The sequence below is a fragment of the Mirounga leonina genome, unplaced genomic scaffold (genome assembly GCF_011800145.1).
Source record: "Mirounga leonina isolate KUSES-001 unplaced genomic scaffold, KU_Mleo_1.0 Mir_151, whole genome shotgun sequence".
Lineage (NCBI taxonomy): Eukaryota > Metazoa > Chordata > Mammalia > Carnivora > Phocidae > Mirounga > Mirounga leonina.
This window is the reverse complement of record NW_023270377.1, coordinates 6,974,979-7,091,171: the sequence shown is the minus strand read 5'-3', so window position 1 is coordinate 7,091,171 and position 116,193 is coordinate 6,974,979. Positions and strand designations below refer to the sequence as shown.

The 116,193-nt window shown below is 53.9% G+C and overlaps 5 protein-coding genes and 1 long non-coding RNA gene across 22 annotated transcripts in view; 4 read left to right on the top strand and 2 right to left on the bottom strand.

Annotated features, from left to right (window-relative positions):
• The window catches only part of ECEL1 (endothelin converting enzyme like 1), an 8,066-nt gene extending 2,534 nt beyond the window's left edge, over positions 1–5,532 (bottom strand). Inside the window, exons 1-11 of the mRNA XM_035006570.1 lie at positions 4,747–5,532; positions 4,098–4,166; positions 3,881–3,991; positions 3,708–3,800; positions 3,408–3,532; positions 2,506–2,728; positions 1,925–2,023; positions 1,614–1,688; positions 1,310–1,413; positions 993–1,051; positions 868–919 (exon numbers count right to left, since the gene is read on the bottom strand). Coding sequence (XP_034862461.1) covers positions 868–919; positions 993–1,051; positions 1,310–1,413; positions 1,614–1,688; positions 1,925–2,023; positions 2,506–2,728; positions 3,408–3,532; positions 3,708–3,800; positions 3,881–3,991; positions 4,098–4,166; positions 4,747–5,532 — 1,796 coding nt within the window. The remainder of the gene's footprint in view (positions 1–867; positions 920–992; positions 1,052–1,309; positions 1,414–1,613; positions 1,689–1,924; positions 2,024–2,505; positions 2,729–3,407; positions 3,533–3,707; positions 3,801–3,880; positions 3,992–4,097; positions 4,167–4,746) is intronic.
• Positions 5,533–33,966: 28,434 nt separating this feature from the next.
• LOC118011937 lies at positions 33,967–44,553 on the bottom strand. The gene is made up of 3 exons (XR_004679569.1): positions 44,488–44,553; positions 36,356–36,470; positions 33,967–34,229 (listed from the first exon to the last, which is right to left on the bottom strand). It is a non-coding gene; the product is annotated as an uncharacterized LOC118011937 (long non-coding RNA).
• Positions 37,449–43,608, top strand: PRSS56 (serine protease 56). The gene is made up of 13 exons (XM_035006866.1): positions 37,449–37,735; positions 38,917–39,024; positions 39,422–39,475; positions 39,594–39,783; positions 40,165–40,264; positions 40,357–40,516; positions 40,756–40,898; positions 41,412–41,574; positions 41,762–41,932; positions 42,017–42,181; positions 42,270–42,332; positions 42,691–42,797; positions 43,152–43,608. The coding sequence occupies exons 1-13, from the start codon at positions 37,636–37,638 to the stop codon at positions 43,434–43,436; spliced, it is 1,809 nt and encodes a 602-aa protein (XP_034862757.1). The 5' UTR covers positions 37,449–37,635; the 3' UTR covers positions 43,437–43,608.
• On the top strand, positions 44,095–54,353 carry CHRND (cholinergic receptor nicotinic delta subunit). 7 transcript variants are annotated; one of them, XM_035006868.1, is made up of 13 exons: positions 44,095–44,177; positions 44,447–44,592; positions 45,038–45,082; positions 45,587–45,696; positions 45,807–45,962; positions 46,184–46,293; positions 47,384–47,584; positions 48,831–48,942; positions 49,061–49,175; positions 49,997–50,201; positions 50,281–50,414; positions 51,134–51,321; positions 53,803–54,353. In XM_035006868.1, the coding sequence occupies exons 1-12, from the start codon at positions 44,126–44,128 to the stop codon at positions 51,314–51,316; spliced, it is 1,569 nt and encodes a 522-aa protein (XP_034862759.1). In that variant the 5' UTR covers positions 44,095–44,125; the 3' UTR covers positions 51,317–51,321; positions 53,803–54,353. The 7 variants fall into 7 exon arrangements, with proteins under 7 accessions (XP_034862759.1, XP_034862758.1, XP_034862760.1 ...); XM_035006867.1 differs by lacking the exon at positions 53,803–54,353 and adding an exon at positions 52,689–53,183; XM_035006869.1 differs by lacking the exon at positions 53,803–54,353 and adding an exon at positions 52,248–52,269.
• Positions 54,354–57,389: 3,036 nt separating this feature from the next.
• Positions 57,390–63,088, top strand: CHRNG (cholinergic receptor nicotinic gamma subunit). 5 transcript variants are annotated; one of them, XM_035006854.1, is made up of 12 exons: positions 57,390–57,657; positions 57,853–57,992; positions 58,250–58,294; positions 58,477–58,583; positions 59,087–59,242; positions 60,006–60,103; positions 60,394–60,594; positions 60,793–60,907; positions 61,120–61,234; positions 61,939–62,155; positions 62,376–62,509; positions 62,785–63,088. In XM_035006854.1, the coding sequence occupies exons 1-12, from the start codon at positions 57,609–57,611 to the stop codon at positions 62,956–62,958; spliced, it is 1,551 nt and encodes a 516-aa protein (XP_034862745.1). In that variant the 5' UTR covers positions 57,390–57,608; the 3' UTR covers positions 62,959–63,088. The 5 variants fall into 5 exon arrangements, with proteins under 5 accessions (XP_034862745.1, XP_034862744.1, XP_034862746.1 ...); XM_035006853.1 differs by having other exon boundaries at positions 58,474–58,583; XM_035006855.1 differs by lacking the exon at positions 59,087–59,242 and having other exon boundaries at positions 58,474–58,583.
• A 1,996-nt stretch (positions 63,089–65,084) lies between these two features.
• EIF4E2 (eukaryotic translation initiation factor 4E family member 2) lies at positions 65,085–96,338 on the top strand. 7 transcript variants are annotated; one of them, XM_035006865.1, is made up of 8 exons: positions 65,085–65,188; positions 72,175–72,289; positions 73,922–74,056; positions 79,214–79,318; positions 80,515–80,667; positions 80,765–80,901; positions 87,620–87,697; positions 93,715–93,989. In XM_035006865.1, exons 1-7 carry the CDS (start codon positions 65,169–65,171, stop codon positions 87,663–87,665), a joined length of 711 nt encoding a protein of 236 aa, XP_034862756.1. In that variant the 5' UTR covers positions 65,085–65,168; the 3' UTR covers positions 87,666–87,697; positions 93,715–93,989. The 7 variants fall into 7 exon arrangements, with proteins under 7 accessions (XP_034862756.1, XP_034862752.1, XP_034862750.1 ...); XM_035006863.1 differs by lacking the exon at positions 65,085–65,188 and adding an exon at positions 70,160–70,292; XM_035006861.1 differs by lacking the exons at positions 87,620–87,697; positions 93,715–93,989 and adding an exon at positions 82,629–82,894.
• Positions 96,339–116,193: the final 19,855 nt, after the last annotated feature.

The following is a 116,193-nucleotide window of genomic DNA, read 5'->3' as shown; positions in this document are numbered from 1 at the left end:
AAGGAAGGAAGGAAGGAAGGAAGAAAGAAAGAAAGAAAGAAAAGAAAAGAAAAGGAAGGAAGGAAGGAAGGAAGGGAAAGAAAGAAAGAAAAAAAAGGAAGGAAGAAGGAAGGAAGGAAGGAAGAAAGGAAGAAAGGAAGGAAGAAAAGGAAGAAAGAAAGAAAGAAAGAAAAGAAAGAAAGAAAGAAAGAGAAAAGAAAGAAAGAAAGAAAAAGAAAAGAAGGAAAGAAGGAAAGGAAAGGAAAGGAAAGGAAGAAAGGAAGAAAGGAAGAAAGGAAGAAAGAAAAGAAAGAAAGGAAGGAAGAAAGGAAGAAAGGAAGAAAGAAGAAAGAAAGAAGAAAGAAAGAAGAAGAAGAAAGAAAAGAAAGAAAGAAAGAAAGAAAGAAAGAAAGGAAGGAAAGAAAAGAAAAGAAAGAAAGAAAGGAAAGAAAGAAAGAAAGGAAAAAAGAAAGAAAGAAAGGAAGGAAGGAAGGAAAGAAAGAAAAGAAAGAAAGAAAGAAAGAGAAAAGAAAGAAAGAAAGAGAAAAGAAAGAAAGAAAGGAAAGAAAAAGAAAGAAAGGAAAGAAGAAAGAGAAAGAAAGAAAGAAAGAAAGAAAGAAGAAAGAAAGAAAGAAAGAAGAAAGAAAGAAAGAAAGAAAGAAAGAAAGAAAAAGAAAGAAAGAAAGAAAGAAAGAAAGAAAGAAAGAGAGAGAGACCAAACCTACACATTTTTCTAAATAACCAAGGCTGAAGACGATGGGGGCCCAGGAACTGTAGCTGCCATGACTGCTGGGCCCAGCCCGGGTCAGGACACTCTGAGCTGCTTTCATGCACCCGGCAGACAAGACTGCAGAGCTGGCTCTGGCTCATGCCAGGTTGGGTACTCACTGTGGAAAGTCAGGGTCATAGAGCGTGGGCTGCAGAATGCCTGCAGGGAACACTACAAAGAGGGCGGGGTCAGCAGGAGACCTGCCCCAGCTCCACCCCGCCCCTTGCGGGACACGCCCCCTTACCCATCTGGTTCTTGTTGGGTAGATAGTAGGCATTCAGGGCCTGCGGTGGGAGCAGCCACCTGTGGAGGGAGGTGGGGGTCAGCTAGGGAGACCCCCCCACCTCCCAGCCGGCTCCTCCTTAAGGAGTGGCCCAGCCTGTAGCCATGTCCTGCGCCTCCCCCAGGCTGAGTACCTGCCCCCCCCGCAGTGTCCCCCCCACCACCTGCACCAGCATGGCTGTGAGGTGGTCTGACCCAGCAGCCTCCTGGCCTTGGTAAGGAGCCTCTCCCCACAGCACCTCCCTCCCCGACTCCCCCAGCTCTGGGCCAGGCACCCACGTGGACTTGTCCACCTCCTGCCGGATCTTCTTGACTGAGAGCTGGATGCTGAAGCGGATGCTGTTCAAGATGTTCTTGAAATAGGTCTTCTCATGGACCTCAAACTGCACGGGGGATGGGCAGTGCTCAACGGCAGGCGAGGGGTCTGGCCAGACTGGTGTTGTGCACGCCCCATGTCCTCCCAGGGGCCAACAGCTGAGGGCCGTGGCTGCTCCTCTTCGGTGAGGGTGGGCCTCCCTGGGGGTCTTGACCAAGGGACCGAAGCCCAGCCGGTCAGGCAGGGTAGGGCCAGGGGATGACGCACCTCGTACTCCTTGTCCACAGCCTCGGGTTTGAGCAGGAAGTCCGGGTAGCCCACCATCACCATCATGTACTGGAGCTGCGGGCGAGACAGTGGCCAGAGTGGGCCAGGGCCTCGGGAAAGAACCCCCCACCCCCCAAGGGAGAAAGCTCTAGGGCCAGCCCAGAGGTGGGGCTCAAGGACAGGGGAGGCCAGAGCAGGTGATGTGAACCCCACAAGGGGCATCTTGCCTCTTCTGTTACCCCAGCCTGGCACACAGTTGGCACTCAATAAGTGTTTGTGGAACCTACGAATGGGGACAGGGTCCACTTCACCTTGGCCCGAGCAGCTGCCTTGGTCTCAGCATCCATCCAGTCTAACTCCTCCAAGCGCCGGCCCAAGATGTACTTGATGTCTTCCACGAGCTGCTGTACCTGCAGGGCCAGGGGTCGGGGATCAGGGGTCAACCCCGGAGGCCTTGGCCCTGTGCCCCTCCCCGCACCTGGCATGAGGGGTACCACTAATTCAGTACCAGTTCCTCGGCCTAAGGTTTGGTGCTGAGCACCGAGGGGAGACCTCGGAGGTGGGAATCCAGGTCCTGCACCCCCAACAAAAAGCTCACGATCTGGAAGCAAACGACCCCCGCAACGATCACATATTCCCAAGGCCACGCCTACTGAGCATGGCAGAGAAAGCTGGGCAGGAGCCTGAGGGGGAAACCCTCCTGTGGCTGGTAGACCAGGTAGGCTTCCTGGGGGAGGTGGCCTGGTGAGAAGTAGTCCGGAGCCCCAGAGAGGGCTAAGCCCCTGCCTGCAAGGGGATGTGTGGGGCTCCCCATGCTCAGACAGAGGCCATGGGAGGACTCGATGCCCAGCCCAGCACCCGCACCCAACCCCCAAGCCCAGGGCAGCCTGACCTTGGCCTTGCTGGCGGCGGAGAAGTGCTCATGTACAAAGAGAGCTCCAAGCGCCATGCCAAAGTGGCGGCTGGCCTGGCCCAAGCAGACACGGGCCAGCTCCTGTGGCTTGTCACTGCCCTCCATCTCACGGGCCAGCTCGTGCAGCGCCTCTCGGAATGGCGGTGACAGGTGCTCACTCAGGACCACCACCACACGCCACACCAGGTAGTTGTGCAGGATCCTGAGCACCAGGCGAGACAGCTGCGTGTCCAGACGGGCTCCCGTGCCAGTGCCAGCCAAGGGTACCACTCCACCCCCCTCCAGACCCCCCAGCCTGGGGTTAGACCCACACCCACACGGGACTGAGGGTCATCCCGGATCCGTGGGGGCGGAACCTGGAGTGGCCGGAACCCCAGCAGGGAAAAGGGCTGGGCCCCCACACAGCAGGACACACCTCCGCCCGCCTCCCTCCCCCGGCCCCACCGAGGGCCAGATGCTAACTTGCTGTGGGGCGCCCAAGGAGACTGTCTGCCTCAGGCCTGGCCTTGAGAGGCCTCTGCTCCTCCCCAAGGAGGCCAGAGACCAGGGAGGCTCTCCCCTCGGCGACCATGGGGCAGCAGAGCTACAACCACACCTTCCCTTTCTGAAGTCTGGACTCACTCAGCCTCACTATCCCCGGATGAGCAAGCTGCAGCTCAGGCAGCGCACAAGCCCTGCCCAGGGTCCCAGGGAGTAGGCGAGAGCCACGTCGGAGTCTGGGGATCTGGACTCCTGTTCCAGTGCTCTTCACCTGCCTCCCCAGGGTGGCTACAGGACAGGAGTGAAAATGGGAATTCAAAGCTCACCAAGCAGGGGGCGTGGGGTGCAGGGGAGGGGCCCGGAGGGGCAGGTGGGCGGGGCTGGGTGGCCGGCAGTGGTACCTGCGGGGTGTGGAGCGGATGAGCTGGGACACCTGCTGCATGTAGTCTGTGGCCAACAGCACCACCTCCTCATCCTCCGAGAAGTCCTCCTGGAAGATCTGGTCCAGCAGCCACTTCCACTGCAGCTGTCATGGGGAGGGGGCCAGTATGGCTGGGCGTGGCAGGGACCACAGAGGACAGGGAAGGAGTCTGGGAGAGGCACAGGAGGACACCGGAACCCATCTACGGCCCTGGGGAAGGGATGGCCCTGGAGCCCCAGGATCGGTGCCCCCTGCCGCGGTCACGGTGGGCTGCACTCACATGGGGGGTGATCTTCTGCAGCTGCCCCAGCGTCACCTTGTTGTACATGGAGCTGACATCTCGCCGGAGGTCATCGTACTCCGACACTGTGATCTGGAGGTAGAGGTGAGTGAGGAGGACCAGCCCTGCCTGGCGGTCCCCTCCCCTCAGTCCGCGGCCGTCCCCCCGCTCACATTGGCCAGCCGCTGCTCGAGCTGCAGGATCTCCTGCGCCTTCTGCTCCACAGCATCGACTCCCAACAGGCTGAGCAGGCGCTCCATGAACACCCGGTATGCTGCCAGGATCTGCACCGAGAGGGGACATTTCAAGGGTGGGGGTCAGTGTCAGGCCCTAGTCCATCCCTCCTGGAGCCGCAGGCCTTCCCCGATATCCCACGCTACGACCCCGCACCTTCTCACTCTCCTCATCCTGAGCTAAGTACAGGGTCCTCTCCGGCAGAGTGAGCCCATCCTGGTCAATCTGGGGAGACGGATGGGGTCAGAGGTCAGAGATTAGAGGTCAGCGTGCCAGGTTCCTGCAAACTGACCAGAGGACGGGCCAGATATCCACTGTCACAAGCCCCAGAAGCAGGAAGACCCTACCCCTCCCTCCCTCCAGAGAAGCTGGTAGAAACCCCCACCCCTCACCAGCCTAGCCTGGCGATCCGGCGGGAGGCGGGAGCCCATGCCCCCATCTTTCCTCCTATAAGCCTTCACCTTCCCCACCTATAAAGGGCACTCGCGGGGCCCACCCCGAGAGTTGGGGCCCCTGGCCTTCTGGCCCGCCCCAGCCCACTGGCACACCCCTCGTTCCGTGCGCTCACAGCCTGCCACAGGACTGGGAAATTGCGGCTCCCGCGGCTCCACTAAACACCGCAATTACTCGAGGGAAATTACTTGCGCCCTCCTCCCGCGCTATGCTGGTGCGCGCTCCCCTCCCCTCCCTTCCCCTCCCCTTCTGCACCGGTCGCCTTGCGCGGGGACCGCGCGTGCGGGGCCGTGACGCCCCACCCCCACCCCCGGGCCCCCGGCGGGGTAACTGGGGAGGGGGACGCACTCACGCGGATGACGTAGCGCGAGGAGTTCCTGTCGTCCAGGCTGACGGTGAGCGAGAAGAGCGCGGCGGCGCTGTACACGCCCTGGGCCTTGTACAGCAGCCGGTTGAGGTCCCAGAGCGCCGCGGCCCCGGGGCGCTCGGCGGCGCCGCCCAGGTCCCAGCCCCCGCAGTCCTCGATGACTTCGAGCATGGGCCGCGGGCCGAGCCGCTCGATCTCGCGCATGTCGAGGCACGAGCGGAAGAAGGCGCGCACCTTGCGCTGGGCCGCACCGCCCGGCCCACCCCCGGGCCGCGCCAGCAGGCGCCGCAGGCGCTCCTCGTTCTGCTCGCCGATGGCCGCGATGGTGCCGTAGGTGAGCCTGTCGTCGGGGATGGCGTGGCGCCGCAGCCAGCCACCGCACGCGAAGGAGTAGAAGTCCTGGCACGGGTCTATGCTGGCGTCCAGGTTGGCTGCCAGGAAGCGGGCGGCGCGCGCGAAGGCCTTGCGCTCCGGGCAGCCCTCGGAGCAGGCGCCACCGCCCGCGGCGCCCGGGCCCAAGTACTTGAGCGCCAGCATGGCGGCCAGGATGGCGCAGAGGCCGGCGGCGAACACCAGCCCCGACAGCAGGCACACCTCGCGCCGGTTCCAGCGCGGCAGCCCCGCCCGGGCCCCGGTGGCGCTGCGCCCCGCGCCCAGCGGGAAGCCGGGGGGCAGCGAGGCCCCGCGCGCACCTCCCGTGCCGCACCGGCTCACGTATTTGACCTCCTGGAACTCGTCGTAGTGCGCCGTCATCGAATATGGGGTCTCCATGCTGCCACGGGCACCGCCGCGCAGCCCTGGGCGATCTCAGCTACAGGAGGCGCCGGGCCGCCGGCCTCCTGGCGGGCTTCCGCATGGCTCCCGGGCCGCAGCTGCGGGAAGGGTAGACGCGGGTTCAGAGAGGCACAGGGGCCCGATGGGGCCCACCAGCACGACGAGGAGGGGCGCAGGCCTAGGTCTAGAGGCTGGAGGCCACCCCGTGACTCCAGCAGCGAGCGGGCCCAGGGCCTGGCCTCCCTCCGCCACTCTGAGAATGAGGCCAGGGGAAGGCTCAGAGTGGCCGCCAGCTCCCGCACGCACAGCGGCCTCTTCTCTCCCTGCACACAGATGCCTGCCGCAGACTTGGGAGGGCCCTGATATAAAGTAGGGGAGCACCGTGCACGGGGCCTGGCACATAGTAGGCCCTCAATGAAAGACTGTTTCTCCTCCCATTGCCTTTCTCATCTGCGACCTGCTACAGCCACGGCCAGGTGGGGGAGGGGGAAGACAGAGGCTGGAGAAAGGAGGTGCGGTCAAGGGCGAGTCTACGCCGACCCAGAAGCCGCATTGGAATTAGACGCTCAGGAAAGCGGCTAAAGAACCAAACTTTGTCCTCGAGGATGTCCGTAGAGCCCCTCCCTGCCCCGTCTTCTATTCAGTGGCCAGAATGCCCACCAGCCCCTTTCCCAAGAGGCGCGCTCCAACCGGCCCGGAATCAGGGAGAAACCCCCGACGGCCCTAAGAACCTGGAACCGGTTCCGTCCCCCCCCCCCGCCCCTCCGTCCCCGCCGTGGGCCGCTCCCGGCTTCAACAGGTTTTCCCCGGAACCCAAACTTGAGCGAAGTTTCACCCCCGGCGCGGAGCGAGCTGGCCCCGTGCGCCCAAGGCTTCACGCGCCTCGCCGCGCAGTTCGCGGAGCCCGAGAGCTGAGCCCGGGAGTCGCAGCCGCAGCCGGAGCCGGAGCTGCGAGGACGCAGACAAAGCCCGGAGGCTCGGCGCAGCGGCGGCGGCGGCGGCGGATGTGGCTGCGATGGTGGCCGCGGCCGCAGCGGACTCGGATGCCACTTACCCGGCAGGTGCGCGCCCGGGCCGAGCGAACTGAGCGGGTCGAGCCCGGGCCGGAGCCAGAGCTGGAGCGGAGCCGGGCAGGCGGGAGCTCTCTCCGTGCGCCCGCCGCCTTCTCTGCCGCCGCGCCGCGCCGCCCGCCGGCCCCGAGGGAGGGGGCGCGCCGGCGGCTCCACCCTCCTCCGCCCGCCCCCCGCGCCCCCTCCTTCTTCCACCCTTCATCCCGGCTACCTGGCAGCTCGGTGGCAGCTCGGGGGCGGGGACGGCGGCTGCGGGACTCGCTCCCGAGGGGCTTGCGCGGGCTCGGGGATTCCAGGTACAACTGCGTCCCGGGCGGAGTGAGGGCGCCTGCTACTCCCGGGAAGGGGTTCCCCTCTGATCCGATGCCCCCACTCGGGGCCGCCTACCAGGCCCGCCCGAAAAGGGCTCAAGCGGGAGCTGAGGAGGCGCGTGGATTGTCCCAGGCGAGCCCACAGGACTGGAGCACCGCCCAGGGCTGACTCCCAGCAAGGCCATGGGGTGTGATGAAATAGCGCCTGTGCGCTCCTACCCAGCGCCCGGCACAGAGCAACCTTCAGTAAATGGGCTTCCTGCCCGCCCCCTTAGCCCCTGCCCTTACCCAGCCCTCCCGCGAGGGCGTTGGGGTTTTGGTTGGCCAGGCAGCCTTCACCCTGGTGGAGGAAGAGCTTCGGAGGCTACTGAGGAAGGGGGCCTCAGGGCCGAGACTGCACCCCTCCCCCAAACCTCGGCTGGCCTCAGCCCCCACTGCTCCGGAAGCCCCTGGCCAGGAAGAGAAAAGGACTAAGGAGTAATGCAAGACCCCCTCCCCTCTGGGGACCAGAGGGAGGGAGGGAGGGTGCCTGCTGGCCCTGCCCTGCAGCCCTAGTCCTCAGACAGAGTGCAGGCCTCAGGCCCCTGCTATATGGACTGGTGGAGGGGACCGGCTAGGTAGGGGGTGGGCGCGGGGATGGGTGTCTCTGAACGTATTCACCCACCACCTTCTTCCCATACAACTTGCTCTTTGAATGTGGGACCTCCCTCCCACATCCACAGCCCCTGAGGCAGGACCCACTTCTGCTTGGCTCACCACTGTACCCCCACAGGGAACTTGGGGCTTCTGGGACCAAGGCTACTGTTTCTGGAGTCTCTGCTCTCTTGGTCTTGCCCTCCCCACCCCCTCTGCTTCCCATGTCCCCAGCAGGGGACCCCACAGGGCACCAGTGCTCCCAGGCCTGCCCGTTCCAGCGTGCCGGACTGGCCTGGACAATAAGACAGCCCAAGACTGCCATGGAGCCCCAGCTCACAGAAACCACAAGGCAAGGGCTCAAAGGCCCCATCACCCTGTCCTCTCCCTGGGGCTTTTCAGCAGCCTGGCTACTGGGCCCCTGGCCCCCTAGGGGCCACCTCTGCCCCCATTCTGCCTCTCCCGTGTCTATCCACCTGGTGTCTATCCACCTGCCGGTCTGTTCGCTACCACACTGGATCCTCTCTGCCTCCACCTCCAGCCATTTCAGGGTCCTTCTCTGCCCCACACGTTCTTCGTGGGTCCAATTAATTCCACTGAGGAGAAGGGGAATTATGTAAAATGTGGTGATTCCATAAGGGAGGAGGGGAGGGCAGGGCGGTGGCAAAGTGGCTCTTTGTGCTTTTAATCTGCATTTTTTCCCTCAACGTTCTGTCTCCAGGAGGATAATTTTCCAGCCTTTTCAGGCCCTGATTGGTATCATTTCTCCAGCAATGACAGCTTTTATTTTCCCTGAAATGAATGCCATGAAATTTCCAAGAAATATAAAAATGGATATTGTCTCAGGGAGCCGACTCTCTTCCGACAGAAAGGCACAAAGGCAAACATGCTTCCCTGGGGACTCTGCTGTCCCAGCCACTAGGGGGTGGGGGACCCAAGCCCTCAGCCCCTCCTCCCTCCCAGGTCAGCCGCTGGACCCCCTCCTGGCCATCCCTCTCCCATGCTCCCAGCTGTCATCGATCAGGTCTTCTGCCTCCCCACTCTCAGCCAGGCCGCCCTACCTGCCTGCCTCACTCCATCTTGCCTGCTCTGTACAGCACCTCACCCTCCACAGCCAGCCCCAGAGGCTCCCATGACAACCCCAGTCCTGAGCACGGTGACCAGAGGGGCCTGGGGATTGTGCCCACGAGCACTCAGTCCCAGACCCCCTAGACAGTCCGCCAATAAAGAGTGACCAGGTCCTTTGCTCCTTCCTTCTCAGAAAGAGAAGCTGAGCAGAGGTAGGGGAGGACGCCAGGGGGCTGGCCTCCAGCCCCTATGTTCTCTTTGAAGCATCCAGTTCCAGTGCTCCTCCACCCCGCCCCCAATTGTCAAGGTGACCCTCTAACCGAAGAACAAGAGAATGACAGGACTCAGCAGCACCCAGCCAAGCCCTGAGCCAGGCATCTGGAAGCCCAGCTCCAGGGCCGGGGAAGCAGGAGTTGGGGGAGCATCCGTCAGAGCTGCCTTGGAGAGAGAAGGCCTGAGGGGGTGCCAGGAGCAGAGGTGAGGGGTGCGGGTTGGCCACCGAAACCCTCAACTCAGCCTCCTCCCTGACCCCGGGCCAGATCCCAGCCTACCCGTCCCCGGTGAGGCGTCACCAGGTCTGGGTTCAGGGGAGGGGCAAAGAGCAGCCCCACTCGCTGGGACAACAGTTCTCACACCGATGACATGTCCATTGAGCTTTAACCAAGGGAAGTGCTAAATGCTTCCCTCCAAAGCAGGGGACTGCCTACCTGAAGCCAGGCATCTGAGGGTGAGAACCGTTTCTGCACCCCTCTGGCCTGCACATAAGTGGGGACAGGCTGGGCCCCCGTTTGCCTGCCACTCCAGCAGGCAGGCCTAGGAGCCCCACAGCAGCTAAAGGGGGTCCTCATCCCGCCTGTGCTCTGGGATGGAGGCTGGGATGCCCCCCAGGCTCCATCCTACCCAACCAGCTCCCACTCCGCACCACAGTCCGTTCTGCAGTCTTTTCTGTGTCCTGGAAAACACCCCCCAACCAGCTTCCTGTCCTCTGCCCAGCCTCCCAGTGCTCATCCCATCTATTATTCACAGCACAAAATGGATTTTTAATTTGAGAAATGAAATGACTCTCCCAAGTGGCCCGGGTGGTGGGGAGAGGGCGGGGGAAGGCCAGAGCCTCTAGCAGCCACCGCGGTGCTGACGCAGACTTTTGTGGGAAAACCGGGTGCCCCCGGCAGGCCTGGGGGGCCCCAAAGGCCCACAGACCCCAGCACCCAGCCCATGCCTTCATCCTGCCCTGTGGCCATGACTAGGTGGTACGACTAGGTGGTATGAGGAGCTGCCTGCCCATCTTTCTTGCCTGAGCTCCCAGTGGCCTATGCACCTGACCAGGCAGGGGGTTAGGGAGGGCTGGACCCTGCACCCCACTTACTTCAGATATCTGGGCCTCCTCGAGGGTGGTGCATCTCCTCTCCAAACTGCCTGGCCCTCACTGAGCTGGACTCAAGAACCTCCCCTGGGCAGACCCCTCTCTGAGCTCCTCTGCTAGTTCCCCACACCATGGTGTGCTCGCTCCCACCTGGACCACTGCCCCAGCCTCCCCACTGGCCCCGGACTCCTGGCACCCCTCCTCACCTCTCGTGATAGAACCCCCACACCTAGTGTGCCCATGAGGCAGCGACCTCTTCCCACCCTTCTCTGCCCTTCCCGCTCTGTCTCCCCACCTCCTACCTCTCTCTTCTTCTGGTCACTCTGATCTAGTTTCATTTCCCAGAACTTAGCTGCCTCTCATGCACCTCAGGGCCTTAGCACTTGCTGTTCTGCTGCTGCTGAAGCATCCTTCTCCCATCACCTCTTAGACTGGCCAATTGCCACTCATCCTCCTTGAGATGTCAGCCTCTCTTGTCTGGTCAGGTGCCCTGATGGGCAGGGGGCCTGCCCCCCTGAGCCCCGACCATACTGCCTGCATCTTACTCTGCTGTGGAGCCCAGAGCCCAGCACAGATGGCACAGCTGGTAGAAATGGAAAGATCTCACACAGCTGTGATCAGCTCACAGGATCCCTCCTCCCCCCACCAAGCCTCACAACAGGCACAGCGCCCCCCGCCCCCAAACCTGCCCAGGCTCTCAGACTCTACACACACTTCTCCTTGGCTCCGGGACCCATCAGATGACCAGAGGGGGCCGTTCCTCCCCTGCTATGGTCCCCTCACTTCTATTCTCCTACCATGTGGTAGGCTTCCATCCCGCTGCGTGCAGACTCCTCTCGGGTCACCTACCAACCTCTGGCTCAGTTTTTTATTTCAAGATTTTATTTATTTATTTGAGAGAGAGAGACACAGTGAGAGAGGGAACACAAGCAGGGGGAGTGGGAAAGGGAGAAGCAAGCTTCCCACTGAGCAGGGTAGCCCGACACGGGGCTCAATCCCAGGACCCTGGGATCATGACCTGAGCCGAAGGACGCTTAATGACTGAGCCACCCAGGCACCCCTCAGTTTTTTATTTCATACAAGAAATATATAAACATTCTTGTTTTAGGAGACTGCGACTACACAAGTAGGTGGAAGGCAAACGTGAAGCCCTCCTTCACACGTGTTCCCCTCCCAGGCCTCCCCACGGGAAAGATAAGCTCTATGAGCACTTCAGCGGGAGCCTCCAGGCCCAGGCGGACATCACTCAATTTTTTAAAATCAATGGGACATCACAAGATGTGTGGTTTATTTTTTTTTTAACATGTTATCCCTTTATTTGAGAGAGAGAGAGAGAGAGAACGAGCAGGGGGGAGGGGGAGAGGGAGAAGCAGACTCCCCGCTGAGCAAGGAGCCTGATGCGGGGCTCGATCCCAGGACCCTGAAATGATGACCTGAGCCGAAGACAGATGCTTAATGAACTGAGCCACCCAGGTGCCCCAAGATGGGTGGCTTAGTGCCCTGTACCCATGGGCCCACAGCAGCATTTCCCGCACAGACGTCCTCCCTGCCTCTCCCCCCTCCCTCCCGGCCGGCCCACCCTGCACAGCCCTCCCTGGTTCCAGATGCTCTCCAGCCCCTGGAGGCTGTGCCTGGCTGGTGGCTCCCAGGCCCTCGGACCGCCCCTGCCGGCCCCAGAGGCTCACTGCGCTGCACACCCAGCTCACCTCTACCTTCCCACCTCTTGCTCATTGTCTGCATCAGGGCCCAGTCCGGCGTCTCTTACTTCCTCATCTCCTTCCCATCCATCCTGTCTCCGTTCTGGCCCTTAGTTCCCCCTTCCTTGCTGGAGGAAGGTGGTGTCTTCCTTCCTTCTGCTTGCTCACCCTGGTGCTGCTGCATCCTGCCCATTCCCACCCCACACCCTCTGTGACCCCTCGTCGTGGCTTCCCAGGGCCTCCTCAGTCTGGCCTCAGACCCCCTTCCAGCCTCCTGGATCATGCTCCCCTAAACGTCCCTCCTCTTCAAGGGGACAGGACCCCTGTCTCTGTGCCTTTGTTCTAGCCATCCCCTCAGCCCGAGAGCCTCATCCCCAGCCCTCCAGTCCTTCTCTTGTTCCCTCTCAGCTTCCGCGGTGTCCTAATAGTCCCCCTGGCTGGGCAGGTCCCTACCTGAGGGAGTCTGCCTGAGGGCCTCCCCTTGCAGGAGAGATTTGTGCCCCTCTGTGCCCAGCCTGGAACCCAGTGCATGGACGGAGCTAAAGAGAGCAGGCGCCTGCCCCCGTCTGGATGGGCCTCCCACAGCTGTGGGTGGAACCCCATAATAAAACGTGTGGAACCCCATAATAAAACGTGCGGAGCACATCCTAAGTGCCATGCTCTGTGCCGGCCTTCTCCCTGCTACACCACACTGAGCCTTAGAAACCCCAGGAGGGGCCCCTGGCATTGGCCCCAATTTACACGCAAGCAAAAGAAGCCCAGAGAAGGAAGGCAAGCTGCCCCCATTCACCCAGTTCCTGAGCCCTGAAGCTGAGCTTTAAACCTGTCTGCTGCCTTCAGCGTCTTGGGGACACGTACACTACGGGCCCGGGGATGAAGGGACAGCTTTGTAGGGGACAGGCAGGGCACGCGGAACCCAGGTGAGGGCGAGACAGCCAGGGGCCCAGCTGTGATCTCAGCCCAGGAACTGTGTCGGGTGGGAGGTGCTGATCCCACGGGACCGGGCACGTGCCAAGGTGGCTTTGGCAGAGACCTCAGGAGGAATCTCAGGGCCTGCAGCCAGGCCTTGGCCTCCCTTCCCGATGTCCCCACCTCCAAGGGCTCTTTCTGGATCTCCTCGTTTGAAGCACCCAGTTGTTTTCTGTCTGTTGCCCTGGGTACATCTTGTACAGCATTTGTCCCCACCTGACATTATCTGGTGACTTGGCATTCTCCTGGTCTCTCTTCTTTAGCTCTGTGGGGGCCCCAGATTTTCCCATCACCCTGCCCTTGCCCAGCCTGAGTGTCAAGGCCTTGACCGCAGTTGGGGGTGGAGGCCAGATTGGCAGTCAAACAGGGTAGTGGCGGTGGGCAGGGAGACAGTAGAGAGGCTGAGGGCTGTAGGTCTCCAGTTCTGACAACCAGGCCCCTTGGGTTTACTGTCTGATGGACCGGCCATGACGGGGAGCTCAGCTCCTACTACAAGATGCAAATAAAGCCAGGGGTGTTTGTGGGGATATAGGAAGTTGGACCCGCAGTTCCTGTCAGGATCCCTAGGGCCCATTGCCTGGCACTGCAAGAAGGGGGGCGGGCTTGGGATGGGCAGAGCCCAGAGAAACCAGCGGGCCCTGAAGGGCCTCTTCCTTGCCTCACAGGGTCACTGGGCCCAAGGTCCCCTCCCCCCTGCACTCCATCATCATTTCAAGTGATTGGAGCTGAAGGGGATCGTTAGCTAACTAAAGCCGAAGCCACTAATTGTCCCTTATAGGAGAGCAGGGCTGTGGCAGGGAGGAGACAGAGGGCCTCAGGGCGCCAGGCATAGGGCCCTGGCCCTGGGGGGGCCCTCCCTCTAGACTGTGTGTTTTGGAGGGGGGCACTGTCAGAGACTCCCTGAAGAGGGACCGGGCCATAGAGGACAAGAGTGCCAGAATCAGAGTTCCCATTGAACACCTGTGTGTCACCGGGATCATCCATGTCCACCTCACCTACGGCCAGCCACCCAGGGGTGTGGGCTGAGGCGGCAGATGGCGAGGGGCCCCCACAGACATCCTGCAGATGACAGGTCAGATTTGAGGACAGTCAGCAGAATACCAGGGGCCCCAGCCCTGCACTGGCCCCCTGAGCAGGAAGCCTGGCTGCCAATCTCTGCCTTCCTCCCCCCCTGCCCAGAGGTGCCAGCAGCCGTGTCCATCCACACGTCTGAGAGTGCTGGCCTCGCCTGGGGCTACCCTCAGCCCAGCGCCGAGCTCCCCTCCAGGCAGGATGTCCCCCCACCTTCCCTCAGAACTACCAAAGAGGGTTATTAGTTTTCTACTGCCGTGTAACAAATGTCCACACATATAGGAACTTAAAACAGCACATGTATGATCTCAGCTTCTGTGGGTCAGAAGTCCAGGCTGCACAGGGCTGGGGTCTCTGCTGAGGACCTCACGGGGCTGAAGTCAGGGTGGGTGGGGGCTGGGCTCTCTCCCTGGGGCTCAGGCTTCTCTCCCAAGCTCACTGGTTGGGCCGGAATCCAATTCCTTCGGTGCAGAATCAAGGTGTCCGTTCTTGGCTGGCTGTCAAGCAGGGGCTGCTCTCAGCAACTGGAAGTCACCTGCACCCCTTGCCTGGTGGCCCTTCCAGCTCCAGAGTCGTCAGTGGACAATCTCCTTGGCACTGAATCCGTGTCATGCTTTGAATCTATCTTCCTCTCATCGACCAGCCAGAGAAACTGCCTTTAAAGGGCCCAAGTAATTAGGTCTAATAAAGCTTCCTATCTTAAGTTCAACTAATTCAGAATCTTAATTACAACTACCAAATCCCTTCATAACGGCACCCCAGATTTGTGTTTGATTGAACAAAAATGGGGAGAGTGTGTGTGTATACCAGGGGCCAGAAATCTTGGGGGACCTCTTAGAATTCTGCCTACCACAAAGGAAACAGGTCAAAGAGCAAAGGCCATGCTAAAAAATAGCAGTAGCTGACTTCTGGAAAAGATCTTGGGCTTTAAGTGCGAATTTGTCTCATTTAAATCCTCACAACAATTCTAGGAGTAGCTGCTACTATTACCCCCATTTTTCAGAGGCAAAAACTGAAGCCCTGAGAAGTTAATGACACTCACAAAGTCACACAGCTGGTAAGTGGCCAAGCTAGGTTACTAGGGTAATTCGGGGTCTGATCCAGCCCTTACTGTGCGTTCTTGGGAAAGTGTATAACTTCTCTGGGTTTCTGTGAAATGAAAGGTTCTGAGGCCCATGGAAAGTGGGTAAGCCCACTTTCAGGGCCCACATTGCGCTGGAATCAGGGGGCTCTGGCCTGGCCCATCCTCAGCCAATGGGCAGGAGGGGCATCTGATTGGCACCTATGGCACCCAATGAAATGGGGTGGGGCTGGGGTCTCTGATGTCAGCCACCTAATTACAGCCATTCTGGCTTCTGTGACCCAATGACATATCTCTTGGCACTGAGACTTATGGTTGCCAGGGGGCCCCTGACAGCCACAGGAACCCCAAGATTAATGGCCAGGAAATTGCTGCTCACCCGAGCAGGTTGGGCCCCTTAGAGCACAGAATGGGGGCTTTCAGACCTTTGCCCAGGGCTGAGTGTGTGTCCTGGGGGAGCGCCTCTCCCACCTCTAAACTCTGGCTCTCCCCTCTCGGCTGGGCAGGCTCCCGTTGGCGACAGCTCTGGAGGGGGAGGGGACCGCAGAGGCCGCAGTGGCAGCCTGCTCCCCCCACCCCATGAGAAAGTCTATCAGTCAGCCTCTGCGCAGGCCGCCCCCCCCGGAGAATCAGCCTCCCTGCCCCCCCCCGCCCCCGCCCCCATGCTTGAGCGGCCTCCCTCCGTAATGGGGCTTAATCATAACATGCATTAGCTAGGGCCTGCTGTCTGCAATTACCTCTTCAATCAGCCACCCACCATCGCCGCCCCCAGCCTCAGGCCACCTGTGGGCACACCTCCCCCCGCCCTCCCCATCCCCTCCCCAAATGCAGCCCAGGTGCTGCAGGCCATGCAGATGGACCAAGAAGTGACCCCAGGCAGCGGGGGCCTGGGCCAGGGGTGGCCTGTGGACAGAGAGCTGCAGCCCAGGGTCGCAGGCAATTATTTTAAAAGCCTGTTGAAAACTGTGCCTGCTTCCCCAGCACAGAGGGCTCATCCTGTGGGCTGCACTGCCCCGGAGTGCTGACACGCTTGCGTGCACACACGAGCGGTCACACGCCCGGGCCACACACACACACACACACACGCACGCATGCACGCGCGCAGTGATGGGCATGTACCGGGCTGCATGCGGACCCCAAAGATATGGGTACTGGCTGTCCCCAAGGTACAGATGCACAGGGAGGCCCCACCCTAGTGACCAGCCCCCAGCCATTGGGGGGCTTCCCTGTACAGCCCTTTGCCCCCACTCTGCCCTGTCCCTAGCACAGACCAACTCATGTCCTTTGGCTCCCCATCCCCAGACCTGGGGCACAGGGGTCCTGAGCTGAATCAGAGGACATCCCATTCCATCCAGCCTCAGAGCCGGGGTGGGGGCTGGAGAAAAAGGGGAGAAAGATCTGGCGGGGGCAGTGGAGGAGGGGACTGCTGTTGGGCTGTGATTCTCTCTAATTGCTGTTTTGCTGAGAGGTAATTAAAATCCCTTTTTATTTCACACGTCAGAGCCCTCACCAGCCCGTGGAGAGGGCGCAGGGGGAGGCCAGGAGATGGGGGCAGTGGAGGGCTGGGCCGCCTCGCACAGGAAAGGGACAGGGAGGTGGGCCATCGGAGCCCAGCCTGCCAGCCCAGCCCGCCTGCCAAGAGGCCCAGTGGTGGGAGTCCCCAGCCCAGCCCCTTGCCCAGCCGTGAGCACCTGGGGGCTGCTGCTGGCCAGGATCTGCGCAGCCCGCAGGAGCCAGCAAAGGCCGTAAGCGTGAAGTCAGCGACATCTCCAGAGTGCCTCCTCCATGCCAGGCGTTTTGCTGAGCCTCCAACTTGCAGAATTGTTGCAAAAACCACGATGACCAAGTAGATAGCATTATCCTCCATGTGTCAGGACAGTGATGAAGCTGAGACTCCGAAAGATCAAGAAACAGGGAGCCCCCCAGCCTGTCCGCGGTGGACCTGGATTTGAAGGTGTCTGACCCCAAACTCAGAAACACTGTGTCAGCCTGCCCACGCCAGCCCACGTACCCGTCCCTTCCTGCAGAGCCTGCCTTGTTCCACGCTCTGCCTCCGCCCTCCGCAGAGCCCTGAGGGAAGGGCCACAGCCTTGGGACCCTTGCCCACAGCCCATGCTCCAGTACTATGCCTGCCACTCTGGACCCCGTGGTCCCCTGCTGACCGGTCTCCTGGGCCAGGAGAGCCTGGGGTCACCCTGTCTGTTGGGAGCAGTGCACATGCACCAGGTGCTGACAAGGCCAAGGGGCCATGGCCAGACCCCGGCTGGAAAGGAGCAAGGCCTCTGCCTTCCCCTGAGCTGGCTGGGAAAATGGGCCAGCAGCAGCCGGGCCTCGCTGGGTGGGGCAGGTGCAAGGTCACTGAGCAGCACCTCTCTGCATGCACCCCCTCTCTCTCTGACTGTTCTTTCCCTTCGTTTGGGCCTGGACTTGCATTACCCCATCCTTCCATCACCCCCATGTCCACCCCCTGAGCACCATCAGCACCACCATCAGCATCATCAGGTACCTGCCACCCTATCTGAGGTCTGTTGGGAGTGGGGGATGGGGCGTTGGGGACCACAGAGGAAGGACCAGAGGGACCCCAAGACCCATTAGCAGGTGTCTCAGCTTCTCAAGGGCAGGCATGGAGACCCCCATGTCCACGTAGCTCAGCGCAGTGATATATCTATATGCCAGTAGATGCAGGGGGCGGGGAGGGTAGGCAGAGGCCCAGGTTAGGGGTCTGCGGAGTGAGGCAGGGCTGATCTCTACTGCATGGAGCAACCCGGGCCTGGCTAGGGATGGGTCTTACTTTTTTTTTTTTTTTTTTTAAAGATTTTATTCATTTATTTGAGACAGAGAGAATGAGAGACAGAGAGCATGAGAGGGAGGAGGGTCAGAGGGAGAAGCAGACTCCCTGCCGAGCAGGGAGCCCGATGCGGGACTCGATCCCGGGACTCCAGGATCACGACCTGAGCCGAAGGCAGTCGCTTAACCAATTGAGCCACCCAGGCGCCCCGGGATGGGTCTTACTTATCTTGTGTCCTCAGTGCACAGTGTGGGCATTAGGAGGTGCTTAATTAACATTTAAGGGATGAAAGAATGAATGAAAACATTTTCAGGATTAAAACTGTCTCCTAATAGGACACGACACCAGTGAGGTCGCTCCCCATCACTAGAGCAATAGGATTAAAACCTCAGGCTCTCGTGTCAGACTGATCTGGATTAAAAACCAGAGCCACCATTTCCCAGCTGTGAACAGGTCACTGGGCCTCCTCAAGCCTCAGTTTTCTTACCTGAGAATGGGAACAACGAGGCTATCTGAGATCCTGGACAAGGAGGTCAGGGAAGAGCCTGGTCATTGACTCAGGTGGGCAGCCCCTGTCTAAGCACCCCCAGCAGGGAGGGTAGGGGCCAGCCAGAAGCCCTGAGCCTCCCTCCCCCATCCTCTCCAGGCACCTGGTGACCTCCTCCACACATCTCATTTCTCTCCACCATGGAGCAGCTGGGTGTAGCTGATCCCCGACAAGATCAGCTTCCTGGCCAGCTAGCCCAGCGCAGTGGGACACCCCCAGGGGGCAGAACCAGGAGGTGGGACAGAGGGCAGACACTTCAGGAGCAAGGCCCCTGGGGTATTTGGGGGTCACTGGGACACCTCGGAAGGGGTCTGCATGGAGGCCAGTGGAATTTCAGACCGGGGCTGTCCTCTCCTGAGCAACCTTGCTCCAGCCCTTTTGTCTCTGAGCCTCATCTTCCTCATCTGTCACCTGGGAATAATGACAGGGCCCAGCTCTCAGTGCCGTTGTGGGGTGTTTATATGAAGCGATGGCGTGCAAGCCCCCCGCAGTATGTCTGGCATAGAGTGGGGCCCCAGACGCGCGCGTGCGCGCACACACACACACACACACACACACACCTGGCAACAGAACGCTCCCTGGGTATTGTTGCTGGTTTGCCTGGGGAGCCCTGCAGACCCCTCCCTCCGGCCCCTGGGCGTATCTGTGGCAGCAATGCACACTGCTCCCCCTCCTGTCAATGTTCCCTGCTGGCTAATGGGCCAATTTTTTAGCATTACGGAGATTTGGCCAATTTGGCAGCCCTGACAGAAAGGCGCTGAGAGTGAACAGTTGCCTGGGGGCGGGGTGGGGTGTGGAAGCGAGGGTCGGGGAGGAGAGAGCGTGGGCAGGGGAAGGGACTGCTGAGGCTGCTCCCAGCCGGGCCCCTCCAAGTCCTGGGCCAGTGGGGTGGAGCCAGTGGGCAGTTATGCAATTAGCCCCGCTATGGCCCTCCTCCCCTCCCGCCCCTGCGCAGGCCCCATGCTAAGCACTTTGCATATATTTTCTTTTAATCCTCCAATAACCCTATGAAGCCAGCCGTATGATTCCCTCCATCCTTCCCAGTGTGGAACTCAGGCTCAGAGCTTGCCCAAGGTCACAGAGCCAGGAAGTGATGGAGTTGAATGTGAGCTGAGGCTGAAAGCCAGGCCTTTTAACCATGACTGAGATCAGTTTTTAGCTAAATGTTGAGATTTAGGCCAGGACACTTTTCCACCCCCCAACCACCCACCCCCAACACACACACACACACACACACACACACACAAACAGAGTCTCCAAGAGTCTCGGCCTCTCCAGGCTGCTAAAGATCCCTGTGAGACACACATGGATCCTAAGACCTTCCCCTCCTGGCTGAGGGTGCCTCAGCTCCAAGGCCCCCAGACCCAGCCTCTCAGCAGGGAGAGCCCTGAGCACCACAACCGCCAGGCATGGGCAGAGGTCCCAGCCCAGAGCTGAGCTCCCCCTCCTGCCGAGGCGGTGGACTCGGGTCCCCATACCAGCTGTGGCTTCTGGAGCCCCTCCTGGGGTCAATGCCAGGCTGGAAGCGAGCAGCAGCTGTCCCCTCCACCACACACTCTGGGCCCTTTGGGAACAAGGAGGCAGATCTGCCAGGGAGGATCAGGACTGGAGGGGAGTGGAGGGGCAGGGGAGGGGACTGCCTCTGAGCAGGGGGAGGGCTGCCGGGCTCTGTGCATTAAGCGATCATAGAGCACAATATTTCATTGCCGGCAACCGCAGCCAAGACATCAACTACTTGGGGAGAGCAGCCTTAAAAGCCTTTTGATTTTATTTCTTCCACTTCATTTTTTTTTTTCCCCTTTCCTTGCTGGTGTCCTTGACAAGGCCTCCCTTCCCCCTCTGCTGCCCCTTCCTCAACCCCCGCAGGAGGCCCAAGAGCCTGAGTAGGGGCAGAGGCCAGGGGCTAAGGGACTGGGGGGCCTGCAGGGCGTGCATGTGTGGGCACATGTGTGGGCACGTGTGGCTCCCCGTGTCCCTGCGTGTGCACTTGGGTACTACTGTGTGCCTGCCTGGAAGCATGCTCTGTGTGTCCAGGTAGGCTCGGTGTGCACTCGGGTGTGCATGCCTGGGTGTGCATGCACACGCGTGGACCTCACTGTGCACGCACTCACCAGAAAGCTCCACCAAGGTAAGAGACATGGGGACAGGGCCAGGGGAGGGTGGCAAATTCAGAGGGCAAAGAGGAGAAGGGCGGGGTGGGAGGGCGTCGCACCCTTAGGAGTCAGCCTAGTTGGACCAAACCATGGACCCCGTGGAGACCTCTGAGGCCCGGGGCGTCCCCCAGAGGGGTGGCGCATGGAGATACAGGTGTGCGCTCCGCACGCGCAAGCAAGCACTCACTGCAGAGGCCGGCGGAGGGCCAGGTCGCTGCGGGACTCCTGGCTGGGCGCCCATGACGTCAACTGCGGGCCGTGATGTCATCGCCCCGCCCCCGCCCGCGGGGCGCTCCATCTCCGCCCAACGGCAGGCGGCGGGGAATTGCACATCTGTCTTGTCGGGAATTAGTTAATTGAATCAAGCGGCCCGAGGTGCCGCGGCGACCTCGGCCCTGGCCCAGATGGGGGCTGAGCTGGGGAGGGGGGCGGGGCGGCGGGGAAGGTTCAGCCTGGAGGGCGGCGTGGGGGAGGGGGCCTACCCAGCCTGCGGCGGGGAGCTCGAGCCCCGTCGGGACTATTGGTCAAGGTCCGGCGAGGACAGGGACCGAGGGCCTGGCGCCAGCCGGCGGAGCTGACAGGCTGGGGGGGGCCCGGGCCTCTGGGCACAGGGCACAGGGGTCTCTCCCTCCCGCAGGCCGCCCCGGGCCCAGGGCACTCGGGCCGCAGGCTCCCCTTCTCCTCGCAGCCGCCTCTCGGGCTCGACCCCTCCCTTGGACCCGAGCCCCCGCCCGCGGGTGCCGAGAAACCCGGCTGATTCCCGAGCCCCGCGCGGCGGCCCCCCTCACCCCGCCCTCGCGAGAACATTCGGGGGCGGCTGGGGACGAGCAGCCGCCGGGCAATTTGTCCGCGCCGGTTAAGCGCCCGGGGGATTTCCATCCTGTCCCCGGGCCCCGTGTCCCCGACCTCAGGTGCCCCGGCCTGTCCCGGGATCTCCCCCCCCCTCCGCGCACCTCCCTCCTTAGTCACCCCTCCCTCTCACGCTAGTTCCTTCCTGGACACGCGAGACACAAAGGAAGAGGTGTCAGGCATCTGGCTCTCAGAGTCGGGGCTCCAGTCCCAGCCCTGCCTCTCGTGAGCCCAAGGTGAGCAGAGAACGTAACCCCTCTGAGCCCCGGGTTCCACAGCTGAAACCCCACAATAACAGACAAACCTAGCCCGTGGGGTAAAACGAAGCTGTAGGTGTCAAGGGCATAGAACATACCAGATTCTGGTAGCCAGCACCTTGTAGTTTGATAAGGGGACGAAGCTGAACTATCACCAGGGTGTGGTTTCTCCCAAAGAGTCCCTGGGGACACCACTCCAGGCCCGTGGTGATCTCTAGGGCCGAGGAGTCTGGGTGGGGGTGCCAGCCGGGCGAGGCTGGGGTCCTTCATGATGCGGAGGCGCAGGCCCACCAGGACCCAGGCTTCACCTCCCTCGCTCGCACCCAGGCCCAACAGTGCCCCACTGGCCCTCTCTCATTAATTCCACACCTTTGCATAACCCTTCAGTTTTCGCCAATTGTCAGCTTTGTCCCTAATGCTTCATCCTTGAGCAGCATCACCTCCATTTCACAGAAGGGAAAGCAAAGGCTCAGAGAGGTTAAGCGACTTGCCAAAGACCTCATAGCTCTGACATCACATAGCCCAAATGTGAACCTGAGTTCTCTGGCCTCAAATGTCAGCCACTCTCCACTGCTCTGCCTCCCCCTCTGAGGACCACTCAGTTGCTAGGAGACAACAAGCCAGTGGTTACTATGGGAACTTGGCTGATGTGGAAAGAGTTGGTGTCCAGGCAGCAGTGGGAAGGTTCCAGGTGGGCTCCACAGCCCCTTCCCTGCCCCTCCCATGAAGACAGCTCTTGGCTTTCAGCTCTGGGGTCTGGCTTCCAGGCAGCAAGGTGCTCATGACGAGGCCTGAGAGAGAGAGGTGTGATAACAACGGGTGACTCTCTCCTCAACACTGCCCCTGCAAACCCAGAGCCCTGGTGGAGGATCGGGTCCCAGAGATGGAACTGAGCCTCCCACTCTTGCTTCCCCCAAATGGCTACAGTCAGACCTGCTCTGCAGACAGCAGTGCGGAGCTGAGCCTGTCCCTGGGAGACCAGAGGGAGGGAGGGAGGGCAGGACCATGGTGGGGAACAGAGCTGTGCCCACATGCTCTAGACCTGGACAAACACCTCAGTTTTCTCATCTGTCACAGGGGGATGACATTAGTCCCTCTCCCACAGACACTGTGTTGAGAACATTAACAAAAATATAAAGCACCATGACGACAGACTTCACTGGCTGTGTGGCTTTGGGCAGGTCACTTAGCGTCTCTGAGTCTCTGTAAAATGGGGATAATAATTGTACCTACTTCACACAGGGTTGTTGTAAGGATTACAGGAGTGAATCCAGGTAAAAGCCTTTTTTTTCCTCTTCCTTTCTCAGGAGAAAAGCTCCTACTACCCTCTTATCCCTTGCCAGGCACTTTGAGGAGGAGCAGAAGCGAGAAACAGGACTCTCTGTCGGCCCCAGACCTCCCCTACTCAAAGTTCAGGGACCTGCCCGGGAGGCTGGGGTGGGAGGGAGTGAGGAGGTGGCACCAGCAGCTAAATTTGTTCATCCTGACTGTCAGTGCCTTAATCTGATCCCCAAGGAACAACGCAGAGGCTTCACTCTGGATGACAAACGAGGAGGGGAGAGGCCTGCCCTGCGTGGACTCCGGGTGAGTAATGGCCTTGCATTAAGATATTAGGCCTGGACGAGCAGGAATGTGCTCCTACCCGCCCCCCCCCCCCAACGCTGTTGAGAAGAGAGCTTGGTGAGAGGAGGAGGCTTCCTGAGAACGGAGCCCTGGGAAGCCTGGGGGCTGCTGGGGGTGGTTCCAGAGAGGATTTGGGAAGTGGGGGTGGGGGCACACAGAGAAAGAACGAGAGACACAGATACAGCGGAGACAGAAGAGGCGGGGGAGGAGGAGGGAGTCAGAGAGACAGGGGTTGGGGTGTTAGAGACTGTGCTAGAGACCCAGACTCACTGAGGGACAGAGGGGGGCAGGGAGAGAGAGACGGACAAGGACTTGGGGAGGGGGGACAGAGAGGTGAGATGTCTGACTCATGCGGGGCAAGGGTGCCATATGGCTACAAGTCTTTAAGGTCCTTCTACTTGACCCTGAGCCTCCTGGGCTGGGAAGGCACTGGTGGGAGATGGGGGGCGGATAGAGGCCCTGTCGGAACTGGCTCAGGCTGAGGGGCAGGGGCTCTGGCCACATGCACAGCACCCCATCCCCGGGCAACCTGCTTCTTGGGGGAGAGGGGACCAGACCCCAGGGTTCCAGCTCCAAGCCCCAGCACTGCTTGAGGAGACCCTCCCTCGTCAAACCCCACATTCCCCACAGCGCGGGTCCAATGACGCAGGGCTTGAGATGTCGGGGACCCCTGGAGGAGAAGATGGAGCCAGGTCCAGAGCTGAACTCAGAGCTGAGGGACTGAGAGAGAGCACAATGGGGCAGCGATGGACCTCAGAGAGACCATGGGGCAGCCTGTCCCTCTGTCACCATGTTCAGCCTCACCTGGCACCCTCAGAGGTGTGCCATGTACCGGCCCAGACAGGAGACCTTGCCTGCCTGGATTCAAATCCTGCCTCTACCTTTTCTGTTGTGTGACCCCCAGCAGGATGTGTGACCCGACTGTGGCGTGGGTAGGGGTCAGTGCTTCCAAAACCAGCTCCCACAGCCCATCGGCCCATCGGCTGGGGGTCTCCTGGGGACAGCCGCAGTCACGGAGATCTTCCTTCGGTTGCCCCAAGATCTCTCCCTGAAGCCTGGGTTCGAATCTCTGTAAAGTGGGGTGATTATGGCCCCCTCTGCGGGAAGCTCTGTGAGGGATCCCTGAGTCAGGACCTGTAAGATGTCTAGAACAGAGCCTGGCACATGCTAATGGTTCGTCAAACTTCACAGATGACTGTTGTTTTATTCCCCCAAGCCAGGACTGTGTAAGCAAGATGATACCTAGAGCAAGTCCCTACACCCCCTTTAATTCCTCAGAGGGGTCTCCCCAGTGCTCCATGACCAGACCTGGGGATTCTGACTCGACTTTGTAAGCCATCAACCTCTCTATGCCTCAGTTTGTTCATCTGCAAAATGGGTATACCTTTGGGCTTAGTGGGCCTAGTGCACGTAAGCACTTAACAAAGCCCGCAGCAGCCTGGTTCAGATGGGTCAGCCTTCTGCTCTGAGGACCTCCCTGACCCAGTGTGCACATGCGCACAAGCATGTATGTGTGTGCACATGAGTGGGAGAGGGGAAGATCTGGGAGATGTTCAGACACAACGAGGTTCAGAGGAGATGCTCAGACACAAGGATGAGGTGAGGAGGAGCCACCAAGCCCAGGCCTAGGAGCTCGTGTGCCAGGGATTAGAGGTAGGAAGCCCCTCTGCACCCCGCCCTTACAACACCACCTTCACCAGCAGCCCTGGCTTCGGGTCCCACTCAGCTTCACGGAGGCTGCACTCAGACGCCCCATTGGTTCAGTGCTCGGCCATCACCATTTTGAAATTCTTAATAATTGTTAAACAAGGGGCCCAGCAAATTATGCAGCTCATCCTCCATTTTGCTCCCAAGGGATTACACAGGTGGGTAGAGCTGCCCAGGGCTGTGGCTTAAGCAGGGAAGGTGATTCAAGAAACAGAGAGGTGCTGCCTTGGGAAAAGGGGGGGCAAGGCAGAGAGATCATGGAAGGGCAGAAGACGCAGGAGGTTCGCCTCCCTGTTCCCCAGAAGAATGCCAGGCAGAGCAGCTGTGCCCTTCTGATGGGTAGGCCTCAGAGAGGGCACGGGAGGGGGGACCCGGCGGGGGGGAGGGCGTGGCTACGGGTCAGTGCTTCCAAAACCGGCTCCCACAGCCCATCGGCCCATCGGCTGGGGGTCTCCTGGGGACAGCCGCAGTCACGGAGATCTTCCTTCGGTTGCCCCAAGATCTCTCCCTGAAGCCTGGGTTCGAATCTCTTGTCCCAGCTGTGCGACCCCTTGGTTTTCCTTAGCCCCCCACGCCTCCCTGGGGTGCTGGAACCTGGCCCCGGGCTTCTCTGTCCTTCGAGGCCTGCGTCTCTCACGGAGCGCCACCAGGAGGCGCCCCGCACCTGCTCGGCCCTCCCGAGCCGGGGGCGCCCGGCCCGATCCCGGCCGGAGGAGGGGCTTCCTCCCGGGCAGGGGTGGGGGGAGCGCGCCGCTTAGAGCCGGCCGGGCCGCCCCGGAGCCCGCGGGTCCTCGCAAAGCCGTGCGCCCTGTCTCCTGAACCCCCATCGGGGGGCCGGGTGTCGCGCCAGACACTTCCCGGTGCTGCCCCCGCTCCGTCCGCGGCCCCCTGCTCGGGTCACTCCTCCAGCCCCGCCCGCGGAGTCCCGGGCCGTCCTGCGAGCACCGGGCCGAGAGTCCCGGCCTGTGGGGCCCCACGTGCTGAGCCTCAGATCCCCTGAAGGCGGGTTGTGCGAACTAACTGTTGCCAAACCTGGTTCGTTCAGAACAGGCCAGCGCTCGCATACTCACTCGGTCGCGGGCCGCCCCAGCTTGAGGGCGGGCCCGAACCAGGGAAACCAACTAGCTCCCTCCTCCGGCGTCTCGAGGTACTGCGACGCCCTCCAGGAAGAAACAAAGTCCCTAAAATACTATTTTAAACAGGTTTTGCAGTAGGTAATACATCCAGTAGCTTCAAAAATCGAAGCAATACGAAGTAAAAAGCCTCCCTGCCACGCTGTCCCCATGCACCTGGTCTCCTCCCACATAACCCCGGCGGCTACTTTTACGATTTCTTGTGTGGTCTTCTGAGGAAAATAAAAATCTCTGTTCTCATTTTCCTCCTTTCTTATACAAAAGGAAGCATACTGTGTACACTGTTCTGGGTATCGTTCTCACTAAATCTATCTTGACATTCTTTCCCTAACGATAGATTCCTTGTCCCTTTTTATCGCTGCATAATATTCCACTCCGTGGCGCCACTTTTCCAATGAGTACCTGGGTTGTTACTATTTTTTTTAAGATTTATTTATTTATTTGTCAGAGAGAGAGAGCACGCACAAGCAGGGGGAGGGGCAGAGGAAGAAGCGGACTCCCCGGTGAGCAGGGACACCCCCCCACCCCCACGTAGGACTCCATCCCAGGACTCAGAGATCATGACCTGAGCCGAAGGCAGACGCTTAACCGACTGAGCCACCCAGGCGCCCTGGGTTGTTACTTTTTTGCTCTCACTAACAACCATGCAGTGAATATCTGTGTACATCCATCATTCCATAAATGTGCTTTTGCACATATCTGTGGGATAAAATGCCCTTGGCGAAGAGCTAGTTATGAAATAAGAGCGTTTGTAATTCAGGTAGGGGTTTGAGCAGGTACTTCCTGCTGCCCTACCTGGAGCTTCTGCCACCGGGCCCTCCCCAGGCAGGGACAAGACTATCTCCCAGCAGCTTCGCCAACAGCGCGTACTGTCAAACTTTTGCGTTTGTGCCACAAAGTCTCTTGTGTTCAGTGCTCCCAGGAAGCCTACCTTGACCTCCAGACTGTAACCCTATCCGCCGCCCCCCCCCCCCCCCCCCCCAGTACTCAGGCCTTCTCCTTCACAGCACCTTGTGCGTTTGAAATGACTTCCATATTGGGCGCCTGGGTGGCTCAGTTGGTTAAGCGACTGCCTTCGGCTCAGGTCATGATCCTGGAGTCCCGGGATCGGGTCCCGCGTCGGGCTCCCTGCTCAGCGGGGAGTCTGCTTCTCCCTCTGACCCTCCTCCCTCTCATGTGCTCTTTCTCATTCTCTCTCTTTCAAATAAATAAAAAATCTTAAAAAAAGAAATGACTTCCATATTATGTCATTATGATGATGATGATTTTCAATGTTTGCCTCTAAGCTCCCTGCAGGCAGAGACTGTACCCCAGTCCCCAGCGCAATGTGGGCCCATCAGAGATGCTGCATACCCCTCTGTTGGCTGGGACGGCCCCCTGGAGGCACAGGTACTAGGTCCATTGAGCAGGCCAGGAGACTGAGGCCCAGACGGGAAGTGATTTGCTCCAGAACTCCCAACTGGCCGGTAGGGAAGTTCCTTCTCCTCAGCCCTTGTCCCTCCTCCGGAGACCCTAGCTTTACTTTTCCCCTACTCTGGTCCCTGGGGACCCCCAGTGGCCAGGAGCAGTCAGACCGAGGTCAGGGTAGGTCCAAGCTCAGGATCAGCCCCCTCCACACCACCTGCAATGACAGAGAGCCATGCCGGGGCCTGGCCTGAGCCCCTGGGGGCCTCGTCCTCCTGCAGGCTCAGACCCCCTGTTCGGGGGCAATGCCGGGGCTACAATGACCCCCGTGACTGTGCAGCCACCAGAGCCCCTGCTCTGAGGCCCCACGGTAGCGCTGGCTTTGTGCCTGGCTGTCACTCTGTTCCCCAGCGGCTCTTGGCGGCGGCTGCCTGCCTCCCTGCCTCCCATTAATCATGTGTGCAGGATTTATTTTCTCCAGCAATTTATTTCAGCAAATGCAATCTGGGTGTGCCCGCAGGTGGGCAGGATGCTCTGCTGCCACCAGAGTCATGGAGCCCTGGCTTTATTGTCGGGCTGGTAGGCATGATTCACCAACACCCCCGCGTCAGACTGCAGGCTGGGCTGAGCCCTGGGGTGGGACATGAGGGACCCCGAGGGCCAGCCCACCCCCCCACATCGCCATACCTCAGGGTCCCAAGCAGCCTGGAAGATTCAGCTTGCCCCACTTTCTTTCCTGGGGCTTTGCTGCCCCCACCAAGGCCAGCTGGCTAAAGGGGGACAGGAGATTAGCCCCCAGTATCCTCATCCTGAAACAGGCATTCGGAGGCCTTTTCTTAGAACCCAGGTGGTAGCTCTTTGCAGGTTCCTGATCTGGGGAAGGGACGGGTCCTGCTGTCGCAAAGCCATTACCCTGCAGATGGGCCGCGCTTTAGCGTGTGTGTGTGTGTGTGCGTGTGTGTGCGTGCGTGTGTGTGCAGGAGAGGGGGTGGCTGCAGCAGGCAAAGCGCCTTGTTTACACCTTACCTCATAATTTCCTCAGGAGATTTATGGGTTCCCCCCCTCCACGGGCCCCTTCCCCCCTCCCCAGCCTCTGGTCCCTGGCTGGCAGCTTCTGCTGAACCCCAGGGATGGGGCCTGGGGCTCCGCGCAAGGGGGCCTGGGTGTGGAGGGTCCCTGGTGTTTGCGCGCTCCCCTCCGAACCATCACCTGGCAGCTAGACTCAGAAAGGGGAGAGTGGCTAAGGCCCCCCTGACAGGGCCTTCCAGACCTCAGGGGCCCTGGGGGTGCAAGATGGCTGCTGGAAGGACCTTGGTGGCAGGCATCCTCGGCCTTGAGTTCTCCTCTTCCTCCATGCTCCAAGTCTTCTTGGCCCCTGATCTCTGCCGGCTGCTTTGTCTGCCATTCCCAGACCCCCCCACCCCCAGGTGTCATCTCAGCTGCTCCTGCCCCTCCCCAGCACAGCCAGGCGTCCCTTCCTGTAGGGGGAGGCAAACCCTCCACCCCTTCAAGAAGAGCCTTCCTCCTTTGTGTTGAACACTGGGCAAACCCTGGCAGGTCAGCATATTCGGGAGGCACCCGTGGACTCGGGAGGCAAGGCTGGGCTGCGGTCAAGGGTGTGGCCCTCCATAGCCAGTAGGACAGTCTTTCATCCCTGCTCCTCTAGCTTCTAGTGGGGTCTTGGGCATGCCACTCAACTTCTCTGAGCCTCAGTGGCCTTCCCTGTAAAATGGGTCTGTTAACACTTGCCTCAAACATGATAAAAGTCATTGTAATACATTGAACCACATGAAATTACCTATATCCAACCAACTTTTGACTTTAAAATTTATTGGGTGAAATACTAAAGCCACAGGGCGCCTGGGTGGCTCAGATGGTTAAGCGTCTGCCTTCGGCTCAGGTCATGATCCCAGGGTCCTGGGATCAAGTCCCACATCGGGCTCCTGACTCAGCGGGGAGTCTGCTTCTTCCTCTCCCTCTGCCTCTCCCACTGCTCATGCTCTCTCTCTCTCTGTATCTCTGTGTCTCAAATGAATAAATAAAATCTTTAAAAAAAAAAAAATACTACAGCCACAGACTTTGTATCATTGATAATTTTCTTCCTGGTGTCCCTACTTTTCTTTTATGCTCTTCATGTTTTGCATTTGTATAAAGACTACCTGCTGGTTTTAGAGAATTCAAGCGAGGCAGGGAAGCACAAAGGAAAAAGGAAAAAGCACAACAAAATAAGAATAAATCTCCCTATCAGAAATAGCTGTAATTAATGAATAACCACCATTTCCAGAAACCTCTTTTTGTGTTGATGCGGATAAGAGGTTTAGAGAGATAAATTGATAGAAGGATTGCTGTAAAGGGATCTGATTGAATATTTTAAATATAATTTATTAAATCTAATTTTGGTTTATCGTAACAAAAGAAAATAAACAGAAGGAACACTGAAGGGAACCACATGAGTCCAGTAGATGTGTCTTCGTCAGAGAGATAGTGTTTTCTAAAATGATCATCTCGTGGTAACAAAAAGATTTGGAAGCAATAAGAATAAAAATTATTGATCAGGAAGGATCTATCATGTAAGAGGAGGAGAAATGTGAATATTACAGTCGAAATAAACAGTCGAGGGTGTTCAATTAGCAAGTTTCAAAGAAACACAAAAGATAGCATGACTGAGAAAAGGGAAGGGAAGCCTAGGAGAGAGACCACGGGAAAGACAATAGGCACGGAAAGGGAGGGGGGACAGGCAGACCTGCGAAAGGGTTTGCATCCTTTCCATCAAGAGGTTGAGCAGTGGGATGCAAAATTTTGCATCTTTTCAACTTAGAAGAATTTTGCCTCAACACCCTCCTTCTCTAAAGGTTTCCATCATGTTTAAATGGTAAAAAAAAAAAAAAAAAAGACATGATTTCTAGCATGTTGTAAATATCGATGTTTTTATTATTTTTTTAAAGATTTTATTTATTTATTTGAGAGAGAGGGAGCAGAAACAGGGGAATGGAGAGGCAGAGGGAGAAGCAGACTCTCCGCTGAGCAGGGAGCCTGATCCCAGGCCCCTGAGATCATGACCTGAGCCAAAGGCAGAGGCTTAACCCACTGAGCTACCCGGGCGCCCCTAATATCGACATTTTTAAATAAAACTGTTACAGGTCTTTTCTGAATGTACCTGACCCTTTCGATGGACAGAATGGCGAGTTCATCCGGTTCAGCCTGAGGGGTGAGCCACTCAGCCCCCAGCCGCCCGCAGGGGTGCCCACCCTGGAGTGTTGTAATGAACACTGCAGCACGCTCTATAAACTCAGGTGCACCTGCGTTTTTGTATTTTCTCTTTCTGTTTTCCTGGAAATTTTAGCAAAATTCCTTTGAACGCTCCAACTTTTCTCATTAAATGAAAAGAAAAGAAGTTGGGGGTCTCTGATTGAAACAGAAAAGCAGAGCCCCCCTGCCAAAGGATCTCAGCGGCCAAGGTAGGGGGAGTGGCCACACTGGAGAAGGTGGTCTGGCCTGGAGGAGGGGAGAGTGGTGGGGATGACCCCCTTCCCCTCCCAAGCACTTCAGAAGCGGCTGACGGGAAAGTGTGGTGGGAAGGGATGGAGCCCAGGGAGACTGTGGGATGTGTTCTGAAAGTAGGGGGCAGAGGGGGAGACTGGATGCATCCATGCTCTGTGCTCCTGCCCAGAATATTGGGTGAAAAGTGAGCCAGGAGGCCAGGGGTCTCGCCAACCTCTGAGAGCCCTAGATGCAGGTTCCAGGACTCCCCCCATTCTCAGAGACCCATTCAACCTGTAGGGGGCAGCCCCTGCCTCAGCACCCTCTCCCTCTTTTTTTTAAAAGATTTTATTTATTTATTTGAGACAGAATGAGAGGGAGGAGGGTCAGAGGGAGAAGCAGACTCCCCGCCGAGCAGGGAGCCCGATGCGGGACTCGATCCCGGGACTCCAGGATCGTGACCTGAGCCAAAGGCAGTCGCTTAACCAACTGAGCCACCCAGGCGCCCGCACCCTCTCCCTCTTAAAGTCACGGTCAGCCCAGAGGAAGGGAAAGGTCACAGCAGCAAGCAAAGCTGACAAGCTGAAGGACACAGCAATCCAAGAGGAAGGAGCCCCCTACGCAGACCCCTCTGAGTGTCAGGCCACACACGGCCTGGGGAGCCCCACCCCCACTGCTGCCCTGTATCCCCTTCTCCCCTGTTCTCTGGGCTCCCTCATCTCCCTTGCTGCCCCGCGGGATCAGGCCCTTGCTGCCGTCACATATCCATGCAGGGAAATAGCATCTTATCCATTCCCGGACGGTCGCCCAGAGCTGATCGAGAGCAATGGTGTGATAACCCCTGCCAGCCCTTCGCAGGAGGCCTGACAGGTGCTCTTTAATTCTCCCTGCCAGGTGGCTGTTGGCGTCCCATTTCACAGATTGAGAGCCTGAGGTTGAGAGAGGACGAATGATGTTCGGTTCCTGGGGCTCTGATCACAGATTACCACAGATTGGCTTAAAACAATAGAAATTTGTTCGCTCCCAGTTCTAGAGGCTAGACGTCCAAAACCAAGGTGTTGGCAGGGTCACACTCTCTCAAAGTCTGTGGGACAATTGTTCCGTGGCTTTCCCATTCTTCTGGTGTTGCCAGCAGTCCCCGGCTCGAAGCTGCGTGATCCCAGTCTGTGCTCCCACTGTCACCCAGCACTCTCCCCAGGTGTCCCTGCTCTTCTGTGGGGACGGTACTCCAGTGTGACCTCACCTTGAATTGCATCTGCAACAACTCTTTTTCCAAATAGGATCACATTCTGAGGTACTGGGGATTAGGACATCAGCACATCTTTTGAGGGGGGACACAATTCAACCCATGACAGGAAGTGACTCACCCCAGGTCACCGAACAAGCAGTCAGAACCCCAGGCCTGAGCTCTGAATCATAGCCTGGGCGGCCTCTCATCCTGAGAAGACCCGGACTGCGGCCTCCCCTCGCTCCTCAGTGCATGGGAATCTGGCTCGTGGCCACTTTTGTCCCTCGCAGGCCACTTTTGTTCCCCAGAGCTGGCATAGTTGTGGGTCCCACTAGCCTGTCCAGAGGCACTGCCCCCAAAGGTGGCCTGCTCAGCTGTTGGCTGAGTCTCCCTCCCACTGCCCTTCTGCCCACTCCCCTGGCAGGGCTCAGGAGGTCAGCGTGGTTTGGGATGGAGGGAGGGCTGAGCATGTCGTGGCAGGAGGGTCCTGAAGGAGGAGGAAGACGAAGGTCCTCCCCAGAAGACAAGTGTACAGACCTAGGGCAGCAAGTGCCCAGGTCTCTCTTTCCCATTTCCAGAGGCCCAGGATCCCCCCATCATCCTCCTCGGAACACAAAAGAAGGCTCTGTGCCAGGGGGGAGGCTGCCGGGCTGGAGCCTCCAGACATGAACCTGCAGGAGTTTTCCAGAGATATCAACAAAAAGGCCTAAGGTTCTTTCCATCCCTCTTCCTTTTTTTTTTTTTTTTAAGATTTTATTTATTTATTTGACAGAGAGAGACAGCAAGAGAGGGAACACAAGCAGGGGGAGTGTGAGAGGGAGAAGCAGGCTTCCCGTGGAGCAGGGAGCCCGATGCGGGGCTTGATCCCAGGACCCTGATGCAGGGCTTGATCCCAGGACCCTGATGCAGGGCTCGATCCCAGGACCCTGGGACCATGACCTGAGCCGAAGGCAGACGCTAAACGACTGAGCCACCCAGGCGCCCCTCCCTCCCTTTTTTTGAAGTGGGAGGTTGGGGCTGTGGCCTTGCCCCCACCTGTGGGAAGGGTCAAGGTGGGGCAGCTGTGACCACGGGGGGGGCGGGGGGTGGGACAGAGGAACCAGGGGCTGTGGACACCACTAAAAATCCCTCCAGTCCCATTGGCATCCCTCCTTCGCCCTGAACAGTCATCCTGCCCCTGCCACCCCCAAAAGCAGGGCAGCGAGGAGGAAATGTCACAGGAAAAGCAGAAGAGAGAAGACCCCAGCTCTGCTGGGTCCCAAGATCACTAACCATGAGAAGTGCTGGTACATACCAGCCACCCAGAAGAGGTCACTTCTCTCACACACCCACATTCCAGGGGGAGGAACAGCACTGCACAGCCAGGATGGATGTGAGCAAGAAGGGGCAGCAGACCGGGCCCCAGGCCCTGCACGGGAGGAGCCAACAGCAGAGCAGGGGAGCCCAGGACTGCTTCGGACAGATTGAGGTTGATGCACAGGAGGCAGGGAATTCAGCTCTGGAGCCGGAAGAGGGGCCGGTACTGATCATTCATTTCTTCAGTTGTTGAGCAAATATAGTGTGCCAGGCTCTGTTCTAGGTGCTGGGGACACCACAGGGACGAGGCACAAAGCCCTGCTCCCCGGCAGCAGACAGACGACAAATAACCAGGCTCACAACTGCAGATGGCTCAAACCAGATTACTGGGGAATCTGGATTCATCGGGAAATAGTTTGAAATGATTTCATTTCTCCAGGCACCGCCTTGGCTGTGCTGGGCGGAGGCTGCTCTCCCCACAGCAAGGGGCAGCTCCCTGCCCAACATCTGGCCAGATTCGGAGCCTTCTCCACCTGCCAGGCTCGAGCCTTCTCATTCTGGGCAGTGTCCCGCGAAACTCCGGTTTCTTGGTTCCTCGCTTGATGCAAAACTCTTCTCACCTCCTTGAGCTCAGGTGGAGCTTCAGAAGCTCTGTGGGGGTGGGAGGGGGGGCGGAGGGCTCCCCTCACCCTCACTTCTCCACTGTTGGGTAGGGAGAGGGAAAAGGGCGCCTGTTCCTGACGCGAGTGGGCCAGGGAGCCCCCAAACCACAGTGCCTTTTCGATGAACAGCACCAGGGGTCTGACTTGCCCACCAACGGGTCGTGCACTTGGGGCACCCCTCTGGGCACAGGGCCCCGTACCCAGCAAGGACCCACACTTGCCTTAATATGCTGCTGCCTTGGTCGGGAGATTCTTAATAACCGTTGAACACGGCGCCCTGCATTTTCATTTTGCACCGGGACCCCTGCAAATTCCATAGTCGGGCCCGCCCGCCCGCCCGACATGCATGTTAGAGCAGCGTGCAGCTGACAGCATCATGTCGCACCCCACTTTGCCCCCAGTGCTGCAACAGTCCCCAAAAGCCTGAAGCCACAGACTCATGCACACTCGGGGCCAACTCTCCAGCCTGCGGGCACACGTGAGATTGCCCTCGGTAAATTCCGAGGGACCAGGAACCTCAGGGTGGGAGTGTGAGCCTCTGCTCCCTCAGCAGCCCCCACCCCGCCGTCCCTTCGGGAGTCCCCGGCAGGTCCGTGAGTCCTCTGGCTAAGCCGAGCCCCAGTGGGACACAGAAATGCTATCCTCTCCCTCCTGCCGGCTCCCTTGATTCCTGGGCAAGGGATTCCTTCATCCCTCCGGGGACCCTGCCTCTCCTTCTAGCTCTGCTACAGAAGTGAGGGAAGATGCTCTCCCCAACAACTCTGCACGGGCCCCCCCCACAGCTCCTCACCCCCACCCCCAGCCCAGCCTTTCCGCCTCTCCACGCGGGGGAGGGCCTGTGGGGAGGATGTGGGCCCGGCACTGAGCCCTGTGGTGGGAAGGAGGTCTGGGGGGGCTGCCACTCAACCAGCCTGTGGGAGCCTGAGCCCCTTGGAACCGTCAAGACCCCACCAGACAGCCTGCAACAGAGAAGCGACTGGGCTGAAGAAGGTGCCAGAGCGGATGTGGCCGAGAGGAAGAGGAGCTGCTGGGACGGGAAGAGGCCAACACAGAGCAAGACTACCCATCACCAATAATAAATAAAAGAGCTGCACGAAACGTGGATTTACACCTGGTTCTTAAGAGGTGACCTGAGGAAGTGGATGAAGCTGACCGGACTCGGGGTGGGGTGTGTGTGCAGGGGTGGAGAAGCCCCGGCTGGCCCTGGTCACGGGAGGAAAGGGGGGGGTAGGGGTCGAATGACTCACAATCTGCTGTAAGGCCCCTGATTTTCCTTGGCGGTGGTGGGGTGCTCACCCTGAGGTGAGCTGGGGCAGAAGGGGCAGGAGACAGACCAGCAGCTCCGGGGCTTTTTACTCCTTCCACTGCACGCCTTGAAGACCCGCGGAGGCCGAAGGCAGGGGAAGGCGGCTCAGAGGCTCCGGCCTGGCCCGCCTGGCTCTGGCAGGATCCAAGCAGCCGAGGGACTAAGGTGCCCAACGTGCAGGAAGTGCCCTCCTCCTTGAGGAATGCCCCCCGGGGAAGCGGCCACAGGGGGCTGCTCCAGGCCTTAATCCCTTCAGCTTGGACGCCTGCTCCAAGGACGGCCTGCAGTGTTGGCCTCTCCACCCAGAGGCCTGTGAGGCTTTCCACCCACCTTCTCTGCTTTCTGGGTCCCCTACCCTGCTGGCTCTTTCTTGGAACCACGAATAATTTCCTTTGGACATTTTCTCAAACCTCTGTTTATGCTTCAGGTACAGGCCGTGTGGAGTGAACACCTCCTCTGCCAAGAATCCGAGATCATGCATAAAAAGATAGATTTACCCTATCTAGATATACATCCTATCTAGAGGGATAGATATTCTGATGAATCCAAGTAATTTCCAGCTTCACAATAGTCACTCACAGTGACCCTTACTCAGACACTATTTCGTGGTATTCCTGAACCAGAGGTATTATCTTCATGAGGGGCGGTGGTAACCAGGGAGGGGAAAGGAGGCATATACAGTGGTGTGCTGGGGGGATGTTGAGCTGGGTTTTGGGGGGCGAAAGGCAGAGGGGCTCTGATTTACAGCGTGTGGTGATTTTCGTGTTGTAAATACTCCCACTGTGGCTGTTTTCAGGCTACCAATGTGATGTCACCCAGGGCAGACTTGGGAAGAGATGCCAATCCTCAGCTCTCAGGAGCCAGGATGATCTGACTCCAGCACACCACTGGGTGGGGGGCAGCCTCCAGTGGAGTTCCAGAAGTTCCAGAAATCTCTTTGTGGCCAGTGCCCAGAGAGGTGGGGAAGAACCAAAATGATGGGACATCTGTGATCAAGGGGGAAGAGAGTTTCAGGCAGGAAAAAGAGGTCACGCACACTGCCTGCTGCCCAGTGGCATAGAAGGAAGAGGCTGGAGAAGCTGCTGGATTTGGCTGCCCCCTACCCCCCGCTCCCCACAACTCACCCATCACCCCTAGGACCCCTGGCTCAAGGCTATCTCTGCAGGCCTGGGGCTCCGTCTTATGAAGGGGGACAGCTTCCCATCAGAGGCTCGTCCACCTGCGCAGAAAGAGAAAGGGCTGGAGAAGAAAGGACAATATGTTATGGGGGCGACATCATGACAGAATCCAGTCTGGGAAGGCACCAGCCCTGCCAAAGCCACCCTGGATCACCAGCATGAATTGGGGTACCAAGATCCTCTTTTTATTTTTTTTTGGCCCCAGGACATTCTGTGGGGCAGAAGGGCACCTCCTCTGTGCCCCAGGTGGGAGCTTGGTCCTAGGAGAGCTGCTCATTTGTGGCCCTTCCCGTGAGACTCCAGAAGATTCCCTCCTGCCAGATCAGGGTCATAACAACTGAGAACAATGCTGGACAGGCCGAGCGAGCACTGCGTAGGGGCAGGGGGTCTGGGAGAGCGTCAGAAGCTGCTGGGGCCTGGCCGACCCAAACTGGGCCACTGGGGGGGCCTTTCATGTCCGCCTGCCTCTCGGGGGCTGCCTTTGCCTCTTCCCACCCCACTACCCCCAGTGCAGCAATTACGCGCTAATTAGGGCGCTTTGATCATCTTTAGAAATGGCTACATGGGGGAGAGACACTGCCAAGCAATTAGGGGCAGAGGGGCTGGGAGCTCGGGCACCTCCTCAGGGGGTGGGGCTGCCGAGGACCCTCAGACACCCCCTGCCCTCCTCCCTCCAGGAGGATCTGTCCCCAGCATGGCCATAAACTCCTCAGGGAGTACAGGCGGATGGGAACCCCCCCATCTGAGCCCTGGAGACGGGGCTGGCCCCTACCCACTGGCCCCCCTCTGCCTGGCCCCCAGCCCAACCGTCAGCTCTTCTGGCCTGTCCAGCCCCCTTTGATGGAGCCGCAGGAACAAGGGCTCCTTTGACAGAAGGGGGGCCTCAGAGCCGGGACCGTGAAACTTCAAAGGTGAGGGTCGAGCCCACTACCCCGATCCCTCCCCCAACCCTGGCCCCCCTCCCGAGTACCCCCCCAGTCTGTCCTCTATATAGCCCCCCAAGCCCCGTTCCCTTGTGGGCTCCCGGGAGTTAAGGGCCAGGTGAGGGGCCGCCTGAGGGAAGCGGGTGATTTTGATGTAGGAGAGCAGTCAGGTGATTTGGGCGACAAGAATTCAGTGCCCAGAGGCAGAAGGCGGTGGGAGGCGGACACCGAAGGATAAGCACCTGGAGGGTGGACCCTGAGGGGGAAAGAGGACAGGGTTGGGGGGCCCAGCTCCCGGCCATCATGCTGCTGCCCCTCGTGCTGCTGTTACTGCCCCTCCCAGACCCGTGGTCTGTCCATGGGCACCCGCCGTACGCGCGCCTGCCCCCCAGCACCCTGCGAGGTGAGCCCGGGCTCGTCTGAGGGGGCGGCCGGGGTGGGAGGAGCACAGAGGAAGTGGGTCCCAGGGCAGGGGAGCATGACCTTGCCACCTGCACTCATTGAGAGCTTTGGCCCCCCTGTCGGGTGAGGGGGGCCAGGAACTGAGGCACAGGTGGGCGAGGAAGGGGGAGGACAAGGGTGCAGAGGGAAAGGGACCTGGCAGGCATCGCCAGAGGGTGTGCTTGGGGGAAGGTTCCAGGTTTAGCAGGAGGAAGGGGTCCAGGGTGGCATCTCCTTGGCTTGACCACTGTTATTTTGTCAAGAAGCCCGAGTTTTGTGATGTCTCTACCTTTGGGGTGCTGTTTTTCCTTCAAGGTTTTTTTTTTTTAAGGATTTTATTTATTTATTTGACGGAGAGAGACACAGTGAGAGAGGAGCACAGGCAGGGGGAGTGGAGGGGGGAGAGGCAGGCTTCCCGCCGAGCGGGGAGCCCGATGCGGGGCTCGATCCCAGAACGCTGGGATCATGACCTGAGCCGAAGGCAGGCGCTTAAGGACTGAGCCACCCAGGCGCCCCTTCCTTCAAGGTTTTTAAGGAAAGTCCCCTTTCAAAGATTCCAGCCCGGCTCCGTTGAATTACAGAGAGCTCTTGGGTTGAGAATCTGGGGCCATCTGCTTTGAGTGCTGGGCCCTCGGGCCCTGGGGCTCTCTCTCGTCCCCTGGGGCTCTCTCCCATCCCTTGGGGCTCTCTCGTCCCCTGGGGCTCTCTCCCATCCCCTGGAGCTCTCTTGTCCCCTGGGGCTCTCTCCCGTCCCCTGGGGCTCTCTCATCCCCTGGGGCTCTCTCGTCCCCTGGGGCTCTCTCCTGTCCCCTGGGGCTCTCTCCCGTCCCCTGGGGCACTCTCCCATCCTCTGGGGCTCTCTTGTCCCCTGGGGCTCTCTCCCATCCCCTGGGGCTCTCTCCCGTCCCCTGGGGCTCTCTCCCATCCCCTGGGGCTCTCTCGTCCCCTGGGGCTCTCTCCCATCCCCTGGGGCTCTCTCCCGTCCCCTGGGGCTCTCCCGTCCCCTGGGGCTCTCTCCTGTCCCCATTCTGCCCTGGCGCTCCTGGAGCCCCACCTGCTTCCGCCTGGCTCCCAAGGCAGGCTCGGGGCTGGAGCCTGAGCTTCTTCCCAGCCGCGCATGCCTTGGGCCCCATGTCCCAGCAGCTCTGTCCGCCCAGGGCACGAAAGCATTGCAGGCTGCCCGGAGGAGCGCCCAGTGGGCAGTTAGTCGAGTGGCGATGGAGGTCCAGCACAGGCTGCATGAGTGCAGAGGCTGCGCCAACCACACCACCCCATGCCCGGGTGAGCTTGCACTGGCTACCCTGGGCCCCGTCTCCTGTCCACCCCGTCCCTCCCCTCCACACTTGACTCCCTCTTGGGGACGGAAACTACGTGGGGCTGCCACCGAGACAATGCTGACGAAGGTCTCGCCAAGTGGAAAGGGCATGCCAGGCAGGGGGCACAGCCGTGCAAAGGCAGGAGGCAGGAAGAGTCTGGGCTCATTGGGTGAACAGCGAGAGGTTCATGGCTGCTGAAATCGACCCTGACTGCTGGGGGGGGGGGGGGTAACAGAGGGGAGCGGTAGGGCGGAGAGAGGGCCCAGGCTCTGCCTGGGGTGCAGGAAGGGCGGGGGGCTAGCCGTGATTCTCAGAGGTGCGTGTCTCCGCAGGCCCCGGGCGCCCCAGGCCTCAGGACCCCCTCCTCCAGGATCCAGCCGAGCCAGGTGAGGCTGAAAGGGCTCGAGGGGGGAGGGCCGAGGAGGGCAGGGTGAACCCCGGAGGGGCCTCGTGGGGGAGGGCGGCCAGGACTTGACCCTTGTGACGCCGATGCCACCTTTCTAGGGCCGTGTGGGGAGAGGCGCCCGAGCGCTGTCAACGTGACGCGGGCCCACGGCCGCATTGTTGGGGGTAGCGTCGCACCGCCGGGGGCCTGGCCCTGGCTGGTCCGGCTGCAACTCGGAGGGCAGCCTCTGTGCGGCGGCGTCCTGGTGGCGGCGTCCTGGGTGCTCACCGCGGCGCACTGCTTCGCGGGGTACGTTGCGCCCAGGCCCCTGACCAGCCCACATCCCCAGTGCGGGGTCCGACTCTTCCGGGGTCGTCGGGCGGGCGACACGCGCGAGGGCCGGTCTCTGCTGCCCCCTGGCGGCGGCCGCCGCCCTCCCCAGCTCCCGGCCTCAAGGCGCCCGCGCCGCCCAGCCCGGGCTCCGACGTCGGGGGACGCCCGGCCCGGCTGGTGGGCCTACTGGGGGCCACCGCCTCTCCCCGGCCCACCCTCCCTGCCCCGCGAGAAAGAGCGGAGAAAGAGCGAGCCCGGCGTGCGGGCGTGCTGGGTGGTGCCCGTGCGCGGAGGGCAGGGTCTCCGGGGGACTCGTTGCCCCCTTGTCCTGAGCCTCACCCGCCGCTCGCCCCGCAGCGCCCCGAACGAGCTTCTGTGGACGGTGATGCTGGCCGAGGGGCCCCTGGGGGAGCAAGCGGAGGAGGTGCCGGTGAACCGCATCTTGCCCCACCCCAAGGTGAGAGAGAGGGCAGCCCCCAGGCTCTCGGCGTTGGGAACAGCACCCCCACCCCACGCTTCATCGATTTTGCGCCGCCACCCCCTCCGCAGTTTGACCCGCGGACCTTCCACAACGACCTGGCCCTGGTGCAGCTGTGGACGCCGGTGAGCTGGGCAGGGGCGGTGCGCCCTGTGTGCCTGCCCCAGGGGCCCCGGGAGCCCCCAGCCGGCACCGCTTGCGCCATCGCGGGCTGGGGGGCCCTCTTCGAAGGTATGGGGCAGGCCGGGGCCTGGGTGAGCCGCGGGTGTGAGTGGGAAGAATGGGGGGCTAGGGTGATGGAGTTGGGGAAGGCCGGGTATAGGGAATCTGAGCTGCGCCCCAACGCCTTCGCAAAATGCTGTGTGATCTTGAAAAGGGGGAGGAATCAAGGAGGGCTGTGGGAGGGGGGGACCCTGTTAGCGAGGCCCCTGCCCTCCAGGCCTGAGCCTCCCTCCACCGCTTCCCTGCAGACGGGCCTGAGGCTGAGGCGGTGAGAGAGGCCCGAGTGCCCCTGCTCAGCGCTGACACCTGCAAAAGGGCCCTGGGGCCCGAGCTGCACCCCAGCAGCATGCTCTGTGCCGGCTACCTGGCCGGGGGCATCGACTCCTGCCAGGTATGAGCCCTGATTGATTTAGGGTCCTGGGTGGGCTGCTCCCCAGGGACAGGACAACTTCCTTCCTCCCTTCCTTCCTTCCTTCCTTCCTTCCTTCCTTCCTTCCTTCCTTCCTTCCTTCCTTCCTTCCTTCCACAGTCCGGCTGTCACTCAACTTGTCTGAGCTTCTGTGTCCTCATTGCTAAAATGGGTACAAGAGTGGTACCCCAGGGTGCCTGGGTGGCTCAGTCGTGAAGCGTCTGCCTTCAGCTCAGGTCATGATCTCAGGGCCCTGGTATTGGGCCCTGCATCAGGCTCCCTGCTGGGCGGGAAGCCTGCTTCTCCCTCTCCCACTCCCCCTGCTTGTGTTCCTGCTCTCGCTGTCTCTCTCTGTCAAATAAATAAAATCTTAAAAAAAAAAAAAAAGTGGCACCCCCAGGAGAACTCAGAGCTGCCTTACCCTGCCAAGTGCCAGGCTGGCAAATGAGAGGGCAGGTCAATGTAGTACCCTCTCTTTTGGCTCGGGTCCCGCAGGGTGACTCTGGAGGCCCCCTGACCTGTTCTGAGCCTGGCCCCCACCCCAGGGAGGTCCTATACGGAGTCACCTCCTGGGGGGACGGATGCGGAGAGCCAGGGAAGCCCGGGGTCTACACTCGTGTGGCCGTGTTCAAAGACTGGCTCCAGGAGCAGATGAGCGGTGAGCGCCCCGTTCCTATTCACCTCTCCCCGGAGTGTCCTGCGCACAGCCCTTGGGACGAGCCTGTCCTCACGCCGCCCGCCCCCAACCCCTTACTGCGTCGGGGAAGCCTGCCTCCCTTCGGGGGAAGGCTGCGGGGGCTAGGGCCCAAAGCCGGGGCTGAGCTGGCCGCCGCTGCCGCCTGCAGCAACCCCCTCCAGCCGAGAGCCCAGTTGCAGGGAGCTGCTGGCCTGGGACCCGCCCGGGGAGCCGCTAGCCGCCGCGCCCTGCGCCTTCTACGCCCGCCTGTGCCCCGGGCCCGCGGCCGCCTGTGCGCGGCTGGCGCACCAGCAGTGCCTGCAGCGCCGGAGGCGATGCGGTCAGTCCAGTGCCCAGGGCTGGGCCGGGGACCGGGGGCGTGGCCCACGTCTGACCGCCGCTCGGACCCTTGTCCCGTCCGCAGAGCTGCGCTCGCTGGCGCACACCCTGCTGGGCCTGCTGCGGGGCGCCCAGGAGCTGCTCGGCCCGAGCCCAGGCATGCGGCGCCGGGCCCCGGCCGCGGCTCGCCCCGCTCTGTCGCTCCTGGAGCTTCCCAGACACCCCGCCCGCGAGCAGCGGCTGCACCCAGGTACCTCGCGCCTTCACACTCCAGCCCCAGCACCCCCCCCCCACCAATTGCGCGGCGGAGGCGACCCCCTAACGCGGCGTCTCCCCAGGATCGCGAGCGGCGGACGCTCGGTTCCCGAAGCGGAGGCCAGAGCAGGGCGAGGAAGTGAACGGTAATGCCGCCCCCTGCCGGCCTTTGCCGGGAGAGCAGCAGGCCAAGGGTCTGGCGCGGCCCTGAGGGGATTCTTGGGGCAACCTGCAGACTCGCTCTCCCCACCTGACCCCCCCCCTCCCGCAGTAGGGAGGATGACTCTTTGGGGGGACTTGTGGCTTTGGGCCCCCCACATTGTCAACAGAGACTATCTGCTTTGTGTCATCACTTAACTTCTCTGATCCTCAGTTTCCCATCTGTAGCACGAGGAGAAATCTGCCCACTGGGAGGCGGTCCTGAGGTCCTGGTGGGAATCCCACTCCCAGCTCCTTGCTGGTGCCAGTTTTCTGCTATTCCCAGGACCTCTCTCCTTCCTGCAGGCTGCCCTGGGCTGGAGAGCCTGCAACAGAAGTTGACCACCCTTCAAGGCACCCATGCCTGGATCCTGCAGGTCCCATCAGAGCACTTGGCCATGGACTTTCATGAGGTACGTCCTCAGGCTTCCCACATTCACTCACAGTGGCCTCAGAAGGCTGACCTGGGTCAGCCCTGATGGGTAGGGGGACGAAGGGGCACCCTTTTGTAGCTTGGGGTGGGGGTGGGGGTGTCTTGGGGGAAAGGGTCAGGGAGGGCAGCTGTATGTAAGCTGGGGTGCTGGGTAGATGTGAAGGTGTGGGGGGAGTGTGAGTGGAGGGGCATGTGGGGGTGTCCAAGTGAGCAGGAAGTGTGCAGGACTGGCGGTTATGGGGGAAAGTGGATCTGGGTGAGAGTTTCTGGGGGCCAGGAGGAGGGGGACCAAGAGCCAGGTTGTGGGGCCCTGAGCTCCCTCCTCCTTCTGCAGGTCCTGGCAGATCTGGGCTCCAAGACGCTGACTGGCCTCTTCCGAGCCTGGGTGCGGGCAGGCTTGGGGGGCCAGCACGTGGTCTTCGGCGGCCTGGTAGGCCTAGAGCCAGCCACAATGGCTCGCAGCCTCCCCCGGCTGCTGGTGCAGGCCCTGCAGGCCTTCCGCTTGGCCGCCCTAGCAGAGGCAGAGGGACCCCAGATGGGTGCAAGGCAGAGCCAGGGGCTGGGGAGGAAGGGGCACCCCCCACTCAGTCCTCGGATTTCTCCAGCCAGGGGGCCATGAACCACGTCTGGGCCCCCAACCCCTGGTCAGGACCTACCGCTCCTAGGGGCTCCTATGATGACAAACTGTCATGGCCACAGTTGACTGGGTGTGTGTGGGGGGGGGCCTGGGTCCATGTGTCTTCCCAGATGCGTCATCAGAAAATCACAGCTGCTTTAATAAACGTTATTTATGATCTACAGAGATAATTCTGGAGCTTTCTTGGGATGAGAACTGGGTGGGTGGATATTAGACAGGCCAGACAGGGCCCAGCCTCCAGAAGCTGTTGGCAGAGGTCACAAAGACACTGGAGAGAGGCTGCTAAGCCCCCATTTCCCCATACTTGTCTGTCCCCCCGAGAAATAGCAACAGCTGACCTGTCACCACTCCCCTACCCGTGGCTGACCAGTGTCCAGTGCCTCTACCCAGCCCCCACCCCTACTGCTAGTTGTGGGGAGTTCCAGCCTGGGATCTTTGCCTCGTGTCCTTGGGCTCCTGCATGGCGGCCAGTCCCCATCCCCACCCCCTCGCCACCTGCCTTGGGTTTTCTACCCGCAGCCATGCCCAGAAGTGTCAGATTGCGTTTCCGGCTGCCGCTTCCCTTTGCACTCCCCCCCCCCCCCCCCGCACCTGTCCCCTCTCCTACCCACCCACATTCCCTAGCCCTGTAGACTGGAGGGGCAACCACAAGACCCAGTCAGAGGGACAGGATGGAGGGGCCAGTGTTAACGCTGGGGCTGCTGATTGTACTGGTTGTGTCTGGTAAGAGTGGACATCACCCTGCCCTGAAGGTCCCTCAGGGCTCGCACCCAGGGCCCCTACCGCACGGTTCCCTCTTACCCCTCCTACCCGGTGTTCCGTCCCTTAGCATCAGGCCCAAACCCCCACCCCCACTGCCGTTTCTCCCTGGAGGGGCCGGAGTGGTTAGATCCCCCAGCTGAGCCCAGCCCAATGGCCCAGCAGGATTTCAGGGCAGCTCCCTTCCCGCCCCTCCCTCCCTGCACCCCATCCCTGTCCCTATCCCTCCCCAGGCAGCTGGGGCCTGAATGAGGAGGAGCGGCTTATTCGGTACCTGTTTGAAGAGAAAGGCTACAACAAGGAGCTCCGGCCTGTGGCACACCAAAGGGAGAGTGTGGACGTGTCGCTGGCCCTCACGCTCTCCAACCTCATCTCCCTGGTGAGAGGCCCCTCTGTGGTCGGGCTGGGGACGGGAGGGCAGGGACAGCTTCCTACGGGCTGGCTGTCTCCCAGACTGGGATGGCCAGGGAGGAAGCCCAAGGCCCCAGGCGGGACTACGGTAGCTCCTCTCCTCCCAGGGAAGCAGGCTCCAGCATTCTCCATGCTCAATGCTGCCCACAGGCTTTGGGCGGATGCCCCCTCCCCTCCAGCTTCAGCTCTGGGGTGTGGCCCATATCAGACCCCTGACCCTTTTCAGAGGCCACGCCCATCCCGTCCCTGCTCCTTGGTCTGCCCACCACCTCCTGACTGTGAGTGCTTGTGACAGGGGTTAGGCCAATTGCCATGGTTTCCCCGGGGGGCCGCTAGGAGCAGGTGCCTGGTGAACGCGCGTAGGTGAAAGAACCATGCGGGGCCTGGGGGACAGCGGTCTTGTGTGATTACAGAAAGAAGTTGAGGAGACCCTCACCACTAACGTGTGGATTGAGCACGTAAGAATATCCCACTCAGAGCTGGGGGGAGGGGGGTGAGGGTGCAGGGCCCAGGCTCCCCTGTGCTCCCTTTTGCTTGAGCATCTCCAGGAGGGGATCCTCCTGTCCTCCAGGAGGAACTGGCTTCTATCCACAGGCCCAGCTGCCCTTCCCACCACCTTGTGCTAGCTCAGTGAGAGACTTCCGGTAGATCGGGATTCTTCATGTATGGGAAAATTGTCACAATGTCCTGATTTTATTAGAAGACACTCTTCTGCCGCCTGTCAGAAGTTCATAATACAGACATACGGTTTCTATGTCCACAATGGAAATATGCTCCCTTGGTTGTGCAGTGTACATTCTACACAGCTGTACATGACAGACCTGAGCCCTAACTCTGTACCCACTCCCCCAAACCTCTTTTGTCACAGCTCCCAGACCCTGTCCACTTCCCAGGGAAGTGAGGAGAGCGGGGGGCCTGGGCAACAGCCGAACCTACTGCTGACACCTCTTTTGGGCTTCCAGGGCTGGACAGACAGCCGGCTGCAGTGGAATGCTGAAGAATTTGGAAATATCAGCGTCCTGCGCCTGCCCTCTGACATGCTGTGGCTCCCAGAGATTGTGCTGGAGAACAAGTTGAGCCGTAGCCCTCCCTGGCATCCCCTCCCCGCTCTGCCCCACCCCTCAACCCTGCCAGTTCCAAGCTGGCTGGCATTCACGTTGGCCCCTTGTCCTTGTCCCTCAGCAATGACGGCTCCTTCCAGATTTCCTACTCCTGCAACGTGCTCATCTACCCCTCGGGCTATGTGTACTGGCTGCCGCCCGCCATCTTCCGCTCTTCCTGCCCCATCTCTGTCACCTACTTCCCCTTCGACTGGCAGAACTGCTCCCTCAAGTTCAGGTGCACCCACTTCTCCAGCCACTCCTCACCCCTGCCAAGGACTGAGGGAGGTGCATGAAGCACTCTCAGGCAGAGGCTCCTGCTCTGTCCCGATCAGAGCTCCCCACACCCACAACAGCCCCTCTGACCACAAACCTTCTCCACTACCCTTCCCCCATCCCCCGCCATCAGTGGCCGCAGCCAATGGCTGAGGACCACCCTCTACCCACTGCCCTCCCCAGTTCCCTCAAGTACACAGCCAAGGAGATCACCCTGAGTCTGAAGCAGGAGGAAGAAGAGGGCCGCTTCTATCCCGTGGAATGGATCATCATCGACCCTGAGGGCTTCACAGGTGCTGGGAATAGCGGCTGTGGGTGGGCAGCCCCCAGACACACACCCATGGACACGGTCACACCGACACCCCTCCCAGAGACGCACGTGTGCACACACACACTTGGAACGTGGACCTACAGGCACACAGACTGACACAGAGACACCAACGGACAGACACACGCTGACCCACAGAGAAACACACACAGACATATTACCGGCACAGTTCTAGCACATTGAAAGGAAAAGAAGTCCAGCCGGAGGGGATTGTGTCCCAAAGGCAGAGACAGACAGGCCCAGTGTCCCACTCCTTCCACTGCTGAGGCCAGAAGACCCTCCTGGGTCTGGACAGGGTCCCTGGGGATGGATGTGGCTGACAGATGAGAGGGGTAGTTAGTCTTTTGTTCCCAGTAGGCGCAGGGGTGTGGTTGCGGCTTTAGCGAGCATCCTAATGTTGTGTGTGTTGCCCCCTACCAACACCCCCTGCCCCTATCTATGACCGGGCTCAGATCTGCTATGGGGCCCCCACCACATGCCCCTGTCCATCAGAGAAGACCTACATCACACTGGTCCCAAGGCTGCTACATTGCTGGGGCGTGGAGGGGGAGGGATTGATCTTTTTTTTTTATTTAAGATTTTATTTATTTGACAGAAAGAGAGTGAGAGCAGGAACACAAGCAGGGGGAGTGGGAGAGGGAGAAGCAGGCTTCCCACTGAGCAGGGAGCCCGATGCGGGGCTCGATCCCAGGACCCTGGGATCATGACCTGAGCCGAAGGCAGATGCTTATCGACTGAGCCACCCAGGCACCCCAAGGGGGGGTTGATCTTATCCCCCCACTGTCACTATCTCTAAGACTTCTTATTTGAACCACTTCAATATTTTCCAAGAACAAAAACAAACAAACAAACAAACAAAAAACACTCCCAGAGGAGAATTTCCCCCTTGCAGATTGAAGCCTCCATCCCAACCCCCCAGGGAAAGATACCCACAAACAGAACCCTAACCCTCCTCTGCATGCCCCCTCAGGCTGGCTCACTCCCCCCAGCCCCCAGTTCTGCCCCCCAACCCCTTTGTCTGACCTGACACCAGGGTGCCCTTCTGCCACCCTCAGAGAACGGGGAATGGGAGATAGTGCACCGGCCAGCCAGGATCAACGTGGACCCCAGCGTCCCACTGGACACTCCTGGCCACCAGGACGTCACCTTCTACCTCATCATCCGCCGCAAGCCGCTCTTCTACGTCATCAACATCCTGGTGCCCTGCGTGCTCATCTCCTTCATGATCAACCTGGTCTTCTACCTGCCGGCTGACTGTGAGCCTCAGAGCCTGGCCCAGCTCCCCGGCCACCTGGGGCAGTCTCTCCCTGTCCCTGAGGGCGTCTGAGCATCGGCCTCCCCAGCCCTCCCCTCACTTCCTCCTGGGAGACACAAGGGGGTCACCACTCCCGGGGCTCCCTGCCCAGGGTCCAGGCATGACGGGCATGTAGCCAGCCAAGGGGAAGGTTTCGTGACCCTGTCCGACATCTCCAAATGGACAGGGCCCCTGGGGGGGGGGTCCATCCCTCTTGGACCCTGCTTCTGCTTCCCACAGTGGGGCTTCCCAAGGAAGTTCCCTAGAGAGGGAGAACCATGAGACTGTCCCTCTGTCAGAGCAGAGTTCAGGTCTGTCCTGGTCACCATGTGTGACCATGGGCCTCACACACAGGCCATCCACTGTGAACCAGTGGGTGGATAACGGGATCTCTAGGAAGCCAGGCGTGGAGGCGTGCAGTTGATGCTGGTTCTAGAAGCGCACGTGTAATCTGTGCTCACTTGGTTTCACAATAGTTTCAGAGTATTTACTAGAAGCAAGGCACAGTGAGTCCCAGGGACAAATGCGATCCAGCCTCTGCTGCTGGCCGAGACTGTGGAATCCGCAGGGCTGGGAGCATGGCCCGAGGGGTAGGAAAACGGGGGAAGCTTTCCTGGAAGAGGCCGTGCTTGAGCCAGAGATGGGTCAGGAGGCAGCTTCCAGGTAGAGAAGGGGCCCCGGGGCGGGGGTGGGGGGCTGTGGGCCTGTGACCCCAGCGGCCACCGCAGCATGCTCAGGGGCTCGGGTGGGAGGAGCTGGGCGGTGCCAGGCTGGGGTCTCTGAGTGGAGGACTAGGAGTTGGGGAAATATGGGTGCTCTGAGGATGCCCTGGAGACGCACGCAGACCTGTGATTTTTGGAGGTTTGAGTGGCAGCGAGCTGGCTAACGGTGATAGCTGGTGATCACTGAGCACTTGCCCGGTGCCAGGCAGCGTGATGAGCGTTTAACGTTAACTCACTCTCTCGCTTGGACCTCACAACCTTTCGCAGTTGTGAAAACCGAGGCACAGAGAGGTTAGGCTACTTGCCTAAGGTCACCCAGCCAGTAAGTGGCAGAGCCGGGATTTGAACCCACGTGCTCTAGCTCCGTGGCCCACGATGTTAATCAGGATACCACCGTGGCTTTGTGAACAGTGGTGCAGGGGCCGCAGTGGGAGGACCGCCTGGGCCCAAGGCCAGAGGTAGCAGCTAAGTCCGGGGTTCCCCCAGGTGGCGAGAAGACGTCAATGGCCATCTCAGTGCTCCTGGCTCAGTCCGTCTTCCTGCTGCTCATCTCCAAGCGGCTGCCCGCCACGTCCATGGCCATCCCCCTCATCGGCAAGTGAGTGACGCTTACGCCACGCCCCGCCTCTCCCGCCCCGCCCCGCCCCGCCTCTCCCGCCCCGCCCCGCCCCAGCCTGCCCTGCCCCGAGGGCTCCAGGCTGAGCGTGTGCCTACAGGTTCCTGCTCTTCGGCATGGTGCTGGTGACCATGGTCGTGGTGATCTGTGTCATCGTACTCAACATCCACTTTCGCACACCCAGCACCCACGTGCTGTCCGAGGGGGTCAAGAAGGTGAGGGCTCTTGGCCAACAGCTGGAGACGGTCGGGCTGTCCCTCTACAGGAGGGCAGGGAAGGACCCCACGGCATGCTTGTGAGGGGAACTGCCACCGTGCGTGGCCGAAGCGCCACGTGCTGTTACCCACGCCGCGCGAACGACTCTCCCTGTGCGCTGTTACGCGAAAGGAGCCAGACACAAAAGACCACAAGCTGCACAGTCTCCTCTTCATGAAGTTCAAGGACAGGGAAAACCAGCCTTTAGCGATAGAAATCAGGATGGTGGTTCCCCCTGGGGGTGGGTAGGAAGTGATGGGAGGAGGCACAAGGGACCTTTGGGACTGTGTTGGAGATCTCCTCTGGGGGGGTGTTTACAAGTTGAATGCACCTGTAGAAACTCGTCTAGCTCTACACTCCAGGGCTGCTCGTTCTACTGTATGTTTGCTCTACCCCCATTAAAAGGAAGGCGAGGAATGTGGGGACTGCATGCCCAGGAGGGGGTGTCCTTGCTGTTCTGGGACGACTGAGGGTGTTTAGGCAACCTGTTTGGTCTTTAGCATTTGAAGAAGAGCGCTCAGCATTTGGGGCCTTGTTCTTACTTTTTTGTTTTTCATATATAATTCATTTTGAACAAATGAGTTCTGCTTTGTGCGGTGAGTGATGAGGGAGAGTTGGAAGCAAGCCAAGCATCCATCAGTAGGGGACTGGGGGAATCGGTGACAGCATGAGACTCCGGAGTACTTTGTGGCAGCCAGGAATGGAGTCACAGACGTTCCGATGTGTGAAGGTGACCCATGTCTCTAAAATAGCCTTCCTGTGTCCCCCTGACCTGCTGCAGCTCTTCCTGGAGACCCTGCCCGAACTCCTACACATGTCCCGCCCAGCCGAGGATGGGCCCAGCCCAGGGGCTCTCGTCCGGAGGAGCAGCTCCCTGGGCTACATTTCTAAGGCCGAGGAGTACTTCTTGCTCAAGTCCCGAAGTGACCTCATGTTTGAGAAGCAGTCTGAGCGGCATGGGCTGGCCCGGCGCCTCACCACTTCACGTGGGTCCCCGGGGGGGGCTTGGGAGTGCGGCCCATCCGTGGGAGGCGGGCTGTGGGGCAGGCCTCATGCCCACCTCAGGCCCGGTCTCCACAGGCCCGCCCCCAGCAGGCTCTGAGCAAGCCCAGCAGGAGCTCTTCAGTGAGCTGAAGCCAGCCGTGGATGGGGCCAACTTCATCGTCGGCCACATGAGGGACCAGAACAATTACAACGAGGTGAGTAGCCACAGCGTAGCCTACGCTTAGGGTGCATCCTGTCTTCAAGGACTCCGTTTCCCTCAGAGACACGCACCCACTGAGGTGAAGGTGTTCACGGTGGGTGCAGACCCCCAGGCCTTCTGGGAGGCAGAGCCCCTACCTAGAACGCCCTGGCAGCTCACCGCCCACAGCATACACTCGGGCGTAGCCCCCTAGGGTCCCTTCTTTGTCGCCACGCCCAATCATCTTCTGTCCCTGCTCCACTCCAAGTCTGATACTCCAGACATAAGCACACATTTAAAAGGCAACCTTAGGTGGTTGTTCAATATTATACGACTTTTACTTTAAAAACTTCTCTCTTGAGAAAGGGGTCCCATTTTCCGTTCACATATGGGCCAGCACAGCGTTGAGAGGCTGGGAGGGGTGAAGAGGAAGGAGAGGGGACGATGTAACCTTCCTCAGCCCCCTGAGGGCGACTCCTGGCACCTCAGCGCTTCTTCGCACCCTGGAGCCCTGCAGGAGGGTGAGGAACGAGGCTGTGACTCCACTCTTGGTCTCCTGGACAGAGACCCCGGCTTCAGGGGGGACACACCAGCATGTCCCATCTGCTGCAAGCCTGGGGTAACCCACACAGATACACCAAAGCCATGTCTCTGTCATTGGGCCCCCAGCTTGGGGTGTGGGCCCGCAGTTTGTGAGCCTTCCTCACCCCACTCTCTCTGCCCCCCTGCTCCCAGGAGAAGGACTGCTGGAACCGAGTGGCCCGCACAGTGGACCGACTCTGCCTGTTTGTGGTGACACCCATCATGGTTGTGGGCACGGCCTGGATCTTCCTTCAGGGCGCCTACAACCAGCCTCCACCTCAGCCCTTCCCCGGGGACCCCTTCTCCTACCACGAGCAGGACAAGCGCTTCATCTAGAACAGGTCTGCCCTGTCCTGCTGGCCCAGCTCCCAGGCAGCATCGGGTGGAGCCTTTGACCTTACAGGGATGAGCCAGGTGGGGGGTGGGGGGGCAGGGTGGACAGGGATGTCTGAGAGAGGACAAGGCCCTCCTGGGGAGACCAACTTCTGGCCCTGAGGCTTGAGTCCAGCTGGTCCTGCAAGGCTGGGGCAGGATTCCTGCGATTAAGGAAGGGGGAAGCCCCGCTCCTCACCCGCAGGTCCTCTGCAGCTAAAGACAGGAGCCACCGAGGAGGTCTGAGAGTGGACATCGGCTGGGGTTGCAGAGCAGGACAATTTGGGGAGGAAAGGGGGCTGGCTCAGGGGCCAGGAAGGATGCCACTCAGGCTGGGACCCCTTTGTGAGGAGTCAGAAAGGCAGAGGCCTCTTCTAGCCTCCTCTCCCCTAGGTGGGGGTAGAGTGGGTGGGATCCTGTGCCCCCACTTTCCTGTTCCTCCAGCCACCCTCCTCTCAACAACCCCTCAGCCTTGGGCTTCTGAGGCCCCACCTGGGGTTGAAGTGGGGAAACCTCCCTCTTAAGGAAAGAGGCTTTCAGCAGGGGTGGGAGCACCAGGGTTGCAAAATGGCCTTCCCCAGCACTTTCTGCCTTGGTGACTCTGTCTGGGTCCCTCGGGGAAGCCATGACCTTCCTGGGGTGGAAGGGCCAGGCTCAACACCCACAAAAGCCAAAGGTGAGCTTCTCAATCTCAGGTCACGTGAGCAATCCTAGAGCCCCAGAACTCAGCCCTCCCCCAAGGAGTGTCCCCTCTTGGGCAACTATTCTCCTCCCCAAAGTAGGGTTCCCATACAATATTTGGGACATACTTTTACTAACAAATTATTCATTGTTTATCTGAAATTCAAACTTAACTGGGCATCCTGTTTTGTTTTGTTTTGGGGGGGCGGGGCAGAGAAAAATCTTAAGCAATCTCCACACCCAGCACAGAGCCCAATGGGGGCTCAATCTCACAACCCTGAGATCATGACCTGAGCTGAAATGAAGATGCTCAACCGACTGAGCCACCCAGGTACCCCAGCATCCTGTATTTTTATTTGCTAAATTTGACAACTGTACCCCAAAGGGAGCCCCCAACAATTCTATCTGAAGGGCCAAAGGCAGAGGCCACAGATGTTGGGAGACATGGTAGCCTACCTCCAAGCTGGCCCCAGCAATCCCCACCTCCTGGTATTCACACCCTGTGTAGCCCACTCCCACACCGCACCAGGTTTGGTCTGTGGGTGACCGACAATTTTAGAATGAGGCAAAAGTGACAGTGTGTCGCTTTTGAGATTAGGCTCTATAAGACATTGCAGCACCTCCCTGGATCCCACTCCATCGCTCTTGCTTTCAGCTGGATCTCTCACTTTGGGGAAGCCAGCTGTCATGGGGAGCAGTCCTGTGGAGAGGCCCACCTGGCAAGGACCGGAAGCCCTCTGCCTGCAGCCCCATGAGTGAGCTTGGAAGCAGATCCTGCCCGGTGGGGCCTTCAGATGAGATCATGACCCTGGTCAACATCTTGGGTGCAGCCCCATGAGTTCTTGAGCCAGAGCCACCCAGCTAAGCTGCCCCTGGATTCCTGACCCTCAGAAACTGCATGGGATAGCATATGTTTGTTGCTTTAAGAGACAAAGTTGTGGGGTGCTTTGTTACACCAGAGGGTGATCTGGGGTGAACCACTGTCATCTCTTAGGTTCTGTTTTCTCATCAACCAAATGTGTAAGTCCCGTTTGTGAGGTGTTGTGAAAATCGAATGTGCTAGTTGGCATGAAGGTCTTTACACATATCCTGCAATTTTTAAAATTTATTTAAATTCAATTAATTAACATATAATGTATTATTTGTTTCAGGGGTACAGGTCTGTGATTCTTAAGTCTTATATAATACCCAGTGCTCATTACAACACATGCCCTCCCCAGTGTCCATCACCCAGTTACCCCATCCCTCCACCCCCCTTCCCTCCAGCAACCCTCAGTTTGTTTCCTATGATTAAGAGTCTCTTATGGTTCATGTCCTGCAAACTTAAGGGTGGTTATTTAACTCATTCCTCAGTTGTGGGCCTGTGGTCTCCTGCATCTGAGGCTGGCAGGGGGTCTGAGGGCACATGGGAGCAAACACAGAGGACCCAATTATTCTCCCCCTTGATGTACACACTTAAGGTTTTCACAGCTCAACCCATTTCCCTCAGAGGGAATTGGTGACCTCATTAGCTCAGGTACACAAAAGGTGAGATTTTTAGTCTTTCAATGGAAATGAACAAAAGACAAACCTCTTTTCTTTTTACTTGACTATAAAAACTTTTATTCATTAGTACTAGAAGTTGGGCCCACCGCCACCGGGGAACCCAGTGCCCAGAAAAAGACAAACCTCTTAAGGGCAAAACTGATCCCCTAGTTACTTCTGACTTCCAATATGAACTGTGCACAGATTCGAGGTACAGATCTTTAAATTTTTTTCCTTCTGAATAGGGAAAGGAGCTTGGACTTACACCCATGGGATGAGCAGGAAGTCCAGGACCTCCCTGCAATTATCCTCTATGAGAGGGACCCCATCTCCAGCACCAAGAGAGGCCCTGAATCAGATCCCTCAGCCGCTGTCCTTGCTTCTCTCTGCCACATGATGGCACTGTTGGCAACCTCCAGCTGAATCCTCTGGTGTCAGGCCCTGCTCAGGTGGCAGTGAACTTTCCCCAAGAAGACAACCCCAAAATGCCACACCCGACCAAGAGTACCCCGTGCACAGTTTCCCAGGGTCCCAGCAGGACCCCCAACAGCACACATTCCTCCAGCACTGCAGCCCCAGGGTGCTGTCAGCGCTGGTCCCCACTCTGGGTGACGTGGAACTCTCCCCGGGAAGTCACACCCACAAGGGGCCAGCTTCCTGTGAAGCTACAGGGTGTCCCTACGCACTCTCCCCAGGCCATCAGGGCTACTCACTCTCCTCCAAAAAGTGATGAATCGGGGCGCCTGGGTGGCTCAGTCGTTAAGCGTCTGCCTTCAGCTCAGGTCATGATCCCAGGGTCCTGGGATCGAGCCCCGCATTGGGCTCCCTGCTCAGCGGGAAGCCTGCTTCTCCCTCTCCCATTTCCCCTGCTTGTGTTCCTGCTCTCTCTATCTCTCTCTCTGTCAAATAAATAAATAAAATCTTTAAAAAAAAAAAAAGTGATGAATCTGTGAGGGATGCACTGGGCTGCAAGGAACAGAAACCCAAAGAACCGTGGTTCAAACTAGTAAGGTTGGGGGTATAGCTCAGGGGTAGGGCATTTGACTGCAAACCAGTAAGGCTTCCTCTTTGTTGCATAAGACCGAGAGGCAGCAGTTGCCACATTGGCTCAGCTGTCCCACAAAGCTATTAGAGACCTGGGCTCTGGGCTCTCTGCCCAGCCCTCCCTCCTTAGCATGTTGGCTCTGTCCTCATGCTTGTTGCCCCAGGGCGCAAGCTGACTGCCACAGATCCACAATTCACATCTGCGTTTAAGGCAGGAAAGGAGCCAGTCATTCTGAGCCCTCTCATCAGGAAGCAAAGGCTCTCTCTCGAAGCCCTTCAGCTGACTTCTGTAGACATCCCACAGGTCAAGATGTTTATCACATGGGCAGCCTTATCTGCAAGGAAGCCTGGGACATGAATGTTCCGCTTTTCCAGCCTCCACAAGAGTAGCCGTTAAACACAAATGAAGTCTGCAGAAGATTTTCTCTTTTTTTTTTTTTTTTAAGATTTTATTTATTTATTTGAGAGAGAGAGAATGAGAGAGAGCGAGTACATGAGAGGGGGGAGGGTCAGAGGGAGAAGCAGACCCCCTGCTGAACAGGGAGCCCGATGCGGGACTCGATCCCGGGACTCCAGGATCATGACCTGAGCTGAAGGCAGTCGCTTAACCAACTGAGCCACTCAGGCGCCCCAGAAGATTTTCTCTTAATGGCTCCACACCGCCCCCTTTAGCCCCTCCAGGGCAGCGCCACCCCTCCTCCGGTAACCCATCCTCCTGAGAACACCCAGGAGACGTCGCCTCTCTCCCACAGCAGGAGCGAAGGGGGAAAAACAGGAGTTGAAATCTCTTCATACATGGGGAGGTGCCGTAATTTCATACCAGAGGGAAGTCACACTCCACAACCTTCCTTTTCCCACCCAGACACTTGTAGAGAAGTGGAAAGGGAAAGTCAGAAATGCGGGAGCATCGGCCAGACCACCATTGCCTGGGGCGGTGGAGTTGGGGGTGAATAGGTGGTCCATTATTTAGCAGGAGCCATTAATGGGCTTGCCAAAGTGTGGTATTGGAGGGGACTAGAGAGGGGGAGAGGTACTGCTCTGGGGAGCACCAAAAGGGCAAACTGGGGAGCTGGCTTTGTAAACTTTGGGAAAGGGGGCTACACACCTAGATGCTCGGTGGGGAGAGCTATGCTTGGGAGTGGGGCCTGGAGCAGGATTGAACGCAAGGACAGAAGTAGATGACCGGGGAAGGCAGGTAGCACCACTGCTGTCCCCCTGACCCCAAAGTCCTGGTGAGGACAGACAGGAGGGACTTGGGGCTGTGGAGGGCTGGGGTCTGAGCCAACCTCACACAGATCTCCAAGGACAGGGAGCAGGCTGACTTCCAGCTTACTGAAACACACTGAAATGCTGCAGACATCATTTGTTTGGGGGGAGCGGGACACGTCCTCAAATGGCGCTTTTCCTCCAGCCTTCAGATGGATGCCTCCACTACCCTGTCCCCCAGGATGCCCAAGGGTGGGTAAGCACTTATGGGAACCTGCATTTTCTTTGTCTTGCGAACTTACTGGGACATCCTGACCTGTCTGCTTGGAATAAATGGTCAAAAGACAGGTAGCCTGAGCCCATGGCCCCAGCTGGCAACAGGCTCTCAGCCCCACCCTTCCCCTGACCTCAAACTACAGAGTGGATGGAGTGTGTTTTCTGGCCCTTCTGGGCCCCCTCATCTGACTTTCTAGGGGCCACAACCTTGACCTTATCTGCCTGTCCTACTGAACAGTGACTTACTGTGAGCCACTCAGGCTTACCCCTGTTTCCCTGGCAATCCCCCACTGCCCGCCTGGCCTGGGGCCTGCCACATGCTGGGGACTCCCTAAGTTTGTGGATAATTTTTCTTTTAAGATTTCATTTACTGGGACGCCTGGGTGGCTCAGTCGGTTAAGCGTCTGCCTTGGGCTCAAGTCATGATCCCAGGGTCCTGGGATTGAGTCCCACATCGGGTTCCCTGCTCAGTGGGGAGCCTGTTTCTCCCTCTGCCTGCTACTCCCCCTGCTTGTGCTCTTGTGCTCTCTCTCTGACAAATAAATAAAATCTTAAAAAAAATAAGATTGTATTTACTTATTTTTGCAAAAGAGAGAGAGAGTACGCGCCAGTTGTGGGGGGGAGGGGCAGAGGGAGAAGCAGACTCCCCGCTGAGCGAGGAGCCAGATGCGGGATTCGATCCCCGGACCCTGAGATCATGACCTGAGCCAAAGGCAGACACTTAACCGATTGAGCCACCCAGGCACTCAAGTTTGTAGATAATTTAAGAAATAAAGAGGCCACACTGAGGAGCCCCTATTCAGAGGTCATTCTGTTCCCAAGAGCCCCAAATTCCAGATCTTCTTCTTTTTTTTTTTTTCTTTTTCTTCAGCCCTCCTTCCTTCAAAGCTTACCAGGCCCATGCCCCATGCCTCAGAGCCTAGGAGGACCCTGAACTGGCACCCTAATTTGCATTAAGGTATCAAAGCCTGTGGAACATAGTGCATCTCTCATAGGCTTTGCCTCCAGTGTCTTGGCCCAGTGGAGTAACCCATGAAGATGTTAAGCTGGTGGGACAGGTTTGTGGTCCTCAACCATGTCACAGAGAAACTCAGGTATAGAACATGCCTCCATACCTCCCCAAATCCTGACCCCCTGGAGGAAGTAGAAGGAGAGAGCCCAATTCAGGGCCTTCCTCACACTCTGCCTCCCTCCCACATCTTCTGTCCTTGGCTGTGCCTTCAGCTCCCCCGACGGAAGGAACAGGGGCTGGGACAGCAGTATCAGAGAATGGGGATGGAAGTCGGGCTGTCTCTGTTGGGGCAGATGGGGCCCCTCTGTCCCCTCCCCAGCCCAGGTAACCTGAGCCTGGCATTTTGTCCATCTTGGAACAGCTGACAGTGCTGTGCTCAGACAGCTGGTGGGGCTGGGCTGGCCTGGCTGGGCTGGGAGCATGGGCTGTTACATGAGACCCAGAGTCTATATCTCTCTACCCTGAGCTCTGGGAGCTGTTGTCCCAACCGTCACTGTAGAGAGCTGCGGCACCATGCTCAAGGGCCCGGGGCTGCCGCTCCTCCTGCTGGCTGTCTGCTTGGGTGTGGACACAGGGGATCTGGGGCCTGGGGAGGTCTGGAGCAGAGATCCAAGGCCTCAGGGGACAGAGGGTCCGGAGGGTTATTGAAGCCTGTCCCCACGCCCAGCACCCTACTTCTCCACATCACACCTTCTTGTGGCCTCCCCTCTTTCTGCCCCAAAGGCCCTGTACCCAGGCTCAGTGCTGTCTGTTGCAGGAGCCGAGGGCCGGAACCAGGAGGAGCGTCTGCTCGGGGACCTGATGCACAACTACAACCCCCACCTGAGGCCCGCTGAGCGTGATTCGGACGTGGTCAACGTCAGCCTGAAGCTCACCCTCACCAACCTCATCTCCCTGGTGAGCCACCTATAGGACAGTGGGGGAGACAGAGGCCCAGTGTACCCGGCCCCCGGGACCTGCTGGGGAGAGGCAGGGGTTGGCTCTAGCAGCCAGGCGGGGGAAGGACTCCACAGGTGGGAGGCTGGGGAGCTGGAAATCTCCCACGAGGGCTGCCCAAGAGGCTGCCGTCCTATAGCACCCAACGGGGGCCTATAGGGACTAACATCTGGAGAGGGCAAGTGATGGGGGTTCAGCCTTCTGTTCTGCACCCTTAGAATGAGCGAGAGGAGGCCCTCACCACCAATGTCTGGATAGAGATGGTAAGAGGCCACCCTGCAGTCCTTTTCTATTGGGGCCCCCACCCTCGGGTCCCAAGGCCCTTAGAGCTGCCTGCTTTCCCCCGCCCCCTCCCTGCCTCCTCTGACCCACCTGGGCTAGGCTCCTATTCCTGGGGATGGGGAGGGGGTGACTCGGCCTGGCAACCCCACTCCCCCTGCAGCAGTGGTGTGATTATCGCCTGCGCTGGGACCCACAAGACTACGAAGGCCTGTGGGTGCTGAGGGTGCCATCCACCATGGTGTGGCGGCCGGATGTCGTGCTGGAGAACAAGTGAGGCGGGGTGCAGGCGGCGGGGGGGGGTACAAAAGGACACAAGGGTAGGGCCCGGTACGATGAGGGGGCTCTGGGGAAAGGGACAGGCGAACGGAATGCAGACCAGGGAATACTGGCTGGAGCAGGTGCTGCTGAGGGGAGGGCCGGGCCGGCAGGCCTGATTCTCAGCCCGCTCCATCTCCTCTGGGCTGGGTTGTCTGGTGGGCTACTGCCCTCCCTCGAAGCTCTCAGGAGTCAATAGGCATGAAACGCTGCCCTGGGGGCGCCTCCAGCGCTTTTGAAAGAGCTGAAGGGTTGTTAGTACCACGGTGACCAGGCCCTGGGGAGGAGGGGACGGGGCGGAGGAAGCCCTCCGGCAGGGAGGTAGTGGACCCCGCGAAGGCCTGCTGTCCCCAGGCCCCATCCACGCAGGGCGAGGGCTGGCCTGGGGTGCGGGACTCGGGCGAGCCGGGGCTGCCGGGGACGGGAACCCCCAGCCTCAGGGCCTGGCCTGTGTGCAGCGTGGACGGCGTGTTCGAGGTGGCCCTCTACTGCAACGTGCTGGTGTCTCCTGACGGATGCGTCTACTGGCTGCCGCCCGCCATCTTCCGCTCCTCCTGCCCGGTCTCTGTCACCTACTTCCCCTTTGACTGGCAGAACTGCTCCCTCGTCTTCCAGTGAGGCCATTTACTGGGGGGGCCCAGGGAGATTTAGATTTCTGCCCTAAGAGGAGCCTGGCTGGGTGGGGGACGCAAGGCTTCTCGCCAGGGGTCCGACCCCGGCTCTCAGGGACCCTCTGTGCCCGTCTCAGGCCCAGACACCCGGAGATGCCCACGTCCCTCCCTGCGAAGCCGCAGTCCCCCCGCTCATCCTCCTTCCCTGCCTCAGTTTCCCTGCCTGTGCCCCAAGGGAGGAATTAATGATCGGGGTGGGTGGGCAAGAAGGCATGCACGAGTGTCTCCCCACACCCCCTGGAGAGGTGGAGGCTGTCTCAGTCTCCTCATCTGGAAATGGGGGAAAGGAGGTCTGTGTGAGGGTTTTCCCATAATTTAGAAGAGCGGTCTTTTTACAAGGAGACCCTCCTTAACAAACAGACCAGACAGGGACAGACGGCCGTTTCTGTGTTCTAACCATTGGCCCCTCCTGCTCTGGAGGCAGTGGAAGGGAGGAACGGAGTGGCCCTGGGCTCTTAACATCTGGTGAGGGCACTGAGCTGCAGCTTCGTGGCCCTTCCCCAAAACTTCCCTGACCCCCACGGAGCCCAAGTCCCCTTCCCACCCCCCATCTCGTGGCCAGGGTTCTGTGGAGAACTCGCAAATTCCTGGCTGCACTTTTTTGAGGCAATACTGCCCACAATTGCCCTCAGAAGATCGTCTGTGTGACCTCAGACGTGGGTCTACACACACTCAAATGTCTCCCCCTTCCCTCCCCATCTCCCAGGTCCCAGACCTACAGCACCAGTGAGATCAATCTGCAGCTCAGCCAGGAAGATGGTCAGACCATCGAGTGGATTTTCATCGACCCCGAGGCCTTCACAGGTAACCTCCTCCCAGGACCCCTGCTGGATGTGGCCTCCGGGGCAGGGCCAGACCAAGCTCAGACCCCCTCCCATGTAACTCAAGATGAAAACCACAGTAAACCATAAAACATGTATCTTTAAAAGCCTGGCACGGTTCTCTTTTCCCCATGCTAATATCTCCAGTTTGGGGGGCTGGGGATCAGGTATCCAGGCTCCCTGGATGGTGCTCCTTTGGGCCCACACCAGCCGCCCTGCAGTTGGGTGACCAGGGCTGCACTCCCTGCACCCACCCTGGCCTGCTGCCCACAGAGAATGGGGAGTGGGCCATCCGGCACCGGCCGGCCAAGATGCTGCTGGATGTGGCAGCACCCACCGAGGAGGCGGGCCACCAGAAGGTTGTCTTCTACCTGCTCATCCAGCGCAAGCCCCTCTTCTATGTCATCAACATCATTGCGCCCTGTGTCCTCATCTCCTCGGTCGCCATCCTCATCTACTTCCTTCCGGCCAAGGGTACCTGGAGCCTGTGGGAGGGGAGCTCCAGCCTCAGGTGGCAGCACAGGGACTAGCTGGGAGGGCACAGGGTTGAGGCGCCACACACAGGACCACCTGTCCCGGGGACCAGGGCCACTGGGCTCCTTGTGGGGTGAGGGAGGTGCCCCACGGTAGGAAAGTTGAGATCTGCTCTGAAGGCCTCTTGGTTATGGGCAGCGGGGGGCCAAAAGTGTACCGTCGCCATCAACGTGCTCCTGGCCCAGACTGTCTTCCTCTTCCTCGTGGCCAAGAAGGTGCCCGAGACGTCCCAGGCAGTGCCACTAATCAGCAAGTAAGGCTGGCCCTCATGCCTACCGCCCAGCTCCTCCCCTCCCTTCCCCGGAACTCGGGGCACTACCCTCCTGCCACTCCCACCCCCACCACCCTCAAGGGCAACTCCTCACCCTGAGGAGTCTGGGGGAATCGGCTGCTAAGGGTGGGGGTGCATCTGGAGATGAAGTGCCAAAGGGCCAGCCCCGCCTCCTGCCCACCCAACCCCAACAGGTACCTCACCTTTCTCCTGGTGGTGACCATCCTCATTGTCGTGAATGCCGTGGTCGTGCTCAACGTGTCTTTGCGGTCCCCCCACACACACTCCATGGCTCGCGGGGTCCGAAAGGTAAGGCCCCTCCCTGTCCACTCCAGCATCCTCCTGTCCAGTCCTCTCCACCCCCTTCCCCTTCCCTACTCACCTGCCACATTCAGCGGCAAACCTACCCTGTGTGTATCCTGAAGCATGTGCCCAATGAATTAATATAATGCTGAGTGCTTACTATGTGGCAGGTGTATTATGCATCTGAATGCATTTGATCGTCATAGAACTCCTAGGAGGTGGGTATTAGTCCCATCTCCATTTTGCAAGTGAGGACGCTGAGGCACAGAGAGATTCATTAGCTTACCCAAGGTAGCCTGGTGAGGAAGCAGAAGCAAGATTCTGCCCAGGCAGTCTGGCTGGGGGGTCTGTGTGACCTGCAGCCCACCTGCAGCAGGCAGCTAGGACCCTTGTTGCAAATGCAGATCCTCAGGCCCACCTCAGGCATCCTGGGCCAGAACAAGGGGGGTGGGGCCCAGGAACCTGCGTAGCAAGTGTCCTGGTGATGCTGACATGCACACAAGTTGGAGGACCTAGGCTCAGTGTCTGGTACAGAACAGCCGAGCTATTCCGGGGTCAAGCCACTGACCCTCATGTGCTGCCTCTGGGCTCCCAGGGGCTTAAGCCCTCCGTGCCAACCTTCACCTTTTGCTCTGAAGCCCAGCCTGGCCGCCCACATGCCCAGGTCTGCTGGCTACTAAGCGAAGCCCACCAGAAAATCCTCTCTCCAGGTGTTCCTACGGCTCGTGCCCCAGCTGTTGCGGATGCACATTCGCCCACTGGCCCCAGTAGCTGTGCAAGACACCCAGCACCCGCTGCAGAATGGCTCCCCCACAGGATGGTCGCTCACAGCTGGGGAGGAGGTTGTTCTCGGCCTGCCTCGCAGTGAACTTCTCTTCCAGCAGTGGCAGCACAATGGGCTGGTGAGGGCAGCGCTGGAGAAGCTAGGTGAGGCCGGGGGGCGGGGGTGGGGGATGACACAGGGGATACTCCTCCCCAGGGACTCCAGACTGGGAGGGCTACCTGTCAGCCAGAGCACCAGGCACAGCAGATGAGTGTTGGTAAGTGTCTGGGGTGGGGAGAGAGAAGCTAGGGCGGCTCAGGAGAGATGACCTTCTCAGACTATTTCTTCTCCACTCTATTCCCAAACCTTACCCTGTCTCCCCAGAGAAAGGCCCGGAGCCAGGGCAGAGCCAGGAGGTGTGCGGCAGCCTGAAGCAGGCCGCCCCGGCCATCCAGGCCTGTGTGGAAGCCTGCAACCTGATTGCCCTCGCCCGGCACCAGCAGAATCACTTTGAGAGCGTAAGGGCGACTGAGTGCCCAGGGAGGGACTTGGACCCGAGACGGGGGCATGATGGGCAGGGTGGCCACGGTAGGGCGATGGGATGGGAAAAAGTGGAACTGGGACATCGGGGCCAGGGGACTACGGCAGAAGCCAGGCTAAGGCCTGGAAGTAGGTGTGAAGGGCCCAAGGCCGTGGAGGATAGAGGCCTGCTGGATGGCCCCGGATAGCACAGTGATCCAGGGCAGGCTTGGTGTCACTGCTGGCCATCCCACACCCTGCCTCCCACCCCCAGGGGAGTGAGGAGTGGTTCTTGGTGGGCCGCGTGCTGGACCGTGTCTGCTTCTTGGCCATGCTCTCGCTTTTTGTCTGCGGCACTGCTGGCATCTTCCTCATGGCCCACTACAACCAGGTGCCTGCCCTGCCATTCCCCGGAGACCCCCGCTCCTACCTGCCCCCACCTGATTGAGCCAACCACCCACCAACTGCTGCTAGACACGTGGAGTCTGATCTGCTGTGTTCTTCAGTGGCTGAGGTCATGATGTGCTCTTTGGGAAGTGCCCCTCAGGGCCATATGAGCCAATGGCCCGGAGAAAAGCATGGGAAATAAAGAGACGGAGCTGGAGTCCCGGAGTGGTTGAGAATGGCTGTGGGCAGGGTGTGCTGTTGGGGTCAGCATCCACGTGGCACTGGCTAGCTAGTCCCAGCAATCCCCTCACTTCAGCAAAGCATTAGCAACTCCCATCATTTCTTTTTTTTTTTAAGATTTTATTTATTCATTTGAGAGACATAGAGAGATAGAGCGTGAGCGGAGGGGAAAGGAAGAGGGAGAAGCAGAGCAGGGAGCCCGACTTGGGGCTCAATCCCAGGACCCAGTGGAGATCATGACCTGAGCCAAAGGCAGATAGATGCTTAACTGAGCCACCCAGGCACCCCTCACTCCCCTCATTTCTGAAGCCCTAAGGACTCTGTCTTGTATAATGTCCCCAACTAGGCAAGGTCCCATCCCTCCAGGCCTGGGCCTCCTTTCTTTTTTACAAGATCCCCACAGGCTCCTAAAGGAGGGAGGTCAAGAGAGACGTGGAGAGTAGCGGGCAATGTTCTCTCGAAAGAATGGCAGCAGCCCACCCCAGCTGGTATCTCCCTCCCCCGCCCTCTGGGCGCTATAGGCACCCAACATTCACGGGCACCAGTGACCTTTGCATTCATATGCATTTGTCATTGATCACAAAAGATTCCATGAGTTAAGAGCTCCTCACGTCATCATGGACAAGCAAGAGTCACTATTCCCCCACGTTTCAGATGGGCAAATTGGGGCCCAGATTAAGAAGGGCTTCCCAGAACACTGGTGGCTAAATAAAGTTTGGAGTCCAGAATTCCCAACCCAATTTTAGACACTCTAAGAAAGGTTCTATGGCCTGGAAAACAGACCCCTCTTCCTTCTCTTCTCAAAGGCCAGAGCATTTGCGCTGGTCCCAAAGGATGCTTAAGACAAGGAAGAGCTAAGCAGAGAGGCTGGGAGGTAACTGGGAACCGCTGGGCTTTGCCTTCTGAGAGGACACCCTGACCAGCCTCCTTTGGCCCCACTTAGGAAACAAGATGGCCAGCTGAGGTCTTCCTGGGAGAGAGGCAAGGCCCTGCTTTGAGAGTACAGCTGGGGCCTGAGTTCTGTTGGTGACAAGACAACTTGAGCAAGTCATTTGTGCAACAAGCCCCCCCCCCCCCCACCCCAGCTTCCAGCCTCTGTTTCTTCATCTGTAAATAGGGGTACAGATTTCAGTTCCTATCTACCCTCATCAAAGGATCAAAGGTGCAGGTGAAAGTGATTCAAAAGTGTGAAAGTGCCACATAAGACCCGACAACAGGACATTGTTGGGGGGAGGGGAGAGGACCCCGGAAACAACCCCCTCCCCCAAGTACAGGGTTGCTGGCTTTGAGGCTCAATCACCAGCAGGTTCACTTCATTAACTCCAGTTTATGTGCGCGCTGCCCCGTGTATTTGGAGCAAGACACGTAGATCCGTGAGGCACTTTGATGATTGTGGGCCCATCTGTGGTTCCTGAAAGTGTCTCACTAGCTTTGTCACCCGCGGTGAGTCTCTCAACTTCTCTGCCTCAAAGGGCCGAGATGAGCTCTTTAGCTCCAGGCGCAAGTAAGCAAAAATTTACAATACTAATTTCGGGCGACTGTCCAGCGCCTGACACTGATGATCCCGTTCGATCCACACCGCAACCCGAAGAGGCAGGTACTGTCATACACAGTATGGCCAGTACCCAAGAGGAAACAGCCTCGGGGAGGTTAAAACAGAGTCCAGGATCCTGCAGCCCGCTCTGGGGCTGGAATCGGGACTGGTACCGAGCAGTGTCCAGGGCCCGCACGGCCAGCGACGCGGCTCGGCCTCTTTCTCCGAACCGCCGCGGCAGGGGGTCGGGGCGCCCCCTCCGACACGGGACAGGAACCCGGGCGGCGCGAAGACGGCGACCTGCACGTCCGCCGAGCCCCGCGCCTCCGCGCAGCCGCCGGGAGCGGGCGTCCGAGGATACCCGCCCGACACGGGGGTAGGGCGCAGAAGTTCCGCTGCGCCATGCGCAGCCGGAAGTAGCCGGGCCCTAAGCTGGGGGGAGACCCGGCGGAGCGGAAGTCACTCCGTGAGGCAGTGGCGACGGCGGCGGTGAGAGGATGAACAACAAGTTCGACGCGTGAGTGGCGCGTGGCCGCCCCACGGGGCCCCTTCCCCCGACCGTTCCCCGCGCCCGCCCCCAGCGGGGCTGGCGGCGGCGAAACTCCCCGGCGCCGTCCTCCCTCCCGGGCTTGGGCTGCGGGCCTCGCGGGCCCAGGCGGCCGGCGGGGAAGAAGAGGGGGCTGGGGAGGCGTGATGCAGGGGTCTCGGAGACGCCGGGACGTGCGAAGCGCGGGGTCCCGGGGAGGAGGCGGCCGTGACGCCCGGAAGGAGATTTTTGGACGCCCCGCCCCGGTGGGTGCGGGTGGCCAGCGGCGTGGAGGGGCGGAGACCGCGGCGGTTTGGGTGTTTCCGCAGCCTGGCTGCCCTGCCTCTGAATCCGGCTTTCCGCACTCTCTAGCCTGGGCAGGTCACCTCGCCTCTCTGAGTCAGTGTTCCCTTCTGCAGAGTGGGGATGGGAACAGCCCGGGTCGGAGAGTTGGGAAGATGCAGGGAGGTAATGTGGCTCTTGGGCCTAGGGGCTGCTCAGTTACGGAATGCTCCTCGTCTTCTCAGGCTTCTTCCTACTTCCTTTCTTCTCCCTCTTTTCCCTTCCAACACACTCACCGGGAGCTGCTCTGTTTTCTCGCCCAACGCGCACACTTGACGTTGCCCCCGTCTCCACTTCGTGTCTGCACTATCTGGTTCCTAGTTGCAGCGTTAGTTGGAAGTGCGGAAAAGAAATGCAGAGTATTTTTGCATGTTTCCCTCTAGCGATTGTATTTTGAGGTAGCTTATGTTCTTCTCTCTCTTGTAACAGTCTAGTAAATCTGTCTGATCTCCAGAGAGCTAGATTTCCAGGCCCAGACTCACCAGTTTGCCAGTAATTTGACAGTAGAAGGGTTGCCCAGCCATTGTTATCTAAACCACGTTAGTGGTTAGTGCCCTGCTGCTGCACGGGTGTGTTGTGATAAGGATCAAATCACACGCAACAGGTACTTTGTAAATTGCTCATAGTGAGGAATAAATGTAAAGTGGCATCTCTGTTTATTTAGGTTGTGACCCACTGCTGATGGAAATTGGGGTTTTTCCAATACAGTGAGTGCTGATTGGCAAATTGAGGAGTCCTGGATTCCAGCACTCTAGGCAGCTCCTCAGGAATGTTTCCTGGTTGCTCAGAAGTCTCCGGGACTTGGATAAAGTCTGGCTGAACGTTTCCCCAGCCTGCTGCTGAGCTGAGCCCATCTCAGTACAAACAGCCACACTCCCTCCCTCCCCGCCCCATTTGTACTCCTCATCTTAAGTCTCTGCAGCACCAAATTCCAGATCTAAGTCCTCCCTCAGTGGAGCTTTCTGCAAACCCTATACCCCTTCCTCCACTAAATTGAGCAGATCAAAACTTCATCTTAGGAAGACACTTTATGGTTTATCTAGCCCAGTCCTGCCAAAATCATTTGGGGATCTGCAGGAAGCTAATTTTTTTTTTTTTTTTAAGATTTTATTTATTTTTTAGAGAGCGAGCAAGCGAGAAACAGCATGAGAGGGGAGAGGGTCAGAGGGAGAAGCAGGCTTCCCGCTGAGCAGGGAGCCTGATGTGGGACTCATTCCCAGGACCCCGGGATCATGACCTGAGCCGAAGGCAGACGCTTAACCATCTGAGCCACCCAGGTGCCCTGCAGGAAGCTAATTTAAGAATGGTAGTAATGGCTTCTGTAGGTATCTTGGCTTGATACTTTTCACATATTATTTCTACTCCTAACAACACTGCAAAGGGGATTATGTTACCTCCTTTCACAGATAGGAAAATGAGGCCCTCTGAGGTTAAGTAACTTGCTCACAAAAACAGGAAGGCCCATGTGGCGGAATTCAAATCCAGGTTTGTTTAACCTTGGTTCAAGTACCTCTTGACAAAAATTAACCTGGATCAATTTTTTTTTAAAGATTTTTTTTTTTTTGACAGAGACACAGCGAGAGAGGGAACATAAGCAGGGGGAGTGGGAGAGGGAGAAGCAGGCTTCCCGCGGAGCAGGGAGCCCGATGTGGGGCTTGATGTGGGGCTCGATCCCAGGACCCCGGGACCATGACCTGAGCCGAAGGCAGACGCTTAACGACTGAGCCACCCAGGCGCCCCTAACCTGGATCATTTTTAGTTAGTTCTAATTATTAAGTATTCGTTATAGTGAGTCAATTTTTAAAGATTTTTTTAAATTTATTTGACAGAGATACAGCGAGAGAGAGAACACGAGCAGGGGGAGTGGGAGAGGGAGAAGCAGGCTTCCTGATGAGCAGGGAGCTCGACATGGGGCTCGATCCCACATGACCTGAGCCGAAGGCAGACACTTAACAACTAAGCCACCCAGGCGCCCCTGAGTCAGAATTTTTTACCATCTCCTAGCAATGCAGGAAAAAAACCAAAGCTTTCCTTTATTTGAAATTAGCAATTAGAGACCACGCTCCTGCCCCTGGTTTTGAAGTTTATTTGTTTAAGTGATCTCTACACCCAAATGGGACTCGAACCCACAACCCCGAGACCAAGAGCTCCTCTGACTGAGCCAGCCCGGCGCCCCAAAAATCTGCAGTTTTTAGACTGTTGTTACATGTTGGCTTCCAATTTCTTCACATCGTTCCTAAGGACTGGTGCCAGTTTGCCAGCATCCTAAAAGTCCAGTTCCTGGAGCTAGGTACTGTAGTCTAGTCTGATAAGCTCAGGTTAAAGAAGAACTCTAACCTCCTCTAGTGTGTGGGCTCAACTTCTGTGAGTGTAACCTAGGACTGTAATTGCACCCCACCCCCCCACATCTGTCAATTCAGTTAGCTACCACTGTCATTGATCCTGTTGATATGTAAAACCCTAAGATGCTTTCACTGTTCTGCAGTCCCAGACTGATTAGTTTTCAGATTTAGATGCCATACTTGATTTTGGCATTCTTCTCTCTTTGCTAGCTTTTGGCCCTTTCTTAAAGTATTGTCTGAGCCACCTGTTTGGCGCTCATCCTATTCTGCCTTGTATGGCTTTGATTTGATTTGATTTTTAAGTTTTTATTTATTTGAGAGAGAGAAAGTGCACACAAGCGGGGGGGGGGGGCAGAGGGGAGAGGAAGAAGCCAACTCCCCTCTGAGCAGGGAGCCCAGTGTGGGGCTAGATCCCAGGACCCTGAGATCATGACCTGAGCTGAAGGCAGACACTTAACCAACTGAGCCACCCAGGCACCCCTATTGCTTTGATTTTAGAAGCACATTCATTAAACATGTTTATTGTCTGCCTCTGTCTGATGCTGGACATGTAGAGATGAATTAGACCAAGTTCCTATCCACAAGGAATTGGTCTAGTTAGAGAGTATGAGGACAAACCTGGGCAGAAGTTTGATGAGCTGACTTAGGGCCACTCAGTCTGGATAGCGCTAGAGATGCTAATTGCCCTCCTGATTGTATCCTGACTCAAATCCAGCTTCAAGCTGAGAAGAGTAGCCTCTGGATGATAGGATGCAAGTGATTTGCCTTAAGTATAGGCTTAGAGGGCAGGGTAGTTGGCTAGCTCCACTCTTAAGAAATAACACAAGATGAAGGTCCATTAGGATTTCCTTTTACCATCTCTGAGGGGAATCGGGAAGTGTGGTCCAGGGATCTCAGTAGCACTGTTTCTTCTCAGATATAATTACTTTTGCTATTCTTTTTCTGTTTCCTAGTCGTGATTAGCAGCAAAGAAAGGAACTTATGTTTTTCTTGGGGCTAGTAAAATGAGAGATGTGGGGTGACTACCCCTCTTCAAGATTTAAAGGGAAGGGACCCCAGAGGATATAGTGGAGGCTGGGAGGTAAGAAGAAAGGGAAATGGTTTGAGTCCTGAGGTGTGCCCTTAAGACGAGAATTAGGAGCTGTCTTGGGCCTACTCAGTATAAAAAACCATGAGATATTTTTGATTGGGAGCCAGAAAATTAGCCATGACGTTACAGCTGAGACAAGTACAAACATTTATATGGTGAGGTTCAGAAGAGGGGAGCCTGATCCAGCCTAGGGAGAGATTAGGAAATTTTTTTTTTTTTTAAGATTTTATTTATTTAGGGGCACCTGGGTGGCTCAGTCGTTAAGCATCTGCCTTCGGCTCAGGTCGTGATCCCAGGGTCCTGGGATCGAGCCCCGCATCGGGCTGGCTCCCTGCTCCGCGGGAAGCCTGCTTCTCCCTCTCCCCCTGCTTGTGTTCCTTCTCTCGCTGTGTCTCTCTCTGTCAAATAAATAAAATCTTTAAAAAAAGAAAAAAGATTTTATTTATTTATATGACAGAGAGAGAGACAGCGAGAGAGGGAACACAAGCAGGGGGAGTGGGAGAGGGAGAAGCAGGCTTCCGCGGAGCAGGGAGCCCGATGCGGGGCTCGATCCCAGGACTCTGGGATCACGACCTGAGCCGAAGGCAGACGCTTAACGACTGAGCCACCCAGGCACCCCAGGAAATATTTCTAAGAGAAAGTGGCCCTCAGCCCGAGTCCTAAAGGACAAGTTAAGTAGGGGAGGAGGGGCTCTCCAAGAAGAGACCACAGGATGAGCATAACAGAGGGGTGAGATCAGGGAAACTGCAAGTAGGTTGATAACACGAGAGTGGAAGGAGTTTGTTGGGACCAAGCAGGAGGTGATACTGGCCCATACAGAGCAGGACCTTTGTAGCAAACTGAGGCCTGAGTATGTGTACCTCATCCCCTCAATCAGGTCCTTGGGGACAGGCACTCTAGCATCTGATACACACAGTAAGTGGCTTGGTAAATGTGGGACTTGGTGCTCTACAGGCTCCTTTAGAAAAGTAAACCAACTCAAGTTTAATAAAGGGGAAGGATATCCTAAGCACAGATAATGTTCTCCCAGAAGTCTGGGGAGGTCAAACTAAGTCAGTGAGATGGCAGCATCACAAACAAAACCACTTTTCTATCTACTTTCTCTGCTCCCTTCCCTTTCTCCCTACTGGCTTTCTTTGCTCTTGTTCATTGTCTTTCCCTCATGGCTTTTCTCATAGGGGACCCATATGATTGCCCCAGCTCCTCAATCTGTGTGATCTTTCATCTCCTGGATAAAAAGCCAAGGAAGGAATCTACTCATAATTTTGAGCAAGACCATGGGGCATCAGTTATTGGCCAGGCTGGAATGCCCTTTGTTCAGGTACCCTTCATAGTCATGCCTTGACCAGAGTGGGGATGGGGTCATTTATGGCATGGTGCACCTGAATATATCCTACAGCTACAGCTGTGAAATGAGCAGAAGAGGCACCTAAACACATGGTTAGTGCATTCTAATATTTATTGAGTGCTTTTTATGTGCTAGGCACTGAAAATTCACGGGCAAAAGAAAATGCAAAATGCTTTGCAACATGTTTCTGTAGGTATGTAAGGTAATATCTGTGTTATCATTTGAGCATTTCTAGTACCTTTCTTGAGGATTACCTAATTCCATTTGACTAGTCATTAGAGCCAAAGGTGATTTTGGAGAAGATCCATGATAAGCCAATGGTCCAGCTCTAAATTAAATGACATTCTTATTATCTTTTTTTTTTTTTTTTTAAGATTTTATTTATTTATTTGACAGAGACAGAGACAGTGAGAACAGGAACACAAGCAGGGGGAGTGGGAGAGGGAGAAGCAGGCCTCCTGCCGAGCCAGAAGCCCGATGTGGGACTCGATCCCAGGACCCTGGGATCATGACCTGAGCCGGAGGCAGTCGCTTAACCAACTGAGCCACCCAGGCGCCCACATTCTTATTATCTTTGTGAATTCACCTTCTGTTTATCTTTTTGTATGAATCCAGTGAGCTTTAGATGTACCTGAAAGCCTTAGGGTAGTTTCACTGCTTCTAGAAGGATAGTACCTACTGTACATTTGACCAGTCTTACCAGGCAAGAAGACATTCATTCCTTCTTTCAGACATTTCTTTTCTTTTCATTTAACATTGATTCATCATCTTGTGCAACATGTTCGGGCAACATCTTCTTGTCCTCGGTGCTGGAGATACAAAGATTAATAAGACTGTTCTAAGAGATCCCTCCACTTAATAGGGAAAAGCAGACACGGGAAGAATGGCACCTTAGGCTAAGGGGCAGTGTTTGCAGACAGCACAGCTGCAGAACTATAGTTTGCTTTGGGAGATGGGGAGGGAAAGAGGGTATCTGTAGGCAGGAACCAGATTCTAGAGGATCTTAAATTTCATTGTACTTTATCCTGCAGGGTGGGCATCAAAAGGCAAGGGACAGTTGGTGGTTTTAAGAATGGAAGTTAAATGATTAGGTTTGTGTTTATTTTTTTAAGATTTATTTTAGAGAGAAAGAGCGAGCGCACGCACACGAGTGCCAAGGGGAGGGGCAGAGGGAGAGACAGTCTCAAGCAGACTCTGCACTAAGTGTGAAGCTGGACGTGGGGCTCAACACAGGGTTCAGCCTCACGACCCTGAGATCAGGACCCTGAGATCACTGCCTGAGCTGAAACCAAGAGTCCGATGCTTAACTGACTGTGCAACCCAGCTGCCCCTCAGATTTTCATTTAGAAAGATGCTGGTGGCTATGTGGAGGATGGATAGAGAGTGGAGATGATTTGTATCAGACCATTTAGGAATTTATTGTGATAACTAAGATGACAGAGAAGTGGGCCTGAGCTAAAGCAGTGGCAGTGGGGAAGGATAGGAGAGATGGTTAGAAGAAGTGTCGAAAAAGATAAGTAAGTTTTTAAACTTCATTTGAAATGCTAAAGCATTTATATAATCCAGAAACTCTTACTATTGATTCATTATTTTTGCCCAAAAAAAACCCCACAATCCCTTAAACTGTTTGCCTCTTGCTTCTTTGCCTGTCAAAAAACTGGAAGACAGTGTTTTTTTGGAATTCCTCCTAACTGCCTTTCTACACTCCCTTGCTCTTCCCTCATCTTTTGTACATCTCTTTGCCTGTATTTTGAGGAGGGTTGGTTATATGGTAGTTCATTTGACCTGGTGGCTTTGTTAGGTAAGCAAGAATCAGCTCAGTCATGGCCTAACATTGTTTTGCCTTCCCATTCAGATTGAAAGACGATGACAGTGGGGACCATGATCAGAATGAAGAAAACAGCACACAGAAAGATGGTGAGAAGGAAAAAACAGAACGAGACAAAAGTCAGGGCAGCAGTAAGAGGAAGGTGAGTTTTGTGCTGTATAGATAGAATTGTCTTTGGACTTGGGACTTGGTTATCTTGTGGATTCTGTTATGTTAAAGATACCGGATTAACTTGATGGCACCCTATTTTGGAATATCTGCTTTTTTTTTTTAAGGGTTTACTTACTTATTAGAAAGAGAGAGAATGCATGTGCACATGTGCTGAAGCAGGGGGAGGAGCAGAGGGAGAAGGGCAAACAGGCTCCACGCTGAGCATGGAGCCCGATGTGGGACTCGATCCCAGGACCCTGGGATCATGACCTGAGCCGAAATCAAGTCAGACGCATAAATGACTGAGCCACCCAGGTGCCCCTGGAATATCTGCTTTTGTTCTCAAAAAAAGATTGTTGAGGGCGCCTGGGTGGCTCAGTTGGTTAAGCGACTGCCTTCAGCTCAGGTCATGATCCTGGAGTCCCTGGATCGAGTCCCTGCTCGGAAGGGAGTCTGCTTCTCCCTCTGACCCTGCTCTCTCTCATTCTCTCTCTCTCAAATAAATAAATAAAATCTTTAAAAAAAAAAAAAAAAGATTGTTGAATCACTGGCGTTCATGTTGGGAGTTAGAAATTTTCCCTTGCCACAGGATCTTGAGATGTTGCCTTGCTTTCCAGCATTCTCCCAGCACAAGAGATGAATCCTGGAGTTTAACAGGGCTATTTTTTGCTTCATAAGCTGCTGCTGAATATTTAATCCTATACATCCCTTGAAATTTTAGACTCTTTAGTCAGTATTAATCTAAGCTGAAAGTTACTTGGAAAGGAGAAAGTTTAGAGAATGAGAGATTGATGGATCAATTTCTTTCTTTTTTTAAGGTTTTATTTATTTGTCAGGGAGAGAGAGTGCACGCAAGCAGGGGGAATGGCAGGCAGAGGGAGAAGCAGGCTCCCTGCTGAGCAAGGAGCCTGATGTGGGACTCAGTCCCAGGACCCTGGGATCATGACTTGAGCCGAAGGCAGATGCTTAACTGACTGAGCCAACCCGGGTATCCCAGATCAATTTCTTTTTTGAAATATCAGAACAATTGTTTCTCTCATGAGGTTGAGGACTATCCAGATACAAGCATTGTAGGTGCTAAGAGAACACAAAAGTGAATGAGACTATGGATCAAGGGGCTTACATTTAATAGTAGCAGTAATAATGGTAGCTGACACCGAACACTTACTATGTGCCGGGCACTGTGCTAAGCACTTTTCATCTATTAATTTATTTGATCCTCTCAGCAACCCTATGATATGGTTGTTATTATTATTTCCTTCATTTTGCAGATAAGCAACAGAGGCAGAAACTGGTGAGGCAGCTTGCCCAGGTTACTAGCCAGTAAGTGATAAAGTGTCATAGAGGAGGCCAGTACTTGGCCTGGGAGTACTTGGCTGAGATAAGATATAAACATAAATACCTAAGATAGGAAACAGAAAGTTACAAACACCATAAGAACACAGATAAAATGTTACAGGAACTTAGAGTCAGTTAACCACTAAGTGGAATCTTGGGCATATTGCAGGTAATTGAAGATGTGTCCTTTTTGTGGAGGTGGTAATGGGTGACACTGTAAAATGTTTTCTGTGTCTCAGATCATGTGAAAAATGCCCCAGATTAACACACCTTGTTTAATTCACAGGCTGTTGTCCCTGGACCAGCAGAGCATCCCCTGCAGTACAACTATACTTTTTGGTACTCCAGAAGGACCCCTGGCCGTCCCACCAGCTCACAGAGCTATGAACAGAATATCAAACAGATTGGCACCTTTGCCTCTGTGAGTACTTACTGGTTTAATGTAGTGAGCCTTGGTAGCCTCATTGTGTTTATTTATTTTCCTGGTGACCTGTTTAGGATTCTGGTTTCTTTATCTGACTGACCTGAGTCCCTGAGGTCAGGTTTGCTCATTCTTAGATTTCTCATTAGACATCCATAAGTAGCATACATAGGTATCACAAAGTATGTGAATTGACAAGTTGACCGTAAGGGGACAATACAAAAATACAGGTTTGTTTAAGTAGATATGTATTGAGTCCTTCTTGCGTGCAAAGTGTCATGGAGGATAAAAAATTTTATAATATGCTGTATCTATTTTTATGAAGCTTGACAGTAAAGTCAAGAGTAAAATTCAAAAGTTTCTCTTGTATTAAGAACCTCCTATTAACGGGGCACCTGGCTGGTAGAGCATGGGACTCTTAATCTTGGGGGCATAGAGCTTACTTTAAAAAAAAAGAAAAAAGGGGCATAGTTAAGCGTCTGCCTTCGGCTCAGGTCATGATCCCAGGGTCCTGGGATCAAGCCCCGCATCGGGTTCCCTGCTCTGTGGGAAGCCTCCCTCTCCCACTCCCCCTGCTTGTGTCCCCTCTCTCGCTGTGTCTCTCTCTGTCAAATAAATAAATAAAATCTTTTAAAAAGAAAAGAAAAGAAAAAAGAACCTCCCATTAGGGTTTTGGATATGTTAGTAACTGTGCATAAAGTAGCATCTTCTTCCTGTGTTCAGAAAGAAAATGAAATCCTAATAATTGTTTTTGTAAGTACTGTCAGGGTCAGAAATAGCCCCAGCTGTGTCTGTCTCCGTCACAGGTGGCTAGGTTTGTGTACCCTGAAAGCTGTCTGCAACTAACACCAGTCTTGTTCAACCAAAATTTTTATGTACTTCCTACGTGCTGTACATTTGATGTCTGGGCAGAATCAAATGCAGGATTTGTTATTTTCTTGAAATTGTGGAGGTTTTTTCCCATTTAAAATGCAGACACTGGAAAAGGAAACTGTAACAGACAGTAAACATTACAATAAATTGGTAAAGAAGAAAGACCCAGTAATAGGCACTTGATGTAATTTCCTTTGATCATTATAATAACCCTATGAGATCAGTGATATTATCCGTATTTTACAAACAAGGAAAGTGAGACTTGGGTTAAGTATCTGATCAAAGTGTCAAGTCAGTCATAATCTACTTAAAGTGGAGGAGCCAGGATTGAAACTCAGGTTGGGTAGGCTGTAAAAGCTACATTCCAGAGCCCATACATACATACTCTTTCATTTACTCTTCCATTACACCAAAGTGCAAGTTGGGTGTCTCTAATATTTTTAATGTTATTTCTAGACAAACTATCCATTTATTACTAATCAGTTATATATTTGTGTGTATATATACATATCTGGTAAGCAGATTATCTGATTACTCTGCTGAGTTGATATAATTTCAGCCCAAAGCAAGGATTTTAGTTAGCCTGTGCTTCTTTCTTTCTTTCTTTTTTTAAGTAGGCTCCATGCCCATCATGGGGGCTCAAACTCATGACCCTGAGATTAAGAGCTGCATGCTCCACCAGCTGAGCCAGCCAGGTGCCTGCCTGTGCTCCCTTGTTACTGGTAGATGTAGGCTTTTTTGTAATACTAAAAATAGTTTGTGCACTGGGTGCATATTTGGTTCAAGAAATGTTTGTTAGATGAATTCACTAACAGTTCTAAAATGAATTAAGACCTTGTCCTTAAAGAAGTAAGTCATTCCCAGGGATTTTAATACAGGGAGATAGTGAGAAGTGCTATAGGGAAGGCATGGCTAAAGTGCTCTTGAAGTTCAGAGGAAAGAAGGAATTAATTCCAACTTGGGGAAAGCCTCTTTGGAGGAGATGGGCTTAAAATTAAACTTAACGAGTCCTAGCTGGCTCATTCAGAAGAACATGTGACTCTTGATGTCCTGGTTGTGAGTTCAAGCCCCACATTGGGTGTAGAGATAACTAAAAAAAATAAATAAACTTAAATATATATATGTATAATATAATATATATAATAAACATATAATATATATATAATTGAACTTAAAAATTTGAACAGGAGATATGAAAAGAACGGAATTGTTGGTAAAGGGAATAATAGAAATAAACTTTTGAAAATATCAGTGCGTTCCTAACATTCCTGAATCTATCACAGAAATGTTGATGACCTGCCATGTGAGAAAGTTAGACATTACAGGGAAGGTGGCAGCCCATTGTGTTCTGAACAACTGGATGAGCACCTGGAGGGTCAGAGAAGATTGAATTTAGGGTGGGATGGGAAGTTTTCATTCAGGATTCTGTTCAGTTATTTGGGGGTAATTGTGAATATTTCTAGCATTTTTTTTTCCTTTTAAGAAAGGCATATATAAATTTACTCCGCTTGTTCACAAAGGGTTTTCTTTTCTTTTTTTAAGATTTTATTTTATTAGCGCACACACAAGTGGGGGGAGAGGGGTAGAGGGAGAGGCAGATTCCCTACTGAGCAGGGAGCCCAGCATGGGGCTCCTCATGTGGGGCTCGATCCCACGACCCCAAGATCACAACCCGAGCCAAAGGTGGACACTTAACAGACTGAGCCACCCCAGCACCTCTCTTTTCTTTTGGCATAAATGTTGAGTTGACTAGAGCAACATCATCAGCATATCTGGGGTGTCATTCTTCCAGACTCAATGGCTATGTGACCACGGTGTTTAAAGTTGGCTATCATGTAAGTCAAGGCATTAGGAAGTGTCTCACAATATTAGGTTCCTCACAGAGAAATAATCACACTGTGGAACCTTTTATCAAATCTAAAGCAGTATTTCTCAATGCTCCTTAATCCTAATATTTGACCATATTTAAAAGTTCTTGAAATCAGGGTGACTAAGAAGGCAGTGTCTTAAAATGGGAGAGCAGTGGACTTGGGGATCACATGGCTCATCTGCTCTGGTGCTGGACTCAGGGCAAGGCCAGTTCTGAAACCATTTTCTCAACTATAAAATGAGGAAGGTAGTTGAGATTATTTCTTTTTTCAAAGATTTTTTTGGAGAGAGAGTGTGTGTGCTAGTGAGGGGAGGGGCAGATGGAGAGGGAGGGAAGAAGCATACTCCCCGCTGAGCACAGAGCCCAATATAGAGCTCGATGTAGGGCTCCAGGACCCCAAGACCATGACCCGAGCCAAAACCAAGAGTCAGATGCTCAACCAACTGAGCCACCCCGGTGCCCCAAGATTATTTCTGAAGTCTTTTTTTGTGCAGCTCACATTCTGAGTCTGAACATTTATTTTTTTGTTTCAGTGAGGAGTTTCAGAAACCAAAATTGCCTAAAGAGAAGGAAGAATAAATCTTTTAAAGCCTAATAGTATTTCTCAAGTTGTTTACTTCATCTCTCTTGTGATTTGGATATAAGATTATGACTATGAGATTCCATAGTCTGGCTATAAAATTGGAAGAGACCAAACTGCTGATAAAGCAATGCTTGATCGGGGGATTGGGGGTGGCTGGTATACTTTCTTCCTAACCACCCCCACCCCCAATTCCTAATTCACAGTGAGCCACAGGTTCTAGTGGGTGCATTTTGTTTCTTCCCGCTGTGTCAGGGTGGAAAAAGATGATTGCTCATTTAATACATATGGCCTCTTACTGCCCCCAGTTGCTGTATACAGTTAAACGTAGTGGTTGTTGAGATGCGGCACTGCTTCAGAATCCTACGAATGGCATTTGTTCCTGACTTCTTCGTAACATGAGACAGTTCCCGTGTTCCTGTTCTCTAGAGGAACTGGAGGAACAGCCACTTCATAGAGTGTAAGGTCTCTTTCTCCTTAGTTGCCATCCACATCTAGAAGTATGACCTGAATCTCTGTCTACTCAATACCCATTTTCAGCTACACATTATGGTGTCTTGCTGGGCGTTTGCTGAGAGCCTCCTCATTGGTGTATTGGCAAATACCAACTGACTTCACACTCTTCCACGTTTTTTCTTTCTTCCTAAAGTGTGCCTCTTCACTAGCCAGTACTTTGTGGGTGTCCCCTGTGAGTTACAAAGGACTAGGGAAGTAAGGTCTCCTTATCATGGCACTACTGAGAGAAACGGGAACAGCTCGATGAGTAGAAATAAGCATGTATCTGATAGACAAATAATGTCGTTTTCTAACAGGATTATGAAAGAGGGGCAAGGATTATGAAGGAGGGACAAGGAGAAACATAAGTTTTCTAGCTAAGAAGAGGGACTTAAAGCCCAAATATGAGACGCTGAGTTCTGTTGGTTTTGGCTATGGTTTTAGAGTAGTGCGTGTGGTTGATCCCATCACTTATGCTCAATAACCAAACAGAAGTAAAATGTATTCATTGTAGTTAATGCTGTATCTGCCAATAAACCAGTCTTTGAGAAGTGATCAAACTTCATGGGGATGTGATGTACAGCATGATGACTGTAGTTAATAATAATGTATTTTTTAAAAAGTGATTTGGTTCTAAAAAAAAATACATTCAGGCTGAGGTTATGTGGCACTTCATATACCTCAAGACTAAAAGGATTCCACTGTGTTGGGACACCTGGCTGGCTCAGCTGGTAGAGTGTGACACTGTAAGATTTTATTTGCTCACTTGACAGAGCCGAAGTAGGGGGAGCAACAGAGGGAGAGAGGGGAGCAGCAGAGGGAGAGGGAGAAGCAGGCCCCCGGCTGAGCAGGGAGCCTGATGCGGGGCTCAATCCCAGGACCCTGGGATCACGACCCGAGCCGAAGGCAGATGCTTAACCGACTGAGCCACCCAGGCGCCCCGAGTGTGAGACTCTTAATCTCAGGGTCATGAGTTCAAGCCCCACATTGAGCTTAGAGCCTACTTAAGAAAAAGAAAGAAACTGAAAGGATTCCACTGTGTAAAACAGGGTCCTCTTACAGCATGTGATGCTTATCCTGGGGCTTCCACAACTAGGGCTCCTGGCTGAGGCATTTTCCACCTAAAGAGTTTTTTCTTGTATCAACAATATTGTATCTTTATACTTCCCATGCAACCTGCCTGCCTTCCCACACACTTCCCCAAATGAGAATGTGTCCTCCAAAAAGTAGAGTCTGTAGCAGAGTGTCTTCCATGTTTATGTTCTTCGCCTAAATCTCATACTCATTTAAAGAAAAAGGAAAGACACATCTTTTGTGCTCTGGGGCCTTCTCTCTACAGGTGGAGCAGTTCTGGAGGTTTTATAGCCACATGGTACGTCCCGGGGACCTGACAGGCCACAGTGACTTCCATCTCTTCAAAGAAGGAATTAAACCCATGTGGGAGGTAAGCCTGGAGGACCTCAGACCACTGTTCTGAATGTTTGGGTTTTTTTTTTTTTTAGCCTTGCTAAGGGTAAAAGTATTTGAAGTCTCCTCTCAGAGCTGCATCACTGTTTGGTACATCCTTGGAGCCAGGACCTCTGGGAAAAGGCACTGACGTCATTGCTTGTCAGTGTGTTTACAAAGATTTTTTTTATCACTAAAATGGTATTATAACAACATTAAAGGACTTTTTTTTTTTAATTACCCTTATTCCCATCAAACTGGTTGTTTGTGTGGGTGTGTGTGTGATTGAAATGGGTAAAAGGTAAACTTACTGACAGGCAGTAGCTGGAGACCCAGAGCTGAGCTCTGTGATCTCTTTGCTGTAATCCATCGTGTGTTCTGATGCCAGGGCATTTTTTTAGAAGACAAATGTGAACACACACACACACCCAACTATAGGCCCTGTGCAGCTCTGCATTGCTCACATGATCTTGCACTCACTCACCCTCCAGGCCTCATCTCCCAGCATGCCTAGGCCTTCCCTTCGGTGCAGCCAGCCTTCCTCTTTGCATATCTCCCTGACACACAGTCCCACTTTGTACAAGGCCATGTTTTTCTCGATGCCTACAGACCCTTCACCTGCTTTACCTGCCTAACTCTGTGTCCCTCAAGACCTAGCTTAATGTTTCCTCTTCTTGAGTGTTTCTGTCTTGTTCTTCTTTAACTTAGTGTATCTCTGTTACAGCAACACTTGTCAGACTCTACTGCTGTGATTAGTTTTCTTGGCTGTCTCCTCCACTTTCTTGTATCAACAGTACCAGACTGGATCTGGTAGAGACTGTGGCTTCACGTGTGTGTGCTTGAGACGTAGTGACACTTGGTAAATTTTCAGTGAAGTGAGGAATGATCTCTGTTTGAAATCTGACATCACTTTATTTTGGTTCCTAAAGTAGTTCGAGAAAAAGAGGATTATTTTTAAAGGGTCAGCTTAGCCATTCATTGTTATGGCTTGTACCAAGGATTCCCACCTTCTTCTTTTCTTCCCATTTCTTGTCTCCCTAGTCCAAGCACCATTTTTCCTGTAAAGTTGAATAACTGGAAAGTGACAAGACATCTTAAGTGTTCAAGGGATCCCTGGCTTTTTTCCTGCCTTCATACAAAAGTAAAAGACCTGCGAAACCACATTTTAACTTTCATGCTTTCTCTCTTGTACAGGATGATGCAAATAAAAATGGTGGCAAGTGGATTATTCGGCTGCGGAAGGGCTTGGCATCCCGTTGCTGGGAGAATCTTATCCTGGCCATGTTGGGGGAACAGTTCATGGTTGGGGAGGAGATCTGTGGGGCTGTGGTCTCTGTCCGGTTTCAGGTAAGCCACCCCATAGGCAGGTCTGGTGTCTTGTGTTGCCTTTGCTCTCCTCACTGCCTCTGGTTTGCTTTGACGATTCCTTCTGTTCCTCCTATAGGAGGACATTATTTCAATATGGAATAAGACTGCCAGTGACCAAGCAACCACAGCCCGAATCCGAGATACGCTTCGGCGAGTGCTTAACCTACCTCCCAACACCATTATGGAGTACAAAACCCACACCGACAGCATCAAGTACGTGTTGGGGGTGCTTGGGGGGCATGTCCCTAAGCTTAGGAGAAGTAGGTCCTCAGCTGGGCCCGGAGGAATATGGTCGTACAGGAGCCTGACTTCTGGAGAAGGGACAGACCAGTCTTCCCCTCTAGTGCTTCTGGCCACTTGTAGCAGTTCTTTGCTGGTGAGGCTCCCTGCCCACCTACACTGTGGGGCACTTTGTATCAGAGAGAGCCCTTCTGCAGAATCCCAGTTGCACTGCCTGGGCTTGCTTTATTTACACAGGCTGTCTTGTCTTTCATTCACTAACCACTATCTTAAAATGAAAGACAAAGTGCTCTTCATTTTCTTGCTGTTTTTTAAGATAATTTCACTGAACAATCCAGTCCTCCTCCCTCTCCACCCCTCACCCCACTTTTGCATGTCTTTTTAACCTGTTAGCGTCAGTCTGTTTTCTTTGTCCTGGGAAATTGACTTCTTACTGGGAATGACAACTCTATTTCCTTGTGTGTAGAGCTGAAATTGTAGAGGAAGCAGAATAGTGTGTTTGTGAGAGTAGAATCTAAGGGGGAAGCATGAATGCCAAAGGGGAAGTAAGCTTTGTGATCTGCCTAGTACTCGGGGTACCTAGAGTTGGATGTCCACAAATGAGAATCACTGGTTAGGGTTGCTCCTTCAGTGATCAAAGTCATATTATGAAGAAGTTGTGGGGAGTGGCTGTCAGGTTTTCTCAAAACTGGAGGGAGAGCTTAGCCAACTAGGAGTCGGGACTTTTAGGTTTAACTCTCTCCTTTGACTCCAGTATCAATATGTGCCTTTGGCAAGTCTCTGCCACTCTGCTTCAAGTCTCCCCATCTGTAAAATGGGGGATAATAATACTTTACCTAACAGGGTTGTTGTGAGGCTGATTTAATCTTTGTAATTGAAGGTCCTCAGGTGGAGAATGCTCTTACAGGGTGAAGTATTATTATTGCTATCATCGTCATCATTAGTAATAATATCATCATCATGTTATTCTTATTAAAGACTAGTAATGAGCCCAGTGTTGGTGTTCAGCAGGCAAACTATTTGGGAATCTTTTTCCCATGCATTCACAGAGAATGTTGTGGGTGGAGTTGGCTTAAACCAGCTAAGTGCCAGTTTTTTACTGGGAACACTGCCACAAGAGTTGGTCCATAATGAGATGGCTGGCTGTGACTCATCCATAGCCACCAACAGTTATTAGCCAGCCATGGCCCCAATTGCTTGCCTTAGCAGTCCTGAGTTAGCATTGTTTTTCTCTAGGTAGATTTCCCCATTCTTCGTTCTGGGAGAGAATAGTTTCTGCCCTCCAGCCAGACACAGCCCAGGCTGGAGAGATCCACACCTACTTTTTCTAGGACTCATTCGTTCAAGGTTCCCAAATGCCCTCCACCCCCCTACCCCTCAAAAGCAAGCTTTCACCTGGCTAGGAAAGGGAAAGAGGTATTTTTCAACTCTCCCCTCTCCACTGTTCTCCCTCTCTAATACCCTGAGGCGGTTCTTCCTGACTTTTGTAGAAATATGAACCAAGTCCTTACAGAGTCTAGGAGAGCCCTTGGGCTTTTTGCCTTAGTCTGCTGCTCTGCTGCTTTATCAAGAGATCTGCCTAGCACTCCAGCCCTGCAGCTATAGAGACCAGAAACCCTCCTTGAGTCCCAGATGCTACTTTCCCTCGCGTCTCCCTCTCTTTCCTCTCCCAATGTGCCCACCTTTTGCACTTCCACTAGAATGCCAGGCAGGCTGGGCCCCCAAAGGCTCCTTTTTCAAAACCTCTGGAAGCCGCGGTTGAATGTGCCATGACCCTCTCCCTCTCTGGATGGCACCATCATTGAAGCTGGCATCATCGGAGTCTCTTGTTCTGTTGGCGTGCTACCTGGAAGATCCTTCTGTCCTGGACAAGAGGAACTGGAAGAGCATTTTATGTTTTAAGAACAGGCTGACACGCAGCAGCTACAACAACAGCTGAGATCACTTAATAAATGGTGCTAAACTAGCTTGTCTCATGCTCTCACTCTTTATGGTGCATCAAAGAAGTGGCCTTTCAGACTGACTGTCACCATATTAAGGAATGGCACAGACTTCTCCATAGAGGTCCATCGGGGGAATGCAGCCTCATTTCCATAAGCCCATTGTAGTGTCACATGGTATTTTGTTCCAGTTCTGCTGAGGTCTGACATAATGAGGTGACATCTCGCTCTCAAAATGACACCCCGTTTTCTGGTACTTGAATTTATAGTTCCCGTCTGGTCACGCTGATGACCAGAGTGATTTCTGATTAGAATTCAGCTTGACAGTCTGTTAAGGTTGGAAAGGGGGATCCTTGGCCTTTGCTTCGCTGACTTTGTTTGCCTTTACTTCAGAGAACTCTCTTGCTTGAAGGGAAAGCCCTGCTTCCGTCTGCGTGTGGCTGTGTGTTTACAGTTGCCTCGCTTTGTGTTAGCAGGGTTTTCTCGCTGCCAGAGCTGCCCAAGCCGCGAGCTCTCTGCCGGCCTTCTCCCTTCTGTTTTCCATTTAGAGCCAAATCCTCTTCCTCTTCGAGGTAGTCCTGCTTGTAAGTTTTCAGGGTTCTAGCCCTTCCCTTTCTCCCGGTCCCCAGGGTTGTTGTGCATCGGGATCTGGGGTGGGGAAATGTCTTCATCCTGTAAGAGTTTGCTCCTTGGGATATCTGACTGTAGCACATACCAGCCCCTCAGATGCTTTGTGGCTTGGCTTGGACGTGCTACAACACGGCCTTTAGGCCCCTGACCTGCACGTCGGGTTTCAACAGGCCTCATACTACTTTTAAGTTTTCTTAGGAGCTCCTACCCAAACCAAAAAGAAACAATTTTTGCAGAACTTTAGGTTAGATTGCCTGATAGCATCTTGAAGGTGGCTGTGGGTGTACTATGGAGTTTTCCAAAGCGGCTCTTCCATTTTGGCAGCAACACCCTGTGCTTCTACCATCCTGATTGACCACCAGGCTGCACGTGGCCCGGGATCTCACAGAACACACAGTGGGTCTAGCCTTTAACATTCTGGAGGTGTTTGTGTGATTGGTTTTCTGCTTATTGCATATCCCAAATTGGCTGAAGTACCTGGAAAATGGGAGGTTTGTTGGCATATGGAAATGCCTGTTCTCTATGTTTTTAGTATTGTCAAAGAATTACCTTCTATGGCCTTTTCCCTCTTGCCTTCCAATATTATGTTACACGTATTGACCTTAATTTCGGCTCTATAACTGGTCCAGGAGATGAGCTTGATGTCACCATCCAGAGTAAGAGTTGATCAGAAAGCACCAAACCCACGCGGAGGCCCCTGTGATCCTTGCCAAATGTGAAAGGAAGTCAGAGCTGTTATGCTTTGTTCTAGTCCTCGTGGCTGTCCCACAGGTGTGGCTTTGGTTAAGCCCAGGAGCCGCAGCAAGAACTTGAGAACTCAGAGGAAGTGAAGGAAGAAGGAAGGGAACCTTTGTTCTCCCCCAAGTTCTCTGGAGAGTAGGGCTGCTGGAAATAGGGCCATTTTTCTAGGAGTGGCTTCGATTTCTCAGTCACGTTTCTCCACCTTGCTGTGTTTCAGTCCAGTTTTCAATGTCCTTTTTCAACTGTTTGGTTTTTCCAGCCTTTCCCTAGTCACGCTGCTTGTGGCCTCTTCCTGCTGCACTCCTAGGTGAGCTGAGGCCGGCGCTGCTGCATCCTGGGCGTGGTGAGCTGCTTTGCTGCCCAGGGGACGCCTGCCTGCTGCCTCCTACCGTTGTTCATTGCCAATAGTTCCACCCGTGAAGGGTGAGCAGGTCCCGTGGACAAATGGGAAACCTGTTAAACTGAGTTTTAGCTCAGGTGCATGGCTCCTCTGAATGAGACCAGTCGTAGTTGAGGTTTCATAGGTTTGGGTCCTTGCAAGCGTCAAGTGACTAACTGTATCCTCTCTGAGGAGAAATCGCCTAAGGCAGCCAGACTTGCAACCAGCAGGGATAAAACTTGGCCCAGAGCCACATAAAGCAGCAATATCTTTTGTGAGGAAATTCCTCTTTGGAATAGTCCCATTGAGTTCCTTTGTGCATCTGGCCTGGAATGGAAAAGGGGAAGACAGGGCCAGCTTCACTCAGTGGGCCACAGTCCTGGGGAGTCTGACCAGACCCCACTGCACAGAAAGTTGAGGGTAGGTGATTTCTCTTTATTACTTTATTCTAGAGGAGAGCTGGGTCAAACATGGGGACTTCGCTTTACCACATCTAGATTTCATTGTATTTAAACATTGAACTTTGTAGGCAAGAACGACCCATCCCTTCTATCTTAGCTAAATTAGAATCATAGCCTGGTGGCACTGAGTCACACCAGCATAATTGCTGGCCTGGCTTTGCATTTATGAAATGTTCCCCATACTGATGTTCAAAGCAAAGAAAGCCCAGACTGGCAGGAGGCTGAGCTCATCCGTGAGTGTATCTCAAGTGCCAGATGAGCGCAAGGCTGTGAAGCAGGCTTTAGGCAGGGTGGGGGCAAATACAGTTACCCAGAAATGAGATCTCTGCTGTCAGAATTTGTTTTCTGGTAAGTGAGCTGGGACAAGAGTGGTCTCTAAAGGACTCTTTGTCACTCTGTCATTTGAATCTGTTCAGAATTCCCTGTAGGCTCTGTTAATCTCAGGGCAATTTTTTTTTTTTTTAACTCCATTCATATGACACTTTTAACATTTAATTTGTTCTTTCTTCACCTTTAAAAGAAGCAAGTTTTAATATTACCTAAAATACCTGGGATGCCAGATGGAGAATAGCTAGAAAATTCGTACCTAGCTCTAGGTGGTTGACTTGCCTCTTAACCAAGCATTGGCCTACGAGAGTAAGAATGATTGTTCAATGACTATGACCAACCGTTTGATTTCCACTGAATCCATGTGAGGAAATTTCTGTACCCAGATTCTTCATGTTGAGGTTTAGCATCTGAAGAAGATCCTTCTGAAGAAAATGGGAGGGCAGTTTCATACTGGAATGGATTAGAGGGGAACTCTGAAATATGTATTTCTGCAGGTTCTTGACACAGAACTGCTCTGTTTGGACTAGCGTAGGCCTTTCTGGAAACAAAAGGATAAATGAGATGAAGCTTCAACACAGCCATGTAATTCCTTGTTGACACCTAAATTGCTTAAAATAGAATTGAAATCTCACTGTTAGAAGGAGAGAGGGGTTTCCTAGGCCGCTGCCCAAGCATCGGACTTGCTTTGCCCTTATCTTCGTTTGGAGTGGAGAATGAAATAGCCTTCTGATGTCACTCACGGACTCAGGAAATTCACCGCATCACTGCCTCTCCAGAAAGGGCTGTGGAATGGAACAGATGTCTTGCTGTGGACATTGAGTTTGTGAATTGACAAAGACTGGCACGCTTGTTTGGCGGTCTTACATTTTTCTTCAATTGAGTTAGCATGTATGAGTAGCTTTGGTAATACTCTCTGAAGAAACCATCAACCGCAGATCTACCTCTTGAGGTAGATCATTAACTTATAATTGCTGCCGCTGTTCAAAAGAGGGAAAAACTAATGAAACGTACAAATATTACCCAAAAGAAGGAATTTGTCATACCAGGTCACTGTATTTAATCCCTCCCTATTTAAAAAGAGAAAAGCTACCCATAGAAGGCCTAGTAATGAAGTATATTCTTTGGCCATAATATTAAACCTGTAGTGAGTTGTCACCCTGGGTATTGTCATCCCTTTAAACCAAGAATGGAATAATTGCCAGTAAGGAATTTTCTATTTAGAAGTACCAGATTACCCATTTTATATATATATAATTTCCCAGGGTACGTACCAGGCACTTTGTCCCCAATGGGGCTAAAAAGTAGGGCAAAAAGGTAGGACATCAGCTCCTCCGAGGAAACTCTAGGTGGTGTAGGGCTTCAGGATGCATGGGGGAATCTGGTTTTCTCCTGCTTTTTGGCCAGCAGTCACCAAGGGCTTGTTCTTCGTGGAGCAGCACCTGGAAAGACTGTGTACCCCTCGATCACAGTTCTTATCCCTTCCTAACCACAATTACTAAATCGAGTTAATTGGCATGAAAGTTATAAGGAGCACTGATCCCGAGAAATGTTGAACTGTGGCCTACACAGTTTAAGTTAATAGTTACGTGGGTATTTCCAGAAACAGATGGAACCTGATACAAATTTGGGGGTGTGAGTTGAGAGGGGTCAGAAGGTTGGAAATGTGGAAGCAGAGAAAGTGCTATAGTTGCCTCATTGCAACTTCAGACATCATGATGCCATTGGTAACTGCCCTTACCCCCAGGGTGGAGCCTGATGAAGAAAAGGAGTTCCTGCCACCCGTCCTCATGCCCCCAAGGCCGAAAGCACCGCTGCCCTTCACCCCAGTGCTGAGAGGGATCTCTCGGGATGGTCGAGCTTAGCTCTGACCTCAGTGCCCCCCTACCCCCCCCCGCCCCCCCGGTAGACTTGCAAGCAGCAGGTAGAAGGAGGACTGTGGCAAATGCTTGAGGGAATAGTGAGGGTCAGACTTCACCAGTGGAGCAAGCCAGGAGCAGTGCCAACTGCCCCTGAGGGGGGCTGGCCACCACTGCTGCTGTGAGTGGGAAGTCCAGATGGGAAGCCTCATCGCTGGGCTTCCAGGTACTGGTGGGCGCCACTCGACCTGGAGGTATTGGGAGCGGGATGTGGGGTTATCGTGTCTGTGCGCTCTTTGTTAAAAAGCTGTTGACCTGAATGTGCTATTGTGTTTTTTGTCTCTGGTTTGCCAGGGCCTGGGAGGAGTTTCATGGCCTGGTGAACAGCAGCGGCCGCTGATCGGACGCTCCCCTCTGTCTCTCACACTCAGGGTAGGGCCTTGTCTATCTTCTCTGTAACCTTGTGACATACCTCTCAGCCCCAGGCCCCCTCTTCCCAAGGGCATGCGCTCTCCCCACGTACTAGCAGCCATGCCTCTGCCAACGTGGGGCCTGCTCCCGCCTCTCCTCTCTGACTGGTCGTCACAGTCTCAGAAAAGTCCTGAGTCCAAAGCCACGGAACCATCCTTGCGGGGTCACTCCTGGTGAACCTCTGGGAAGATTGTTTAACTTACTATACCCCTATTTTCTCATTTGGAAAAGTGAGGTTCCACGGACTAGAATGTCTCGGATCTCTTGCGATGCCAACATTTCATGTTTATAAATGTGCCACAGACCCTTTGTCTTTTGCCCAGACGTGGCCATTTTTAAGCCGTCTGGCAGTGTCCTATGACTAACAGGCCAATTCCATAGGCTCCGGTGTGAATTAGGTGAGGATGGCTCTTGTTTGCTGGTGGTGTTTGTCAGTTGTGAGCAGACAGTGATAGAACCTGAGGGTTTCACAATGAGAGGGAGCTGGGGTAGACGCAGGCTGTGCTCTCACTAGACCGCCACACGCTTACTGGCAGGGAGAGGCCCTGGGAAATCGAAGGCAGGTCGACTGACACATTCACTTTAAGAACATTTGTATTTCAATTAAGAGAGTGCCAAGTCCATGTGTGTCTCTTTAGCAGAGGGAACTGGGTCAGTTGATTCTGGATGAAAGGACAGTATCTGCATGTGCCTGCCCTGAGAGCATATTCCTGGACATTAACTACCCCCCACCACCACCACCACCCCCATCCCTGTGAGAGAGAGAAGTGCTAAAATTGGAGCAGAGCATGTCAGCTATAGTAGCTGCTTCAGAACTCCCCCGTCCCAGGAAGGAAATGAGGCAGTTTCAAGAGAAGGAGACCAGCAGCCCTCGGCTGGGCATGAAGAGAGGATGACACTGAGGGACGGAAGCAGGTGGCCCGGGGTCTGAGTACTCTGTGGAGCTGGGATGATCTGTAGATAAACAGTCCCAGAATTACTGCATGCATGGATAATGCCACTCGTCTCTTTTTTAATAGTTTTAATTCCTTTATTATAAGTTCAATTTTTAGATGATGCTAGATTTTAAAAATTGCCGTTTATTTAAAAGGTTTCTCTGTAAAATATAGTCAACAGAACTCTGAGGTGGCTGCTACTATATACCAGGAGGGATGAAAAACATGCATGGGCTGTCATGTTGGCTACACTGATTTGCAGGATGAAAAATAATTTCCAGAGCCCTGGCACTAGAGTGGAATTGGGGTTTTTTTAAAGATTTTATTTATTCATTTGAGACACAGAGAGACAGAGAGAGGAGAGAGAGAGAGAGCAAGCATGAGCAGGGGGAGAGGCAGAGGGAGAGGGACAAGCAGGTTCCCCGCTGAGTCAGGAGCCCGATGTGGGGCTTGATCCCAGGACCCTGGGACCATGACCTGAGCCGAAGGCAGAAGCTTAATGACTGAGCCACCCAGGCGCCCTGGAATTGTTTTAATAACATTACCATATTTGATTATTTGTAGGGTTCCTTTTTTTTTTAATATCCCTAAAATCAGGTTGCTCACAGTGAATATGATAAGAAAAATTTTGACATAGTTTAATTGGCAGTATTTACTTAGAGTACATAAAACAATGGGATCTTTAAAAATCAGTAGCATCTTATATCCCATGAAGGGGGAGGAAAGGCTTTAAAATGAAATTGGAAGAGTCAGAATGGGAGAAAACTTTTATAAAACTATTCCCTCCCCTTTCACTATCACTGAGTCCCTCGGGAAAGATACCTGAATTGCCTCAAAATCACATGTTTTATATCATTACCATTTTGCAGTCTCTTTGTTCTTTTTGTTGCCCCTGTATCTTTTTTATCTGTCAGATGAAGAAAGCACTTCAGGAGCACTACATAATTTAGGTGTCGTCCCCCCCCCACCTTTTTTTTAAGTAGGCTCCACGCCCAACATGGGGCTTGAACTCACCACCCTGAGATCGGGTCGGATGCTTTATCGACTGAGCCAGTTAGGTGCCCCCTAAGTGTTCTTAAAACACATGGCCTTGGAAGTCTGAGAGGAGTATTAGCATCTAAACGAAAAAAATCACCTCACTTCATTGTCCTAAAGACCTGAGAAGGACTCCAATTTCATTCCTATCGCCTTACCCCTGGACAAGGTGCTCTAAGAGGCTGGGTACCTCCAGCTCATAGCTCCTCATCCTCTCCACCTTTTCTTCTACCCCCTTCCAAGTAGACCATGATCTGGGGAGAAATAAAAACTGCTATTTAAGTAATTCTTTTTTTTTTTTTAAGTAATTCTTCTTGAACCACAAATACTTCTCCTCAGTTTACCTGATATTTTATGCTATTACATATAGCTGCTAATATTTTAGAACGGTTTCATTTGATCTGCATTACAAATGAGGATTGCACTTTTAACCATGGCTTCAATAGCAGTCCCCGTTAGCTGCTGGGGAGGATTGAGGGTTACTTATGTGTCTGGCCTGGCAAGCGCAGAGCAGTGGTCTGTGTATTTGGGGAATGAAGTTGGCACTCAGTGGGAGATTAGAGGCTGAAACTTGCCCCACTGAACCTAGGAAGGGTTTGCAATTTTATTATCCAGTGAGGGAGAGGGGAGGAAGCCAGAGCTAGCCCGGGGTGGACAGCTGACAGAGAATGTTCCTCGGAAGACCGTGTGTAGGCTGAATTGTGAGTGTACTCTCAGATCCCCCTCCGGAGCAGAGTCAGGTAGGGCTCCTCCTCAGTGTTCCCTTGAGGCCCCAGAACAACTGTGCCGCTCTTGCTGGGCACGAGCTCGGCGATAGCTTCCTACAAGAACAGAGGCGTTCCTGTCAGGAACCGGCCACCGTGCTTCTCTGCTGTCCACCCTCACGAGCCAGCCTCTACCTCAGCTTATTCTTCCCAGAGTTGGAACTTGTCCTTTTCTCTAGAAGGATGAAAAAGGTGATTATGGGGAGGCAAAGCAGATTAGAAAGCTATTTCAGAGTATTTGGGCAATAGATTTGCCTAAGATGCCTGGGAACGTGAAGTTGGAAGCCAATTTGGTTAGGGCTCTGGTATTTCTGAGGCCCCGCTATCAGGACAAAGAGTCATCCGGTAGAGCACATCTTTCTGACTTCTCTAGCCTTGTGGGTCTTTTGGCTGCTGTGCCCTGATGTGTAAAAATCCTTGGGAATAAATTAAGATACAGTGGAAAAACTGATGTCTGAAAAGCCCCTTTAAATCAGTACACTAGGCCCCGTCCCAGTTGCTTATTTTACATAAATTCACAGATGAGGATGTAAAAATGTTCTTATTTCCTTCTAAAAGATCTGTTGTATCGTTAAAAAAACAAAAACAACAGAAAACCCTTCCTGGTCACCCATGCACCATTACAACATTGCTGGGTGACTAGAGGGGCTAGCTTTTAGGAGCTCACTCTGGATTTTCTAAATTATAGTTTGCTTTTAAAAGAACAGAAGTCCATCTTTTTAAAAAAAATTAAAAGTTGCCTGTGACCTCTGCCACTTCCTGTCTTCCTCCTTCCTTTCTGTGTCTCCTAATCTCTCTGGCACTGCAGCCCCGGGATGAGGACAGAACGGTGGATTAGTTCTCAGCTGGTCTGAGGTGAACGCATTCCTCAGACTAAGTCTGGCAGCGAGCTGTTCTCAGTCCATTTTTTTTTTTTTTAGAAAAGCTGGACCAGAGCCACCAGCTGCCACCAGCCTGTCATTGTCAGGAGCCTGTCACCCGTTCTCATTGCTCTTTGTTTTCCTTTATATCAAAGGGACAAGCTCAGCTAGATTTTTCTGGCTCCTTACTCTTCTCCCCTTTTCCACATTACAAATAAACCTTAGAATAATTGTGATTTCTTAGATTTTCTGACCCTGAAGAGATCTGTGATAATAGAAGTACTTAGAATAAATAGTAAATATCTGGATAGGAAAGTATTATAGAGCTCTTCAGTTTCCCTGCCACAGAGAGAAAATTTGTCTGTGGCCCAAGCCCAGCACAGTACAGGGACTCTTCCAAAAGATAAAGGTGACCTGCTTACAGTGATGACTTGTCCGGAAAGTTCTTCCCTCTTCGTCACTAAACAGATGAAAGGCGGGTCGAGACGCTTGCCTGCCATCTCTCTTACTCCAAGATAAATCATTTTCCCAGTCAGAAAATCCTGTGATGCTACCGTCCCACACCCCGCCTTTCTATTTACTCATTTTATTTCTCCCTGCTGATTGACTTTTGTGATCCAGTTGCTCTGTGGGGATAGAGGGGGCATCAAAAGGGAAGAAAGGGAACAGAGCAAACCATTCCTTCCTGATCACTTCTTTTGTTAGTAGAGGGCTTCTCTGACACGGTCTCAGTAGTACATCATCCCCAAGGGGACTCAGAAGTCACACGCACACATCAGTTACGCCTGCTTGTCTGTTTTATAATCAGATACAACCTTATTCATCCTTTGCTAGCTACTTGTGGCACCTCAGTGGGATCTGTCCTTTTGAAAGGACTTTTAAAAAGATGATCACCCCATTAGGTTTTTCTTTGTGTTCAGTCTTTACCTCCTTAGGTGGAAATCTTCAAAATGCTCAGTAGCCATGGATAAATGAGCTACATGGTCATGCATGTCAGTTATAAAAATACTAGTGGTCTGTTGAGATAACATCAATTTCTTCCCAGCCAGAGTTCACCTACACCAGCTCTGGTTTCCTCTCTCAGTGTACTTGTCCACAGTCATTCTCCTCGTGTATTGAGGGCTGTTCTTTCCTGTCAGCCTGCTGCCATCATGGGGGAGAATCTGTTACTGCTAACTGGAGACTGCTCTTTGTCTGGGCTGAGCGTATTCTTTCATATGTACTCTGCGCCAATAGCCATACACCCAATAAGTTGTAGCAATTTAAAATGGGTCAGTTAAAGCTAAGGCTTCTAGAATATCCCACTAAAACTAAAAGGAAGTAATGACTCAAAAATCAGATTAATGAGAATTTCTGTTCTAGAATTTCAGATACTTTAAAGTCTGAAGCTCTGAGCTATAGCAGCAGATGAGGTGACCTTTAAAGCCCTTTCCAGCCCTAAGATTGTGGGATTCAAATGGCAATGTGAAATGCTGAGATGTTGAATTTCTAGTGTGGAACAGGAAAGATTTCTGGTAGGTGGCCAAGCCTATCTACATCCAAGAGAAGGCGACTAAGAGGACATGACTTACCATGTGTTACATACACACATGCTTCTCTTTTAAGAATTATAGCTAAGTGTCTAAAGGCTATGAGTATTTCACCTCGTGGAATATCCTTTTATAAGTAGCTATACGTTTTGAATAGAGAGTTTTTTGGTTGATTGGTAGGTTGATTTTTTTGAATACATGATATAATCACATCGTTTGATTTTTTTTTTTTTAAGTATGTGTGCATATGGGTGTGTGTGAGAAAAAAGGGTGTTTCCTCCCCACTCTAACTACACCTGCTCAGTTTCTGCTGTGCCCCCCTTTCCCTCCTCCACTGCCCCATGTAATCATTGTTGTTGGTTTCTTGGGTGGCCTTATAGACTTTATGTCCATACAAGCGATATGAACTATGGCCTTATTTCCCCCACCCCCACTTACACAAAAGGTGGTGTACTATGTACACACACTATTCCATACCCTCTCAGTTTCTCTTGGAGAGTTTTCCATATTAGTAGTGAGCTTCCTTGGCTTGTTTTTTTTTAAGCTGCACAAGTGTCCCAGTGAATGAATGTGCCATAATAGTCGTATTTAACCAGTGCCCTTTTGCTAAGTATGTGGGTTGTTTCTAATCTTTGGCTCTTGAAAATAGTCGAGTTGAAGTGTTCGAAGGGACTTGGGAGGTGGTTTGCTATGTTGGCATTAGATTAGCAAGGAAGGAAATTTCTGGGGTGTGTCATGAGGGCCCTGGAGCTGCTGAGTTCAGGTCTCCGCCCCGTCCCTGCCCCGTATGTGTGTTGTTGCCTGTAGAAGATCTGTGTATTGAATGCTCTGTTTTCTCCCATTTTTTTCTTTCAGGGACAATTCAAGCTTCCGAAATACAAAAATCACATTGTGAAAGTACTCAAGCTGGCAATAATCCTTTTCTGTATGTGTGTGTTTGTCCAAAATGGATGGGAGGTCTCCAGCTGGTCCTTCCATCTGCTCACTGAAGGGACGTCCCTGAGCCGTGCGCTCCCCTTTTGCACTCATTCCTGGAGGACGGATTCCGCTAGACACCCTCCAGCATCGCTGACTTTATAAAGCGGAAAAACAGAAAACGTGACTTTGTAATAGACAAACTTTTTTTTAAATGGGATTCTGTCGGGGTGGGGGGAGTTCAGCCTTTCGTTTTGCTGTGTGCTGTCCAGATGCCTGTCGGCGTTTTGTTATGCTCTTCGCTGCTGTACAAAGGGCATCGTGACCACGTGTACAAGCCAGAGCTGTCGACTGAGAGTTATCAGTATTATGAATGTCTGTGCATCCAGGAAAAGCTTTTTGTTGGAGAGTCCCGGAATAGCTATAAATGCTCTCTTCTAGCTCTGCCATTAAATTATTGGGACATTTTGTTTATTTCTCTCCCCTCTTCCCCCAAGCCCACCATTTTCTGAAAATGTGTTACTGATTGTGTATAGTCTCCTGCCTTACGCCCTCCAGCCCTCCCTCCTGTGGGACTCTTTCTTCTTAGGCACTGCTGCACTTAGAATTTTAAGCCAGTGGGCCACACTGGTTTCACTGAGGCGGCTCAGAAGGTATGCCTTGGTAAATTAAACTGGAGCAGAATCCAGTGTGATTAGGAGCTAAGTTATAATAGCGGTTCCAAGTGCAGGATTTGGAGCTGAGGGCAATGTCTGAAACCAGATGAGCAGGGCCTGTGTGTCCAGCCTGTTCCTGTGGGTTCTTGCGTGACCCTCATTGAGGAAGGGAAGCAAAAGCTTGGTTGTCACCCAGTATTAACACTTCATGTGGTAAATTCTATGATCCTGAAACTGGGGCATCTGACGAAAAGGTGACCGTGATGGGTGGCTTTCTTTGCATGGCTGTGCCTGTCTGCAGTGGTTGAGGAAACCTGCTTTCCGTCCGTATCACCTGGTAGATGCGCTAGTCAGTGTGTGCTGATCCACGATACCCAGACAGAAACCTCTCGTAGGCCACTGCTAAACATGCTTTAAAAATGACCGGTCATGCATCAGAGAAGCCAGGTGACCTCACTCCAGAAGGACTGAAGTCAGAGAGGTCAGAAGAGCACCTAGGATGGAAATAAGTACTGAGTACGATTCCTACAGCAACCTCCAAGGAGCACTGTCTTACTTGGCTCTTGTGAGCAGAGATCGCAGTACCTTAAATTAAGGCCTCTCCTAAAACCTATCCTCGAAGGCCAGGCCCTTAGCCACCTGGTCTCAGAGAAATCATATGAGAGTAACAGGCATTTCCTTATTGTATTTATATTACTCTCTTCCTACTTTCCAACTCCCAAACACCTTCTAATTACCACTGTCTTGGGATGCTTTTTCCCCCGAAAGAGCAGGGAGTACAGGAGCCAAAAGGGAGGTGCTTCCATTACAGGTGAAGTTAGATCTACGGAGAAGAAGATCTAGCAGTGATTTAAACTCCAGGAGTATGAAGAATGAATTGTAGTGCCCAGACAGTTGTGAAGGGCTCAGGCAAATATAGGAGCAACATTGGCTAAAATGGGGAGCAAAGGCTGCTTCCTGAGTATTTGTTTAGACCCCAGGAAGGGCTTCACTTTTGCCTACACTCAGATTTGCCATGAGAATCCCAAAGAGAGCAGACGTTTGGATTTGCCCTCCTTGGGGCATCTGCCTGACTATTATGTGTGTGCGAGCAGGTGTGTATGTGTATAATGTGTTCATGAGGGAGGGTTCTGTCAGGCTGAGTGCTTCGGTGTATTGTCCGTATTCATATTTTTGTGCTTTTTTTGGTCTCATTCAGATTTTTTAATCTCTTGTGTTTTCTAGAGCTGCTCATGTTTCCCTTCCTCCTTTTCATTGCAGTATTTGAAAGTTATTTTTTACCATCAAAAGATGCTGACCCTTGTGCTGGTTAGAACAAGAGTTATTTCTCTTAGGCAGTGTCTCCCCCCCCAGAGCTCTCCCAGATATTCCGCCCAGCAGCTTTAAGTGGAAGGTCGAAGAGTCAGTTTAGCCAAACCACCCATTTTCCAAACTAGCTTGAGAGGTCCTTTCATTTCTTTTTGACTCCATGGGCCTCTGCTACACCGAGCTGTAGCGTGGCAGTGGTGATGGTCTCACCTGTTCTGGGGACAAAGGGGTGAGAGGTGCACCCGGGCCAACCTCACAAACATGTAGGTTGCTCCCAGGAGACGGGGAGTCACCTTCCACTTTGCACAGGTGGGCTGTTTCCCCATGACCCCTCTGCTGGGTTTTCCATTTGAAATTGGCCCCTCCTCCTCTCCAGTGCTCTTCTCATTTTGTCCTTCTTTTCATGTGTGTGGGGTTTTTTCCTGTGACATTGGCAGTGGCAATAATTTTCCACCTCGAGAGAAGCTTGTGGTCCACGATGCTGCAAGAATGAACTGCCCAGAATTTGCCAGTGGAGGAGCAGACGCTGTGGCAAAGTGATTTGGTGTTGCACTTTCAGAGCAGTTGTCTACTGCGGTAATAAATGGAAAATATCCGCAACAACCAGGCTGTGGACTCTTTCATCCGGGGAAGTGGGGAAGCTGATAGTTGTGGCTGCTCAGTCTGTCCTCCAGTGCACAGGGCTTTTAAATCCATTCCAGAACAAAACCTGTGGGATAGTTCAGACAGTGTGGGGTCATTGACATAAATGTGTTCTAAAGATACTCTCTCATTGGTTATTAATCATTGCCAAAACTCCATTGAAGTGTTTCTGATACAAAGTTTTAATATCAAAATACTGTTCATTTCTATTCTCAACATGGGCTGAGGACTATTGGACCGGAAGGAAATTCGAAATAGAATTTGAAGAAATCACCAAGTGCCCGTGTGAAATACCAAGGGAGAGAGAAACCTTGCAGAGCCTCAGCTGATGAAGGATTTAAAACAATGCAGACTTGACACCATTTCTTTCCCATTTCAATACGTAGAAACTTCCTGTGTCTGTCAGTCATGGTCCAAATAGAAGACACAACACATGAAAGTCATGTTAACAATAGTTTAGGATTTTTGACACAGTAAGTAAAAAGGCAAAAAGAAAGGAAGAATCAAGAAGACAGCAGCCCCAGGACCAGCTGCCTCAGGATGGAGGCCACTCCCCTGGTGCTGGGGTGTCTGCGGGCATGACAGAGCTGCTTCTGAGTGTGTTGAAGATGGAGAGCCCCTGGATCGAGCTGCAGCTACGGGGACACGCTTGCCGCAGCTGCAAAGGGGTCATGCTGTAGGAACGGGAAGGATCGGGGTCCCTTTTCCTCCTCCAGCACTGAGGCTTCTCTCCCGGGCATCCTGCTGGAGAAATCCCACAGGATACCAGCGAGCAAAGCAGAAATGTTTGCAGAGTGCTGTGGCCAGTTGCACAAAAACAGTTAAAAATGCTGGGTGTGAAGCTGAGAGACAAAGTCTTGTAGTTGGTACAGCCCTGCCCCTTAGCTGCACAGCATCTATACACAGCCTTCTACATGTATTTGAACTTTAATATTATCACAAAAGCTACTCCGTTTCTGTCCAAGATGCAACTCATTGTAAGAAGATGGACTTACTCTCTCCCAAACTGAGGAAACGTAAAGCCCAGCAATTGTGTGGATCTCTGGGCCATGCTGATTGCTCCCATCTAGTCACAGTCTCGTCTGAATAGAATATAGAATCACAGGATGCTACCTAAACACTAAACAGTAAGGTTAGCTTGCAACAGAAATTGCATGAGATCCTGAGAAGGAAGTTGTGTGTGTGTGTGTGTGTGTGTGTGTGCGCTTGCGCTTCTGGAGTTGATATTTACAACTGCCTTTTCCACTACCTGGTCTACATCTCCTTTGCCCTCAGCCAGGATCTCAGCTGGGTTCTTTTTTGGCATGGTTGATCAAACCTTTATTCCTAAAGGGTCTGAATTAATTGTCCTGCCTTTATTTTTTTAGTTTTTCATTCCTCGTTGTAATTTCTAAGAGGGACCTAGAGGGGAGGACTGTGGGCTCCAGCCACAGTCCTCCCCACCCCTGTCATGTAGCAGCACATGTTTCCCCTCGAGAATATTCCCCAGCCAGTAGAATAATCCCGACTAGCTTGTTGGTTCAGTGTCCTGATGAGCCCCAAATAGCCAGGTGAGCCTCAGTGTGCAACCCAGCGGAGCCACGGCTGTGTTCCCTGGTGGAAACATTCCTCCTTGGAAAACCAAGACCTCCAAGCCAGCAGAGCCACTTTGAGTGGTGAGAGGAACCACTCCCACTCCTCTCCCTTGATTCCTTGGCCCCACGAATTCTGGTTACAGCAGAGTAGATTCACGCCTAGCATATACCGAAGCCTTTAAGGTAGAACTCGGCCCTTGCAGGATACTGTCTCCCCGCAGCATCATGGCTGAGTCTTCCAGAGGCCATTTCACTCTATCCAGCTGCTTCTGCATGGTGAGAGATGTGGCAAAACCTGTGAGGTACGTGATCACAAGTCCATGGCTTCACTTCATTTGCTGTGAAAGGAGTTTTTTTAACTACAAGTTCTATGTAGAATGCCATGCTGGTAAATAGGGCATTCCATCAGTCCACGGTTGGTTGTGCTGGGAAAAGCATTATGCACAGGGAGTGCAAGTCCACATCCAGAAGACACATCTACTCACACAGTTTGCCAGAGGGCAATGGGACTAGTCCAGCCCTTTTTCTCTTCTTTGAGCTCTGTCCCCTGGCAGAGACCTGGGTAGTCTGTGTTTTGGTGTTTCTCATCTTCCCTTGTTCCTGCCCCTGGGCCTTGGGTCTGCTTTCCCTTGGCTACAGTCCTATTTGGTGCCAGTTGAAAGTGTCAGCCCTGACACTTACCCAGGCCTAGTTCCACATGACCCTGACACTGAACTCCCCTCTAAGATCGTTCTGACTCAAGCTCAAATGTCCTGGACAAATAATCCATCTCCATCCCAACAGCTCATAAAAGTACAGCTCTCTGATGTGTCAGCTGCAAAAGAACAGAGCCCACAGCTGGTTTCTGCAGTGCTCAGAATGTTCGTCCAACACTGGCCCCCTGCCTTGTAGAGGTGAGCGGGAAGCCCAAGGCGGTACCCTCCCAGAACTCACAGTCTGAAGGGGGCAAGGTCCAGGACACAGCAAGGGAGATGTGAAGGGAGGTGTGCAGAGGGTAGTGGGAGTGCTCGGGTGGGACTGTAGCATCCCAGGAAGGCGGGGGAGGAAGCAAGACCTCCTGGAGGATTGGAGGTTCAAATGTAATCAGTGGGGGCTCAGGCCAGTGGACGGGTAACCTTCACTCACTCGGACTCTGCAAGTACAGATCTGGGCTCCATGCTGGAGGTGTCCCTGTGGGTGAGGCTGGCGGTAAATGGTACCAGTTCCCAACAGTCCGTTGTGCTAGGCACTGCGATCATTTCCCATGCACGCTTCGCTTAGCATGCCCTGTATGTAGATTATTATGGTCCCCTTTTAACAGATGAAGAAACAGGTTAGCACCTTGCAGAAAGTCACATGTCCCGTAAGGACAACCTGACATCTCCCTGCACCCCCAGCAACTTCCCCTCCTGTAATCCAAGTGTTCCCACCTCCCCCTACCACAGCCTCCACAGCCCCACCCCAGGTAGTAACTCACCCTGGATATGGAGAACAAAAGGTAAAAGAAATGTAGAAGAAAACATAATTGAATTTCCTTCACAGCCCATTGACAATACTTGAGAAAAGCAGAGTGACCTTCTGCCAGGAACTCAACGGCCTCAAAGCGAATACTTGGCTGGAGGCAAAAGACAACCTAGCTTGACATTAGCCTGACCTCCAGGGTCCTGTAAGTCTTCTTTAACATGTAAAAATCTCATCCGGAAACGAACGTCCTTTATCTCTACCCCCCCCCCCCCCAAGATATATGTTAGCAATCATCCTCCAAGCTTATGGGCCCTCTGATGTCCATCTGAATGGTCTCCTGACTAAGGTTTTACCAGATGGTACTGAATGAACTTACCCTTACAGCAGCCAGCCCCTCAAGGTCCTGGAACGTCGCTTCCAAATTCCTTAGAGACTCACGCTGTCCCTAACCCCTCCCAACTTGAAAGTATATAATCAGTCACTCCTCACGACCCTATGCAGCTCTTTCAACCCACGGGTCCTCTCCCTGTGCTTTAATAAAACCACCTTTCTTGCACCGAAAACATCTCAAAAATTCTTTCAACTGTTGACTCACAAACCCCAACATTTCACATCAACTGGACTGAGCCTGGCCCTTCTAACTGAAGGACTGCCTGTATTTCTTCAATGAATGCCCTCCCAGGTCATATTTTAGCCAGACTGAATTCCTGGGGTGCCCCAGATCCACCCTTTTCCTTCCTGCTTCCACACAGCTCATCTCCTGCTGTGCAAAATGCCCTCTCCACCCTTTGCCTACCTCTGTCACCCTTCAGATAATTGCTTCCTCCAGGGAGCCCTCCTGGTCCCCTCCTGCCTGAATTACGGGCAGGCCCAGATAGCACTGGGCGCATGTGGGTGCCCTTGTCTGTTCCTCCTGATGGGGCTGTGTTCATGATGACGGGGCCACTCCCTTGTCTCTGAACAGGGCTGGATTGGAGTGGGCACCCACAGACACCAGCTGCCCAGAACACCTCTGCCAAAAGCTGACTTACAAAATGCCAAAGTCATCACCGTGGTGTTCTGCACAGCACGGCTTCTGCTCAAAGACCTCATTTTACAGCAAATGAAGTGCCACTCTGGGCTCAGGCTCACAGGGTTCCCTGGTTTTAGGGGTGGCCCATCATCCCGGAACAGCGAGCAATGTGAGACTGTTGATTTCTGTGTTTGAATTTTGTTCACTGGGAATTCACAGATTCTTGCTGTTTGTAGTGGTTGTTTCCAGTGATTCGCTTGGATTTTCCAGGTATGTGGATAATCTTATATTCTAATAGTGAAAGTGTTACTTTCTCCTTTCAGATTTGTATACCTCTGGCTTGTCTTCCCAGCTTGCATTGGTTGGCACTTCTAGTACATTCTTAAATCATGCTGCTAATAGTGAGTCATCACTCTTGCTCCTGACTTGGTGGGAATGCTTCTAATGGTCTCCATTAAACGCCGTGCTGAATTCGGAGCCAAGATATATTAACCCTGTTAAAGAAGACAAAGAAAGGCATAAACGTTGTAGGGCAGGGTGTATGGATGTACGATTTTTTTTAGCCAGTCCCCTTAATATAATGCACATTTGGATTACTTCCAATCTTTTGCTAATTGGAAGAAACCTGCAATAACTAACTTGTATAGATCCCCATTATTTTGCACACGTATAAGCATTTCTGTAGGATGAATTCCTAGAAATGGAATCGCTAGGCTAGGTCCCAGAGTAAATGGATTCGATAATTAGGGCCAAATTTCTCACCAGCTTACACACTCCCCAGCCATGCCTGCCTCCTCATGGCCCCACCGTGATATTGTGACTTGTAAGAAAAATAGAGTGGCGCCTGGGTGGCTCAGTTGGTAAGCGGTAAGCATCCAACTCTTGGTTTTGGCTCAGATCCTGATCTCAGGGTTGGGCTCCCTGTGGGCATGGAGCGTGCTTGAGATTCTCTCTCTCCCTCTCCCCCTGCGCCTGGCTAGCACTCTCTGTCTCTCTAAAAAAAAAAAAAAGAAAGAAAGAAATATATGTATTTGGTCATTCAGCTAACCAAAATATATTTTGCATATATATTTGATAGTTTTTGTTCTTCGCTCACAGCTCCCCAAACCCTTGGAATTTGCTGAGCAACAGGAGCGCCGGGGGGTGGGGGGGAGGTGGGGGTTGGGGGGGCATCTTTTATTATAATATTTGGTCTCCTGTCCTCAGTTCCTGAAATCTATTCAGAACCACAAAGGTGAATGGGTGTCTTGTTATTCACAATAATCCCTTTTCAGCCACGTCTGGGTTATGTTAATGAGTGGCTTTTGTAAAGCACCTAAGGCTGGGGTGGTCACCAGGGAAACCAGCGGTGAATAGATGATTTCCAGGGAGGGAAAGAGGCTGGAGGTTGAGCACCAATGACTAATGATTCAATGAATACCTGTGTAGTGAAGCCTCCATAAACACTCAAAAAGGAGGGGGTTTGGAAACCAGCATGCTTCCAAGTGCCACTATGTCGGGCCCCAGACTCCCCAGGGACAGAAGCTCCTTTGGTAGGGACTGTATCTCTTCATCTCCTTTAATTCCCTTGTTATATACTGATAATCTAGTGAGTTAATAGGTTTTCTGAGTTCTGCAAGCCATTCTAGCAAATCCATAGAACTCAAGGAAGGGTTAGGTAGGGACCTCTGATTAACAGACAGCCGCTCAGAAGAACAGGTGATGTGCTGGGCTGACAATTGGTGTTTGAAGTGGAGGGCGGTCTTCAGGACTGAACCCTTTACCTGTGGGACCTGATGCCATCCCCAGGTAGACAGTGTGAGAACTGAGCTGAATTGTAGGATGCCCAGCTGGTGTCTGAGCATTGCTTGCTGGTGTGGGGCCCCCCCCCGCCACACGCACACGCGCACGCGCACACACACACACACACACACACTGGAATTGGGAGAAGAAAGCAAATACCTACCAAAAGTGTATCTTATAAAATTTTTTGATTTATGCTAATTCTGATAGGTAAAAAAAATATCTCAGTGTCGTTCTTATAAGTGAGGTTGAGTTTCTTTCGTATATTTAAGAACAATTTGTATTTGCTCTTCTGATCACATATTGACCATTTTTTCTATTGACTTGATAGTCCTTTTTTTTTTTCCCCCCCAAGGCGCCCCTGATAGTCCTTTTCTTAATGACTTCTAGGAGTTCTTTGTGTACGAAGGAGACTATCCCTTTGGGACATGAGCTTGACCAGTGCAAGAAGCAACACAAGATAGCAAGGAGGCCAGGGTGGCTTAACGGATGTGGTGGGATGAAGCTACTATTCTGTTGGTGGCCAAGGATGGGCAAGAGAGTCCAGGATGAGCTGTATCTTCTTTTTTTAAAAAAATTTTTTTTTAAGATTTTATTTATTCCAGAGAGAGAATGAGAGACAGAGCATGAGAGGGAGGAGGGTCAGAGGGAGAAGCAGACTCCCCGCCGAGCAGGGAGCCCGATGCGGGGCTCGATCCCAGAACTCCAGGATCATGACCTGAGCCAAAGGCAGTCGCCTAACCAATTGAGCCATCCAGGCGCCCCAAGCTGTATCTTCTTAACCAGCAAATCTGTTGTATGCAGGTAAGTTTGGCTCTAAGTGGCTGCCTCTATAACTTATTATGGAATCTCTAGGGTTTAAGAAGACAAGATGCCATGAGGGCAATGTGAACACTTTTTCCCTCTCCTCCCAGTGGGAGGAGCTACCACATGTCCTGCTTGCCGTGGTTGATGGAAGGTCCAGCTCCACTGTCTCCCGTCCCTCTGGACCGTGTGAGCAAGGATTCTGGCCACGATTTGTTGACATGTTCAGTTCCTTTCTCCGTCCAGGAATCACTGTGTCCTCTGGACAATGCTCTGCTCTGATCTGCTGGGCTGCTGAGTGCTTCCATCTGCTCCCCGTGAAATCACCGACCAGCAGAGACTGTCGGTGCCCGACGTTTCCACCTCCAGAGTCTTGCTGCTCTCTCTTCGGACTGGCCAGTCTTCCCTTGTATGACTTCTGGAGTTGGAATCGTACCTGAAAGGACTTCTCTGGATCTACTCACAGGGAAAGGCAAAGGTTTGGAAGCGTCACAGAGCCTTGCTGGGGAGATGGAAACCAACTGCACCAGCAGGGAAGGATGTTCAAGGAGGGCCTGGCTCACTGCTCCAAACCAGTAAGGAGCAGGTCCCGTCAGGGTCTCCAAGCTCAGGAACCAGCCGAGCTGGTGAGGTTGAAAATGAAGAGCACAGACCGGAGAAGGGTGATGGCAACTGTGACTTCATGACTGGCCGAGAGACACACAGCAGGCAGGAAGAAGGGCTCATGGCGGAGAACGGGGTGGGTGGGGGGCAAAGGAGGCCAAACAGCAGACAGAGGAGGAGGCTCAGAAGACTAGAAGGAAAGGGCCACAGGCACAGGATCCAGGAAAAGTTGGTCCAGGAGATGGCGAAGACCAGAGGGTGGGCTTGGAGTGGGCACGGAGAGGCGGCCAACAGAGGGGAGGCCAAGGAACCAGGAAGGAGGGGAGAGGTGTGTGGGCAGTGATGTCTTCCCGGCCGCCAACACAGTGGAAGCTCAAAGGGACACCAAAGTCAGGGTAAAGCTGGACCACACCATCCCTTCCCTGGACCCACCTCAGCCCTGCATGACACTCACCAGTGTCTGGGCCCAGGCATCAGGGATCCTAACAAATCATTGTCCTAGCTGAAGTCCCTGCTCATTTACTCTACCCTGAATGGGGAGGCAGGGGCATGAATTAAGACCGAGAAGACCGAGAGCCCGTGTGGTTCATCGGAGCCTACCCTCACAGACCTCCCAACCTTTGCCTGAAGCCTCAGCTAGTGGCCCCAGGGCAGTTATCAACTTAGACCGCTTGCAGCCTCAGGGTGGACCTAGGCCCAAGCCTGGGCTCAGAAGTGTCATTCCGGCAACGCGCCAACTCACGTGGATGAGTCCAATGTCTGCTAGCAAAGTGTCCTCCAGGTAAAGGGCATGTGTAGATGAACGCCAAGGTCTCCGGGAAGAACTGCAGTTCGCTATAGCCTTCCTCCAGCTTGCAGCATCCATCACTGCCATCAAAGAGCCCGTGAAAATCCTATGAGGGGCGCCTACGGGGCTCAGTCGGGGAAGCATCTGACTTCGACTCAGGTCAGGATCTCGGGGTCCTGGGATCAAGCCCCGTATCGGGCTCCCTGCTCAGAAGGGAGTCTCCTTGTCCCTCTGCCTCTGCACCTCCCCCGTTCATGCTCTCTCTCTCTCTCTCTCTCATATAAATAAATAAAACCTTAAAAAAAAATTATATGAGATGCTGGAATGAGCCCTGTAGTGCCAGGTTAGAGGAGATGACATCGATATGAGATTACATTTACTTTATTTTTATTTATTATTTAAAGATTTTATTTATTTGAGAGATAGGGAGAGTACAAGGGGGAAGAGGGGCATAGGGAGAAGCAGACTCCCTGCTGAGTGAGGAGCCTGATGCGGGGCTCGATCCCACGACTCCAAGATCATGACCTGAGCCGAAATCAAGAGTCAGATGCTCAACTGACTGAGCCACCCAGGCACCCCATATGTTTACTTTAATACACACACATACCTATACAGAGAGAGAGATACCACCGTAAATATAGATACGTGCATATGCAGCATCGGTGGGTCTTATTGGTACCATGTACCCTGATAGGATGCGATGAGAACACTTCTCTTCTGACGTCTTCTTCATTCAAATCCATAACCTGTCTGTCTACTCATGAGAAAAGATCAGAAAAGCCCACAATGAGGGATATTCTACAAAATACCAAAATACCTGACCAGGACCATTCAAAAGTATCAGCATCATGAAAGACCAGGAAAGACCTAGAAACTGTAATAGATTAGGAGAAACTAAGTAGATGTGATGACTGAATGTAATGTGGGATCCTGGACCAGAAAAAGGACATCAGTGGACAACCTGGGGAATCTGAGTGAAGTCTGAAGTTTAGCTAGTGGTAGTGTACCAATGCTAATTTCTTGGTTTTGATCAGTGTGCCGTGGTTAAGGAGGATAGTAATATTAGGAGAAACTAGGTGGAAGGTATAGAGGAACTTTGTGTACTATCTTTACAACTATCGTACAAATCTAAAATTATTTCAGGGGCACCTGGGTGGCTCAGTCATTAACCTTCTGACTCTTGATTTCACCTTGGGTCATGATCTCAAGGTCATAGGATCAAGCCCTGCATGGGGCTCTGGGTTCAGCTCAGAGTCTGCTTGTCCCTCTCCCTCTGGTCCTTGCCCCACTTTCTCTCTCTCTCTCAAATAAATAAATAAAATCTTTGAAAATAAAACAAAATAATTTGAAAATAAAATTCCAAAGCTTTGCATGAGGGGTGATGCTTGATTTAAAATCCTGGATCTTGCTCCAATGCGGGGCCTGGGTTCCTACTCTCCAGAGCAAGTTCCTAAGCCTGACAAGAAATGAACGTGAGCCCCAGTTGGTACAAGGGAAACACTTTTGTGAGCTCAGGTCAATAAAGACCATGCTATGAGGTCAAATGGCCCCTCCCCATCCCACCCTGACCACAGCAGGAGGAAAAGTGCTGGGACCCCAAGTGGCAGGTGGTAAAGAGCCCCAGAGAGGAGGTGTGGCTCCTGAAGGACCAGCAGCAAGGGGACAGGGTGGGCAGCCCCAAGAATAGGAAGCATAGCCCACTTTGCCCATCAAGGAGCCCCTCCTGATCCCCCGCCCTGGGTGCGCTCTGGGTCGGCTGCACAAGTCAGGGGGCTGGAGTCTAAAATGTAGGAGGCACCACCACCAGCTGTGGGCCACCAATGGGCCAGGGGTCGGACTGTGCCCTCTCAGGTTAAGACATGCTAAGGTGATCACAGATCAACAAAAATCATGGTAAAAAGTCAGGGAAAGGGCACCATACCAAGACTAAGCTGGATCTCTGAAACAACTATTGGTAAGATGTAAGTCCAGAATGAGCTGAGGCTTGCAAAAACCACCACAGGCAATATAAAAGACCTTTTAATTGATGATCAGAGCATATATAAGGAACAGAGGGGGCAATTGGTGTGAAATTAAGAGAAGAAGAACAAATGGGTCATCCCAAGGGTAGACCAGATGGCTCTTTAGGCCCCGCTCAGTCCTAGAATCTGGGAGTCAGAACTGAAGGGGCGATGGGCGCCTGGGTGGCCCAGTCATTAAGCGTCTGCCTTCGGCTCAGGTCATGGTCCCAGGGTCCTGGGATCGAGCCCTGCATCAGGCTCCCTGCTGAGCGGGAGGCCTGCTTCTCCCTCCCCCACTCCCCCTGCTTGTGTTCCCTCTTTCGCTGTGTCTCTGTCAAATAAATAAATAAAATATTAAAAAAAAAAAAAAGAACTGAAGGGGCGAGGTGGGGGGAGGAGGGGCTGGAATCTGCTGCCCCCTGTAGCTGCCCTAGCAGTGGGTCAGCAGGCTGTTGCTGGCTGGTGAGTTATGCTCTGGCACCAGTGGTAACAGGCAGCCTGCCAGTTTGGCCTCAGAGGTGCTAAATGTCCAGGCCCTGAGGCCCTGGCCTCCTGGGACACGCTCATAGCTTATTTATAAAATGATGGCTTGGTGGTAGCTTTTTCCAGAATGCAGCTGCCAGGAAGGGGTAGACAGGGGTGCTTTGAAACCCACCACGAGCTACACAGGAAATTCCTCAAGACACAGGTCAACATGACATAAGATATCAACCGTTCCTGCACCTGTCATGCCTCCGTCTTCTCTCCCAAGACCCAGAGGCCCAGGGCTCACTAAGTACCTCCTGCTGGTGCCCTCCCTTCCACAGCCCCTCTCCCCTTCAGGCAACCCAGTGCCTCTCCCCTTGGAGTGCCCTGCTGGGCTCAGCTTCCCTCCTCACCCGAGGACAGCACCATTGTTAGGTGCCTCTCTGCATGCCCTTTTCCTTCTGGTCATCCGCTAGACAGTTATCAAGGCCCATGGAATGCACAGTACAAATGTGAACCCTAGTGTGAACTATGGATGTTAGTTAATAGTAATGTATCGGGTGCCTGGGTGGCTCAGTTGGTTGGGTGTCTGCCTTCGGCTCGGGTCATGGATCCCAGGGTCCTGAGATTGAGCCCCACGTCGGGCTCCCTGCTCGGCGGGGAGCCTGCTTCTCCCTTTCCCCCACTTGTGCTCTCTCTCTTTCTCTCAAATAAATAAAAATATTAAAAAAAAAATAGTAATGTATCAATATTGGCTTGTCAGTTGCAACAAATTTAACCACACTAAATAAAATGTTAAAATGTTAAAAGTAGGAGAAATTGGGGAGAGCCAATTGAGCCTTTTTGCTCAATTTTTCCTGCACACCTAAAACTGGTCCATTACAGAAAGTAGAGATGGGGGGGGGGGGGAAGGCTCTTGAACCACCTTCTTTTTTTTTTAAGATTTTATTTTTAAGTAAACTCTACAACCAAAGTGGGGCTCAAACTCATGACCCCGAGATCAAGAGTCACATGCTCTGCTGACTGACCCAGCCAGGCACCCCCGGAAACAATATTTTTACTACCAAAGTGTGTAAACTTGTAGCATATACACACTAGAGATCTCTCATAGATAGGATTATTCTTTAGGTTTTTCTCGTTTTCGTGTTTTATTTTTTAATTTTTTTAAGATTTTATTTATTTGTCAGAGAGAGAGAGATCCCAAGAACGGGGAGCGGCAGGCAGAGGGAGAAGCAGGCTCCCCTCCGAGCAGGGAGCCTAATGCGGGGCTCCATCCCAGGACCCTGGGATCATGACCTGAGTCAAAGGCAGACACTTCACCGACTGAGCCACCCAGGCGCCCCTGTTTTCGTGTTTTATGTTGAAATAATCATCAACTCACCAGGAGTGGCAGAAGTGTCCCCAGAGGTTCTTTGTCCCCGCACCAGCTTCTACCCCTGGTAACAGTCCACCCAATCACAGTACAGTATCAAAGCCAGGGAGCCGACCGACCGGGGGACCGACCAGGGCACAAGTGTACATTCTGCCTCGTAAAGGGCTTGGTTTATTTAACAATGTATCATGAATATCTAGATCCGTGGTTATAGTCTGTAGTGCTGTGGGCTTTTCGATGGCCATGTTAGAATTTACCCTGTGAACGGCTATAATATACTCAATAGTCTTTATGGACGGATGTTAATTTCTAAGTTTTTGTTACCAAGGGCATTACTTTCGATAACAATTAACATCTAAGTGTTTTTACTCTGGGCATCCCTGGTAGAAGCCCTTTGCATATATTGCCAACCAGCCCTTGAGGCAGGCACTGATTGACGCCTCCTTGACAGAGGAGCCCCGTGGAGCACAGACATGAAATACTTGCCCCGGGGTGGCCCCACACCCTGGGCTTTTCCCCACAGATGCACTCTGCGCTGAGAAACACCATCCGCTGCTTCCTTGGGATAAGCTGCCATCAGAGGTGCAGGGTCGGAGGGTGTGCACCTTGTATCTGCTTCAGACAGCACCATGACCAGCCTACGCCGCTGTGGCAGCCGCGTTGGTGCCCTGCCTGGAGCCCCTGGGCACTCATTCCCCAGACAGCAGGCTGCTCTTGCCCCCTGTGAGCAGGAGTCTCTGCCTCAGGACTTTTTTCTCCTGGCTGTGCAAGCACATTGGCCAGCACGCGGGCAAACTGGAAGCCCCAGCTGGTAAATGCGCCTGGAGGCAGCCTCCATCTAGTGGTGGATAGGGAGCTGCCCTGTAAGTCCCTGCTTCTTGGCCTCTTGATTGGGATACCTTGGGAGCCTGTGTTACGCGGTATCCCGGAGTTCCCTGGTGGGATTGCGCTCCAGTTGCCCCCAGTGGAAACACTTCCCTCCCCTGCCTCACTTCCACACCCTTCTCCTGGTGTTGCCTGGAATCACTTCTTTTTTTTTTTTTTTATGATTTTATTTATTTATTTATTTGAGAGAGAGAGAGCACGAGTGGGGGGAGGAGCAGAGGGGCAGAGGGAGAGGAAACAGACTCCTCACTGAGGACCCCGAGATCATGACCTGAGCCGAAGTCAGATGCTTAACCGACTGAGCCACGCAGGCGCCCCTAACTTTGTTCATTTTAAAATCCATGTCCTTGATTTCGGCTCAGGTCATGATCTCCTGGGTCTCAGGATCGAGCCCACATTGGGCCCTGTGCTCAGTGGGGAGTCTGCTTCAGATTCTCTCTCCCTCTCCCTCTGCCCCTCCTGCTCGTTCTCTCTTTCTCAAATAATCTTTAAAAAAATTTTTTTTAAATCTAGGTCCTACATTTTTGTTAAATTCATTCCAAGGTACTTCATATTTTTTGTTGTTATTGCAAATATATTTTTTCATTATATTTTAATGGAATTGTGGTAGAGAGAATAGATATTGTGTTTGTATATTTTTCTTATAACCACATTTTACTGCAAACCAGCTTATTCTGTTTTTTGGCTTTGTAGGATGTGTGCGTGTGTGTGCGTGTGTGTGTGCGTGTGTACAATGTAGGATTTGATTTAGGAACATCTACACACTTTTTGCACCTGTGGCAGGACTGCTATGAGCGTTTTCCCTCATCTTCAGCATTAATTTACCTTCTTCTGTGCTGGTCTCTCTCTTCCCAACTAAAAACAACAACTTCCCATGACCCCACCCTTTGTCTCTCTTCTCCTCCCTTCCCAGCCTTTGAAATGAATGCTCTGAGCCAGCAGGCACCCACTCTCTCCTGGACCCCAGAACCCACCCCTGCACCCTCTGCATTCTCCCCGGCCTCGGGTGGCTCATCTCACTCGGCTTTCTGGGTGGGCCTCTCTGCCCCCTGCTCCCTGCCCCGGTGTCTCCGTTCCTCCCAGGGCCAGAAGTCAAATCCTCCCCTTCCTGCTCCTCTCTCTCCCGGCTTCTCCCACCACCAAGAGGATCTCAGATTAGTGCCCAGCTCTCGCTTCCTCTCCCCATCTGCCCACTCGGCACAACATGTCACTGTCACCCCAGATTCTGCAGGTCTGCAAGAGTCCCTCTCACCCCATGTGGCTTGGACTGGAAACCTTGGCACCCCTCTGTCACTCCTGCAAGTCCTCTTGGTGTTCTTGGGCATGCTTCTCCTAGCTGCCCTTTCGGGTTCGTGCATGGAACGCTCTCTTATGAGCACTGACACCACTTTGGAGTTGTGTCTTTGATACATACTCTCATTCCGTCCTTCCAAAACCTGAGAGCCAGATAATTGTGATCCCATTTTACAGATAAGGAAGCTGAGGCTCCAAGAAAGGAAACAATTTAGCAGATTGGGCATCTAGTAATTGTGGAGCCTAGGAAGAGGTGGGGATGCCCCAGGCTCCCCTTCCTCAGCAGACCCCTCCCTCCAGGGTCTGTCCCAGCTCCCTGGATGTCTCAGTGTCCCGTTTGTCTCCTCAGCTGGTGATGAAGTCAGACACCCAAACACTAAGCCACAGCCCCCCAATCTTGGAGGGATGTTAGCAAATTAAGGACCAAGTCATCAAAATATGGCCCCCGAAGTCTCAGCCTCCCTTCCCCATGACTTCTCCGTGACTCCCCATTATCTAGAAAAACAATGTCAACACGGAAGTGCAATCCCTGGGGGGCTGGGGGGAGCGGTGCAGGGCGGGTGGAGCCGACACAGGCTTTGCGGTCAGCCGGCTTTCCGGGCTTGCTAGCAGGTCAGCTAGGCAGGCAGGTCACACTGGACCGCTCTGAACGTCAGCTCCTCATCTGGGAACGTAATGCTACTCCACCCCTTGAAGCTCTATTGGGATCAAGTGAACTAAAGTCCCGAAGAACCCGGCGCAGTGCCTGGCACGTGGTGGGGATCAATGAAGCGCCTGATTACCAATACTCGGTGCCAAGGGCGTTGATGTTTGCGCGTTTGGCTGAGCCTTTGGGCGGAATGTAATGGGCGCGGCAGCGCCATCTGGCGGTCATTCCGCTTTGCTACATTAAAGCCCACTCCAGGAAAACCGTAGAATGAGAGTCAAGACCAAAGAAGTACCACCTCCCAGGCTTTCCACCTGCAAGTAAAATCCAGACTCAGCACAAAAGGGAAACGCAATCTCGCTGAGCTGAAGAGACACAGACTGAAGTTTGGAGAGGCCAAGAATGGGCAGGTCTGAGCTGGGAGGAAGAGAGAGAAGCAGATACAGAGCTCTGGAACTCTGCATAGCGTCCCTTGAGTCTTTGGCCGAATACCAATTTGTACCTGCACATGGAGAAACTCCACAGGGCCTGACAAAAATGCCTTCCAGGAGGGGCGCCGGGGTGGCTCAGTTGTTAAGCGTCTGCCTTCGGCTCAGGTCATGATCCCAGGGTCCTGGGATGGAGTCCCATGTCGGGCTCCCTGCTCAGCGGGAAGCCTGCTTCTCCCTCTCCCACTCCCCCTGCTTGTGTTCCCTCTCTCGCTTGTCTCTCTCTGTGTCAAATAAATAAATAAAATCTTTTTAAAAAATGCCTTCCAGGAAAAGAACAGTTACTGTAGAGTCATAAGCTGAACAATCCCCCCAAACTGGTAAGAACTAGGAATTATTTGAGCTCCTACCCACCAAAGTAGGTAGGAGACTGCATTAATGCATAGGATGTTCAGTAGAGATCCCAGACAGACCACACCTTAACATGCTCTTTGGGACTGGTCGGGTTCAAGTCCAGGTATGCTTTCAGAAGCCATACTAGGTGCAGGTAAATATTCAGGCTCCTGTCTTTCTCCCTTTTCATGATTTATTCTTTTTTTAAAAAAAGATTTTACTTATGTGTTTGAGAGAGAGAGAGCACGAGCGGGGGGAGGAGCAGAGGGAGAGGGACAAGCCGACTCCATGCTGAGCGTGGAGCCAGACACGGGGCTCGATCTCAAGACCCTGAGATCATGACCTGAGCCAAAAATCAAGAGTCGGAGGCTCAACCAACTGAGCCACCCAGGTGCCCCTTTTCATGATTTGTTCTTAACAGAGGCATTTCTCTAAAGTGTCACTACGTAATCACTTCAAGTCATGACCTGTAATACTGAGAGCATCATCCTTATAGGTGGGAGAGACTGTCCCCAGACAGAAGATGGGAGGGTTACCATAGGTGCTCTTTGAAGCCCATTTCAAGGGATGCCTGGGTGGCTCAGTCGGCTAGGCGTCTGCCTTCGGCTCAGGTCATGATCCCAGGCCTGGGATCGAGTCCCACCTTGGGCTCCTTGCTCAGCACAGAGTTGGCTTGGGATTCTCTCCTTCCACCTCTGCCCCTCCACTGGCTCACACTGCTGCACTCTCTCTCTCTCTCAAATAGATAAATAGGGGTGTCCAGGGGGCTCAGTCGGTTAAACGCCAGACTCCTGATTTTGGATCAGGTCATGATCTCAGGGTCCTGGGATGGAGCCCCAGGCTGGCTCCACAGTGAGCAGGGAATCTGCTTCTCCCTCTCCCTCTCCCTCTGCCCCTACCCCCACTTGTGCTCTCTCTTTCTCTCTTTCAAATAAATAAATAAAATCTTTTAATCTTTTTAAATCTTTTTAATCTTTTTTTAATGTCAAAAAAACAAAGTAAAATAAAATAAATAATATCTTTAACACTGGAAAATATTTCGAGGGTACATCATGATGATTTGATGTACATATACATTGTGAAAGAACTCCCCCATCTAGTTAATTAACACATCCATCACCTCACATAAGTATTACTTACTTTGTGTGTGAGAACATTTAAGTTCTATTCTCAGCGAATTTCAATTACAGTATTTAACCATCCAATTTCTGGTCTGGCTGGGTGCCTGGACGCGGTCATTCCTCAGAGATGCCACCAGGTGGCACTGCCAGTTTTAAATTCCCGGCGGGGCGTGGGGTTTGAAATCGGTTTAAACCCACGCTGGGGTTTATCCTGGTAGAAGAAAGAATCGCTAACGAAGGCTGTCAGACCCCGCAGCCTCCTGCAGTCGGGGGCCGGGGTGTCGAAGTCCACAGTCGTCCTCACCTGGAAAAGCGGTGGGAGGGGGCACCTCGCTGCCCCCGCTCCTTACCTCTGGGCAGGTGCCGCACCTCACTGCCCCCTCGGGGAGTGCACGGGGCCCGCCTCCGCGGTCCACCGCAAGCTGGGGACGCCCCGGAGCGGTTTGTTTCTAAAACCGAGATTCCGATTCCAGCTAGACTGAGGTTACCGGGAAGACGAAATAAGACGGATCCTCGCCCGCGGGAGTCTGGGGAACTGAAGCGAGGCGGTCGGTGAAAAGCTCCCCGCACCGCGGGCAGCGCCCACTGGGGGTTCGCTGATGGGAGCTTTCATTACGTTCCCGGCAGCTGCAGGCGGTCCAGGCGCCTGGGCCTGTGTCCGCACAGCGCAGCCAGCCAGCCCGCGGCGGGGGAGCCCGCAAGTCTTGGAGCAAATATGCAGAGAAGCGCAGTGTGCCAGATCTCAGTTATCCAGGTTATCCAGTTATCCAGTTATCCAGTTATCCAGTTATCCAGTTATCCAGTTATCCAGCAGCCAAGGAATGTGTTTTAGTCTGCACGTTGTCAATCAAGATACAAGTTCAAGGGCGCCTGGCTGGCTCAGTCCGTAGAGCATGTCATATATATATGTGTGTGTGTATATAAATATGTGTATACATATATATTCAGATATTTTTTCTTTCTTTTTAAAAATTTAAGGCAATGGGCGCCTGGGTGGCTCAGTTGGTTAAGCGACTGCCTTCGGCTCAGGTCATGATCCTGGAGTCCCGGGATCGAGTCCCGCATTGGGCTCCCTGCTCGGCGGGGAGTCTGCTTCTCCCTCTGACCCTCCTCCCTCTCATGCTCTCTGTCTCTCATTCTCTCTCTCTCAAATAAATAAATAAAATCTTTAAAAAAAAAAAATTTAAGGCAAAACAATTTTTAAGGCAACCATCAATGGAATAACATTGCAGTTGCTAGGGAAAAAGAAAAAACAACAACAACAACAACAAACTTGACTTTTTTTTTTTTTTTTTTTAATTCATGAGAGACAGAGCGAGAGAGAAAGGCAGAGGGAGAAGCAGGCTTCCCATTGAGCAGGGAGCCCGATGCAGGACTCGTTCCCAGGACCCTGAGACCATGACCCGAGCCGAAGGCAGACGCTCAACCATCTGAGCCACCCAGGCGCCCAAAACTTGACTTTCTTTTTAAAGAAATAGTAAAATGTTTATTCAGGCATGCTCCAAATGAAGGAATATGGTAATTCAGCTGACTGGTTTAGCAGCTGTCAGGCATAACATGTCATTACTTTTTGATAAAGGATGATTTCAAAAAACAATATGGTAGTTGTTAATGTATCTGGAGGTATATTAACCATTCAACATTTGAGATAAAGACCAACGATTGTTAAATACATTGTATGTACACACCACTTGAGTTTCGTAACAAAAGAGAGGAAGAGAGGAAAGGAAAGACCAGGGGAAAAAACATAAAGTACAATGACAAAGTAACTTCAAATATATTCATTATTATAATGCATTTGGATAGGTTTAACCTCTGTTACACAGACAAAGATTTTTTTTAAGGATTTTATTTATTTATTTGACAGAGTGAGCACAAGCAGGGGGAGTGGGAGAGGGAGAAGCAGATTCCCTACTGAGCAGGGAGCCTGATGTGGGGCTCGATCCCAGGACCCTGGGATCATGACCTGAGCCAAAGGCAGACGCTTAACCGACTGAGCCACCCAGGTGCCCCAAAGATTTTTTTTTAAAGCATGAGAAGCATAAAGTCTCTTAAAATGAAACGAAGTTAAACGTATCATAGTTAAACACATTCTGATTAAGGAAGGCAAGGTTGAGTGACATATAAAACTCCAGTCCAATTATTCATTAATTCCTTCTTTCCTTCATCATCACTATTATTTTTTTTAATGCCAAGTGTCTCGGGCACTGTTTTGGGGACCAGGGATCCAGAGATGAATTGACTAAGGCCCCCCAAGACCCCCCAGATGTAATCATTACCACAGGGGTTACATCCACCTGGATGGGTGTTAAACCTGTGGGCAGCTGAGGAGGGAGGCTCAGTGCTCCTCATTTGGGTCATGCCCAGCCTCTTCCATGTCCCCTGGGCCTCCTGCTCCTTCACCTCCCTTGATGTGAGATTCACCTGTCCCTCCTGAGATAGAAACAGTCCATCTCTACCTGTGGTTGTGGGCCCCGGCCCCTGGCCATTTCTGACAGCGGCTGAATGTAACACATGACAAATCTTTTCCTTTTTTGCTATTTCCCTTTAGCTAGAAAGCAAACAACACAAAGATTCTCCAGGTGAGCACTGAAGAAGTGTCTACAGGTACCTGGCCAGGTGAGGGGTGGGCAAGGGCTCTCCAGGTCCACTTTATCTGAGCAGAGAATAAACACCAAGGTTGTTGCAGTCACTTGTCATCCACTCAACTCCCTCTAGAATGCTGAGGGGAAGGGCCCAAGATGACTTACCTCTCCAGACCCTTACATCCCTGAAGGTGGGGGGCAAGGGCTCAGGGCAGAGTGGCCCCATCACATGTCAAGAGGGGATATTCCATCCTGTGGAATACTTCTCCAAAGCCCCTGGGTCAGGGAAATGGGGGCAATTCAGACAGAAGCTATTATTATTTAAAAAATAATAATAACAGGGGCGCCTGGGTGGCTCAGTTGGTTAAGCGACTGCCTTCGGCTCAGGTCATGATCCTGGAGTCCCGGGATCGAGTCCCGCATCGGGCTCCCTGCTCGGCAGGGAGTCTGCTTCTCCCTCTGACCCTCCTCCCTCTCGTGCTCTCTGTCTCTCATTCTCTGTCTCGCAAATAAATAAAATCTAAAAAAAAAATAATAATAATAATAATAATAACAAAAATATTCTAGAAGAGTCCATAGGTGAACATGCCAGCAGGGTCAGGGCAAGAGGAAGATCAAGT

Bases quoted from the DNA above. Each gene is read 5' to 3' on its own strand.
- CHRND (XM_035006868.1), top strand. From the start codon at position 44,126: ATGGAGGGGCCAGTGTTAACGCTGGGGCTGCTGATTGTACTGGTTGTG. The intron at 44,593-45,037 runs GTGAGAGGCCCC...GTGTGATTACAG, and splicing joins TCTCCAACCTCATCTCCCTG to AAAGAAGTTGAGGAGACCCT. The intron at 45,697-45,806 runs GTTGAGCCGTAG...CTTGTCCCTCAG, and splicing joins GAGATTGTGCTGGAGAACAA to CAATGACGGCTCCTTCCAGA.
- PRSS56 (XM_035006866.1), top strand. From the start codon at position 37,636: ATGCTGCTGCCCCTCGTGCTGCTGTTACTGCCCCTCCCAGACCCGTGG. The intron at 39,476-39,593 runs GTGAGGCTGAAA...CCACCTTTCTAG, and splicing joins CCAGGATCCAGCCGAGCCAG to GGCCGTGTGGGGAGAGGCGC. The intron at 42,333-42,690 runs GTAATGCCGCCC...TCCTTCCTGCAG, and splicing joins GCAGGGCGAGGAAGTGAACG to GCTGCCCTGGGCTGGAGAGC.
- EIF4E2 (XM_035006858.1), top strand. From the start codon at position 70,249: ATGGGGCATCAGTTATTGGCCAGGCTGGAATGCCCTTTGTTCAG. The intron at 70,293-72,174 runs GTACCCTTCATA...CTTCCCATTCAG, and splicing joins CTGGAATGCCCTTTGTTCAG to ATTGAAAGACGATGACAGTG. The intron at 72,290-73,921 runs GTGAGTTTTGTG...TTTAATTCACAG, and splicing joins AGGGCAGCAGTAAGAGGAAG to GCTGTTGTCCCTGGACCAGC.
- CHRNG (XM_035006853.1), top strand. From the start codon at position 57,609: ATGCTCAAGGGCCCGGGGCTGCCGCTCCTCCTGCTGGCTGTCTGCTTG. The intron at 58,295-58,473 runs GTAAGAGGCCAC...CTCCCCCTGCAG, and splicing joins CCAATGTCTGGATAGAGATG to CAGTGGTGTGATTATCGCCT. The intron at 62,156-62,375 runs GTGAGGCCGGGG...CTGTCTCCCCAG, and splicing joins GGCAGCGCTGGAGAAGCTAG to AGAAAGGCCCGGAGCCAGGG.